Raw genomic sequence first — 124631 nt, forward strand, 5'->3', positions numbered from 1 at the left:
GGGAAGAGGTGAGCGATTCAGGACCATCATGGTCCTCTTGTTAATGAACAGCATAATGGATGTTTATTTAGCAATCACATCACTGTTGAATGTAAAATGAAATACACCCAAAGAGAAAATATCCAATATATTATATCCCATTGATGTTTCTGCTCCACATGTTCAAGAAGAGTTACATTTCCTTGATAATAAAATTTTCTTTAATATGAAAATATTAAATGCTCATAACTATCCACTTCTGGTTAAAATATTGCAAATATATGTATTTTTGAGAAATATATGGACATTTGCCTGTATTTCAAAGCTTTTTAACTTCAAACCTATGTTTTGAAAAAAATAGGTACTATCTCTAAAATCTGAACAGCAGTATAATGTTTGACTATCTTTGCTAATATATTTTACTGATTTAACAGGTGTGTAATAGAGAAAACCGTCCTTGGTCGGTAATTGTCAGACTAGAAGGCGAGCCATATAACAGGGAGACGTTTGAGATGGTATGTGTAGTAATGTGTTGAGTCAGTCTGCCGCAAATGTTTTGAGGGATGAACTACTAGTACATTAATAAAGGGATTCCAAAATCAAGTTTTACACACTAACTGCAGATGTGCATCACATTTTAATCTCGACTATTTCAGTAGTGAGAGCTATTCTACTCATTCAGCTGTTAGCATCAGCTTCACACCTTGATTAAAACCTTTAGCCTGTTGGGGGCATGTGAATCTGCCCTTGCGACCGTTGCAGACCAAGGTCGCTGATCAGCTTGCACATCCGTGCAGGCTCATCTGCACTGTTCCCTATTGAGTCGGTAAAGTTTCAGTGAAAACCTCTTCAAAAAATAAATGGTACTAACCAAATTGAATGATAGACCAGTCCATTTTAGAAATTTAGCAGGTTAATATCTCAGTAGGTATTGCATGTATTGGGTTGAAACTTTACACAAGCCTTCCTTGCCATCACACCTACTGAAAGAACAAAGTAATAAATCTTGATTGAATCTTATTCAAATTATGTCCCTTTCTTGATTAAAAAAATTACAGTTACATTTTTCAAGCAACTATAAAGATGTATCTCACACAATTCTTCCCAGTCATCAGACGTACTGAAAAAAAAACCCAAAAAGTTAGACAACTCCTGGTTAAATTTAGTTCAGAGTGTTCTTATTCAGTTCAAGAAAATTCGGTTAAAGTTTTGTGAGAAACTTGTTATAAGCTGTTTTCCAGTAAAAACTGTATTATATGTATTGGACTGAAACCTCACACAATGCTTCCAGTCATCAGCTACTAGAATAACCAAGTTAGAAATTTGTTATTATGTGTAATGAAATAACTTGGTTATATAAGTCTTGCCAAGTTATTGCCCTTATTCCACTTAGAAGCTGTTGAATAGGCCAACACACTGTCTTATGGACAGCTCTTATATTTAGAAATACCGAAATTGACTCCAAGGCTTTTGACATGAGTTTTAAGACTAGTCTCAGAATCTAGCCTTGCCATTGGTCAAACTTCAGGTTGCCCTCAAGATCAACCAATCAAATGCAGGAGTTAAAGAGTCTGGTTAATTTATTACCTTGAGTCCTTGCTTAAGCTAACTGACTCTAAGAAATCCACAAAAAGGTTTAGTTCCATTTAAATAACTTATGAGATTGTTTGGCATGCATAATAAACAATGGAATGCTTTATCGTTAAATGTACTTTGAATTTTAGCTGTATACATAGCTTAAGGTTATATTTCATGATGATATATTTTAGGTTGTCAAAGAGGAAGAGGAAGACATTGAAGAGTTACCCCCTGTCCAGTATTACATGGGATGTTTCTGTCACCCAAGAACGAAGCTTTTCCATAACCTGTATCATTTTGGGCATTATCTATACCATAGATGCAAGGAAATGGTAAATAAATGAATCTTACATCTAAGTACTAAATAATGTTTGTAGCAACATTCTGACATACTTTTCTACCCAGTTGGTTCACTTTTTCCCTTACATTTTGTGGTACATCACAACCTTTTTACAGCTACACAGCAGTGAAGACTGAACTTTATTTGGTTTACAGACTGAGGCTGTTACCCTTGCAATGTTAGTGTATGTAGAATCTTGTTAACAGAGCCTATTGCTCTTACAATGTTAGTATATGTAAAATCTTGTTTACATAGGCTGTAGCTCTTGCAGTGTTAGTAAACATGTATATAAATTCTTGTTTACAGAGTCTATAGCTCTTGCATTGTTAGTATGCATTGAATCTTGTTTACAGGGGTTGTTGCTCTTGCAGTGTTAGTATCTGTAGAATCTTGTTTTCAGAAGCTCTTGCTCTTGCAATGTTAGTGAACATAGAATCTTGTTTACAGATACTGTAGCTCTTGCAGTGTTAGTATATGTAGAATCTTGTTTTCAGAAGCTCTTGCTCTTGCAATGTTAGTAAACATAGAATCTTGTTTCCAGAAGCTCTTGCTCTTGCAATGTTAGTATATGTAGAATCTTGTTTCCAGAAGCTGTTGCTCTTGCAATGTTAGTGTATGTAGAATCTTGTTTTCAGAAGCTGTTGCTCTTGCAATGTTAGTATATGTAGAATCTTGTTTTCAGAAGCTGTTGCTCTTGCAATGTTAGTATATGTAGAATCTTGTTTTCAGAAGCTGTTGCTCTTGCGATGTTAGTATATGTAGAATCTTGTTTTCAGAAGCTGTTGCTCTTGCAATGTTAGTATATGTAGAATCTTGTTTTCAGAAGCTATTGCTCTTGCAATGTTAGTATATGTAGAATTTTGTTTTCAGAAGCTATTGCTCTTGCAATGTTAGTATATGTAGAATCTTGTTTTCAGAAGCTGTTTCTCTTGAAATGTTAGTATATGTAGAATCTTGTTTTCAGAAGCTATTGCTCTTGCAATGTTAGTAAACATAGAATCTTGTTTACAGAAGCTGTTTCTCTTGCAATGTTAGTATATGTAGAATATTGTTTACAGAAGCTATTGCTCTTGCAATGTTAGTAAACATAGAATCTTGTTTACAGAAGCTGTTTCTCTTGCAATGTTAGTATATGTAGAATCTTGTTTACAGAAGCTATTGCTCTTGCAATGTTAGTAAACATAGAATCTTGTTTACAGATACTGTAGCTCTTGCAGTGTTAGTATATGTAGAATCTTGTTTACAGATACTGTAGCTCTTGCAAGCTTAGGATATGTAGAATATTGTTTACAGAGGCTGTAGCTCTTGCAAGCTTAGGATATGTAGAATATTGTTTATAGAGGCTATTGCTCTTGCAATGTTAGTATATGTAGAATTTTGTTCAAAGTGGTTATTGCTCTTGCATTGTCAGTATATGCAGAATCTTGTTTACATAGGCTGTTAGTGTATGTAGAATCTTGTTTACAAAGTCTGTTTCTCTTGCAATGTTAGTATATGTAGAAAATTGTTGTAGCTGTTACTCTTGCAGTGTTAGTATATGTTGAATCTTTTTAGCTCACCTGTCACAAAGTGACAAGGTGAGCTTTTGTGATCGCGCAGTGTCCGTCGTCTGTCGTCCGTCCGTGCGTCCGTAAACTTTTGCTTGTGACCACTCTAGAGGTCACATTTTTCATGGGATCTTTATGAAAGTTGGTCAGAATGTTCATCTTGATGATATCTAGGCCAAGTTCGAAACTGGGTCACGTGCCATCAAAAACTAGGTCAGTAGGTCTAAAAATAGAAAAACCTTGTGACCTCTCTAGAGGCCATATATTTCACAAGATCTTCATGAAAATTGGTCAGAATGTTCACCTTGATGATATCTAGGTCAAGTTCGAAACTGGGTTACGTGGGGTCAAAAACTAGGTCAGTAGGTCTAAAAATAGAAAAACCTTGTGACCTCTCTAGAGGCCATATTTTTCATGAGATCTTCATGAATATTGGTCAGAATGTTTACCTTGATGATATCTAGGTCAAGTTCGAAACTGGGTCACGTAGGGTCAAAAACTAGGTCATTAGGTCTAAAAATAGAAAATCCTTGTGACCTCTCTAGAGGCCATATTTCTCAATGCATCTTCATGAAAATTGGTCAGAATGTTCATTTTGATGATATCTAGGTCAAGTTCGAAACTGGGTCACGTGGGGTTAAAAACTAGGTCAGTAGATCTAAAAATAGAAAAACCTTGTGACCTCTCTAGAGGCCATATTTTTCATGAGATCTTCATGAATATTGGTCAGAATGTTCACCTTGATGATATCTAGGTCAAGTTCGAAACTGGGTCATGTGGGGTCAAAAACTAGGTCAGTAGGTCTAAAAATAGAAAAACCTTGTGACCTCTCTACTGGCCATATTTCTCAATGGATCTTCATGAAAATTGGTCAGAATGTTCACCTTGATGATATCTAGTTCGAGTTCGAAACTGGGTCATGTGCGGTCAAAAACTAGGTCAGTAGGTCTAAAAATAGAAAAACCTTGTGACCTCTCTAGAGGCGATATTTTTCAATGGATCTTCATGAAAATTGGTCAGAATGTTTACTTGAAGATATCTAGGTCAAGTTTGAAAACTGGGTCACGTGGGTTAAAAACTAGGTCAGTAGATCTAAAAATAGAAAAACCTTGTGACCTCTCTAGAGGCCATATTTTTCATGAGATCTTCATGAATATTGGTCAGAATGTTCATCTTGATGATATCTAAGTCAGATTCAAAACTGGGTCACATGGGGTCAAAAACTAGGTCTAAAAATAGAAAAAACCTTGTGACCTCTCTAGAGGCCATATTTCTCAATGGATCTTCATGAAAATTGGTGAGAATGTTCAGCTTGATGATATCTAGGTCAGGTTTGTAACTGGGTCATGTGCGGTGAAAAACTAGGTCAGTAGGTCGAAAAATAGAAAAACCTTGTGACCTCTTTAGAGGCCATATTTTTCACGAGATCTTCATGAAAATTGGTGAGAATGTTCACCTTGATGATATCTAGGTCAAATTTAAAAGTGGGTCACGTGCCTTCAAAAACTAGGTCATTAGGTCAAATAATAGAAAAACCTTGTGACCTCTCTAGAGGCCATGTTTTTCAATGGATCTTCATGAAAATTGGTCATAATTTTTTATCTTGATGATATCTAGGTCACATGTGCTCAAAAACTAGGTCACTATGTCAAATAATAGAAATAACGATGTCATACTCAGTTGAACACTGGGTCATGTGGAGATAGGTGAGCGATTCAGGACCATCATGGTCCTCTTGTTTACAGAGGCTGTTACTTTTGCAATGTTAGTATACATAGAATCTTGTTTTTAGAGGCTATTGTTCTTGCCGTGTTAGTATACATAGAATTTTGTTCACAGTGGCTATTGCTCTTGCATTGTCAGTATATTAGAATCTTGTTTACAGAGGCTGTTAGTATTTGTAGAATCTTGTTTAAAAAGTCTGTTTCTCTTGCAATGTTAGTATATGTAGAATCTTGTTTACAGAGGCTGTTACTCTTGCAATGTTAGTATATATAGAATCTTGTTTACAGAGGATGTTTCCCTTGCAATGTTAGTATCTGTAGAATCTTGTTGTCAGATGCTGTTACTCTTGCACTGTTAGTATACATAGAATCTTGTTTATAGAGGCTTTCACTCTTGAGCGTTATTTTACATAGAATCTTGTTTTCAGAGGATGTTGCTGATGCAATGTAAGCTTATGTGGAATCTTGTTTACAGAGGCTGTTGCTGATGCAATGTCAGTTTGCATAGAATCTTACTTACAGAAGCTGTTACTTCTGCAATGTTAGTTTTCAGGGAATCTTGTAAGTGGTTGGAATTTATATTCATTCAGCTGACAAGGCTGTTGGATAGTTAAGTGTTGCTGACCTACGACAGCTCTTGTGAAATAACTTCTTCAGGTGAACAGCTTGAAAGATCTTAGCTAAACTTGGACCTTAGTATCCTTGAAAGGACTTTTCTCAATTTTATTTAAATGTTTCTACATAGACTTGATAGACTTAACTTGATCTGTATTACTCGTGGTTGACCTCTCAAGTTTGCTTTAATGGTTACACATCTTAACACATCGTTTGGCCATCAAGCAAGATATAGAAAAGGCTTTATGGTATTTGTAATGAGCGGCTTAATAGATATTCACCAAACTTGGTCAAAAGGAAGTTCAAAAGGTCAAAGTCATCCTCAGGTGAGCAACTTGGGCTGTTTTTGACCTCTTGTTGATAAATTACAACGTCAGTATGGTCTTTTTGTTGTATTTCCTCTTAAACAAACATGTAGGTATAGCTGCTGTCTCTGCTGGAAAACTGATTGAAGTATGGTTTATTTTCAGCTGGAGGATCTTGATGATGATAAGAAGAAAATTGACACTGTGGCCACAGATGAGTCATTGTTCAATGAGGTAATATATCTGTACTGTAAATACATGGTGCATTACAAAACTTGTACATTTTAAACATCAGCTCACAAATGATTATAGCAAAACAGATAGCTCCTTAAAGCACTATGTCATGATCCAACCAAATTGATAATGTTATTGTAATTCTTCATTACATTGGTGCACATATAGAAAAAATTAAAGTAAGATGCCAGATGGCTCTATCAGATTTCGTTGGACTTTCAGCACTTGGACTCTGTAATGATATAAATTTACTTTTCTTAATTCACCTTGGCAGTGGCTCTAAGTTTGATAAAGAAAATATAAATTGGAATTCTATAAAATCCGTATTCATGGTGAGCTTATTTTCATAGATTTCATGTTTGTATCAATCCAAAAGTTTTTCTTTCAATGAAAAAATGCATCTCATATCTGTAAAGTCAGTCTACATGCCTTTATAAATTTCTTTTTGCGAAATAAAAACAAAGTTGTGCCAACAAATTGAACTTGTATCTATTTTTAGAGTATTTAATATTTTCCTGTTTTAGATGTATACCAAGTTGAAGAAATGGATGAACGAAGCAGAGACAGATTATACTGAGGACGGTGAAAGGGCAAATAATAAATGGACCCGAGAATATAATTTTTGAATTAAATTTGCAAGCACCAATTTGGTGGAATTTCAAGAAGTCAATATTATGTCTTGGACCATTTAGTAACAGACATTACAAAAATAATTCTAGCAATATTGAGTTTAATTCATTAACCTTTACCCTGCTAAATTTCTAAAATGGACCAGTCTATCATTTAGTTTGGGCAGTATCAATTATTATTCAAAGGGGTGTTCACTGAAAATTTACTGAATGAATAGTGACCAGTGCAGACTATGATCAGACTGCATGGATATGCAGGTTCATCTTTGTCTGTACTGGTTGCAAAGGCAGAATAACTTGACGCCAGCAGGCTAAAGGTTAAACAGTATATTATACTTAGAAATCATTAATACTTGTGGGGGACTACTTTTTAGCTCGACTATTCGAAGAATAAGTAGAGCTATCCTACTCACCACGGCGTCGGCGTCAGCGTCGGCGTCGGTGTCGGCGTCGGCGTCGGCGTCGGCGTCACACCTTGGTTAAGTTTTTCGTACCAGTCCACATTTTGACAAAGTCTTTTGAGATAAAGCTTTGAAACTTTCAACACTTGTTTACCATCATCATGGCCAGTTATAGGCAAGAGCACATAACTCCATCAATGATTTTGGCTGAATTATGGCCCCTTTTGACTTAGAAATTATGGTTAAGTTTTTCGTACCAGTTCATATTTTGACAAAGTCTTTTAAGATAAAGCTTTGAAACTTTCAACACTTGTTTACCATCATCATGGCCAGTTATAGGCAAGAGTACATAACTCCATCAGGGATTTTGGCTGAATTATGGCCCCTTTTGACTTAGAAATCATGGTTAAGTTTTTCGTACCAGTTCATATTTTGACAAAGTCTTTTAAGATAAAGCTTTGAAACTTTCAACACTTGTTTACCATCATCATGGCCAGTTATAGGCAAGAGCACATAACTCCATCAATGATTTTGGCTGAATTATGGCCCCTTTTGACTTAGAAATCATGGTTAAGTTTTTCGTACCAGTTCATATTTTGACAAAGTCTTTTAAGATAAAGCTTTGAAACTTTCAACACTTGTTTACCATCACCATGGCCAGTTATAGGCAAGAGTACATAACTCCATCAGGGATTTTGGCTGAATTATGGCCCCTTTTGACTTAGAAATCTTGGTTAATATTTCGTACCAGTTCATATTTTGACAAAGTCTTTTCAGATAAAGCTTTGAAACTTTCAACACCTGTTTACCATCACCATGTCCAGTTATAGGCAAGAGTACATAACTCCATCAAGGATTTTGGCTGAATTATGGCCCCTTTTGACTTAGAAATCTTTGTTAAGTTTTTCGTACCAGTTCTTATTTTTATAAAGTGTTTGACATATGGCTTTGAAACTTTTATCACTTGTTTAGTATAATAGTCTCTATCTGTAGGAAATAACTCTGTCGTCTATTTTGGCTGAATTATTGTCCTTTTTGGACTTTGAAATTGCCTCATATATTGCCATTTAGTGCAAGACTTATCGAAATCAAAGTAATACAGGAACATTGTTTGTCTAATCTATTTATTTCTTTAGTCTGAATATCCGTGGAAATATTTTGACCCCATTCTTCAATCAATTCTTCGAATAGTCGAGCGCGCTGTCATCAGACAGCTCTTGTTTGTGGATTTTGTGGTTGAGTCAATCCATAAAATGAAATCCTAATAAATGCCACAAAATGCTATGCCCTAGAAATTAAATGATTTCACAGTAAAAGTTTTTGCAGTGAAATTTTGGAATTTATACTGAAATATTGGACTTTCTTTTGTACAGCAATATGGTATTAGTATAAATATAAATCCACAGTGTTCATAAATGATCAACTCTTGTGTTCAAATGTTACGGATCATATTCCCAAGATGTGTTCAACAAAACGTTTTTTAGAGCCACAAATAGCGGCATTCTCTGATGAAACTTGGTACATGTACATTTAGAATTTAAGAATGGAATCCGGTGTTCACTGTCTCTGTCATAGATGTTTTGGAGTGTTTCAATATTGAGGAGAATCACAGAGAGCTTGATTGACATAGCCTTGTGGTAAAAACCACACATCCAGTGTGTGAGGTAGGGGTTTGTTTCCTGGCTACACAATACAAAAAAAGTGAAAAGGGGTACCAGTAGCTCCCTTGTTTGGCACTTAGCATTCATGCACCCTAGTTTTAATTGATACCATCATGAATGAGAGGTTGAGAGTGATTAGTATATGTTGTAGAACTTGTTTTACAGTAGTCTAAAATAGATTAGTATAGAGTAGTGGAATGGCATTAAAAAACAACTGTTATGGAAAGCCTTGGATGTCAAAGGTCATACTTTGATCTTACAGATGAAAGTCAATTTTTTAATAGACATTTTATTATTTATCATTGGTTTTAACCTAGAATTGCATGAACTAGAGTGAAATTTTACATTTCCTTGTTTTTGAATTCTGCTATTAGTGGTTTATCATATTTGCGTAATACATATTTATGTACTGTAGCATTTTTGTGAGATGTCCAGTAAGCTTAGCTTTAGATTCCAGCACAAAAAATCTCTTTATTTGATTGTAGGGAACTTAATGCCCTTGACGATTTTACGAATATGTCAAGTAGTACTGGCTCCAAAGTTATAAAATTGAGACCAGTCCAAAAACGCGCTGTTGCCATTAGTCAATTTCCATTCTGATATGCTTGCTTCTGTTAAAACACATTTACGCTAAAATGACATCACATTAACATGCGATGATGTCAATGTCTTAGATGCGACCAAGAAAGAGCATTGCTATATTTTATTTTAGATTAAGGGCATATTACAATCCAAATAATGTATAGCAAAATCGTGTTTTGCCTGAATTTATACACTAAAAAATGGTTATACGTCGCCAGAATAATTCACTGAAATTATTCTGTGGACGTTTAACCCCTTTCCGTGTATTTATAATGTTAAAACACGGTTTTTCTATACATTATTTCTTAATTATGTGATCAGAAACAACCAGTCAGGTGCTGGAGTTTTTTGACTGGTTTAGAACTTTAGTTTCATAACCTTGGTACCAGATATACACTGGTGACACACTAGTGCAGTGAAAATGCTTGCTTAGTTCAAGAGACATTCCTTTTTAAATATACTTTATCTTTTAGATGAAGCTGATTGACTGTGCCAGCTTTAGGATTGAAGAGAAATTTAAGATTTTTCATTATTGATATTCATTACAGTTTTTGTTCTATCATATCAAGAAGTTTTTGTATTTTAAATAGTTTTTGTAATTGTTCAAGAAGTTGTTGTATTTTAAATAGTTTTTGTAATTGTTAATTGCATGTTCATTTTCATTGTTTAGATATTTAGATGTTTGTTCATCTTGTATTTCATATTTAACTATCAAACCATATATATGGCACATACCATATCTTAGATATCAGTGAAAATGAGCAGGTATGGATACGAGTTGATTCTCAAAAATAGATGCATGTACAGCTGAACCCCTCTAAACCGGACAGCTGGTGAGCAGAGCTAATTTTTGTTTGGAGGACTTTTCTGTATAGAGGAATTTTATTGATGGCATATATACTATAAAGAGCAAAAGTAACAGATCGTTACTTGGAAATCTGATACATTTAAAATCATGATCTTGTTTAGTTACCTCATGAAAAAATGACATTAACCTGTTTTGGACATAAGTTACTAAATAGAGTGTACTTTAATAGTCATGATAAAAGGCTGCTATGAAAAGACAGATTGCCTTTAAGATTGTTTGGTTTGCAGTGGTAATTTTGTGTTGACATATACAGCTTTGGTATGTTTTTTTTAGCTCACCTGTCACAAAGTTTTTGAAATGCAAAATACACAATGTTGTTCCCTTTAAAGCCACTTGCCCAAAGTTTGGGTGAAATTATCCACCATGTTTACTTCCACCAAAATTGGCATAGATTGTATATATGATGCTGAAAAAAGATAAAGTGGGGGAACATAAAAGTTAGATGTTGGTAAAAGTGCAATAAAGAATGTAAAACTGTCTGCATTATTTCAAAAGTGTTGCAATGGTTTTGCTACCTTCTTCACAATATTTTTGGTAATTTTTAAGAATATCTTGCAAAAATCATATGTCAAAAAGTTTGTACCACAAGTCACTTTCAGAGTCCTCACTTTTTATGGATTTTTGAAATAAATTATTTTTTGCCTAAAATGTGAAAGTTAGTCACTTTAAAATAACTGTTAAAGTGTTGATGAGAAAAGCTGATACGGACAGATTGTCATAATGAAAAGTTTCACTGTGTCTTGGCAGACCATCAAGAGAGAGAGGATGTTTGTTTGTTTCAGTGTAAGATTTAAATATCTTACACGGGTGAACACCAGATGCAATATTTTCATAAGTGGCTTAGCTACAAGTGAAAATGTAAGATAAGGTGTTTATGAGTTATAGATATTTTGATCTTGCGTGTATATAAAAGAAACAATTTTTATGTTTTGACTAAATTTACCCATTTTATAGTTTTTTACCAGTGAAAAATATATTTAGTATTTATCACTGTGAAAATACCAGATATATTTCACTCTAATATTTCCATAATTCACTGAAAAGCATGTGATAAAAATATTGCATGATTTCTGTATGGTAGAATTAAGTTAAGGTAGAATGCGACACTTTGTGAAATTTCAAGTAGCCTCTTGAAATTTGGCATGTGTGAAATTGACCATATTTCAAACAAGGTGCAGTTTATTTTATACCAATAGAGCCAACCAGTTTTTGTACATGAGACGTCAAAGTTGACCACCAAAGCCCGCTTTTGAAAATGATGTTACCGTGTATCATTGGCAACTGTTACGGGTACTGCAATGGCACCAGCCAACAAATTTTCTTAAATTCTACACTATTCAAAGAGAATTAATTTTTCCTTTATGCTGATATAAAAACCATTGTTTTACGCCAACAAATATTTGAAAAATGGAAAGAAAATCATTGTTTTTGACTAAAAATGGACGTTCAGTTTCGCTGCATTTTTCGGCTTTAAAGCATGATATTAAAAATGTTTGAAATGTGGTCAACTTCTCACATGCCAAATTTCAAGATGCTACGCGAAAGTTCGCAAAGTGTCGCATTCTACCTTAAAACATTAAATGAAAAGAGATGTGTTTTTTTCATATGTAGGATTGAAATACCTATCACTCTGGAACACCATCATTTACATTTTCACTCTTTACTGTGCTGTAAAAATACTGCATCTGGTGTTAACTTGGTGAAAGATATTTTGACCTTATACTGAAACACACAGATATCCTCTATGTCTGTTACTATAAATCAATCTATTATATCTTTTAGAAAAAAAAGCATATGTTTTAATATTAGTTAAGTGATTTCACTCTGCAATTTTAATTATTTATTTTGTTAAGTTTTGAATTAAGATTAGTTTTACAAATTATGTTTGTAAAGTCAAAAAAGTGTTGATAAAATGTATTTGTTTTGTAGTCCTTAGAAGTGGTGAAGTGTTCAGGTGTTCTGTTCACATGGATATAAAACTAGTTAAGTAGATTGGATGATGTTCAAAATGGTCTTATTTTTGCTTATTCTTGCAAACTATGTCACGCAAGAATTTAAAGCAGTCAAGAAATGTTACCCAGAATTACCTGTAGCTATGGCTGGTGAATTCGTAAAGAAGACTATCCACTAGATAGTTCACTAGATAAGACAAGATAAGATATGAAATAAGTTTTATTTTACTGTTAAAGGACATATTTTTGCTGGGTCAAAATTTCGCGAATTTGAAATATTGAATATGTTCGCGAGGTTTCATATTCGTGAAATTGTAAAAAAAAGTTGATCTGCTTATTTCAGCTTTTTCTGAAGACAGGTGTACATAAAAGTTACACATCATAAAGCGTTACCTTTAGAATGTCTACTGTAAAGATCAATCGCTATTAATTGTGTGGATGTTTTAACACCCTCTAATTACCTATAATGCTTGACAACTCTTTACCTGTAACAAACATGGTGTTACATATACTCTAAATCCAGGGGCAGATATGTCAGTGTTTGTTTAATAAACACACTGCAAACACAAATGTTGCCACACTGTTCTAATTAAACAATTAATATGTTGTTTTTTCTGGTCGTCTTAGAATTATACTATTTTTGGTTATTATGGAAACACTAAACTTAGCAAATTTTGTAAATATGGCCATTTCCTTTTGATATGTTGGGGAAGGTATGTGTAATGAAACGATTTGTACTTATGGTCAATATTTAAGCGAGAATTTTCACGAGCAAATATAGCGAAAATTTAACCCGCGCAAAAATTTCTCCTTTTACAGTAGTTGACAAAGACATATTGTACCCCAACAATACGGCTCTTAAAAAATACTGTAAACTTTGTCTGGAGTGTTTGTATACTTTGTTGACACAAAATGTGAAAAAAGGATACTTCCAATTATTTTGCATTAATATATTTTTGTAAATTATACTTATTTATTTAAATAAGAAATTTCTTGGTTATAGTCATTTGTTGGTTAGACTACTGTAAACAGTATCAGTCCCTATGTTCTTCAACTCTGCTAAGTCTTTTATGTTAGTTTTTTTTATCCAAAGTATGTGGACTAACAGTAACGTCAGTTCACTGATTTGTTTTGTCCTATCCTTCATCATTTGTTGCAAATTGCTCATTGTGAGCTTTTAGGATTGTTGAATATGTGTCATCCATCTGTCATCTACAGTATCTTTAAAGAAATTCTCCTCCTATACCATTGTGCCAAATTCAACCAAACCTCACAGATATAGTAGGTACATGTGCTTGGAAGGTCACCTTTCAGATTCCTTCAAATCTGGATCATCCATGCTGAATACTGGTTGCCATGACAACCAATAGGAAAATCCTTAAAAATATTTGTCTGAGAAACAACAGAAGTTGAAGAAGGCACTTGACCCTTAAAGATGCAGCTACAGCTAAAAATTTGAAAAACCTTTAAACAACTTCTTCTTATGAACGGCATGATGGATCTTCATCAGACTTGATCTTTAGTATTGTTATATGGTCCTTTCTCAGATAAGTTCTAATGGGAGCACTTGGTCCCTATTTAGGGCCTCCTAGAGCTAAGAATAGAAAAAAACATTTAAATGACTTTTTCTCTTGAACTGCATAATGAATCTCCATCAAATTTGATATTTAGTTCATCATTGAAAGGTTTTGTTTAAAATTTGTTCAAATGGGGGCCACTTTTGGCCACTTGTAGAGTGAGCTAGAGCAAAAATAAGAGATACATTAAAATGACTTCTTCTCATGAACCACATGATGGATCTTCATCAAACTTGATCTGTAGCATCTTTATTAGGTTCTTTCATATGGGGACACTTGGCCCCTTTTAGAGGCCTCTAGCACAAAAAAATATAAAATGCCTTGAAACAGCTTCTGCTCATGCACTGCTTGGTAGATCTCATCCAGTTGTTAGATAGAATCATAAGGTCTTCTCTTCATTTTGTTCAGATAGGGGCACTAAGCTCTATTTTGGGGGCCACTAGAGCTAAAAATAGAATACCTTTAAATAGCTTCTCTTGAAGCGCTTGGTGGATCTTCATCAGACTTGGACTGTAGCATTCTTATAAAGTCCTCTATTAAATTTCTTCAAATGGCACTTTGTCTTTTAAAGGGGACAGTAGAGCTAAAATTAGAAATATCTTTAAATGACTTTTTCTGGAACTACTTGGCAGATAAACTTAGTTTGTAGTTGTAACATCTTCCCTTAGATTTGTTCAAATGGGTGCACTTGACTTGTTTGATGTTTTTCATACTAAACACAGCCATTACATTACATGATTCAGTGTTTTATATATAATTTTAAGGTCATATAATAAAGGTCAGGTAAGTGACTAAGGGCAACTATGGCCCACTTGTTGAATTTTGCAGGAATAGGTAATTTTACTATCATAGAGTGTACAGAGTAACAGAATTCTGTTTGAACCTGTGCAGGTGTAGTATTTCAATTCTCCATTTTATATTGTTGTAAATAATTTTGTCATAAAACTTTATTCAATGATCTCAGTTTCGTGAAGCACGTCTCGGCACCAAAATATTGTCCATTTATTTTAGCAATACCTTTCTTAATAATAAATATAACAATGCCATGCCAAAGGAATATGATTGTAAAAAATTTTACTTATCTTACCATGTATGGGGAAAAATAAAGTTTGTTGAAGATGCAAGATCATAGTCCACCTTCAAAATTGCACAATAGATTAACTGTGTTGTCAAGTAACAGAAACTATTAATTGAATATTCACTGGCTAGGCTTGAAATACTATTACTAGCATTTCAACTTAAAAATGGTGTTACCAGCATTTTAGCAACATCTATTGTTTTAGATTTTTAAAAAATTGCTACTAATGTGCTTCCACATTACTACATGCTTGATTCATGTTTGCAGAGGAGGAACAATTTTGAATATTTTTATTAGCTCACCTGTCACATAGTGACAAGGTGAGCTTTTGTGATTGCCCTTCATCTGTCATCAGCAGTACGTCGTTCGTCCATAATTCCTTTCGAAAACTGGCCAGATCCCATCATGGGTTCCAGAGTTATGGCCCCTTAAAGGGCCAGAATTTGCTATTTTGGCTTGTGAACATGGTAGAGATCACATTTTGCAATCAGTTTTAATCATACCTTCACACAACTTTTATTGGCATAATATCTCGGTTCCTTTCGATAACTGGCCAGATCCCATCATAGATTCCGAAGTTATGGCCACTTAAAGGGCCAAAATTTGCTACTTTGGCTTTTGCAGCCATATAGAGACTTCATTTATGGTTTCTATTGATACAAACTTGCAAAATATCTTTAACAACAATAGATCTTGGATTCCATGATGAATCCATCAGATCCAATCATAGGTTCCGGAGTTACGGCCCCTGATTGACCACTGAAAGAGCCAAAATTAGTTAATTTGTACCTTGTGAACACGATAGAAGTGACACTTTACGTTTGATTTTAACTACACTTACACACAACTTAAGTCACAATAAGATCTCGGTTCCTTTTGAAAACCGGCTAGATTTCTTCATGGGTTCTACAGTTATTGCCCTGAAAGGGGCAGACTTTTCTATTTTGGCACTTTCAGCCATATAGAGGTTTCATTTATGCTTTGATTTGATACAAACTTGCACAGAATGTTTATCTTGATGATCTGTAGGCCATGTTAGAAACTAGGTCAAATGGGGTCAAAAACTAGGCCACCTGGTCAAATCAAAGGAAAAGCTTCTCAACACTATAGAGGCCACATTTATGACCCTACCTCCATGAAACTTGGTCAGAATGTTTATCTTGATGATTTCTATGCCAAGTTAGAAACTGGGCCATGTGGGGTCAAAAACTAGGTCACTAGGTGATGATTCCTAGGCCAGTTTGAAATCTGGGTCATATGGGGTCAAAAAGTAGGTCACCTGGTCAAATCAAAGGAAAAGCTTGTTAACACTCTTGAGGCCACATTTATGACTCTATCTTCATGAAACTTGGTCAGAATGTTTATCTTGATGATTCCCAGGCCAAGTTAGAAACTGGGTCATGTGAGTTAAAAAAATTAGGTCACCAGGTCAAATCAAAGGAAAAGCTTGTTAACACCCTAGAGGCCACATTTTTTACCCTATCTTCATGAAACTTGGTCAGAATGTTTATCTTGATGATTTCTAGGCCAGGTTGAAATCTGGGTCATATGGGTTGAAAAAGTAGGTCACGTGGTAAAATCAAAGGAAAAGCTTATTAACACTCTTGGGGGCCACATTTATGGCTCTGTCTTCATGAAACTTTGTCAGAATGTTTATCTTGATGGTTCCTACGCCAAGTTAGAAACTGGGTCATGTGTGGTCAAAAAATATGTCACCACTCAAATCAAAGGAAAAGCTTGTTAACACTGTAGAAGCCACATTTGTGACCCTATCTTCATGAAACTTGGTCAGAATGTTTATGTTGATGATTGCAAGGCTAAATTTAACAGATGAGCGATGTAGGGTCATCATGACCCTCTTGTTGACAGTCTGCTTAATTTTGTTGTATGGATATATTCATTTATATAAATGCCATAATTATCTAGCCATAAAAATGTTATTGCTTAATTGTTTTTCTTCTTTTAATAACATTTATGATTACTAGTATGTCTTTCTTGTGTTGTCCATGTTGTATAAACAATTGAAACTTCCAAGAGATCGAGCGTTTTAATTTGAGATAAGCGAAATTTTACTACTATTGTTATTTTGCGCACATGTTTTCGAGAGGGTTTGAAAATGTCTTCAAGATTTTTTAGATAAGCAAGTTCGAGATATCGAGTTTCAACTGTATCATAAATTGTAAAAATTCTGTTTATCTTTTCTTCAAAATAATAAAGTAATGTTTCCTTTCGTGTGGTTTTTACATTATTTAAATAAATATAACAGTCAGAAAAAAAGACTTACAGCCCTTGACTTAGTCTTAAATAAGTGGAATGTTATGAGAGACATTTTGTTAGATGGATTCTAGTGGTCATTGTGAGAAGCCTTGTGAAATGGATTCTAGTGGCCATTGTGAGAGGCCTTGTGAAATGGTTTCTAGCGGCCATTGTGAAAAGGTTTCTAGTGGTCATTGTGAGAGACCTTTTTGAATGGTTTCTAGTGGTCATTGTTGGAGGCCTTGGTGAAAAGGTTACTAGTGGTCATTGTGAGAGGCCTTGTGAAATGGTTTCTTCTGGTCATTGTGAGAGGCCTTGTGAAAAGGTTTCTAGTGGTCATTGTGAGAAGCCTTGTGAAATAGTTTCTAGTGGTCATTGTGAGAGGCCTTGTGAATAGTTTTTAGTGGTCATCATGAGAGACCTTGTTAAAAGATTTCTAGTGGACATTGTTAGAGGCCTTGTGGAATAGTTTCTAGTGGCCTTATGAAAAGGTTTCTAGTGGTCATTGTTAGAGGCCTTTTGGAATGGTTTCTAGTGGTCATTGTGAGAGGCCTTGTGAAATGGTTTTTAGTGGTCATCGTGAGAGGCCTTGCTAAAATGTTTCCAGTGGTCATTGTTAGAGGCCTTTTGAAAAGGTTTCTAGTGGTCATTGTTAGAGGCCTTTTGGAATGGTTTCTAGTGGTCATTGTGAGAGGCCTTGTGAAAAGGTTTCTAGTGGTCATTGTGAGAGGCCTTGTGAAATGGTTTCTTGTGGTCATTGTGAGAGGCCTTGTGAAAAGGTTTCTAGTGGTCATTGTGAGAGGCCTTTTGGAATGGTTTCTAGTGGTCATTGTGAGAGGCCTTTTGGAATGGTTTCTAGTGGTCATTGTGAAAGGCCTTGTAAAATGGTTTCTAGTGGTCATTATGAGAGGCCTTGTGAAATGGTTTCTTGTGGTCATTGTGAGAGGCCTTGTGGAAAGGTTTCTAGTGGTAATTGTGAGAGGCTTTTTGGAATGGTTTCTAGTGGTCATTGTGAGTGGCCTTGTGAAACGGTTTCTAGTGGTCATTGTGAAAGGCCTTATGAAATGGTTTCTAGTAGACATTTTAAAAGGCCTTGTAAAAAGGTTTCTAGTGGTCATTGTGAGAGGTCTTGTGAAATGGTTTCTAGCGGCCATTGTGAGAGGCCTTGTGAAACGGTTTCTTGTGGTCATTGTGAGAGGCCTTGTGGAAAGGTTTCTAGTGGTAATTGTGAGAGGCCTTTTGGAATGGTTTCTAGTGGTCATTGTGAGTGGCCTTGTGAAACGGTTTCTAGTGGTCATTGTGAAAGGCCTTATGAAATGGTTTCTAGTAGTCATTTTAAAAGGCCTTGTAAAAAGGTTTCTAGTGGTCATTGTGAGAGGTCTTGTGAAATGGTTTCTAGCAGCCATTGTGAGAGGCCTTGTGAAACGGTTTCTAGTGGTCATTGTTGGAGGCCTTGTTAAAAGGATTCCATTGGTCATTATTAGAGGCCTTGTGGAATAGTTTCTAGTGGTTATTGTTAGAGGCTTATGAAAAGGTTTCTAGTGGTCATTGTGAGAGGCCTTGTTAAAAGGTTTCCAGTGGTCATTGTTAGACGCCTTGTGAAAAGGTTTCTAGTGGTCATTGTGAGAGGCCTTGCTAAATGGTTGTTAGTGGTCATTATGAGAGGCCTTGTTTAAAGGTTTCTAGTGGTCAGTTTGAGAGGCTTTGTGGAAAGGTTCCTAGTGGTGATTGTGAGAGGCCTTGTAAAAAGGTTTTCAGTGGTCATTGTGAGAGCCTTGTGAAAAGGTTTCTAGTGGTCATTGTGAGAGGCTGTGTGGAAAGGTTTCTAGTGGTCATTGTGAGAGGCCTTGTTAAAATGTTTCTAGTGGTCAATTTGAGAGGCTTTGTGGAAAGGTTCCTAGTGGTGATTGTGAGAGGCCTTGTAAAAAGGTTTTCAGTGGTCATTGTGAGAGCCTTGTGAAATGGTTTCTAGTGGTCATTGTGAGAGGCTGTGTGGAAAGGTTTCTAGTGGTCATTGTGAGAGGCCTTGTTAAAATGTTTCCAGTGGTCATTGTTAGAGGCCTTGTGAAATGGTTTCCAGTGGTCATTGTGAGTGGCCTTGTAAAATGGTTTCTAGTGGTCAATGTGAGAGGCTTTGTGGAAAGGTTTCTAGTGGTCATTGTGAGAGGCCTTGTTAAAAGGTTTCCAATGGTCATTGTTAGAGGCCTTTTGAAAAGGTTTCTAGTGGCCATTGTGAGAGGCCTTGGCGAAAGGTTTCGAGTGGTCATTGTGAGTGGCCTTGTGAAATGGTTTCTAGTGGTCAATGTGAGAGGCTTTGAGGAAAGGTTTCTAGTGGTCATTGTGAGAGGCCTTGTTAAAAGGTTTCCAGTGGTCATTGTTAGAGGCATTGTGAAAAGGTTTCTAGCGGTTATTGTGAGAGGCCTTGTTAAAAGAGTTCCAGTGGTCATTGTCAGAGGCCTTGTGAAAAGGTTTCCAGTGGTCATTGTGAGAGGCCTTGTGAAAAGGTTTCTAGTGGTCATTGTGAGAGGTCTTGTGAAAAGGTTTTTAGTGGTCATTGTAAGTGGCCTTGTGAAATGGTTTCTAGTGGTCAATGTGAGAGGCCTTGTAAAATGGTTTCTAGTGGTTATTGTGAGAGGCCTTGTCTAAAGGTTTCTAGTGGTCATTGTGAGTGGCCTTGTAAAATGGTTTCTAGTGGTCATTGTGAGTGGCCTTGTCTAAAGGTTTCTAGTGGTCATTGTGAGTGGCCTTGTAAAATGGTTTCCAGTGGTCATTGTGAGTGGCCTTGTGAAATGGTTTCTAGTGGTCAGTGTGAGAGGCTTTGTGGAAAGGTTTCTAGTGGTCATTGTGAGAGGCCTTGTGAAAAGGTTTCTAGTGATTGTGAGAGGCCTTGTGAAAAGGTTTTTAGTGGTCATTGTGAGTGGCCTTGTGAAATGGTTTCTAGTGGTCAATGTGAGAGGCCTTGTGATAAGGTTTCTAGTGGTCATTGTGAGAGGCCTTGTGAAATGGTTTCTAGTGGTCAATGTCAGAGGCCTTGTTGAAAGATTTCTAGTGGTCACTGTGAGAGGCCTTGCGGAAAGGTTTCTAGTGATCATTGTTAGAGGCCTTGTGAAATGGTTTCTAGTGGTCATAGTGAGAGGCTTTCTGAAAACTATCAATGTTACGTCGGGGATATATTTAAGTGAATGGTTGGCTCTGACAAAGGATTTGTCAATGTAACGATTACTGCCCTGTTAGCATAGTTCGGGCTTTACCACCCATTCTTAATTTTATTATGGTTTAAACATGCGTAGACAATTTCGTATGCTCATTTTCGTAACATTTCAGGAGTGACAAAAAAACCTGTCTTGCACCCGTGTTAAGTAGAAGTAGCAGTTTACCATATCGGACATCAGACTGTTTCTTCATTATACTCCCTTTGTTCTGTCATTAAACCAATCTGTCCCATTATCATATCCCATCTGTACCGTCATTATATCCCATCTGTCCCATCATGATATCCCAACTGTCTCGTCATAATATCCCATCTGCATCATCATCATATCCCAACTGTCTCGTCATAATATCCCATCTGCATCATCATCATATCCCATCTATCCCGTTATCATATCCCATCTATCCCGTTATCATATCTCATCTGTCCCGTTATCATATCTCATCTATCCCGTTATCATATCCCATCTGTCCCGTTATCATATCCCATCTATCCCGTTATCATATCTCATCTGTCTTCTGATCCGTTGTATCCGTTATGTACCTTCATGTCATATTTCGTCAGTTCGTTCATTGCAACCCGTCATCATATCCCGTCTTTTCCCTAATTTACCTTAACAAATTTCGTCTTTTCCTTCATTGTACCCTGTCTGTTCAAACATATCCCTCTTTCCCTCATTACATTTCGTTTGTTCAATCATTGCGTCTTTTCCTTTACTAGCAAATGTTTACCTACATTATAACAAAATAGCACCTGGGGTTTCGTGTCCAGATTCATTCAGTCGTGTAGGAGTTATGGTCCCTGACTTAGTAAAAAATTGGTCATTTTAATGTTGTGTCGCGCGTAGCTCCAAAAGTATTTGACCTAGAGTCACCAAAGTTTACAGGAATGTTGGTCAGCATGTGCAGTTGTGCACCTGGGGTTTTGCGTCCGGATTCATTCAGTTGTGTAGGAGTTATGGCCCCTGACTTAGTAAAAAATTGGTCATTTTAATGCTGTGTTGCGCGTAGCTCCAAAAGTATTTGACCTAGAGTCACCAAAGTTTACAGGAATGTTGGTCAGCATGTGCAGTTGTGCACCTTGGGTTTCGCTTCCGGATTCATTCAGTATTGAAGGAGTTATGGCCCTGTAGTGGGGGCATCTGTGTCCCATGGACACATTTCTAGTTTTTCTTTTATTATATCCTGCCTGTCCTTGATTAAAAACAGTCTGCTCCTTCATTATATCCCGGCTCTCCTTTATTATATCCAATCTGTTCTTTCATTATATCCTTCTGTTCTTCTGTTATATCCCATCTGCACCTTCATTATATTCCATCAGCTCCTTCATTATATCCCATCTGTTCTTTCATTGTTGTCTGTCTGTTTTTCTTTGTAACCCATGTGTTTAATCATTATAGACCGTCTGTTCCATTGTAATACGTCTGTTCCATCATGTCCAATTTTTGCTACAAAAAATTCTAAAATCAGTTTTTAGCGTTGTTTGTCCGTCTGTCCGTCTGAAACCAAATGGTTGCATGGTGTGAAGTATTTAAATAAAAATGTTAGAAATGTTGACTGCTGTAGGAAAATACCGCCCTGCAAGTTTCGGTCAGATTGCTTTTGTCCGTCCGGCGTCATACCTCAGACATTGTTGGAAGGATTTCAATAAAACATGGCAGAAACGTTAACTGCTGTAGGGTAATGCAGCACTGCAAGTTTCAGTTACATTGGTTGAGGAAGACAAGGTTCATGGTCCTTTACAATTATGTATATAGTTTTATTTGATGTTTTGTCTGTCCGGAGTCATATTTCAGAATTGGTTTGTAAAATTTCAAGAAAGCATGGTTGAAATATTAATTGATTTTGTTTGTTTTGTTTGTTTTGGGTTTAATGCCGTTTTTCAACAGTATTTCAGTCATGTAATGGCGGGCAGTTAACCTAACCAGTGTTCCTGGATTCTGTACCAGTACAAACCTGTTCTCCGCAAGTAACTGCCAACTTCCCCACATGAATCAGAGGTGGAGGACTAATGATTTCAGACACAATGTTGTTTATCAAATAGCCACGGAGAACATACACCCCGCCCGAGGATCGAACTCACGACCCCGCGATCTGTAGACCAACGCTCTTACCTACTGAGCTAAGCGGGCGGGCTATATTAATTGATATCAAGAGATGCTTCCCTGTAAGTTTCAGTTGGATTGCTAGAGGAAGACAAGATTTGGAGCATAAATTATCCCGAAGTCATATCTTAGACATGGTGGAGAGGATTTTAATATTTCAATAAAACATGGTAGAAATATTAAATGCTATAGGGCAATGTGGCCCTGCAAGTTTCAATCAGATTTGTTTTGGAAGACAAGAGTCATGGTCCTACGCAATTATATATACATGTATAGTACATTTACAGTGTTTTCATTTTATTTCTTGTCCATCCGGATTGGTTTTTAGGATTTTAATAAAACATCACATAAATGTTTAACTGAAACTGAAATTGATTTATTTGATTAAACGCATATTTCCATAAAATGACATATTTAATGGCACTGTACATTAATAACATATTATTAATAAAAAATAATATTAAAAAAAAAAAAAATAAAATATTAATGATAAAATGTAAAAACTCACAAAATTAAAAACTCATATAACACCTGCTTTTATTCGCATATAAAACAATTATCAGAGATGGTTGTTCCATAAGACCAGGGTACTTGAAAAAGTGAAAATTTATAATATGGATTTGTCTATCGGCCAGGGTTGTGTGTAAATAAGCCGGGACAAGAATAGCTACTAATGGCTGGACAATTAATTTTGCATCAATTCTGTTCTCTAAAGATCGTAAACAAACAGAATTTGGCATATCTGAGACGCTGTCATGTGTGGAACAGTTATCATGCATCAAAGTGATTCATTTTCTCCTCTTTGTACCATTTATATTTTATTAACATTGAGTTTAGATACAAGATACAAGAATCTTTATTTTGAGTCGGTTTTTTTAAACATATAACATTAGCATTTTGCTATTTTCCGACTATAAAACATAAAGACAATAAAGCATTTAAAAAAACAAACGACCTGTAACTAAAAGATATTAATTAAGTTAAGATTATACATTAAAGACATGGTTAAAACAAACATGACTGGCCGATAAAAAAGGATTTACGCGGCATGTTGTATGTTTTATTTCTTGAATTGAACAATGTACAATAGATTATGAAAGTAAGTAAATCACGAAGACTTTTATGATAACTGAAAAGATCATGACACCAGGTAAAATTCACGAAAACAAAATTAATACTGAAGTTAAAATCAATTCTGTTTTAAATGCAGATACTTTATTTACATTGCAAAAACATATTCAATATAAGAATGTGGTCACAACGAAGACGCCATTTCACATAGGCATGTGCTATTTGATGACACAACTGAAGGACTTCAGTCTGTTTTACCTTTTTGTACTGTAACCGAGTAGAAAAAATACCGACAGTTTGCATTTGTGATCCAAGGGCCGATAGTAAAGCTTTCTCTTTTAATGTTTAATTGGCAAAATTGGCATAATTGACACTGATATTTAAATGTATATGAAATAAGACGAGAACAACAACATAAGAAGAAATGGGCATCTCTTTCTTTTTAGAACCGAAATATTCATTGCAATATTTAACTGAATTTCATATGTTGTTAATTTGTGATATTAACACAAAATGAATTACTCGTGAAGTAAAATTACATTAGATAAAACCTACACGAATAAAACTTTCAAACACAAATTAACTTAACTGATAAAATCATTACTTTAACCTTTTGATCACAATACCGCATATTCACGCAGCATAATAATATCGTCTGCATATGACACTACAACAACAACTTCAACAAAATTAGTGGAAATAAACCGTCTGAGAACGAATCAAATTTTTATTTCACAAAAATGAAATAAATATCATTCAAAAGATAAATTCAATGAGAGTAGGAAATTACTTGCACCTAAGCTTTCATATCAATGGTTTTATACAAAAAAATTGCTTTAAGAAACGCATGTATGAGATTTTTACACATTTTATATGGAAAATAGAAGGCAAAAAATGACGAAATGATGGCATTAAATATCATGTTCAGAACGAATCAAAAATAAAGATAAAATTTTATTTAAAAATACCGTGTGATGAATCAAATGTTGAACTTTGGTAATATTTTTGCACCTAAGGTTTCTTATTTTTAGTAATTTTGTTATTAAGTAAAATGTGTACATGCCCTTCTTATTTCTATATAGAAAATCTGACCGCTATCGATAACTGGCCAGAGGAATATTCTTCGGTATGAATAAGTAGGATAATAAATATAATAATATATGTTAACATATTTAAGACAAGGTTAAGAATAAAAAGACTAACGAGCATCATCTGACTAGCTGTAACTGAAAGACAAAAACTGAAAATAACAATTCAAATAAAAGACTAAAAAGCAAGCTAAAAGGGAGCATGGCCATCTCACATACTATAACTAAGGGTGGATAATGGGATCAAAACTTTAAGTGGCACATTGAACATGCATTTACAGCTTGGGCCGACCGATGTTCGGATTAGCCTAATAAACTCCTTGTAGTTGTCTACTTGGCGTATATTATTTGGTAGGCTGTTCCAGACTTGTGTCGCCTCAAAGGTCTTACCCTGTATAAAGGTCGAGCAACATTTCATTTTGTACAATCTGATAGCAAAGTACCAGAGTCAAGAGATTTGGGGTAAGTATTTTAAGCGTAGATGCAATTTGACAGGACAGTCAGGACCAGTTTAAAGATTAGACAACAGTTTGAGAATACCATTTAGACTTGTACAGATATCTGACACGGAGAGATACATACAAAGGGGAGTAACCAGAATCACTCAATTTGTCCCTGATACTACGCAGTCAGGGACTTTTCTTGTGTTTGTCGGAAAATAGCTTTAAGCTAATATGTTATATGCTGTATTTATCCGACGTTAAATAAATTTTCTTGTAACTAGTATCAGTTAGGACTGCCCAAGAGAGTGGTTTTAGTGGTGTAAATTGGCTATTAATAACATTTTTTTCTGGAGTAGTATTAAACTTAGTTATGAATTGTTCATCCACTTGAGTTCTTAGTCAAGATATTAATATAATATGTTCTACCATTTACTGAATACTCCATAATATTTGTCATGAAGTCTTGGTTCTTTCGACCAGCTGACAGATTAAATAAGAGAAGTTATTTTAAGTTGGCAATATAAGTAGATAAAATACATGTCATAAATAAAGGGATTCATTATGAAGTTATTAAATTAAATTTCACAAATTTAATTTTTTATAAGTAATATTTTGTACAACAGATGACTAATTTTCTTCTTTTATAATTACCATTGACTGTCATCAGTATAAAGTGAGATATACTGGTATCTCTCAGGTATAAAACAGTCTATCATGCGCATTAATATGACCGCAAATCAGGCCGTATGGCCGCAGAATACGTGTGTCATACATTTTCAATATGGACGACAACTGATGGATCCGATTCACGGAATATTTTGGAGTTTAACCCTTCTTATTGCTGTGGAATTTCAACTACTTACAAATTGTTGTAAGTAATTACATATCCTTCGTTATAAATCGATAAAATGTTTATCTCAAACAAGCAAACGCCCCTAGATGGATAATTCAAAGAGGCTGACACTTTTTTTTTTTTTGCCATAAATTTTGGCACTGCCCTGTCCCTGCATCTAGGTTAGGCGCATCTGTGAGGGTCAAGTATCCAAGTTTCATAACAGCTAAGTTGATTATTGTAGTATTGTAGAAATTAGCCTTACTCATTTGGCTTATCGAGATTATGCCTCTTTCTCGTAATTCCGAGCCTTCTCATTGATCCGAGCCTTTGGAAAATTTGCACTTGCAGCTATTTTCTGTTTCTAAATTTTATGCATGTTGTGGCAAATCATATGACAGTTAAACAAGAATAAAAGGAAATAGTATTACTAGCATTAAAATAGAAATATACACAACAGAAAATTTTGACACAAAATTTGCTTGTCGAAAATCACTGGGGTAATATATAACCTTCTTATAGAAAACTGAAACCACTTATTGTAAAACTTTTTTGTCTGCAAACACAATTATATATCTGTTCTTAATTTTAAAAAAAGAATTTAAAAAAAACAACATTAGTTTTTGAGAGCTAGTACAAATGATCACAAGTCTCGGTTCAACGAGAAAGTATATAGTTGTTTCAGAGGGTGATGGTCATCATGTGAAAGCCTGGATTATTCATCGACAACAATCCTTAGAATTTTTCTTCATGGGGATTTTTTAAGTTTAGATGTTGGTGTATCAAACAATAGCAAGAACTCTTTTTAAACTTAAATCTGTTACGGACAAGAACCGAAATACCGGTTAAGGGGCTCGGAATAACGAGAAAAGGGCTTATTTTATGATCTGATATTTTATAGTTGTCCTACATGCCCCGGACTATTACAAGTTTTCTTATTTTCCGAGAACAGTGTACCATTGGATCCAACTTCCCACCAGTGTCGCCCACCTCCCTACCCTAGAGCAGTTTGCAGCCTAGAACTTGTCTCGCCCAAAGAAGTATAAAATACACAGAATGGCAACTGGCTGTAATCTCGCGTGACCTCGTATCAGACTCAGAGCGTGAATCGGCGTTATCTTAGTAAAAGCAAACATCGGCGAGCATGGAGTTACAATTTTAACCATTAAAAATACATATGAAATACATGTTATCTTTTAAAACAACATTAGTTTAATGTGAAATAGTCTTGAGACACAAAGTACACTTTTCTTACCATCAAAAGAAGCGTGGTCCGACTCATATGGTGATAATTAATTTACCGATGAATAATTGCTTTCGCATACAAAATGGTGTGTGGAGAACGTGTCACTTCCAGTAAATGAGATCTCATTCAGTTGTCACATTTTTTTGGCGAGATTTGCTCTATATGCCTTCAAGTTGCTGCTCTATTTATTTTTATAGCTCTTTATCTCGCCCTAGTTATCCTGCAAACTCAAGTTTTAATCTTTTTATGTCACCAAATTTATCTTTAGTTTCATCACTCTAAATTTTTTATCACTATATTCTTTCTCTTCTTGATTTTGATGTGCAAAACGTCTACGTTCCCGCAAGGGGTTTGATCATGTCAATGGCAGATAGATAGATAGACTTTGGGCATCCCAGTTTCGACAAAAACTGGCGTAAAATTTTGTATTGCAATGGTTGTTTTGACAGCGGGAGGTTCAGAATGTTTATTTTACTGACTGCTTATAGCTTGTTTCGTTGTTACGCGATGTTGTCAGACTTGTTATTCGCTCTGTGTACTGTTCGATATGATGTTGGATTGTCGAAAAAGTGGTAAAGATAGAAAGTGTGTTGATGCAATAATTGCAATTTTAAAAGTTGATGGATTTAGCTAACTAAAGGCAATATTTGAATGGGAAAATATAGCTGGTAATATTTTTTTCCTGGTCATATAAAGAAAGTAATTGTAAAGTAAAACAGCCTCTGAGGGGTTAAAACCCTTGTCTAGGGAGTAGTCATATTAGTATGGCTTTTTAGCTCACCTGAGCACAAAGTGCTCAGGGTGAGGTATTGTGATCGCTTACCGTCCGGCGTCCGTCCGTCCGTCCGTCTGTCCGTCCGTCCGTCGTCCGTCCACACTTTCCTTTAAACAACATCTCCTCCTAAACCAACAGGCCAATTTTGATGAAACTTCACAGGGATGTTCCTTGGATGGCCCCCTTTCAAAATTGTTCAAAGAATTGAATTCTATGCAGAACACTGGTTGCCATGGCAACCGAAAGGAAAAACTTTAAAAATCTTCTTCTCAAAAACCAGAAGACCTAGAGCTTAGATATTTGGTGTGAAGCATTGCCTAGTGGACCTCTACCAAGTTTGTTCAAATCATGACCCCGGGGTCAAAATTGACCCCGCCCCAGGGGTCACTTGATTTTACATAAGAAAATCTTAAAAAATCTTCTTCTCAAAAACCAGAAGCCTTAGAGCTTAGATATTTGACATGTAGCATTGCCTAGTGGACCTCTACTAAAATTGTTCAAATCATGACCCCGGGTCAAAATTGACTCTGCCCCAGGGGGCACTTGATTTTACATAGGAAAATCTTCAAAAAATTTCTAAAAATAAACCAGAAGGCCTAAAGCTTAGATATTTCACATGTAGCATTGCCTAGTGGACCTCTACAAAATTTGTTCAAATCATGGCCCCCGGGGTCAAAATTGACCCCGCCCCAGGGTCACTTGATTTTACATAAGAAAATATTTAAAAAATCTTCTTCTCAAAAACCAGAAGCCCTAGAGCTTAGATATTTGACATGTAGCATTGCCTAGTTGACCTCTACTAAAGTTGTTCAAATTATGACCCGGGGGTCAAAATTGACCCCGCCCTAGGGGTCACTTGACTTTACAACGGAAAATCTTCAAAAGTTTTCTAAAAACAAACCAGAAGGCCTAGAGCTTAGATATTTCACATGTAGCATTACCTAGTGGACCCTACACAAATTTGTTCATATCATGACCCCCTGGGTCAAAATTGACCCCGCCCCAGAGGTCACTTGATTTTACATAGGAAAATCTTCAAAATTTTCTAAAAATAAACTAGAAGGCGTAGAGACTAGATATTTGACATGTAGCATTGCCTAGTGGACCTCTACAAAATTTGTTCAAACCTTGTCCCCCGGGGTCAAAATTGACTCCGCCCTAGGGGTCACTTGATTTTACATAGGAAAATCTTAAAAAAAAATTCTAAAAATAAACCAGAAGGCCTAGATCTTAGATATTTGACATGTAGCATTGCCTATTAGACTTTTACAAAGTTTATTCAAATCATGACCCCTGGGGTCAAATTGACCCTGCCCCATGGGGTTACTTGATTGTACATAGAAAAATCTTCAAAATTTTCTAAAAATAAACCAGAAGAGCTTAGATATTTGACATGTAGCATTGCCTAGTGGACCTCTACAAAAAGTTTTCAAATCTTGTTTTTAAAGTTACTTAAAGAAAATTTCAACTATATTTTCTCATAATTCTTTTGATTGATTTCTATTATGATCTTTTGACCTTGAAGACTTGTCCTTAAGTGCAATGATAACAGGTGAGCGATATAGGGCCATCATGGCCCTCTTGTTTATTATTATGGATCTAGGACACAAAAATAAGTCACATTTATAACTCAATCCATTCATGTGCTGGACCCCTTTGGCCTAGTGGTAGATTGTCCGCTTTGAGTGCGTGGGGTCTGGGGTTCGATCCCGGCCGTGTCATACCAAAGATATACAGGTGAAAAACGGTATTGGCTCCCTTGCTTGGCACTCGGCATTGAAAGGGTTGTACATTTGTACCAGGAGATAAAATAAGCACAGGTAAGTATCTGTTACTGGATAGTGGATACCTAGTTTTTGTAGCTCGTGTTGTATGTTGGATTATATGCGATGTTAACAGTTAAATAAAGCTTTACCTTTATTGCTTTAAAGTTTAACAAGTCTAGGATTTCGTCGTTTTTACAGACATTCTGTAAATCTACGGACAATGAAAGACTTTTTGGTCTACAGACTGGGAATACGAAATCTGCTAACAGCTTAATTACAACTGAGATCAAAACTGCATAACATGCATAGATATAAACTTAATAGGAGAATTTCAGACACCTTGGATCAATTTTAATTTTTTTTCACATTGTCCGAAAATTAGAAGTCATCAGTGTTAACAAAGAGCTATAAAAATAAATAGATTCGCAACTTGAAAGGCATATAGAGCATGAATGAGATCTCGTTTTACCAGTGTATGAAACAGATTGCAGAAGGATAAAAATTTGTGTCGTGAAAAACTTTCTGTCAGATCGTTTGTTTATAATGATAATGGTGTTTTTTTAATGTTGTTAACTTAGTATTTTCTACAGAAGGAAGGAATGAATTTATGTTTGGAAGTCTGGGAAATCAAAAGTGGTCGTTTGAAAATTGGACCTGATTTGGTTGGCCGTTACCTGTGTATGAACATGATGAAAAAGAAACAGAAGGATAAAAATTTGTGTCATGAAAAACTGTCTATCAGATCATTTGTTTATAATGTTAATGGTGTTTTTTTAATGTTGTTAGTATTTTCTACACGGGGAAGAAATGAATTTATGATTGGAAGTCTGAGAAATCAACAGTGGTCATTTGAAAATTGGACACGATTCATACGTGATGGCCATATCACCAGTGTAATACTGTAATAAGTGTTTGTTGATTTGATCACGAGTGATCAAGTCAGCAAACGCTTCAGTAAGATAATTCTGGTTAACGCGGTGATACATGCCTACGCGAGATTATCTTCAGTTGCGATTCTGTGTATTTATACTCGGGGTGGTTTTTTTCGGCCGTTTTTATAGCCGTTATTCGGCTATATTCCCAATGCCAAAAAGTATGTTTTTTGCCCAAAATGAGTGCAAAAATTCCCAGTCTACATCCTGAAAAAAATTTCATCAAAATTGCACAAACATTGACAATTTTGTAACGGAAGTATGTTAAAGAGGTTGAAACAAGTGTATGAGAAAGTGCTTAAACACATCCTTACTATATCCTATGGGACTACATATTCCCACAATTACACGTCAAAATTCCCAATTTTGGGGGTATAGGCTATGCTCCCAAAATAGCTAGAAAAAACCTTGATACTTCTTTGGTGTTAACAGAAGATCACAAATCACCTTTATTTGTGCATGCAGTCGAAAAATCTTCTAAGTTTAAACCTGATTCTTGGATACTCCCATTGTAGTGTGTCCTTGGGCAAGGCTCTTTATCATGATTGCTTCAGTCGACCTAGTCCAAATAATATGATGTCTTGGGACAGCGTGATCCAATCAATAACTTTCGATTGTCGCTTTCCTGTCATGTCCAAACTTATTCAACATATCTCTGTTAGGGAATGTCTTCTGGTACTGGGTGCCCACCAGTCACCAGACAAAAATCGGGGTTTTTTCTTTGCAATTTTATGAAAAAGGAAAACTAAAACATGAAATCTGCCCTGATAAAACTTCAGCTCATTTGTCATTAAAAAAAATGTAAAAAAACTCAAACAATCGGACTAAAAACATTGGATATTTTGAGGCTCAAACTTTCGATGTTAAATTTCTAGAGGTCACAGTAACAACTACCACCATAAACCGAAGCCCCTGTAAGGTTAACCTGGCTTATTACTTTTGTCACCCTCTTGTTTTGTTTCCTCAAGCTACAGTATGCTGGAATGGTCTACTTATATTGCTGTTAGTGCTATGTTAGCTAAAGCATGCTGTATCAGAATTAAAGTACTACTTCAGCAAAAGATGTTTTTACCTCAATGAACTATGTTTAAAATAGCAGTTAGAGTAACTTCGGGAAAATTCGACAGTCGTGTATATTCGACACATTGAATTAATATCCACGTGGAAAAACCTAATATATGTCTTTGAATAATTTTTCTAAAGTAATTTATATGACGTCATATTTATATATGACATCATGAGAACATTTTGATCACACAGGCTTTCTTTCCTTTTCCGATACGCCCATCGGGTAACTTCGACATTCAAATTCATTTTGAACGAAAATCGTAGTTACAGTTTTCTGTAAGAATGGTCAGTGGAGCTAAGGTATTTAAAACTATTCTTACAATTGCATTTTGACTTTACTTAACCGAAATACAAACAGAAATATATTTGATGTTGATATTTAGAAACAAATAATATTCCCCGGTTTCCAAGCATGACCTTGGCTAGGGGTGACGAATTTGCACGACAAGATATAACACTGTTGTGCAAATTCGACATACTATCAAAATTATTCGCTTATATCGTCTTTAAAGGATATTTATGGCATACAAATGGTTTAAGTGTGTTTTTTAACCATATCCATGCTTTCCTAATTTTGTCCACGCAGATTCTTAAAGTGTGTTAACCTAAGCTGACGTCGCTAATTACGTCACTGATTTGTGCATTAAAAAAGCACCTGTGCATTTAATTAGCATACACATATTTACATCTGGGACCAGTACGAATTTATGACAATTAATTATCAATAGACAATCAAAATTTGTGCAAAGTAAAATATATTGAATAGGATATGATAAGAACATATCATTGTTATTTAAAACAATCATAGCCGAGTAACCCAAAGGTTTCGGTAACAAATACGCCTTATTTGAGATTAAAATGTCCAGACAAATTCGTGCGAAGTGTTCCAGAGCTCTTACTTTCCATCAAAACTTGCCCCCACCGTTCAGATGGTAGAAAATGGTACTATTGTCAAAAAAGAAGGCAGCAGCGAATAAATAAATAAACATAATTAATGAGGCTATATTATATTGTTTCCCGAAACAATTAGCCGGCGTTTGTATAACCTGTTGAACAATTGATATTATTTTTTTTGTTTTACTTTTTATAGCTTGATTGAGTTATGAAATCTGAAAGAATTAGAGCCTACTCGTCAGCAACACAGACACTTGGGGGTCAGAACCTGTCCCCCTCCCAATCCGCCCCTGCCAACCTTCAACCAATATATTTTCGCTTTTTAAATCAAACTGAGCACATGTCTCGATCATACAACAACTTCTGTTACCATCTCAATATGTTTAAAAAATCTCCCATATGCTATCAATGCTCAGAAAAACTTTTTTGAGCATTGATAGAGTATGGGAATTTTTCAAACATGTTGAAATGGTAACAGAAGTCGTTGGATGATCAAGACATGTGCCCAGTTTGTTTTAAAAAACAAAAATGTATTGACTGAAGGTTGTCAGGGGCGGCATTGGAGGGGAGGGGTGCTGACCCCCAAGTGTCTGTGGTCAGCATAAAAACTGTTGTGTTATGTCTATTGCAACATTTGCTGTTTTTAGCTCACCTGTCACAAAGTGACAAGGTGAGCTTTTGTGATCGCGCGGTGTCCGTCGTCCGTGCGTGTGTCCGTGCGTCCGTAAACTTTTCCATGTGACATCTCTAGAGGTCACATTTTTCATGGGATCTTTATGAAAATGAGTCAGAATGTTCATCTTGGTAAATTCTAGGTCAAGTTCGAAACTGGGTCACGTGCCATCAAAAACTAGGTCAGTAGGTCTAAAAATAGAAAAACCTTGTGACCTCTCTAGAGGCCATATTTTTCAATGGATCTTCATGAAAATTAGTCAGAATGTTTACCTTGATGATATTTAGGTCAAGTTTGAAACTGGATCACGTGGGGTTAAAAACTAGGTCAGTAGATCTAAAAATAGAAAAACCTTGTGACCTCTCTAGAGGCCATATTTTTCATGAGATCTTCATGAATATTGGTCAGAATGTTCACCTTGATGATATCTAGGTCAAGTTTGAAACTGGGTCAGGTGGGGTCAAAAACTAGGTCAGTAGGTCTAAAAATAGAAAAACCTTGTGACCTCTCTAGAGGCCATATTTCTCAATGGATCTTCATGAAAATTGGTGAGAATGTTCAGCTTGATGATATCTAGGTCAGGTTCGTAACTGGGTCACGTGCGGTCAAAAAATAGGTCAGTAGGTCGAAAAATAGAAAACCTTGTGACCTCTCTAGAGGCCATATTTTTCACGAGATCTTCATGAATATTGGTCAGAATGTTGACCTTGATGATATCTAGGTCAAGCTTAAAAGTGGGTCACTTGCCTTCAAAAACTAGGTCATTAGGTCAAATAATAGAAAAACCTTGTGACCTCTCTAGAGGCCATATTTTTCAATGGATCTTCATGAAAATTGGTCAGAATTTTTTATCTTGATGATATCTAGGTCACATGTGCTCAAAAACTAGGTCACTATGTCAAATAATAGAAATAACGACGTCATACTCAGTTCAACACTGGGTCATGTGGGGATAGGTGAGCGATTCAGGACCATCATGGTCCTCTTGTTAATGTAGCTATATAAAAAAGATAAATCTTCAACTTGTATATTTTTTAAAACTCTACCAGGGTGCCGAATTTGCCCGAAAGATGTCGAACTTACACGACGACAACAATCAGAATAATATCCATCCTATTGACGATGTAGATGCAAACACTGGGCAGCGTTTTATACTGAAGACGCAGAAAAGGTCTACTTTCGTTTTCATGAAATGTTCGCACCAATCATTCTGAACCGAAAACTGCTTCACCGTTTTTATGCTTAAGGTGTCGAATATACCCGAAGTTACTCTACTTGTTCATAATGAACTTTTTTCAGGTTCAACTGAAATAAAAGAGCATTACAGAGAGAGCTTATGTAGAACCTTTGTCTGCAAGTACAACATTCGTCTACCATGTTCCTATAGATGTAATGGTCACAAAGATTGTCCGACTGGCGAAGATGAAAAGGATTGCCCAGATACTCAAGGTAAACATTTCATTTTTAGTTGCCTAAACAGCAATGAGAGCTTTTCAACTTAAAGGTTAAGATGCAAATTCTTATCTCAGTAACCACTGCATGTATTGGAATCAGTCATCATTACTTGCCCTATTTTGCCCAAAGTTACTATATAATTTTGTTTGGAGTTAGTCCACCAAACAATTAAAAAAAAATCCAAATGTCAAGTTCATTTTGAGTGAATTTGATACAGACAGCTATCAATCAATTGTAAAACTATTTATAGCTCAGGTGAGTTTTTGTGATAACCCAATGTTCGTCATACATCCTCCATCGGCGTGCACTTTACTGAAATATCTCCTCTGAAACTACTGGTCAGAATGACATAAAAAACCAGGGCTCCAGATAATTTATTTGGCCAATGAGTATATACTCATCATATTTTTTGTGAAAGAGTAAAATTGTAAAATCTGAAATTGACTAGGAGTAATTTTACTCCTGAAAATTTATAATGAATGTGAACAAAAACAACAACCAGAAATGAGTTTTATAACATATTCATTGGGTACATAACACCCATGAATTTGCAGTTCAGCAGGGTTCTCACTAGCAATTTCAAGTTGCAGTCCTGGGACTCCCAAAGCTGAAAAAGTTGCAGTCCCAACTACTGACTAGACCTGACAGACAGGCTTAAACTTTCGTCAAAACACAGGCCTCTATTGTACTGTCAAATTAAGTGTAGACCGACAGACATTTTGTAATCACAATTCTTCACCCAAATATTGTTAAGATGAGATAAAAAGGTAAATGTAAAATAGGTAAAATGTAGTCAAAAATTAATGTATGACAAAATCACCCCTGGAACCCCTCCCCCCCTCACCCTCCCCTTCCTGTTTCTGGTCTTCCTGGACGATATCCTGTGAAATTATCAAGGTGGACAAAATCCCCCTTGTGAAAATACCAATCTGGACAAAATCCCTCGTGATAATTTTTTTTCTTTACTTTTTTATTTCAGAATGAGAATGTATATAAACATACATTGAAAAAATAAAATATATGAACAATTATACTTTAATTTTAATACTTATTAAGAGCATAACGTTAAAACATTCGGTCTAAAATATTTTAAGAATGCACAGTATGTCTATGATCAACATATTAATAAATGCTTCTTCAGTAACAATAAAAAATAAACATCAGCGATTTTGCAGAAAAATAATCACGTTACTAAGACCGACATCGACAGCATCTTAAAATTACTCGGACATTCATAATTAAGCCAAATTATCACTTTTTCTAAAAACGTCTTGAAAACTGCCTGGTAATTAGTACGTGAGAAAACAATCGAAGTTACTTCAAAAACCACGTAATCCGTCGTTAAAGGCCTAGATTCACTACTATATAAGTGTCCCCCCCCCCCCCAAATCCAATATACAACTCCCATCTTATCTGCTGCTTATCAGCGATTATGTAACAGTAACTGATTAGAGGGCAATTAGCACAGCAGGGACCCCAACTAGACCATGAAGATGTGTGCAGTGGAGTTGAAAGAAATTAATTTTTCTTCAATGAATGTGGAATGATAATAATAATAATTATTATTTTGATATTATATAGATGATAATAACTATTACTTTAATGTTATAATAATAATAATAATAATTATAAATATAATCATGATTGTTATTATCATCATTATTATTATTATTATTATATTACATTTAGGATGATAAAAGATACAGAAATAATACTGAAAATAATAATGATGATAAAACACAAGTATAGTGAAAACTTCATGAGTTCTTTGTGCTGACAAACAGTATAATATAAAATTATTGTGTTCCATCTATACTCGACTATCATTTTCAGTATGTTGCCAAAAGGGACTTTTTTCATGCTTTGCTTTGTAACTTTGAAATGCACATACTGTTTTCAATTTTAGACAAATGTTATTTACAGCATTCTGCCAGCTTTAGATGAGAGAAAGTCACATTTTTCTGAAATATCACAATTCTCCAGACAGAATTTGAAAAAATAAAAACTTGCATATTTCTTTAAGTAAGTCTCTCATTATTTCATTATTATGAATTATTTTATTTTATTATTGTGTTTGATCAACAATATTTTCTTTACATAGAAATGTCAAAAAGAAACTGGTATAACTTTAAATGTTATCAATTATTCATTAATTTAAAATAAATTATATTGTTTCTCTTTCTCACTAATTGATACACTTGTAAGGTAGACTGACTCTCCGATAAACAATGACCCTTGTTTATTGGAACCATACTGTGATGGTCATTAGCCTCCAACTGTGCTGGTGAAGACAGAAATCCCTTGGCCCACTGCCAAAATCTAGGCCTTTAACAATTAGAAATTGTCACCTATGCAATCACGCCGACAATCACATGTATTCGAGTTGATCATACATATGCCGCCTGTCTCGCGGTGTACTGGAAACGGGCAACGCTGATTGGCTATACGCGGCTATCGGTGACAAGCGAGTTACTCCGCCCACATGTTTTGCTCTCGAGTCAAACCTTGTGTATTCGCAGGTTTACGTAATCAATTAATTTTCAATGCGTCTCACTGCAGAAACGTGCGTCCGGGGACTCTCAAGCTGCAATAAACACGCATATACCGGGACCAATTATGCGTACAGGGACGCCGATTTCGGCGTTTCCGAGAACCCTGGTTCAGTTTCAATTCAATATTCAAGTTTTTGCTTCTTCTTTTTTCTCCCTTGGCTTGCTTTGGCTTCATTCACCAAAAATATGAAAGTTCAATATTCAATATAGATCTACCTTTAGTTATATTTTTGTGATCATTTTTGTTGGTTTAAAGAATTCATAGTGTTTGTTCACTTTTTCATTCGTAGAACAAGGAGCTGCGTTCAATAAACGCTTGATGCCCTCAGTGGCGATAGATTTTGCACCTAAGTCCAAAATGAGGTCAAGGTCATGGTCATGGTCAAACTGAGGTCAGGTGATGTTTGAAGATGAGGAATGGTCACAGTTTACATCTGTATTAGTATCAATTCATTCTTGTAAGGGGTATTGATACTAGACAAAACGGTCCCATTTGGTTAACCAAGAGATGGCCCATATAAAGCAACCTAAGTCCAAAATGAGGTCAAGGTCAAACTGAGGTCAGATGATGTCTGAAGATGAGGAATGGTCACAGGTTACATCTGCATTAGTATCAAGTTATTCTAGTAAGTAAGTATAATCAGTAGATGCTGGGGGCATAAAAAGACATTTTTGTTTACTCCGCAGTGGAAGTTGATATTTTAAATCGACGCCGTTTTAAAATACACTGCCATACCGTCAATATTAATTCCCAACTATTTGATTTACGCATGCATTAAGTCACAAGTGTATAATAAAGTTTAACCTAGGTCTATCGAGTACCATTCAATGCCTTTGCACGTTCAATGTGGGAGAATGCCTACTGTGCCCTGTTACATAAAGCATCGAGACGAATCAGATTTTGTTTAAGCAAGTAAAAAGTAATTACGTGTGTTTCTGTAATTTCATATACGTTTTTATACGCTTAAAAATTATCAGATATGCGTATATGCATTATTTCAAAGCGTAATTTACTCTAATACGCAGCTCATCTGGAGCCCTGAAAAACGATCTGTAGCATCCTTATATGGACCTCTTTTGGATTTGTTCTTCTTGTGTACTTCTTGATGGATCATCACCAAACTTGGTATGTAGCATCCTAATAAGATCCTCTCTCAAATTTGTTCAAGTTGTTACACTAGGGGCTGCTAGAACCAAAAATAGAAAAACCTGTAAACAACTTCTCATGAACCACTTGATGGATCATCACCAGACTCGCTTTATTGACCATAAGCACATTGTGTTTCTTCTTGTAATTTCTTTCATATGTGTGTTATTTTAGGAGGCCTGTATTTGAACATCACACCAAAAGCTGTGGTGGTGAAGCAAGGCGAAACTATACAAGTCAACTGCTCAACAAAGTATACAACGGCACCAATTATAGATCTAAAGTGGCAAGCTTTTGGTAAGTAAATCATTAAGGTCGAGAACAAAGAAATTGGTCAATTTCATAAATAATACTGATTTTGCTGTTCATAAATTATGCTTGGTAGCCTAGTTTTATAGTGTCTAAAGTGCTGCAAGAGGCTGTGGGTTGGTTCCCTGGCAGTGTCATACCAAAGAGGTGAAAAATGGTACTAGTAGCATCCTCGCTTGGCGCTTGGCATTGAGAGCATAGTACTAGGACTGGTCAGCCTAGTGTAAGTATACAATGTGACTGGATGGGGTATCGTGTTGTGTGTCTACAGCATGATAATTAACTGAGGCAGCACTATAAAGTTTGGCATTGCGCTCACTGCTACAAGTAGACAAGTAGCTACAAGGATGCCAAACCTGAACACACACAAACACACTCTTATTATTAGCCCACCATCATGATGATGGTGGGCTATTAAAATCACTCTGCGTCCGTGGTCCGTCCGTCCGTCACTCCGTCCGTCCGTCAGTCCGTCCGTCCGTCCGTCCGTTAACAATTTCTCGTTATCGCATCTCCTCAGAAACTACTGGGGGGATTTTGACCAAACTTTGTCAGAATGATGTATTGGTACCCTAGTTGTGTCCCCCTGAAGATCAGACTGGTTCAACAATTTATGAGTGAGTTATGGCCCTTTGTTTATTTCTATAATTTATATAGATTTATATAGGGAAAAACTTTGAAAACCTTCTTGTCCAAAACCACAGAGCCTAGGGCTTTGATATTTGGTATGAAGCATCATCTAGTGGTCCTCTGCCAAGATGATTCAAATTATTTCTCTGGGGTCAAATATGGCCCCGCCCTGGGGGTCACATGGTTTATATAGACTTATATAGGGAAAAACTTTGAATAACCTCTTGTCCAAAACCACAGGGCCTAGGGCTTTGATATTTTGTATGTGACATCATCTAGTGGTCTTCAACTAAGATTGTTCAAATTATACCCCTAGGGTCAAATATGGCCCCGCCCTGGGGGTCATATGGTTTACATAGACTTATATAGGGAAAATCTTCTTGTCCAAACCACAAAGTCTAGGGCTTTGATACTTGTAATGTAGCATCATCTAGTGGTTCTCTACCAAGTTTGTTCAAATTATCCTCCTAGGGTTAAATATGGCCCCGCCCCGGGGGTCACATGGTTCATATAGACTTATATAGGGAAAAGCTTTTAAAATGTTCTTGTCAGTAACTACAACATTCAAACTTGGACCACATGTATATTTTTGAGTGGCAAGATGAACCTTGACATGAGTTGACCTTGATTTTGACCTAGTGACCTACTTTCACATTTCTGTAGCTACAGCCTTCAAATTTGGACCACGTGCATAATTTTTTGCACTGGAAAAAACTTTGACCTTTATTTTGACCTAGTGACCTACTTTCACATTTTTGAAGGTACAGGCATCAAATTTGGACCATATGCCTAGTTTCGTGTTTCAAAATGAAATTTGACATTGATTTTGACCTAGTGACCTACTTTCACATTTCTCAAGCTACAGCCTTCAAATTTGGACTACATGCATAGTTTTGTGTACCGAAAAAAACTTTGACCTTGACATTGACCTAGTGACCTACTTTCACATTTTTGAAGGTACAGGCTTCAAATTTGGACCACATGCATAGTTTTGTATTCTGAAATAAAATTTGACCTTGATTTTGACCTAGTGACCTACTTTTACATTTCTCAAGCTACAGCCTTCAAATTTGGACCACTTGCATAGTTTTGTGTACTGAAATGACCTTTGACCTTTACATTGACCTAGTGACCTACTTTCACATTTTTAAGGTCCAGGCTTCAAATTTGGACCACATGCATAATTTTATTATTCCGAAATAAAATTTGACCTTGATTTTGACCTAGTGACCTACTTTTACATTTCTCAAGCTACAGCCTTCAGATTTGGACCACATGCATAGTTTTGTGTACCGAAACAAACTTTGACCTTTACATTGACCTAGTGACCTACTTTCACATTTTTGAAGGTACAGGCTTTAAATTTGGACCACATGCATAGTTTTGTATTTCGGAGTAAAATTTGACCTGGATTTTGACCTAGTGACCTACTTTTACTTTTCTCAAGCTACAGCCTTCAAATTTGGACCACTTGCATAGATTTGTGTTGTGTACGGAAATGAAATTTGACCTTGAGCTAGTCAGTAAGTCTTGAAATTTGGAACACTCAAAAATGGCACATTGGTGGGCGCCAAGATCACTCTGTGATCTCTTGTTAATTATCCATTACTGGTTGGTGGTTCTATAAAAGTGCCTTAAACAATTCTTAGATGGGCACCTGGAGTCTTCCTCCATCATTGAAAGCTGGAAAAGTCACCATATGACATAAATTTAAATTGTATAGGTGGGACTCTAACCCCTCACCCCCAAATAAAGGAACGAATAAACTTTTGAATCATAATCAGTTGCATAAAAGTCAACAGATCACAATTTCAAACATACTATTTAACATGTTTTAGGGAGCAGATATTTTAGTCATGTGATTGAAGGTAATAGAAAAAGTATTCCAAATGTTGATTTAATTTATTAATAGACATGATCCTGTTTGCAAGAACACAACTGTTTCATGATTTCTGTGATAATATATATTATACCTTACATCTATCTCCCAAGACCTAAATCTCATCAACATTTAACAGGTTTACTTAACCATATTTCTTAAGAATTATTAAGAATTAATGGAACTTTTTATGTTTAATAATTGAATGTTTCATTTAGCACATGATCTGACTTAGCAGTAATCTGTAGGAGATTTAGATGCTTTATAACAGGGAACCTGTCATAGAAGTATCGTGTGTATCCGCCATTTTTGTGAAATCTTGTGAGACATAGCAACAGTATCCAACGGGAGGTGTTCCTTACTGGAAATATCTGATATGTGCATTGCAGAGCAAGAATGGAGCTAACTTTGTCACCATAATTTCTCTCGTATTTGCTTGTGAATTCAACTTACCCTACTGATTATGATGTGATGTTTTTGTTTTGTTTCTATGTAAAGGTAATGATGTACAAGATGATATGTTTAAGCAAGTTCGGTTGGAGGTATATGTGGTAACATTGCTAATACGCAAGGCCCAGCCAGAAAACTCGGGAACATACAGGTGTAAGGTACATACCGCAGACGGTCAATTTACCAGTAAACTGTTACAGATATGGGTGAACAAAACAGGTAAGTCAGGCTGATATACCAATAAACTCGACCGCCTTGGTAGCCTAGTGGAAGAGTGCCCGCTTCGAGTTTGGGAGGTCGTGGGTTTGATCCCTGGCCGCGTCATACCAAAGTCGTAAAAATGGTACAAGTAGCTTCCTCGCTTGGCACTGCTAGGACTGGTCAGCCCGGTGTCAGTATAATGTGACGGTGGGGTATCATGTCACATGTGTACAGCATGGTATTCCACTGAGGCAGCACTATAAAGTTGGGCATTGTGCTCACTGCTACAAGTAGGCATCGTTGTTTATATGACTAAAAAAATTTTGAAAAAGATGTTAAACCCGAAAACACAAACACCAATGAACTCAGGTTGCTATATGAGTATACTGTTACAGAAATAGTTGAACAAAACTGGTCAATCAGATTAATACACCAGGTAACTGTTACAGATATGGATAACAACTGGTACTAAAAGCAACATGTTTTGTCAGTTGTCACTGATCCGATTTTGAAATAATTTCTGCCAGGGTGTATAACCATTCATATTGTCCAAGTGTCTCTGATTTATGGCTCTTGAATTACTAAAAGTTGTGAAAATTGACTGTGTCTGCTCTCTAACAAGATAGTAAGATCAGTTCTTATCCAGTGTTCACCGAACTGGGTCACTTGTGTATGGACATAATGTCTCAGATAAGTTTGATGAGCAGAAGGATAGTCCCCGTCACTCTGGAGTTATTACTTCATACCTGCATTGTGTACTCAACTCCTCCTTTAGTTTCTGTCCAACTTGAATGAAACATCATCAACAGCAAGTAGACATGCTTATTTAATCTAGACTTTCATGTCAGATATTATAAAGTTATATGCCCTTGTCAGACTTAATAATATAATTCAGTGAGATATTATCAGGAGGTGTTGGTAGACATTTCTGTTGTTGTGCAGTTACAATGGTTTATAAACAAAAGCACTGCCTGCGGGTGCCATTGCTTGTCCTCAAGTGCTGGACAATATGAAGGAAAAGAGCTGTAGTTCAAATAGTACAAAAACAGGGTGGCCACCGACTCTGGAAAACAGGGAAAACAGGGAAAAAGGCTAAAAAAAATTCCCTGCATGGAAAATTCAGGGAATTTGAAAATTTTGAAAAAATCAGGGAATTATCAGGGATTTTTTAAAAAATTGAAAGAAAAAATTTAAAAGACTATATAATTATGTCTTGGCTACTGGTTGTTACCCTTCTTCATAATAATTACCTTTATTTTATATAATACAGAATACTATACTTAGCAAATGCACTCACTGTTTGATGATTCTAAAACTGTTATTCATCAACTATAAGAGATAAGTTTTTGTTTCTAAAATGTAGAGAAGCTAAAATGGAATTGAGTAACCATTGCCCCAGAGCTCAAATACTAATACATTGTACTTTGAAAGCAAGCAGAAGTTGTTACACAACTAAAAACTAAAATGAATTGAGTGTCAGTACATTACTGACATTAACAAAATGTATACCAACATTTGAATCAAGCATTAGAAGTACCTGTGCATTTGTAGTAGTTGCTTGTTAGACTTTTGCTAGTTATTAACAAACATTTACATTAGTCTTGAATAGCATAATTATGAAATGTATTTTTAAAACCATAAAATTAGCATCTTCATGAGAAAACTCTTTGGCTTTGAAACCAGTAATGGAATCAAGACTAGCCTGTACATTCTGTGTAGTCTGATCAGGATCCATGTTGTTTGTTTGTGCACATTAACTGTAACAGCCATATCTATAAAGTTAAAATGAACAGGGTGGTTCCTGATCAGAGTACAGGCTTTTTAGCTCGACTATTTGAAGAATAGGGGAGCTATCCTACTCGCCCCGGCATCGGGTGAGCGTCAACAATGTTAAAGTTGCGTACCCAATATTTCAAGTCCTGAGATATTGCTTTATATTTGCATACTTGTTACATCATGACCAGTCTGTAAAAGAGGAAGCAACTCTATCAAGCATTTGACTGATTATGGCCCTTTCGACTTGAAAAATGTTAAAGTTTGCGTACAACCCCAAATATTTTCAAAGTCCATTGAGATATTGCTTTCATATTTTGCATACTTGTTTACCATCATGACCCCAGTCTGTAAAAAGGAGGAAGCAACTCTATCAAGCATTTTGACTGAATTATGGCCCCTTTTCGACTTAGAATAAATGTTAAAGTTTGCGTACAACCCCAAATATTTTCAAAGTCCATTGAGATATTGCTTTCATATTTTGCATACTTGCTTACCATCATGACCCCAGTCTGTAAAAAGGAGGAGGCAACTCTGTCAAGCATTTTGACTAATTATGGCCCCTTTTCGACTTAGAATATGCTTATTGTGATGTTAAAGTTTTTACTCATTGCTTATATTATACTATCAAGCACTGAGAATAGTCGAGCGCGCTGTCCACTGACAGCTTTTGTTTAATCCATACTGGCCTCAAAGTCATTATGCTGGTGTCCCATGTCATGACTTGAGTTTTAAACTCAGTTTACCAGAAAGATGAAATTGTTGTTCTGAATGCAAGGAGGTGTTGACAGTTGTATGCTAATTTAGTGGACTAATTCATTTTCGAAGAAACTTTTATGTCAAATCTTGAAGACCGTTTGTCTAGATTTAATATTTTTCTTTTTAAGTTAAAAGTTTAAACTGCAGGAAAAGTTATTTCCCACTGCCTCATATTAGAAACTAAAGTGCTGGATTGTTTATTTGTATATGTAACATCCAGTTTTGATTTACATAATTGTACTAACATTAATAGTGTTTTAAAATCAAAGTGAAAACTGCAGTTACTGGTAGTTTTGTGAGTATAGCTTGTTAGAAACTTGAATGGCTAGAATGTTTGTGATGTAGAACATTGATAATGTTTAGAAAGTTATATATTTGTAATGCTTAAAGGCTTAATTTTATTTGTAACCTTCTGCTTTAATATGCAGTATGATTATGAAGATTGTAGTGTCTTTGTGGCATTGTAAAGGAGAATGTTAAAAATCAGGCTCAGTTCATTTACATTAAAACATGATAACTGATTAAAGCTGTAATCACATTGTTAATTTGAATAATCAATGTTATAGGCAATAAAAGACACTGGAATTAGTATCACAACAAGTTACAAATATAATGGTATGTACATGTATGTGAAATGTAAGTCATTGCTGCTGAAGTATTGAAGTTTTCTTTTTTGAGCTGTTTTGAGTTGTTACTTACCACGCTTACTACTCTTACTTAAGTTGCTCAATGAGATCTTAAATTTCCTATATAATTGATTATTCAAACAGGATTCTGAAAATAAAATAAATAATGAATATATTTTCAAAATATAATAAATAAATATAATTTCATATGTATATAAAATAGATGTAAAAAAAACAAGTTTTTTGGTGGAGAAGGTATGGCTAGAAGGGGAGGATGGAGGCCATACTATTACAACATTTATATTCACAATTGTTGGTACGCCGAACAAAGTATCAGGGAAACTGACTATCCTGTCAGGGAAAATTCAGGGAATTATCAGGGAAATTTACTTCAGATTTTTGGTGGCCACCCTGAAAAAGGGCCATAATTCTGACAAAATGCAGGTTAGAGTCATAGTTCTTGATCTACCAAGTCAACTAATGATGATAAACAAGTGTGCAAAGTTTCAAAGTTTCATTTTACTCTTACAAACAATCGATTCATTTTACTGCCAACTGTCAAATTGTACTTTCATTTTCATGCACGAAAATTCTTTACAAACCTTATTTTATGTTGAGGGGAAATGCAAGCGTTCAAATACTTATATATCAAACAAAGTTTTTTATTGCATGTTATCAATTTTGACATCATTTAAAACGAAATCGGTCAGCAGACGAATCTGTTCAGTTGAAACCACAGACACTTGGGGTGTGGAACACCTGCACCTACCAATTATGTGCCTGTGTAACATTTTTCATCATCATTGTATATTCCGACGCAGACACTTATCACACGACCCAGGTAAAACTGGTAAAACTTGTCTAAGCTAGTTTTTGAAATAAGTCATCTCTCAAAAATACACTTAAGCCATTGAGAGATGACTTATTTTAAAAACTAGCTTAGATGACACATGCATTCGGATAAGTCAATACACAGTGTCAGAGAAGGTAGAAAGCTGCGATTATTCAATAAATTACTTTTACTTCAATTATTCTTTCGTGAAATGAGCTTCAGATTCAACTAAAACATGAAACACAGAATTATTGATAGGTTTAAGAGATAGCTTGTGTTTGACACTGTTAGGTTTAAAAGATAGCTCGTGTTTGACACTGTTAGGATCAAATAGATTGACATTGTGTCCTCACAGAACTATGTTTGGATGAAAACTTAAACCCCTAAAAAGTGTACCCGACTATAATTCCGTAGAGCCCGGCTATAACAAAATTCTGGGGATAGCTATGTAATTGCAAATACTTTACTAAGTGAAAATCTGACAAATTACAATTTGATGAATGTAGATATTAGAATAAAATGAAGTACAAATGTATTAATTGCAAAACTTCACCAAGTAAATCAAATTTGGATACGAAAACTAACTGTGTAAGCAGACCTGTAATCTCAATACAGTGATACCGGGTAAAATACATTTGCTAAAATACTAGTTTTGTTGTTTAGTGACATTTTATGTCTAGTATTTTCAAATAAACATATTTTCAAGTGTGAAATCTGGGCATAATATTTCTGTAAATTTTATGTATTTCAATCTTACATTTTAGCAAGCCTTCAGTTAGATGTTGGTCCTAACAGAGTGATCACCAGTCCACTGAATGTGTATAAAGGGGAGACAGTTCAAGTTAACTGTACTGCCAGGGATCTGCTAGTTTCAGTTACTGATCTGAAGTGGGAAATTGAGTCTGGTAAATAGTCTATATTACTTAATCTCAAATGGTCATGACTATGACAATTTATTTTATTGATGTTGGCCACCCGCCATAACAACAATTACTTGCACACTATATATAACAATGACAATGACTGGAACCAAATAGGAAATTATATGTTATTAAATCAGTGAAATCAGTTGTAATTATGTGGGACTTATTTTCAGGGATTGTATGGTTGTATTAGTCCTCAAAATGAAATATCAATGAACAAATATAATTCCTAGGCCCCCTCCTCCCACCACATTGCTGTTTGGACCTAAACCACAAAATTTTAAATTATGTACACACAGTAAACAAAAATTTTATATTGGAAACAGACTGTTAAGTGTCCCTAAAATGCCTACTCTTTCCTACTTTCCTTCAATTTGGCTAAAATTCCTAGAAAAAATGATAGGGAATTCCTAAAAATGGCCTACTTTTCCTCTTAATTCCTGTTTATTAATATAAAATTGGAGTTTTGGAAAGTAAAAATTCTTAATATCTAATAAATTGTAGCAAATTCCTAATTTTAGCCCTAATTATGTCTCCCACACCACTGTGGTGGGAGATATATTGATTTACTCCTGTCTGTGTGTGTGTTGTGTGTGCGTGTCTGTCACAAATCTTGTTCACACTCTTAAGTCGAACATTTCTCAGCCGATCTTCACCAGACTTGAACAAAATGTGTTTGCCAAAAAGTCCTCGGCCAAGTTCGATAACTAGCCAAATTGGCCTAGGCACTTAAGAATTATGGCCCTTGAATTATTGAAAATACTGATGCCAGTGATACAGTTCTTGGTGCGTGGTTGACTCAGATACATAATGGAGAAGAAATGCCAATCTAGATGATTAGGCAGTTGTGGGAGATATGCGCTTTTCTCAAAAGCATCAGGGATCATCCTACAGGGCAATTTGAGCGATATCGTCACTGTGAAGTTGGCCACTTTGCCTAATTATCCCCTCCGGGTGAAATCCGAATCGCTGATTTTTTCAAAGTGTTGTAATATGTTTACTTAAAGTTGTAAAACTTGATGCACACACATCGTAATACAATAGATCCTTGATTTAATGGAAAATACATGTAAAGTGATTAAAAGTTTATGTTGTAACTCAAAGTACCCCCACAAAATTATGGGGCTCAAAAATTAAAAGTCTTATAATTATTGTGGAATCAATGTTTCTTATATTTATTGACATGCTTAATTAAACAGATTGATTATTTCTTACTTTGACGACATAGTTACACAATTTTCATTATTTTCTGATCTGAACTATGTGGACAAGGTAAGATAATCAGAGTTTCATATTCAGGTTATTTACAATGACATAGCCATACAGTGACTACTGTAGCAATACATGTATTTTATTTCATAAAAAAGCCTCTTTCTGTTTCCTTTACTTGGCTGAGTAATTCATTACAGATAAATCATGGATCTGTGTCCTGAAAAAAAACTCCCTGAGTATTTCTTTAAACCCATACAGGTAATATAATGTAAAGTATAATGAAGTCTTTGATATTAGTGAGGGACTTACTTCCATGGATTTTTGTCTCAGTCAGTGAAATTGAATCCCTGTGAACAAAATTTATATGAGCCGCGCCATGAGAAAACCAACATAGTGGGTTTGCGACCAGCATGGATCCAGACCAGCCTGCGCATCCCCGCAGTCTGGTCAGGATCCATGCTGTTCGCTTTCAAAGCCTCATGAAACCAGAGAAACCTTTAGCGAACAGCATGGATCCTGACCAGACTGCGCTGATGCGCAGGCTGGTCTGGATCCATGCTGGTCGCAAACCCACTATGTTGGTTTTCTCATGGCGCGGCTCATATTTGTTTTACTTTAATCATTAAGATTTGAAATCTGCAAAATCATGTCAGCACAAAATAGCAATTTGGCCAAAAGTGCAGAATATTTTGCCAGTGATATTAAAATAATTTTATGGTAGGTTATATCTCTTACATAATTTTCTGAATCTGTAAAGGTTAATATGATTATTTATGTGTAAAATTACAGTGTATTTCTCCTATCATTTCTGTAGGTTTTACAATTGGTGCACAGCAAAATGTCAGACAGTTACATCATGATAAAAACACGGTTTCTCTGCATATAGCGAATGCACAGCCACAGAATTCTGGCACTTACATATGTAAATTGTTTGCTTCCTTCGGTGAAGTTACAAATGTGCAGTTGAAGATACAAATAAAAGGTGAGCAAATAACTTAGGAGTATTTCTGTCCTGGATGGGTGCCTACCCATATCCAATCAAAGTATTGAAATACTGAAAGGCTGTTTTTTTAGCTCACCTGAGCACAAAGTGGTGAGTTATTGTGACCGCTCACCGTCCGGTGTCCGTCTGTCCGGTGTCCGTCCACACTTTCCTTTAAACAATATCTCCTCCTAAACCACTAGGCTAATTTTGATGAAACTTCACAGGACCTTCTTTAAAAATTGTTCAAAGAATTGAATTCTATACAGAACTCTGGTTGCCGTGGCAATCAAAAGGAAAAACTTTAAAAATCTTCTTGTCCAAAACCACTGGTCATAGGGCTTTTATATTTGGTATGTAGCATCATCTAGTGGGGCTCTACTAAGATTATTCAAATAATTCCCCTAGGGTCAAATATGGCCCCATCCTGGGAGTCACATGGTTTATATAGACTTATATAGGGAAAAGCTTTGAACATCGTCTTGTCCAAAACCACATGGCCTAGGGCTTTGATGTGTGGTATGTAGCATCATCTAGTGGTCCTCTACCACAAGTGTTCAAATTATCCCCTTGGGGTCAAATATGGGCTTGTCTGGGGGGCACATACTTTAGATAGACTTCTACAGGGAAAAACCTTTAAAAAAAATTCTTGTCTTAAACCTAAAGGCCCAGAGCTTAGATATATAGTATGTGTTATGCTCTAGTGGTTATCTACCAAGATTGTTCAAATTATGAACCTGAGGTCAATATAGGCCACGCCTGGGTGGTAATTTACATAGACTTATTTGTTTTTGAAGCTGTTGCAAAGAAATTTGGACCGTAATTATAATGTTTGATACAGATTTCAATATTCACTTTGAATTGTCTTAATCATGACCCTCTGACCTACTTTCTTGTTTTTAGCTCACCTGAGCACTATTGTGATCGCTCAGCGTCCTGTGTCCATCCGTCCACACTTTCCTTTAAACAACATCTCCTCTGAAACCATTTGGGTGATGTTGATGAAACTTGGCCTGGATGTTCCTTGGATGGTCCCCTTTAAAAGTTATTCAAAGAATTGAATTCCATGCAGAACTCTGGTTGCCATGGCAACCAAAAGGAAAAACTTAAAAAATCTTCTTGCCCAAAACCACAATGCGTAGAGCCTCGATATTTGGCATGTGACATCATCTAATGGTCCTCCGTAAAGATTGTTCAAATAATGCCCCTGGGGTGAAAAGAGGTCTCAACCGGGGGTCCCAAGTTTTACATTGACTTTTATGGGAAAAAATCTTGCTTGAAGCCATAAGACCTAGGCCTTTGATATTTGGTATGTAGCATTGCCTTGTGGTCCTCTACCAAGATTGTTCAAATTGAGCGATCCAGGGTCATCATGACCCTCTTGTTTAATAATATAATGTTATTAATCAAGCAATTTCATATTGGCCTTGTTATTTGTCCAAGGGTTGTCATATTGGCCCGAGGACAAATAACTAGGCCAATATGAAATCGCTTGATTAATGATAATATTATTATTCAACTTTCGACTGTTGGCGGTAACAGTATAAGAACTCTGTGAGTTACCTTATGGCAGCTATGCGCTTTCCGGTGAAAAATCTGCACAAATTGTTTAGACTTATTTTAGGAATCATAATCATTTTAGCCCGTAAAACAGAATGAGTTGTATGTAGGTACTTGAGAATAATTTTGAGAGATATTTTTGATGTGACATAATCAAGAGTAACTAGAACTTACCTTTTTTTTTTGAATTCCTATTTATTTTCTTTAGCGAGTTATCTATCATTTGAACTGTGATAAAACTGCTTTAAGTCATTTCCTTTTAGGCTGCAGGCAACGAGACACAAAATTGTACACATATGTGTTGATCAAGATAATACAACCAACCAAGCACATATTATACACTCCCATGCCTTGTTTAATTCTTAACCGAAATTGTTTGCAGTTCACAAACTGACACTCCTGTTCGCCAATTTATTCATCCACTTTCCAGCATTTGATTCGCTAATTATCATTGCACAAATAGTCCACACTATCAAAATGTCTGTTAAAGATAAGTCTAATCCTTTTAATTAATCTGAGTTTCCATATTTTCTCATTATTTTCCGTGACAACTGCCAGAATTTCTGACAGGAAACACTTGCATTTTACACAATTCCGAATAAGCGAAAGTATCGTCGTAATCTATGAAGACTTACATCCCGCTCAGTCATACTTCATTATTACATGAATTATGTTATATGTTTATTTTTGTCAAAATGTGAAAAAAATGTAATCTATAACTCTGTTTTTCTCATATTGGCCCTGTTTTTCTCATATTGGCTCAGTTATGTTTTGTATTAGCTCTGACTGTTTCATATGATGTTTGCAATTGATCTAATACAGTGTGTAATATTGTAAATTGAATAATAATATTGAAGATAGCACTAGACTACAAAGCAGAAATACAATAGAAATTTTGTGAAAGTTTTCTTCTTCTTCTTTTATAGAAATGGCAAACATTCATACTGATACATTATGGCCATGCGTGAGGGGGGTGGGTTAGAGAAAGTAAAAGACTGTCAGGTTTCCTAGGCCGTTCAATCTGCCTAGTGCTCAATCCGCCTAACAGTTGTGATAAAAAAAGGTGCAAAAACCTAACACCTTAATTCCCTTAACTGCGAAATATATATACACATAAACTGTTGTGCAGAAAGGAAGAAGTTAGTAAAGTTAAAAACAGGATTAAAGCAAAAAGATTTGTACTGGAATTATGGTGTAAACATGAATGTTCCTCAGAAACTACGTAACCAAATTTTTCAAGCTGCTTGCACATTTTTGTCATCATGAGATGACTTCGTATGGCAGGTTTTATAGCACAACTCTAACTTACATTTTGATAAATACTTTCTTTAACTAGAAATTTTAGTGAAAGTACTGAGCCTTTCATTTTGTGTCTGCTCTGTATCTCCTAAACCCTTTGAAGGATTTTCATGAAACTTGGTTCAAATGATTGCTTCTTCAAGACGATATGCAGGATTCATGAGTCAGCCATGTCGGCTCAAGGTCAAGGTCACAACTCAAGGTCAAAGGTTTGAGCCTTCCATTTTGTGTCTGCTCAAGGTCAAGGTCACAACTTTAGGTCAAAGGTTTGAGCCTTCCATTTTGTGACCGCTCTGTACCTCCTAAACCCCTTGAAGGATTTTTAGCTCACCTGAGCCAAAGGCTCATGGTGAGCTTTTGTGACCGCTCATTGTCCATTGTCCGTCGTCAGTCGTGGGTCATGCGTCTGTCAACAATTTCTAGGACAATCTTCTTGAAAACCACTAAGCAGAATTACACCAAACTTCACAGAATGATCCTTGGGTGGCCTCCTTTTAAAATTGTTCAAATAATTGAATTTCATGCAGAACTCTGGTTGCCATGGCAACTGAAAGGAAAAACTTTGAAAGTCTTCTTGTCCAAAACCGCAAGGCGTAGAGCCTTGATATTTGGCATGTGACATCATCTAATGTAGCATTGCCTTGTGGTCCTCTACCAAAATTGTTCAAATTATAACCCTGGGGTGAAAAGAGGCCCAGCTCCGGGGTGTCTCAAGTTTTACATAGACTTATATAGGAAAAAACTTTAAAAATCTTCTTGCCTTAAATGGCAAAGCCTAGGCTTTTGATATTTGGTATGTTTCATTGCCTTGTGGTCCTCTACCAAAATTATTCAATTTATGACCCTGGGTTGAAAAGAGGCCCTGCACTGAGGGTCCCAAATTTAACATAGACTTATATAGGGAGAAAAGAAATCTTCTTGTCTGAAAGTTCAAGACCTAGACCTTTGATATTTGATATGTAGCATTGCCTAGTGGATTTCTAACAAGATTGTTCAAATTATGCCACTGGGGTGAAAAGAGGCCCCGCCCTGGGGTTCACTTGTTATATGAGTTATATAGGAATAAATACTTGAAAAATTATCAGATCATATTTCCTAGACTGTTTAAGTATAATTACCTGATGACCACAAGCAATTAGGGGGTCACTTGACTGTGACCTTGACCTACTGACCTACATTCTTGTTTTTTAAGATACAGCCTTGAAATTTGGATGACATGTACAGTTTTGCACACCGATCTTAAAACTGACTTTCAGTGACCATGAATATGACCTACTGACCTACTTTCTAATATCTTAGCATCAGTGTGCCATTTTAAACATGTGGCTCATATTACTCAGGTGAGCGATTCAGGGTCATCATGACCCTCTTGTTATGAAACTTGGGTCAACTGATCACCTCAACAAGACGATGTGCAGAACTCATGAGTAAGCCATGTCAGCTCAAGGTCAAGGTCACAACTCAGGTCAGATGTGTGAGCCTTCCATTTTGTGTCCTCTCTGTATCTCCTAAACCCCTTGAAGGATTTTCATGAAACTTGGTTTAAATGATCACCTCTTCAAGACAATATGCAGGATTCATGAGTCAGCCATGTTGGCTCAAGGTCAAGGTAACAACTCGAGGTCAAAGGTTTGAGCCTTCCATTTTGTGTCTGCTCTGTATCTCCCAATACCTTCAAACCTTTCACTAACCATAACAGCGGCGGGGGATGTAGCTGTATTTCGAACTGCCTTGTTAAGATGAGTATAAAAGGTCGCATTGTATTGGTATGAATGTGGCTAACCTCCCCCCTCCACTCCCCCTACACACACACACACACAAAATGAAAAGAAAAAAAAAATACAATATTATACAAACCAGCCTTTTTCTTTACAACTTCTACTAACTTTCAGTAATAGATGTGAATTGAATGAACTTTGTGTTTATTAAGATTGGAAGTGGTATGTTTTATGCCAGATTTTGAAACAAATTCACTTTCATTTTCAAAAAAGACACAAAAAAAAGTCACAAATACAAAAAGAAGTACAGTGCAACCTCTGCAGAGCAACACCCTTTGGGAAATGCAGATATTGACCTCTGTTAAGAGGTTGTTGCTCTATAGAGGTTAAATTGATAGTAAATTTCAGCTATGGGAAATTTTGATGATGCTGTTGTGGAGAGGTTTTTGCTATAGAGAGGGCCGCTCTGGAGAGGTTACACTGTAAAAAGCAAACCATAATTTTTCTTTTCAACATTTTTAGCTCATCTGATTTTTTGAAAAAAAATGATGAGTTATTGTCATCACTTAATCGGTGTCTGCGTCGGCATTGCCTGGTTATGTTTTATGTTTAGGTCAGCTTTTCTCTTAAACTATCAAAGCTATTGCTTTGAAACTTGCAACACTTGTTCACCATCATAAGCTGACCCTGTACATCAAGAAACATAACTCCATCCTGCATTTTGCAAGATTTATGGACCCATTTGGACTTAGAAAATATCAGATTTCTTGGTTGAGTATTATGTTTAAGTCAGCTTTTCTCATAAACTATCAAAGCTATTGCTTTAAAACTTGCAACAGTTTTTCACCATCATAAGCGGACAATGTACATCAAGAAACATAACTCTATCCTGCTTTTTGCAAGAATGATGGCCCTTTTTAGACTTAGAAAATCATGGGTAGGACAATATTTCTATTATACAAAAAAATCAGATGAGCGTCAGCATCCGCAAGGCGGTGCTCTTGTTTTTATTTACGATAAATTATGTATTTTGTATTTATTATAATTGGAAGTAAGACGTTAGTATAATGTCAGATTTTCAAAGAGTCTGCCTTGCATTTCAGATCCTGTTAGTAAGGCTGTGGCAAATACTGAGAAATTCTGCAGATTTGTTTGCAGTTACAATATACTTATAGCTTGTCACTATAAATGTGATGGTCAGATTCAGTGTCCATTTGGAGAGGATGAAAAAGACTGTCCAGGTACTAGTACTACTATAGTCATCTTTTCTTATGAACATTTATACCAGTCAAAAAATGCAACCTTGCAATTTGTTAGTTTCAGAATTATGCTTAGAATGAACCAATGAGTAATAATAGTTTTGAGATTGGTTTCCAGACTCAGTATAGTTACTTTGTTCCCATTGAAATATCTCTCAGTTGAAGTCTTTGACCTTTAGCCTTTGAACGATGGACCAGTCTATTTTAGAAATTTAGCAGGGTAAAGATTAAAGTTCAGGCAGGGCTAGTTAGCTGTATAAGTAGAACACATTACGGTACTTCCAGTAAAGTTCCAGGTTTTATTTGCACACAAGGTATTATGTATTCCTTGAAGATTTGTTGGAAGATAATTCTAAGATAGCTGTTTGGCAGTTTACAACAAAAACACTTTGGCATTAAGCCATTTATTTAGCTCATTCCAGCAAGTGACTATATAGCAGGTGAGAAATCCAAAATCTCATACAGTACTAGTATACTTCGTTGAATGGAACTTGCTGATTTTTATTTGGGATCCACTGCCATAACGGTTTCAATGACTGGATTGTGTAGTAAAAAATGTGATATTAGTATAAAGTTTCTGATTTCATTTTAGAGATGATATGCGAGGGTAAATTCCGGTGTAATAATAGTCGGTGTATAGACTATGCATATGTTTGTGATACAGTAAATCATTGCAATGACTGGTCAGATGAGAACAGGTGCATGATGGGTAAGAGTATTACCATTTAGTACAGTGTAACTTCCGAAAACCGGACCTTCTGAAAACCGGAAACCTTCGAAAACCGCACGAAACTCAAGGTCCCGATTTTTTCTGTTCTTATTTCTATTTATTTTTAACTTCTGAAAACCGGAACTTCCGAATTCTGAAAACCGGACGATTTTTGAAGGACCGTTTATATTTCAACACTAAAATTGACTTCCGAAAACCGAACAGCAAAATTTTTGCTGGATTAAAAATGTCACCTGTTAATCCAAATACGCTGTCAACATGTTCTTTTGTTTATCTATCAGCAGCCCGCGTTTATTTTGACACGCTAGATAATCACAATGATCATTTGATGCAAAAGTAAGCAAGTAATCAGTGATTACTTTTATTTGTATTCATATTATGAAAACGTGATAAATTAAATATCTTAGTGTGAAAAACTTTTTTAGTGTTTGAACGAAAGAAATTTAGGTGTTTTAGTTCATTTAGTTACATCGATTAAACTCTGCATTGTCAACATTAATGAAATGTTGACGAACTCCAAACTCCAAAAATGGTAAATGTAAGTGGAAAATATTTGCGTAAATGTTATTATTTAAGATTATGTTGTTTCTTTTTATATTTGTTATTTATGTATTTATTATCCTTAATGTTTGTAATTAATTAATGAATTAACTAATAATTTACTTTTAATTAAATTGTAAAATTAAAAAGGATAATAATCTCCTTCATCCTACGTGTAAGAAAACATAACTCTTTTACCAAGTCCATTTCGCCTACAAACTTTCAAACTTCTGAATTCCGGAAACTTCCAAAAACCGAACTTTTAGGCTGGTCCGGAGGTCGTTCGGTTTTCGGAAGTTACACTGTACTAAAAAAATCGGAATTAGATATTTTTAGTCCACCATCATCAGATGGTGGGTTATTCAAATCCCTCTGCGTCCATGGTCTGTCGTCCTTCCGTCCCTCCGTCCTTCCGTCCGTTAGCAATTTCTCGTTATCGCATCACCTCAGAAACTACTGGGGGAATTTTAACCAAACTTTGTCAGAATGATGTATTGATACCCTAGTTGTGTCCCTCTGAAAATCAGACTGGTTCAAAAAATTTTGAGTGAGTTATGGCCCTTCGTTTATTTTCATAATTTACATAGATTTATATAGGGAAAAACTTTGAAAATCTTTTTGTCCAAACCACATGGCCTAGGGCTTTGATATTTGGTATGTAGCATCATATAGTGGTCCTCTACCAAGTTTATTCTAATTATTTCTCTATGGTCAAATATGGCCCCACCCTGGGGGTCACATGGTTTACATAGACTTACATAGGGAAAAAATTTGAAAATCTTCTTGTCCAACACTACAGGGCCTAGGGCTTTGATATTTTGTATGTGACATCATCTGGTGGTCCTCTACTCCTCTACTAAGATTTTTCAAATTATTTCTCTAGGATCAAATATGGCCCCGCCCTGGGGGTCACATTGTTAACATAGACTTATATAGGGAAAAACTTTGAAAATCTTCTTGTCCAAAACCACAAAGCATAGGGCTTTGATATTTATAATGTAGCATCATCTAGTGGTTCTCTACCAAGTTTATTCAAATTATCCCCAAGGGTCAAATATGGCCCCGCCCTGGGGGTCACACGGTTTATATAGGGAAAAACTTTAAACATCTTGTCCATAACCTACAAGATTCAAATTTGGACCACATGCATAATTTTGAGTGGATAGGTGAACCTTGACCTTGATCTTGACCTAGTGACCTACTTTCACATTTCTGTAGCTACAGCCTTCAAATTTGAACCACATGCATACATGTAGCTTTGTGTACCGAAAATAAACTTACTTTGACCTTGACATTGACCTAGTGGCCTACTTTCACATTTTTGAAGGTACAGGCTTCAAATTTGGACCACGTGCATAGTTTTGTGTTCCGAAATGAAATTTGACCTTGATTTTGACCTAGTGACTTACTTTCACATTTATCAAGCTACAGGCTTCAAATTTGGACCACGTGCATAGTTTTGTGTTCTGAATTGAAATTTGACCTTGATTTTTACCTAGCACCTACTTTCACATTTCTCAAGCTACAGCCTTCAGATTTGAAGCACATGCATAGTTTTGTGTACTGAAATGAACGTTGACCTTGAAATTGATCTAGTACCTACTTTCACATTTCTCAAGCTACAGCTTTCAAATTTGGACCACATGCATGGACTTTGACCTTGATTTTGACATTGAGCTAGTCTTGAAATTTGGAACATTAAAAAATGGCTCAATGGTGGGCGCCAAGATCACTCTGTGATTTCTTGTCTTAAACTAGGAGTTCCAAATATTTACTGTTCAGATATGTTTTCCTAAATGAAGATATATACAAGTGATGTTTACCAGTCCTTGTTGAATCTTGAGACCCAGAGGTTGGACGTCAGTGATATATGAATTTGTGGATTTCAACTTTTTGAAATAAAATGAGTGAAAATTTTACTCGTTTGTTGGGAGATTTTATTTCCTTACTTAATCATTGTTAAACTATTTGAAAATAATGTTATTTACATATTCTCTGAATGGAATACATATAACTGTAATTACTCGCTTGTAAGTCGTGGAAATTTTGGGTCTTTGAAGTCTTAATGAGTTCACTTGAAATAAATTTGAAACCTTGAGTCAATCATGCAGAAATAGAGAAAAATTGAAAATTGATTTCCAGAATATTTGCTTTCAGAAATTGTTTTCACAGTACAATATGGTACAACTTAAAACAAATTAAAAAAGAATTTTCTTTATACAATGAATGTACATTTAGATTAAAGTTTGTTGATTGAAACAATCTTAAAATGTTTATCCCCATGAATGTTAAAACTTTATCAGTCTTTGTACTATGTTTCAGTAACGACAGAGCTTCCTCCTGTCGACAGTACAGAGGAGGAAGATAACCAGATGATATGGTTAAAGACTACTGTCTACACAGTTATTGCGTGTACTGTTGGAATTGTCTTTCTCATTTCTGTCATCGTCATAGCGATATTTAGAATCAAGATGAAACGTGCAGCTGTCCGTCGTGCTTTGAGGCAAGCAGAAAGACGGAGGCGTCATAGCAACAGGTGTGAGTCTCAAAACAATTCAAGAACTCAGAGAAATGAACCTGTAGAAAATGAACCGTTCATTTCCGCCCCATCCCCCACCCATTTTGGAAATATTATTGTAAATGTGAATAACGGTGTGCAGTATGTGCCAAATGTAGAGTTTCCTGTTGGAATACAAGCTCCGCCTACATACTCGGAAGTAATGGCGGAGAGCGGTGGAGTTGGTCGCCACTCACCTCCGCCAGAATACAGTACAATAGATAGGAATCCGAATAGAGTTTCTCAGATTCCAGATTCTGAGGTACACATACAGTTGTTAAGTGAATCAAGATCTGTTGAAAATAGTGAGTCTCATATAAGAAGTGAGGCAAGTGAAAATGATCATTACAACATTGAGACATCAGGTGTGCGGCACAGTGAAAGTGTTAATGATTATAATATTGTGACAGATAGTACTGAAAATGCAATAACCACATCATGTTCAGCTCATAGTAATGGTACCAACTCGCTTGGTAGACGAGAGACTGGAAGACAGAGCGCAAGACAGTCTCGAAATGTTAGATCTGTAGGCTCACCTCGTCGGCCTAAACAGCTGAAAGTTCGTGATGGCCAAATAGTTCTAGATGACGATTCTTCGAACTCATCGTCCCCGGAAACTGTAAATAGAAATACTCAAACTAATCCTGCTGATATAACTACACCCAATCAGAATGTTGCAAAACCGGCGCAAATCCAAGTGCAGGCGGGACAAATAATACTAGCCAATCAGGAGTCAGAATCATCAGTAAATGCTGGAGAAGCGGATGGTGCAGTAGCTCAAGGTCAATTAGATGTTAAAGACGGACATATTGTTTTTAAACCTTCAGGATCATGAATTTTTCCCGTAATATTTATTGTAGGGATTTTGTCTTTATAATAAGAAATAAAATGTAGTTTCTGTAAGGGTGTTAATGAAAAAAAAAATGGAGAAAGACTGTATTATGAAACTAGGTTTAAAAGAGTTGCATTTAGGTTAGTTGAGGGAGGACAAATTGTAGATAACTAACATGCTGTTGATTTTATTCACAGATAAAATGGGGTTTTGTTTCCAAGAGAAGGAAGGTTGTGGAATCTAAGATGCATTTATAGTGCCTATTTCGAAAAGAGGGACTGGATCGTTGAAATTTTGTATTCACTTACTTTAAATAGTTAAATTTATGAATCAGTGAGCAAGGTTGGGTATTTAAGGTTTAATGTTTAGAAAGCACACTACTAGGCCTAGGGAGAAAATACACCAATCATAACTAGGTATTGAATTCATTAGCAATAGCTGTAGACCCGGCTTATAGTGTTATGAAAAGGAGTTTTGCGTATGAAATAACCTTATAATTGTATGTATAGCCCATGCCTTTTGTATTTATCGTTCTAGACAAGAGTTACTGAACCCATTATCCATGGGAAATGTTGTCCACATGGTAAATTTGGAAACCATTTCTAGACATTTTTGCCTTTAAAAAAAAGGCAGTTTATTTGTTCAAATGTACACTATCAGATGTTTCAAATTTAAGTTGTGTATATTTATTAATATGTTAGGGATGATAAAAATAAAGGTTATTCACTGGAATACAGGTCCAATAAATGACATTTGAGCAACTTGCTTCAGGGCCTAAGGTGATGAATCGAGATTAAGGAGACCAGTCTCAGATTGGAGTCATGCCATTGGTCTGTTTTCAGTTGAGTCCGGAAACAACCAATTAGATGCTAGAATTTTGAGAGTGGTCTCCTAATACTCTGTTAGTCACTCATCGTCAGCTTATGTCATGTATAAACAAGCCTAGAGTATAATGACTAAAGGCCTATCAGTTTATCATCTAAGTGTATTATTTATATGACAATCTTGCCAGATACAAGTTACAAAATAGCTATCAGGTATAAATTATATTTCACTATTAAGGCTGTTGAATTTAGGAAGTGTCGGATACATTGGTATCAAGTATTATTATAATTTGACTGTAAATGCAATTAGAAACTACCTTATACAGATAAAATATAAATTGAGTGATCTGACTTTAAATTCAGTTAAAATTTGACAATAGAGAGGTTTTGATTTCATACATGTGAAATATGTATGGGGGTCTCCATGGCTGAGTAATTAATGTCGGTGACATTCAGTCACTTGGTCCTTACCAGCCTGGCTTCAAAAATTTAATTTGGGTGTAGAATTCTTTATGTTAGGAAGTCATCCAGCTGGCTTACGAACAATCAGTGGTTCTACCAAGGTGCAGTCCCCACAATTGTGGCCTTTTAACAAATTGCTTGCTACAGGTAAATCTAGTTGAACTTGTAGTGCATGCCTTTTAACAAATTGCTTGCTACAGGTAAATCAAGTTGAACTTGTAGTGCAGGCCTTTTAACAAATTGCTTGCTACAGGTAAATCTAGTTGAACATGTAGTGCAGGCCTTTTAACAAATTGCTTGCTACAGGTAAATCTAGTTGAACATGTAGTGCATGCCTTTTAACAAATTGCTTGCTACAGGTAAATCTAGTTGAACATGTAGTGCAGAACTTTTTAATATTGCAATTGCTTAAGGGTAAATCAAACTTCGAAATAGGAGATCCTTATAACAAAATACTATTGCTACCAGTTAAATCAGTAACATCAGTATGCAGCCTTTCAAACAATAAGTCTTGTGCTTCGTGCAACATCTAGTTGTTACATTTGATCTCATTTTGGAAGTATATCATATGCAAGTATTTTAATCGTTAGTCATCATCTATATACACATTTTTTGCAATATAATGAGATCTTATTAAATTAACTAATCCCTGTACATGTGCAACATCACCTGATCTAAAGTTAGAACCAATATTAAACCAGTACATAAATTGAACCAAGCTCTTAAACCAGCACATAACATCTAATTAGTACATTATGTAACCATGGCACACGTCCCTTATCAAACATATAACCAATTACAGTACATATATGCAAAAACTTCAAACGCTAACTACTCTTTGCAACCAACTCAACGATACACACATATATATCACCGCTTAACAGAACACTCAGTACATTATGACAGCTCAAGATAAATACAGTAATTATGCACCACCTCAAAAGCAAACATACAGTATGTTGAACATTGCTCAACAGATAACACGTCTTGTCTTCATGCCTAATCAGTCATTTTTTATTCTGATTCATTGAGGTACTTAAGCATAAATGCATTTTTATCTAGGTCTGAGACAGATGCTAAATGTGGGATATGTCACATTTTTTTGCACATTTATACCATTGTCCATATGATACCTATATTTGAAATTAGAACCAAGTAGCTGATAGACCATGGTGCAACAGTTGCCTGCATCTAAAATTAGAACCAAGTTACTGGTAGACCATGGTACAACAGTCGCCTGTATCTAAAATTAGAACCAAGTTACTGGTAGACCATGGTACAACAGTCGCCTGTATCTAAAATTAGAACCAAGTTACTGGTAGACCATGGCACAACAGTCGCCTGTATCTAAAATTAGAACCAAGTTACTGGTAGACCATGGTACAACAGTCACCTGTATATAAAATTAGAACCAAGTTACTGGTAGACCATGGTGCAACAGTCACCCGTATCTAAAATTCATACCTCATGTTTTTATTTCGATATAAATGATATGTGAAACCAAAATTTGTTTTGGTGCGCCGTAAAACCCAAATAAATAAATAAATAAGTATCTAAAATTAGAACCAAGTTACTGGTAGACCATGGTGCAACATTCACCTGTATCTAAAACTAGAAACAAGTTACTGGTAGGCCATGGTGCAACAGTCACCTGTATCTAAAATTAGAACCAAGTTGCTGGTAGACCATGGTGCAACATTCATCTGTATCTAAAATTAGGACCAAGTTACTGGTGACTATGATGCAATATACACCTGTCTTATAAAACATATAGAGAATACCCAGGCTTGTATGCTATCAGGGATGATGCAGGTTTTATAAGTGATTGTTTTTTACTTAACCAAGTACAGTAATGGTCATAAAACTTAGGAAGTTCCACTCTGCAAAAATGGGTTGCTTTCTTATCGACACGAGTAAACCAAAATTTACTGTAAAAGCACATATTTTCGCGAGGTCAAAATTTCGCGATTTTGGTATTTTGACTATGTTCGCGAGGTTTAATATTCGCGAAATTGTAAAAATGGTATCCTACTTGAATTACCATTATACTAATGGTGAATATTTATGCGAGGATTAATTTTCGCGAGATGTAGGGCCTCGCGAATATAGTGAAAATTAAACCCTCTCGAAAATTTCTGCTTTTACAGTAAGAACTTGGCTCTTTTAGCTATTTTTATTTGAATTCATTTTATTCAAAAGTGTTATTTAAAGACCTATTTTTTAACCAGTATATAATTTTGATGATTAAATACTAGAAGATAGTTTTAAGATAACCATGTTTCCTATAATATTTTGTTTAGAACCTTGATTTTTGCAAACCATGTTTTCTGTAATACTTAAGAACAGTGGTGTTTGCAAATCATGTTTCTGTAACATGTTAGAACAGTGGTGTTTGCCAATCATGTTTCTGTAATATGTTTGAACAGTGGTATTTGCAAGTCTTGTCTCTGTAACATTTTAGAACAGTGGTATTTGCCAGTCATGTTTCTGTAACATTTAAGAACAGTGGTATTGCCAATCATGTTTCTGTAACATGTTAGAACAGTGGTATTTGCCAGTCATGTTTCTGTAACATTTAAGAACAGTGGTATTGCCAATCATGTTTCTGTAACATTTTAGAACAGTGATATTTGCCAATCATGTTTCTGTAACATGTTAGAACAGTGGTATTGCAAATCATGTTTCTGTAACATGTTAGAACAGTGATATTTGCCAATCATGTTTCTGTAACATGTTAGAACAGTGGTATTGCCAATCATGTTTCTGTAACATTTTAGAACAGTGGTTTTTGCCAATCATGTTTCTGAAACATGTTAGAACAGTGGTATTGCAAGTCATGCCTCTGTAACATTTTAGAACAGTTGTTTTTGCCAATCATGTTTCTGTAACGTTAGAACAGTGGTATTTGCCAGTCTTATTTCTGTAACATGTTAGAACAGTGATATTTGCCAATCATGTTTCTGTAACATGTTAGAACAGTGGTATTGCCAATCATGCTTCTGTAACATGTTGGAACAGTGGTATTTGCATATCATGTTTCTGTAACTGTAACATGTTAGCACTGATATTTGCCAATCATGTTTCTGTAACATGTTAGAACAGTGGTATTGCAAGTCATGTCTCTTAACATTTTAGAACAGTGATATTTGCCAATCATGTTTCTGTAACATGTTAGAACAGTGGTATTGCAAATCATGTTTCTGAAACATTTTAGAACAGTGGTATTGCAAGTCATGTCTCTGTAACATTTCAGAACAGTGGTATTGCAAGTCATGTCTGTAACATTTTAGAACAGTGGTTTTTGCCAATCATGTTTCTGTAACATGTTAGAACAGTGGTATTGCAAGTCATGTTTCTGTAACATTTCAGAACAGTGGTATTGCAAGTCATGTCTGTAACATTTTAGAACAGTGGTTTTTGCCAATCATGTTTCTGTAACATGTTAGAACAGTGGTATTGCAAGTCATGTCTCTGTAACATTTCGAACAGTATATTGAGTATGTCTGTACATTTGAACAGTGTTTTGCCACATGTTTCTGTAACATGTTAGACATGGTATTGCAATCATGTTTCTGTAACATGTTAGAACAGTGGTTTTTGCCAATCATGTTTCTGAAACATATTAGAACAGTGGTATTGCCAATCATGCTTCTGTAACATGTTGGAACAGTGGTATTTGCAATCATGTTTCTGTAACGTAACATGTTAGCTGATATTGCAATCATGTTTTGTAAATGTTGAACATGGTATTGCAGTCTGTCTCTAACATTTTAGAACAGTGATATTTGCCAATCATGTTTTTTAACATGTTAGAACAGTGGTATTGCAAGTCATGTCTCTGTAACATTTTAGAACAGTGGTTTTTGCCAATCATGTTTCTGTAACATGTTAGAACAGTGGTTTTTGCCAATCATGTTTATGTAACATTTTAGAACAGTGGTTTTTGCCAATCATGTTTCTGTAACATGTTAGAAAGTGGTATTGCCAGTCATGTCTCTGTAACATTTGAATGGTTTGCCAATCATTCTGTACTTTTGTACTGGTATTGCAAGTCATGTTCTTAACATTTTGACAGAGTATTTGCATCATGTTTTAATGCATTTAGATTTAGAAACCAGTAAATTTAAGTAAGTTTATATCTTTTAATAGCTTAAAATAAGACATTTTTGTCATTAAAAGTCCTGTATTTTTTGCAGAAATCCTTACATACTTCACTCAGAGAAGTTAAGGGATCATTTTAATAGAATAAACAGGTAAAGCATACTTTACATTGTATCTTTGTATTTTAGTTTATATACATAATGTCTAGAAGAAGAAATGATCTGGGCACTATACATTTTTTACTTTAACTTTATTAGTTTTTATGATAGATTTTAAATTCCCCCTCTTCCAAAAGTTTACATTGTTCCTTGTAAATGAAGTGTTATTTTGTCTTCCACACCACTGTGTGGTGGGAGACATATTGATTTACTCCTGTCCATCTTTCTGTGTGTTTGTCTGTCCGTCTGTCACAAATCTTGTCCGCACTCTCAGTCGAACATTTCTCATCAAATCTTCACTAAACTTGAACAAAATGTGTTTGCCGATAAGTCCTCGGCCAAGTTCGATAACTAGCCAAATTAGCCCAGGCACTTCGGAATTATGGCACTTGAATTACCGAAAATTGCTTAGGTCTTGGTGCATAAATGACTCGTATACTACTTTTCAGATGGTGCATAAATGACTTGTATACTACTTTTCAGATGATTAGGCAGTTGAGGTCTTAGTGCATGGTTGACTCATATACTGCTATTCAGATGATTAGGCAGTTGAGGTCTTAGTGCATGGTTGACTCATATACAACTATTCAGATGATTAGGCAGTTGAGGTCTTAGTGCATGGTTGACTCATATACAACTATTCAGATGATTAGGCAGTTGAGGTCTTAGTGCATGGTTGACTCATATACAACTATTCAGATGATTAGGCAGTTGAGGTCTTAGTGCATGGTTGACTCATATACAACTATTCAGATGATTAGGCAGTTGAGGTCTTAGTGCATGGTTGACTCATATACTACTATTCAGATGATTAGGCAGTTGAGGTCTTAGTGCATGGTTGACTCATATACAACTATTCAGATGATTAGGCAGTTGAGGTCTTAGTGCATGGTTGACTCATATACAACTATTCAGATGATTAGGCAGTTGAGGTCTTAGTGCATGGTTGACTCATATACAACTATTCAGATGATTAGGCAGTTGTGGGAGACATGCGCTTTTTTCAGAAGCAGCTCTAGTTCTTTTTGTTTTACAGTAATATTGGCCTAAATATGGATATAAATACAATTTGTCAGATATATTTGACAAAAGAAAAATGATGGGAAAACAGCTAAACACATGCCCATACTTGATCTCACTATAATTTTGAAAGAATATTAGTCCCGTCTTTGTTACAGAATGTTTGATTCACGTTTTAAGGCTTTTCTTTAATTTCTTTCTAAATAATTTATGAATATATTGACATTAGTATCTTGCTGCAGAACTTGAAAGGTGGAGAAACAAACTTTAATTTTCCGAATATACAAAATGATTTTAGATACATGATAGAAAGTCTCATTTAGATGGGGATATTTTTATGCGGCCAGTATTGTAGATCTGGGAGGCATAAAGTGATTGAACTGTCAATATGTCAGTTCACCCAGCTGAGTATACATCATCAACATGAAGTGGACATGTGCTTTTTATCAGGACTTTGTTGTCTAATTATTTTGTTCAAATTATGCCCCATTTTTGGACAATGTTGCAACTTTTTTTTGTACATTGTTTACTCAGTTCCATTCAACATCCATTCACTGCCATGGAAACATGTTGTACGTACTTAATATGAAGTGGACTTACACATAATTTTGAGACTCAATTGTCCACAATTTGTTCTTGTGTTATGCCCATTTTTGTACTTAACAATATTAGAGCTCATTTTCACCTTGTGTACTCAACTTCTTCTTGAGTTTCTGTCAAATCCAATTGAAACTTAGTAATGTATACGTCATTAAGATAAAGTGGACATGCCCATATTGTTGAGACTTTAATGTCTAATTACCGGTACTTTTCATGGATTTAGTCCTTTTTGACTTGTTATGTAATGCTGTCATGCATTTTCAGTTGGTATTTTTCATAGTGTTGTAACTTTTGTACTGCTTTATGAAATTTATTGGCTTAAATCCTCAGCGGTATATATAATTTTCATTGTATTTAAAAAGTAAATAAACTTCTGCTATTTTTGAAAGGACATTTAAATGTCTTAACAAATAACACTAATGATAATGCTTAGTGCTACAAAAAGTTACAGGTCATTGAAATAAAGGAAATAAAATATTACTTTGGATGGTAAATTTATTTAATGTTGACTCCAAAATTGTTTATTTTTTCTCTTAAAGTTTCATAGGCTTGAATTTAATGTAGGGATTTTCCTATGAAAAGTCTCTTTAGGCGGTAAGTTTGAATGATTAAAGATATCTTCGAAAGTCATGGAAGGTTTATTACCACAGAACTCCTTTGAAACTATGTATAACTTTTTTAGGCTCTTACAAAATGATGAAATAATTTACAAAAAGTTCTGATACAGAAATGGGGAATTAAACAGCTTTAGATTTGGCCTAATCTGCTTTATATATTGTGTATGAGTTGTATAGGGTAGTAAGGTAACTGAAAAAACTCAGTTTTCTAGCCTCACATTTTATAATGCATTGTTCACTTTTCTTTATAAAAAAAGCAGAAAATAATCCTATATTTTAGTACAAAAAAGACCATTACATGACCTGTTAATAAAGGTTTTGTTCTTAAATCAAATTATCATAATCAGTTCATTATTGTTTCAGGGTCATTCAAACAGTGATTGTTGTTTTGCAGTCAAGTAACAGAACTACATATATCTCATTTGTACCAAATTCTATTCTATATCAGTGAGTCAGGGTGCTTTATTGTATCAGAACTGTGTAATATACTAGTCAAAAGTAAAATTATAGTGACTTCTAGTTGTGTGGTTATTGTTGACTTCAAATCAACTGAACCTCACTAATTGCATAGAATTAATTGTTTTACTTAGGTGTCTGCATGTGCCTGAAAGTCTGAAGTAGAAATCGGCATGTTTCCCTTGGGTTTCCTTCCAAAAGTTGAAAAAAATTATCAGTTCCATCAACAAATATGCTCTAATGTTGTTACTGTTTAGAGGTTCATGTGTATGGTGATATGTCTGGCAAAAATCGAAATTTGAGGCCAGGCTATCTTTGATTTAAGAATGGAATGAAACAGTTACCTTTAGTATGAGAGATACTGAGCATCATGTTACATTACTTTTTAAATGACTTGCAGAACTTTACAACTGTTAGAATACAGGTATTTGTTATAATTTGCTATACATATATGCTTTTGCTTACAACCAAATATGTAACCATGGTTTCCAAATGTTTTATCTTACCGTTTGCTTTTACATAATGTAAATCTGTTAGTATACTTGTGCTTTTTATTATTAAATTGTATTTCTGAATGTAATTTTTAATTCCAAAATGTTCTTTTTTGTGTGCAGCAATATGATATTAAAATTATTTACAAGGTTGAAATAACTATTCATTATTCTTTTAAGGTTCTTTCTAGGAATATTAAGGTGCAGCAATGTACCTGTGTATTATTTTCTTAGAGGAGTAAACATTCCCAATGCATTGTAAATAGTTCTGAGAGATAAAGAAAGCTTGATTGGTAAATAGTTTTATGGGACAAGGAAAACTTGATTGGTGAATAGTTCTACAAGGCAAGGAAACCTTGATTGGTAAATAGTTTTACAGAGCGATGAAACCATGATTGGTAAATAGTTCTGTGAGACAAGGAAAACTTGATTGGTGCATAGTTCTGCGAGACAAGGACAAATTGATTGGTAAATCTTGCTACTGAGCAAGGAAAATTTGATTGTAAATAGTTCTACAGGGCAAAGAAATCTTGATTGGTAAGTATTCCTGCAAAGCAAGGAAAGGTTGATCTGTAAATAGTTCTATGGGGTAATATAATGGAAGCTTGTTTGGTAGTACTGCGAGACAAGGAATACTTGATAGGTGTATAGTTCTGAAAGACAAGGAAAACTTGATAGGTGCATCGTTATACCGGGCAAGCAAACTTGATTGGAAATAATTGTTTAATTATAAATAGTTCCGCTTGACAAGAAAAAATTGATTTGTAAATAGTTTCTTCAAATATAGGCCATTCAATGACATGTAGAATTCTGGTAGCCATGGCAGCCAAAAGGAAAACTTTAAAAATCTCAGAAACCATTGTCCCGATTTTGAAATAATTTCAGACTATGAAATGTTCCTTGAATAACCCTCAAAGATTCCTTCAGTTCATTCTGTTTCATTAAAAAACATGGTCACCTGCGGATGGGTATATTTTTTATTAGCTTATCTGTCACAAAGTGACAAGGTGAGCTTTTGTGATCGCGCGGCGTCCGTCTGTCCATGTGTGCGTCCGTAAACTTTTGCTTGTGACCACTCTAGAGGTCACATTTTTTGTGGGATCTTTATGAAAGTTGGTCAGAATGTTCATCTTGATGATATTTAGGTCAAGTTTGAAACTGGGTCACATGCCATCAAAAACTAGGTCAGTAGGTCTAAAAATAGAAAAACCTTGTGACCTCTCTAGAGGCCATATATTTCAAAGGTCTTCATGAAAATTGGTCAGAATGTTCACCTTGACGATATCTAAGTCAAGTTCGAAACTGGGTCACATGCCCTCAAAAACTAGGTCAGTAGGTCTAAAAATAGAAAAACCTTGTGACCTCTCTAGAGGCCATATATTTCAAAAGATCTTCATGAAAATTGGTCAGAACGTTCATCTTGATGATATCTAGGTCAAGTTCGAAACTGGGTCACGTGCCTTCAAAAACTAGGTCAGTAGGTCAAATAATAGAAAAACCTTGTGACCTCTCTAGAGGTCATATTTTTCATGGGATCTGTATGAAAATAGGTCTGAATGTTCATCTTGATGATATCTAGGTCAAGTTTAAAACTGGGTCACATGCGGTCAAAAACTAGGACGGTAGGTCTAAAAATAGAAAAACCTTGTGACCTCTCTAGAGGCCATATATTTCATGAGATCTTCATGAAAATTGGTCAGAAAGTTAACCTTGATGATATCTAGATCAAGTTCGAAAGTGGGTCACGTGCCAACAAAAACTAGGTCAGTAGGTCAAATAATAGAAAAACCTTGTGACCTCTCTAGAGGCCATATTTTTCATGGGATTTGTATGGAAGTTGGTCTGAATGTTCATCTTGATGATATCTAGGTCAAGTTCGAAAGTGGGTCACGTGCCTTCAAAAACTTGGTCAGTAGGTCAGATAATAGAAAAACCTTGTGACCTCCCTAGAGGCCATATTTTCATGGGATCTGTATGAAAGTTGGTCTGAATGTTCATCTTGATGATATCTAGGTCAAGTTTGAAACAGGGTCATGTGCGGTCAAAAACATGGTCAGTAGGTCTAGAAATAGAAAAACCTTGTGACCTCTAGAGGCCATACTTGTGAATGGATATCCATAAAAACTGGTCAGAATGTTCATCTTGATGATATCTAGATCAAGTTCGAAAGTGGGTCACGTGCCATCAAAAAGTAGGTCAGTAGGTCAAATAATGAAAAAAACGTGACCTCTCTAGATGCCATATTTTTCATGGGATCTGTATGAAAGTTGGTCTGAATGTTTATCTTGGTGATATATAGGTCAGATTTGAAACTGGGTCAACTGCGGTCAAAAACTAGGTCAGTAGGTCTTGAAATAGAAAAACCTTGTGACCTCTCTAGAGGCCATACCCTTGAATGGATCTTCATGAAAATTGGTCAGAATGTTCCCTTGTTGATATCTAGGTCATGTTTGAAACTGGGTCACGTGCCTTAAAAAACTAGGTCAGTAGGTCAAATAATAAAGAAACCTTGTGACCTCTCTAGAGGCCATACTTTTCATGGGATCTGTATGAAAGTTGGTCTGAATGTTCATCTTGATGATATCTAGGTCAAGTTTGAAACTGGGTCAACTGCAGTCAAAAACTAGGTCAGTAGGTCTAAAATTATTAAAATCTTTTGACCTCTCTAGAGGCCATATTTTTCAATGGAGCTTCATGAAAATTGATCTGAATGTTCACCTTGATGATATCTAGATCAGTTTCGAAACTGGGTCACGTGCGGTCAAAAACTAGGCCAGTAGATATAAAAATAGAAAAACCTTGTGACCTCTCTAGAGGCCATATTTTTCATGAGATCTTCATGAAAATTAGTGAGAATGTTAACCTTGATTTTATCTAGGTAAAGCTCAAAACAGGGTCACGTATCTTCGAAAACTAGATCAATAGGTCAAATAATAGAAAAACCTTGTGACCTCTCTAGAGACCATATTTGTCAATGGATCTTCATGAAAATTGGTCAGAACTTTTAACTTGATAATATCTAGGTCAAGTTCAAAACTGGGTCACATGAGCTCAAAAACTAGGTCACTATGTCAAATAATAGAAAAAACGACATCAAACTCAAAACTGGGTCATGTGGGAAGAGGTGAGCGATTCAGGACCATCATGGTCCTCTTGTTAAACATCCCTGAAATGGCTGGCTCGATTTCAAAATAATTTTACAGAAATATTCTTAGATTACCCTCTACATCGTTAAAGACATGGCTGCCGGTGTAATGAAGTATTTCGTTCCCCATAGAATAATGACCTCACGGTCATTATTCTATAGAAAAAGTGACCCCCCGGTCATAGTATTATGACCTCCAGATCATAGTACTATGACTCCCCCAAGTGAAGTAAACTGAACCTCACGAAGAATATTGACTCCCATAAAAAAACGACCCCGGTCATTTGGTCAAATTTAGTGATAACTCATGTATCTAAGGCCTAATTGCTGCATTTTATGCCCCCACTCGGGGGAGGGGGGGGGGGATATAGATTTGCCCTTGTCCGTCCGTCCGTCCTTCCGTTTGACCATTAGCCCCAGATACCATCACTTGACACAGAAATCAGAGCATTCCACAACGGGAAAAGGGATTCTATTTCTAGACGCTGTATCTTGGTGTATACATTTTTTTCAGGAAAATAATTCACAATACGTTCACAAAACTCACCAGTGTCAATAATCCCTGCAAACTTCGGTATGAAGTAATTCTTCAGAAGAAAACTGCACAAGAAACTGCTAGCATAGAACTTAGTATTAATAGAAGTTGCAATACTTAGCAGTGGCAGTAAAGTACGGTAGCGGCAACAATAGAAAGTAGTAGTAGTAGCAGTAGTAGTAGTAGTAGTGGTGGCAGTGGTAGTGGCAGTTGCAGTAGCAGCAGCAGCAGCAGAGGAATAAGTGACAGCAACAACAGCAGCAGGAGAAGAAGAGGTAGATGTACAAGACGTATTAGTGGAAGCAGGTATAGTAGGATCAGTAGTAGCAGTTGTAGTAGTAGTAGTAGAAGTAGTAGTAGTAGTAGTAGTAGAAGAAGAAGAAGTACATGTAGTAATAGCAATAGAAGTAGCGGCACCAGTTGTAGATCTAGTAAAATTGTCCGTTAGGTTTGGTGGGGATCACTTTTTAATAGATATTATCATCGAAAGTCTTTTTAGGAGCCGGTGTTTTACACGGAAAGAGTAACTTTTTTAAATAGAATAATGTCCGGGAATCGATATTGTATGAAAGTTCGAATGTAGTAATTTCGGCAGTGAGTATTTTACATGGAAGGAGTCACTTTTTCTATAGAATAATAACCGGGGTCGTTATTCTATGAGATTCGAAGGGAGTCCTCTTTAGGGAGTCAGTATTGTACTTGGAGGGGTCAGTTTTGCTATAGAATAATGACCGGGGGGGCGTTATTCTATAGAGTTTTCAAAGGGAGTCAGTTTTTTTATGAGGGGAGTCAATATTTTACAGGAAAGGAGTCACATTTTCTATAGAATAATGACCGGGAGGTCGTTATTCTATGGGGGTCGAAATACTTCATTACACCGGCGCCTGTCGTCTGTCGTCCGTCAACATTTGGCTTGTGTATGCGATAGAGGCTGTATTTTTCAACTTATTTTCACAAAATTTAGTCAGAATGATAACATTGATAACATTTAGGCCAAATTTGAAATATGGGTCATCTGGGGTCAAAAACTAGGTCACTAGGTCAAATCGAAGAAAAACCTTGTGTATGCGATAGAGGCTGTATTTTTCAACTGATCTTCATGAATTTTGGTCAGAATGATTACCTTGATGAAATCTAGGCCAAATTCGAAAATGGGTCACCTGGGTTCAAAAAGTAAGTCACTAGGTCAAATCGAAGAAAAACTTTGTGTATGCGATAGAGGCTGAATTTTTCAACTGGTCTTCATGAAACTTTGTCAGAATGATTACCTTGATGAAATCTATGCCAAGTTCGAAAATGGGTCATCTGGGGGTCAAAACTAGGTCACTAGGTCAAATCAAAGGAAAACCTTGGGTATGCGATAGAGGCTGTATTTTTCAATTGATCTTCATGAAGTTTGGCCAGAATGATTGCGTTGATAAAATCTAGGTCAAGTTCGAATATGGGTCATCCAGGATGAAAAACTAGGTCACTAGGTCAAATCAAAGAAAAACCTTGTGTATGCGATAGGGGCTGCATTTAACACCAGATCTTATGAAATTTAATCAGAATGATTGTCTATATGAAATCTAGGTGGAGTTTGAATGTGGGTCATCTAGGGTTAAAAAGTAGGTCACTAGGTCAAATTAAAAAAGAAACCTTGTGTACACAATAGGGGCTGCATTTTACACTGATATATATAAGATTTAGTCAGAATGATTGCCTTGACAAAATCTAGGTCAGGTTAGAATATGGGTCATCTATGGCCAAAAACTAGGTCACTAGGTCAAATCAAAGAAAAACTTTGTGTATGCGATAGAGGCTGTATTTTTCAATTGATATTCCTGAAATTAAGTCAGAATGATTTCCTTGATGAAATCTAGGATTAAAAAGTAGGTCACTAAGTTAAATCAAAGAAAAACCTAGTGTATGTGATTGAGGCTGTATTTTTCAATTGATCTTCATGAAATTTGATCGGTCAATTTCGAATGTGGGTCATCTGGGGTTAAAAACTAGGTCACTAGGTCAAATCAAAGAAAATACTTGTTTATACTCAAGATTTTTGCTCCAATTTACACTGTTATGATGTGTTATGGTGTTTCTCAGGTGAGCGACCTAGGGCCATCTTGGCCCTCTTGTTTTCTGTATAGTTATATGGAAAAAAACTTTGAAAATCCCTCTCCTCAGAAAACACTGGCCCAATTTCAAAATATTTTCACAGCGATGTTCTTCAAGATACCCTCTACCAAAACCATTCAAATATTTCTGTATCGTTAAAGAAACAGGCCACCAGGTTTCCCTGTATGGAAAACTTTGAAAATTTGCTCGGAAACCGCTGGTCCGACTTCACTGTTCCTGAGGTGACCATTTATCAAATTTGTTATATCAAGCTGTGAAGCTCAGGAAAGCAATGCAGGGCCACTTGTGACACTTCCTGTATCCTGAATCAACAAACATTATTGATGAGATAACTAGTGTCACAAGTTAGGGAGTACTGCTCTTCTTGAAAAGACGGATGCTCCAGGCAACCTGTCGACCAGAGGCCGCACATAATAATCAGAACTGGTCTATAACTTTCTTGCGTCAACCGTTTTGTCGAAAACATTGCATTGTATTTGTAATAACAATTTTATAGCATTCTGCTGAAGATTCAGCATTTACATCAAATGAGCCGTGTCATGAGAAAACCAACATAGTGGGTTTGCGACCAGCATGGATCCAGACCAAGCGCATCCGCACAGTCTGGTCAGGATCCATGCTATTCGCTAACACTTTCTCTAAGTACTATAGGCTTTGAAAGCGAACATCATGGATCCTGACCAGACTGTGCGGATGCGCAGGCTGGTCTGGATCCATGCTGGTCACAAAGCCACTATGTTAGTTTTCTCATGGCATGGCTCAAATCATGATTATCTCTTTCAAAATATATTGTTTCTAAAGCTACGAGCAATTTCAAAAACTTGCCTATTGGTTCACATAAGTAAAATATTTTATTCAATATGAAATGGAATTTATAATAGAAAGTTCTACTGATATCAGGAGAAAGAAATAGCTTTAAATTTGTACACGTATTTTCACACTGAAGGAAGATAAGTACAAAGATGAAAGGAATGAATCTATCATATTAAATATGGCTTAAACGCAACTGACCACCTTTAAAACCAGTCTAGACCTATGGGAAAGAAACAGATGGGGAGCGGTTCTTCGGGTTATCTCGCAGTCGTTAGACAAAAGTGGCATCTTAAACTTGATCGTCACAGATACACGAGGAAATAAATAACACTTACATAAACACCTTAAAACAAGATAAGTGTTACTCGGATTTATACCAATGTCCTAACACATTATGACCGGTAAGTGTTGGTTTCTAATACTCTTAAACTCACTGTTATCGAGTTAATCTATGTTCATCATTCAGTTATTAATTTATCTTAATTAAACCATTTAAACAACTGCATATATAACCCAGTGTAAGATACTTATGACTCACACTTATTCCTTTGTATTGTCCTTTCAAATGATAGTCCGTTGATAGAATTCTAGAGGGAGCGAGGGGTGTTGCGCGTGTCATACTCGCTATGAACATACTCTACTATTTGGATGCGTTTATCCAAAAGATCTTATACAGATTGTATCTATCACTTCGTTGTCAGTGTTAAGGCTTAGGATGATTTTTTTACATTAGTATGTTAGAGGACCATATATTACACTGACAATAGCCAAATAAAGTTATTATAATTATCATTTTACACAATTTTAGACGCTACCAAGTATAACCATCTGTTACCAACGGGTGACAACAGCGATGACGATTGGAACGCGGACGACGAGGACACGACCATGCAGCAGACGACCGTTTTGGGAACCAGAATTAATGCACCGGATGTTGAGATACGTGACACAGACACTCTGTTGAGTAAGAAAAGAAGTTTTCATAATGGAACTGCTTACGAATTTTCTCGATCAAGAAACAGACGTCGGGAGGTCGATGGTCCGTTCTGTACACCAACACGTGCAGCCGTTATATTCGCTTCAGTGCTCGTGTTATTTGGAGTAGGCTATTTTGTTGGCTTTATGACGCCTTTCGGCAAAGGTTCTGTTGTTACAGAGGTTGTTGAAATAAACCCGGAGACATCATTCCGTAAAAGATCTGAAAACTGGAGAACGAAAATGGCGGATTGGGGTATGTTAACTTCATCTTCACTTTACTGTCTTGAGCTTTTTTGCCAATAGAAACACGGTGTTTTTTGAAATGTTCTAAATGACATATCATCAGTTAGAGAATAAAACCATTACACCACAGGTGCTAGACACATTGTCAGATATTTTACTAGAATTCTATAATATGTGTGCTATTTAAGTAAAATATTTTATTCTTTGTCTAGCACATCATCAAATATTTAACTCTAATATGTTTGTAGGCTACTTAAGTAAAATATCTGATTATGTGTCTAGTACCTCTGCAATACACTAAGAACCACATAGCAAATTTTGACGCGGGTCATGACGTCACCTGGCTTCATATTTTATCTAAATATTTTCTTTGAGTAGAGGTTGAACTGCTATCTAAGATGTCAGTATTATATGCAAGAATGATATTAGCAGAGTTCGTGTGCTTAATCTTCGCCGAAAATATAACATGTATTCTATCCGTTGATATAATGATGATGATGATGATGATGATGACGACGACGACTACGACGAGAATAATGATGATGATGATTATAATGATGATGATGACGACGACGACGATGATGATGATGATGATGATGATGCTGATAGAAAATCATTTATAGAAAAAAAAGTCAATATTGATCTATGATAATGATGCGCGTTACTGGAACATGACATACCAAAAATCTTGTTATGAAACGATAAACACTGCGTTCAACTGTCTTTCGCAGGCACGGAGTCGTGCATCCGTCTGGTAGACGTTGATCAAGATGGTGTTCTGGACATTGTTGCGGGAATTGCTCTCGGCAAGGATGTTACTACAATGATTACAGAATCTGATATGGAAGAATTTTGCAGGAACAATGGTAAGACAAAATAACAGAAACATCGTGTGATTTTGCAGTTTTCTACTGATACACGGGAGGTGATGGCTAGTACCGGACATGGTTTTGTTACGATCACATATCGGAGGGTCTCATTCAGTATATAATACAATCATTGCTCTATTTTCCAATTGTCCACTACTTTTTCCAGTTTCGTGAGCATTTATTAAATTTCATAAAAATTGTGTCGCCTAGCAACGAGCCAGTAAACCATTTGAAGCTCTTTCTTATGTGTAACTCACAGTTCCAGGTAATTAAAAAAATGATGATTTGTAATCCTAATTAACCAGAAATTTTTTGTTTCAGGTATGAAAATGCCTTGTGCCGGTGCTGTAGTGGCGTTACGTGGCAGGGACGGCAAACTTCTATGGAAAGCGCCGGCTTACGCCGAGGTGTTCGAACTTCTGTGTTACGGTATCGATGTGAACCAGGACGGCAAGGATGACTGTATAGTTACAGGAAGACTCGGATCTATACGGGCTATTGACTCGCTCAACGGTTAGATCATACTACACTCTTGCTCAGCGCATGCCCATTTTTTGAAACATACAAGATACGAAGGTAGTATTTCGCTGGATATACCTCCGTGGTCCGCTCGAATGTAGTCCATATAAGTATAAAGTTAGTAATGGCCATTTTCATGTTATTGATGATGATTTAAGCTACTTGCCTTCAGCCCTTGGAAACAAACAAATCGTATTAAATGTAATGGTATACATTCAGGCAAGAAGAGCCAACTAGATAGTAGACTTTATACGGGCAATTGGTCTTCTCAGTGGTTTGTGTAAGATAATACTATGTTGTTTTAGATATAGAGGATATCACATGAGTGTCTTTTCATATTGAATCCATCAAACGAGTTAAACAAAATAATAAAATGCAAAGTTCTACGAATTAAATAAATTCATTGTTGAAAGACACAAATGTCATATTCTCTAGAGTAAAGATATTACAACCAAACAATATTACATCACTGGCACAGGTAAAACACTATGGGTTGGAGATGACCGTTACTTGAATCGTGGCTGGAATATTTACGCTCCTGCTGCTGTTCCAGACCTCGATGATGATGGGGTTGCAGATTTGATTATCGCACATGGCGGCGATCCCACAGTTGCTGCCGAAGTGAGTAGCTCTTTACACCATGAAGAGGATTTTTTATATATTGTGTAGCGTTAATGAAATAGATTATTGTGTTTTCTCAAAAGTTTTGATAGTTTCTTTGACAGGTTAATCCTAGAAAGAAAGCAATTTAGGGGTTTTCATTATTTTAGAATATGTTTGTCTGGGGAAGAAGCGAATGGGAATAAAAGTAGTTTAGAAAAACTAATGTTTTGTCTAATTCAATAAGTTTACGTTTGAAAGTTGTTGAGGAGGATTCTCCTCCAAGGACCAGAGGTAGTAACAAAAAAGAGGGGATTTCTTACAGTCATCACAATCTTAGATCTGCAGAGAATGCTATTGATGTATAATGCTGTTGATAAAGTTCCAAATGTCTTATCTAAATTTACTGCTAGATTACTACACGGAAATCAAACCATATTATCTTGGTGTCTGGAAGGACAGGGAAAGCTATCGGCACGTACTTCAAGACGCCGGACGAGCGAGAATCCTACATGTCCCCAGTCATACACTCACGTAGAGATGGTTCACAGTACGTGCTGATCGGCACTGGCGGAGAAACAGTTGATGGTATGTATATTTCTCCAGTTGTTACTGATAATACATAGGTCACTTCCATTTTATTTTGGAATATTTTCAGCAATAATTCTGCTCTTAGATTAAAATCATTCTTAAGGAAAGTGGGTACACATGAAGTTTTCTTCGAATAACGGATTGTCAAAACGGGCCACATTCTTATTTTTTTGTTTACTTCTCTAGGTGTTCTTTTGGCGATGTCACTTCCGGATTTTTATCGACATGTTAGAGGTTTACCACGTGATCACCCCGTTCCGAATACCCGGGGCAAATATACACAGTGGGGATTCAAGAAACCCAAGGCAGATGGATCCATACTTATATTCAAGTAAACTGTTACTCTTGTTGAATAAATATGTCTGCTTTACAGTACAATAGATTTTGAATTTCAGATTGAAGCAGAAATGAATTACATTATTTTGTATTTGAATATTGAAACGAAACCACATGTAAAGGCAAGTATTTTACTTGCACGTACACTCATTCTTTTCCAAATTCAAATATATGTGAACCATGGAGAGAATGATATTTGATTGCTGAATTTCGGTGAGATGTGCTTAATTAACTCATTTCATGCTGTCCCTTTTTGTAATCATATGTTCTGTTTTCTTTCCTTTTCAAAACATTTATTAGTTACATTATATAACAGCATATGGACTTTTTTCTTGACACCGGGCCAGCTGAGACAGCGATCCGACATTGGCCTTGTGTGACCCAAACCTCAAAGTACGAGTCCGACGTTAGCCACCTTTTATCTATCGATTTCTTATTATCTTATTATAAAAAAAAAACTCGCCTCTTTATTTATAATCAGCCAGCTGTTCAAGGCATATTTACAAGAAATGCGCTATGTATGGGCAAAGCATAACTTATTTCTTAGGTTACCCCATTGCCAAACAAGTCCAGTAGAGCTGTTTCAATGTGCAATAATGACAATATATAGAGGATATTTGTTTGTTTCAGTGTAAGATCGAAATACATTTCACCGAGTGAACACTATATAGCTAATTAACTATTTTCACGAGTGGCGCAGCCACGAGTGAAAATGTAAATTATAGTGTTCACGAGTGAAATATATTTCTATCTTACATTGAAACAAACAAATTTTCTTTTTATTTTATGTATTTTCAATGGTTTTAATTAAACAATTTATCCATTTTAGCCGCGCAGCGTCACGCGCATCGCATCATGACGTCATAATTTCATGGCGTCACGATATATATGGTGTATAACTGTCAAATAGTCCTGTAACGTTTATTTCACTAAAACTTATTGTAGACTTCTATCTTGCCAAGAAAAAAAAATTGTTTTGTGCTTTTATTGATTACAAGAAAGCGTTCGATTCTGTGAATCGTACAGCACTCTGGCATAAGTTGTTGTCCTGTAATATAGACGGTAAATGTTCGAAAATCATACATAATATGCATTTGCTTGCTAAATCTTGTTAGCTCATCTGATTTTTTGAAAAAAAATGATGAGTTACTGTCATCACTTGAGCGGTTGTCGGCGTCGGCGTCGGCGTCTGCGTCGGCGTTGCCTGGTTAAGTTTTATGTTTAGGTCAGCTTTTCTCCTAAACTATCAAAGCTATTGCTTTGAAACTTGGAATACTTGTTCACCATCATAAGCTGACCCTGTACAGCAAGAAACATAACTCCATCTTGCTTTTTGCAAGATTTATGGCCCCTTTTGTACTTAGAAAATATCAGATTTCTTGGTTAAGTTTTATGTTTAGGTCAACTTTTCTCCTAAACTATCAAAGCTATTGCTTTGAAACTTGGAATACTTGTTCACCATCATAAGCAGACCCTGTACATCAAGAAACATAACTCCATCTTGCTTTTTGCAAGATTTATTGCCCCTTTTGGACTTAGAAAATCAGTTTTCTTGGTTAAGTTTTATGTTTAGGTCAGCTTTTAGCCTAAACTATCAAAGCTATTGCTTTAAAACTTGCAACACTTGTTCACCATCATAAGTTGACCGTGTACAGCAAGAAACATAACTCCAGCCTGCTTTTTGCAAGATTTATGCCCCTTTTGGACTTAGAAAATATCTGGATTCCTTGGCTAAGTTTTATGTTTAGGTCAATTTTCTTAAACTATACAAAGTATGATGCTTGAAACGCAACACTTGGTTCACCATCATAAGCTGACCCTGTACAGCAAGCACATAACTCCAATCCTGCTTGTTTGCAATTTAATTGCCCCTTTCTTGACTTAGAAAATCATTTTCTATGGTTGAGTATCTACATGTTTAAGTCAACTTTTCTATAAACTATCAAAGCTATTGCTTTAAACTTGCAACATTTTTAACATATAAGTGGACACTGTCAAGAACATAACTCTATCCTGTTTAGCAAGAATGAATGGCCCTTTTTTAGTCTTAAAAATCTATTGACAAATATTCTTACTCAAAAATCAATGAGCGTCACACCCGCAAGGCGGTGTCTTGTGTTAAAGTTAACAGATTGTCATTTTTCTCAGTCAAACTGTGTACGATGGGTGAAAATTTGCTCCTGTCCTTTGTTCTTATTTTTAAATGTTCTACAATTAATGTCTGGTAAGGCGCTCAAAATATTTTGTATGTGTGTGAAGTGGAGTCAGAGTCAAAAGCAAATGAGGAATACAGTATAGAAGTTTGTTCTATAAATACGATTAATAGTAGAACTTGATTTTGTCAGATGAATTTTCTTACCATTGGCCTTTGGGGTAAATTCAGTTATAATGGTAACTTTTTGAAAACTAAAAACTTTTAGTTTGACCAGGCCAGAAAAGCAATGTTTGCTCTGATTGCCAAAGTCCGTAAACTGAACTTGCCGTTCTCTTTACAACTGCATTTGTTTGATGCAACAGTAACGCCAATATTACTATATGCATCGGAAATATGGGGTTTTGAAAATATTAAGATAATTGAACAGTTTCAACTTAAGTATTGTAAATTTTTGTTTAGACTTAAATCTTCTACACCAAATGTTATGTTATATGGTGAACTGGGTATTACACCCATAACTTTGCTTATTAAAGCAAGATTCTTATGTTACTGGAGTAAGATATTGAATGCAAAGAATGACAATATTTGTGGAATCCTGTATAGAACAATGTTAACTTTACATAATGCAGGTACTTTTAGCTCTCCATGGATTGTATATGTTAGAAATTGTTTAAACGAACAAGGATTGTCTGAATATTTCATAAATCAAAAAGTTGATATTGTATTTCATTTCAAGGCTCTAGTAAAAACAAGGCTATATGATCAGTTCTTGCAGTCCTGGAATAGCACTGTTAATGACTCTTCAAAATGCTTGGTGTACCGTATTTTTAAGCAGAAACATTGCTTTGAAGAGTATCTTGATATATTACCTACAAATTTAGCCTTATCACTTTGTAAGTTTCGTACTACAAATCATAGATTACCTATTGAAAAAGGCAGGTTCTTGGGTATTGAAAGAGAACAGCGACTGTGTGGTTTTTGTTTGAATAACTGTCTCGGTGACGAATATCATTACGTTATGGAATGTCAGTTATTTGTAAATGTCAGAACTAAATATTTGGAACAGCATTATTTGAATAATCCAAATACCTACAAATTCGAGAAGCTTATGAATAGCAAAAACAAACCTTCACTTATTAAACTTGCTCTGTTTTGTAAATCCATTATGTCGTGTTTTAGCTAGCTAGATGTTACACTTTGTTAAACCTTATTTCATATAACTCATTCTCCGTGTAAAACATATTTTGGCATATCTTCATAATTTTAGACTTGTTAACACTTATTACATGACTAAATCCCTGTCAGTTGCTTGTACAACTATATATAGTCTTTTTCTCTAGTCATTCAGAGTATTGTAAGTAGTATCCATATGTATATTCTACTTTCTGTCAAATGTTACCTTTCTAGTCATTAAAGTAAATATAAGTATTTGCAATTATTGTAAAACTTACTTATTCTAATTATGAACTTTATAACAACCAACTATATGCATTCCACACTGATGTTTATTTGTTATGTTATTCTGTTATAGTCTCATGCATGTAATATGCCATGACTAAATAAATAAACTTGAAACTTGTTTCCAGGCTTCTTTTAGATTCTATAATAATGGAACGTATATCTTTAGGATCCTGTAAATATTTATGAACACCTGTTTCTTTACTGAAGTATATTTTGCATGGAATTTTCTGTTATTCATAATTTATATTCTTTCGCAGTCAAGTGTAGTTCCGTACCAGTGAAAAATATTGATATTTTCACTGTTTGAAACAGTGAAAATATCAATTTTACATGTTTTATTTCACTGATAAATTTCAGTATTTCATTGAAAAGCATAAAATAAAAGATTTTGAATTGTTCATGAACAGGAGTGAGAGGAAGGGTGTCATGGTACCACCAGTTTTAATTGATATGAATAAAGACGGGGTGAAGGACATCTTGGTAAACTCCTTCAACGGCTACATGATTCTGTATGACGGGGAAACACTGGCTCCTATGTGGAAGATACAGTTTCAGGATAGGGAATCCTACAGGTGTACTTCTCTGCTTTTTATGCTTATCTTTCTTTACACATTTTACTGAAATTTTCTGATTTTTTTTCTGTTTGTGTACATGAAAATTTGAAGTGTTGGCTTTTATATTCATAAAAAATTCTGAAAAATACGGGCGTATGTAAGTGCAAAAGTCTGCTGAAAAGGTGCTGTTTTTATAGAAATTCTGAAAGACTGAAGGTTTTAAATATTTGTTGCGATTCTTTTACCTAAACATGTCTATCACTCTAAAATATAACCTTTTTTTTATTACTGCAAAACAGTACACCGGCGCCAGGTTATTTTAACGACGACGACGTGATGGATTTTATGGTGCACTGGAGCGTGGGGGCATGGCCGTTCTATAATTCTACAGATGTGAGTTTCAGATTCACCCGCGAGCATCAGTGAATCATTATTTTTACGTTGAAATGCAAATCTTATATAAAATAATGAGAAAACTAGGAGAAAAGTTTACAGCCACGAGTGTTATAGAATTATCAGATCATACAAACTTCCCGCTCTTAAAAATATATGCACATTGAGTGTAATTCTACTTTTGAGTTAGAAAAAGGTTCTCCAGTTAAAAGTGAAGAAATTGATTTTGCCCTTAGCTGCGGAAGGTGGTCAGCACTTCCCTATCCAGGCAAATGACTTGGAATTTACCTGACCTGTTAGGGTGGCACACTTTGAATTATTTTCATGATAAAATTAATTTTATAATTACTGTTATTCGTTTTACAACAGACAGTGATTATTGATGGCCGTGATGGTAGTATTCTGTGGAATTTGACAACAAACAAGTACGACGTCTCCTCCGACCTTGTAGCCAGAACAAACGCCTTGAACAGGGACGTGTTTATTTTTAGGGCACAGGGAAGAGAGGGACACGATCTAAGGAATACCGGGGCCATTCACGGGGCCACTGGTGTACAGAGAGTTGTAAGTTTTAACAAGTTACACAACTAGAGATAGGCCCTAAAATTTTCAATGATAGAATTACATTAAATAAAGTCTAGAAATTAATTTCCAAGTCCTTGAAATAACCAAAAATGATTTCACAAATGTGAAGTTTATGATAGTTTTGTTAATATCAATAACAGAAGTTTTAATTTTTAATTTAAAGTTGTGATCAACAAAGAATGACAACTCTTGCCTTGGGCTAGTACTTATAAGTAGAGGTCTATTAGTTTACTTCCCTTGCAATTACACAATTGAGTGGAAAATGAAAACTGTTTAAGACACAATATCATACATTTTTGCACAACAAAATCATTAAGGATTTATTCATTTGTGTTTGATTTACCCCTCAAGACATGGTTCCTATGATTCTGTCAACTTACATATGGTAAAAATTAACTTTTAACAAGCCAATAATAAAACGAAGTACCAGTAGGTAAATAATAGTGCAGATAATACAGTTTTGCTTGTATCAAAATGTCACAATAGATCCACTTTTGTAATACAGAACACCTGGTAGGATTAGTAAAGGTGCAATTATATTGATCTCTATTTCCTATGCCTAACACAACTGACTAATTCTGTTTAAATCTTTTTCGACGCTAGATAACTATTCAAAAGAGCGGATTAGTTTGGGGCTATGCACACATTTTGGCCGTGCACTTTTCGGTTGTTTTTTTTTTTGTGTGATTACTTGTTGTCGTTATGCCGGCCTTCTTCGAACGTAAATATAGGTGAGGTGCACGCATGGCTTTACGTAAAAAACCGGAGAATGCCGAAATCTAGTACCGAGAATACGTAACTTGCGTACTTAATCAATAAAATGTTACCAAGCGACTGGTGAGCAGAGCAAGTGCCATACTCGAGTCTTGAACTGAAATTCTCGCTTATTACTTACCTGTATGGTGAAATACTGTGTGATATTTACATTGGCTTAAGTGGCGGGCAGTCATGATGCAGTGCTGTTGACCTTAAGGTGGCTTTCGTGCAGGCCAACTTGATATTGACCTAAACATTTTGCATATTTGGATATTTTTCCTTATTAGCAATGGTCGACAAGATACACATTGGTAAGATGAAGGACGTCTATAAACACATGCTTTTTGTGAGTTAGAGTTACAAAGATTCAATATGGCCACTTTTCTAGCTTTTTAGACGGTGGAGGAAGATATTGCATGGGTTACGTAAGCCAGCCGGATGGTTTCCTTACATGAAATGTTCTACAGTCCAATCAAGGTTTCGAACCCACACCGATAAGTGGCAAGTGATTTGAAGTAAGCGACCTTAACCACTCGGCTATAGATAGATAGATAGATATACATCCTCATTAGAAATGCATTTATATAGTCAAAGAAACTTACCGATTAGTTTATCCTTTGTGATTGCCTGCGATAGTTGACCCTTGTGGAAAAGATATCCAGATGGATCTAAACATCGCTAAAATCTTAAAGATGGTCTCATTTCTCTTCACTTTCAGATAAATAGAAGGTTGACGGCAGATGGTGACTGGACCTTAGAAGACACCGAAATTACGGCGGAGAATGAAGATCAGGAAGGAATCCTACTGCAAGACAGTCATTTCAGACATAAACGAGCAGTCATCGACAAGGTGAGATAATTTTTGACACACTACGAGGTATGGTTTTCAAGGTTTTTGAACTTACTTACATTGTACAGGTCATATCCAAAACTTATAGATTCTAGTGTATCACATTTTTTATGCATTCCATATTTCTCATCTCTTACTGCTAAAATTACTTAACATATTATTTTCTATATCTGGTCCCGAATGCTCAAAATAATGCGAATCTATACATTATGTATCCTTTAAGGTATACTAGTTAAAGTAGTATTAACTTTTCCCCTAAGAAATACATCTGACAGTGTTATTACTCTCGCACACTGTATCTTCCTCTCTTACTTGTCCGTCTGTTTTACTGATCATATATTTCTTTCAAAATTTAATAATTAGCTTATGATCTATTAATTGTTCTGGTTCTGAATGACGTTTTTGTTTGATCTGCTTTCATATTGCAGGATTATATAGAATGTGAGAGTGACCAGAGTGTGTTTCTCGCTGAATTATTTGCCCTTGATAGAACTGTGATGAAAAGGCCTGTCAAACTTTGGCAGCGAGGATCTGAGAAGTATTTCTACAGTGAGTTTCTCTTTATTTCTTCGATAACCTTTTAACCAAATCTTAATACTTCCTATCTTAATTTTGATTTGTTCAAAGCAAGTTAAGAAATGTTTCACTCATTACATATTTTGTAGGAAATTGTTAAAACTGTGTACATCAAGAAAGAAACATACAAATAACGTACTAATGAAAAAACCATTAATATGTCTTTAAAAAAGACTGTGATCTTTACATTGCTTACTTTTCAGAGTTAACTGAAAAAGATAGAGTCGCGGTACAAGAAACAATTAAGAAATACGGCTCCAATCATACAATGACAGAGAACGAAGTACCGTGGTCTCGTGGCAAACGTGAAAAAGAGACCGGAAACAGGAAAGATTCATTTTGTATTCTTACACAACCAGACGAGCGCACAACAGGTAATGAAAGCTCTAGTCTGTACCAGAAGTACGAATGGTATTATTTTACTTTGGTCCGTTTGAAAACCAGCTTCTGCATGCAACATTGTCAATTGTCATTCTCAACAGTGAGCTCGGTACCAACCAATTAGAACTTTCTGTCGTTCACGAGGTGTCCTGCAGTAGAAACATCTATTATACTTTGGACAAAGACGACGAAATACGTAGGAGAAATTACAATAACTGATGTTTGAGGTGTTTGTCGTGAAGTAACCCCAGGTGTGATATTTCGTCGAAAGGCGTCCAGCATTGTTCAAATCTTTTCCGTTTAACGACAGTCTGTTTTTATTTAACCTGCTGACTCTTAGTGTGTGTAGGTGGACCGCAGGTGTTACATTCTGATGTTTCTTAACTTCATTGGACTTTGAATTACATAGATTTTTTTTCTCTAATTATCGTTTGAAAGCTACACATGTTGAGGTGTTTTGTCATGGAAAGGTAGGTTTTAAATAACTGTTCATGGTAGCTGAATGTATTTTTTTCTGCGGGAAATATAGTGCTTCCTTTTACATGTTTATTGAAACGTGTACATTGATTGGTTGTTGCAGGTGCTATTGGTGACGTCGACGGGGACGGGAAGTTGGACGTCATTGTGAATCTTGTATCCGTTGGTGTTCTACGTGACGAATATGCCAGGTTTGTATTCACACTAGTAAATATGTACTTAATCATCTTTTTTTGCATTTTTACAAAAGCTTGAATATGATTTGGTCACTTGCAGTCTGTGTCCTTGGGAATATTTAGTTTTAAGGCTGCTATTAAACTTGAATTTAGGGTGCCGTCAGTGATACAACAAATTTTAAGTCTGTGCTCAGACACAGCCGATTGCATTCTAGCCGGCATTTTAAGAATTGATCTCCAAACTCAGTTTTGTTGCTTTGAACCCTGGTGTTATGTTCGCTAAGGAAATCGTGGGGCCATACGGAATTCAAAGATGAGAGACTGACAGTTTGAATAATACTATTAAGTACACAATCACTCGCCTTAAATGGTGTTAAAATTCCATATTATACAAATTGATATTGGACAGTTGTCATGCTAGTATGTTATGTCCTCTGTCAACATTAGAATGTCATTGTGTTGCCCATGCCAGACGGCCCTCTTGTCGTGCTGTTAATGACAACTAACGATTCATCATTCTAATTGACGTTGTCCTTAATTAATTAAGAGTGGGTCGTGTATGAGGAATGTCACGGAAGTGGACGGTTTCGTCACACTTGAAATAACACAAGACTAGAAAACGTACTGAAGAAATGAAATAGGTAGAGTTTGGTGAAAGTACGAGTGTAAGCCTGCAACATGTACACATTTAAAACACCCCAAATATATGTATTTCGTGTCCACATGAAAATTCATTCCAGAAATCAGTTCTGCGGTGGCCGAGGTGACATTGATGATCTATAAGTTTTTACGTAACTTGTGTCAAAGATATAAGACAAAAAAGTATAATGTGGAATCAAATTATTGTAAAATTTTGAGCTACACGAGTAAAATTAATGACATGTTTTCGTAGGTATTCATTTTTCCTCTTGCAGTTCAATATTAAAAAAATAGTGCAGTAATTATTAAAGAAATATTGGACTCCACGTGGAAAATATAGTATTGGGCTCCACTGAAAACAGTCCAGTATTAAAATTACAACAATACATGTATTTTCCTTTTTGTACGACTGCATACAAAGATGTTGTTACGAAATGTTAGTATACTTAAAGGTGGTCAATCACATTTAATCAACATTTAATGACATTTTTTACTTTTTGTATATTCTGGTAGAGAATTATTTAAGGAACAAAAAGACCGATTACATAGAGTTAGATTCCTATTTGAAATGTATATTTTATTATTTTTATAAAATTTTGTAATTACTCCCCTTTAATATGAAAGTATATAAAAAGCTGGGTATTTCTTCTTATTTTGATACAATGTCTAGTTTTACATTTACAGTTGATAGGCAAAGTATGTTTATCAAATTTATACTTATGATAAAATAACTCTATCTTGGTTGGGCAACCAGGATAGGAAAATGAAATTTTAAAAATACCTCCAGTGAAAATCTAATTTGTATTAAGTGTTAAGTGAACATAAATGAGTGTAAATGATCAGATGCTAAAGTTTCGAACAAATCCGTTACATGGCCAAAATCTGATTATCCACCTTTAAGTATCGATACGTGAGTGTGCAGTAAGTAATAAGTAATATATACACGTGCATATTAGTAGCTATAACGTGCGCACACAACGGTATAAAACATGAAAATCATAAAAACATATACGAGAAACAAGTAAGTATAAAACATAAAAAAACTTATGACATCATCGTTTACTCTATAGGACGGCGGCATAGAGGTGATATAGACGTTTTATGTTTGATACATCTGCATACATGGATGTTTTGATATGTTTTGATGCTTCTTTTCTGTTTTTAATACTGTTGCGTGCATTGCTTGTTGTTATATGTTTTCAAATTTAATAAGTAATACTTATACACTTAACAGATAATACACGCGATAGCATAAAACATAAAATTCAACAAAAATACAATTACCCAACAGTATACAAAATCAATAACGAAAAACAATTAAAAATACATATATTTGCAATAGTTAAAAACTATCAAAACTATAAAAAAAAAAAAAAACATATAAAAGCACCTACGAACGCACAGTATAACGAAACAGAACATCAAAAACACGCCAGTAACAAAACAAAAACCATAAAACATATAATTTTATTATGTACGCACAAGTATAATAAAACAATCCATAAAACATAGTAAAACAAAACCAAACAAAAAAATATATATGCAGGCAATACTATGACAAAATGAAAACCATAAAACATATAAAAACATAAGTGTATACACTGATACGGCAAAACGAGAGACAAAATATCTATGTTCGTACTAGTATAACGGACACAAACCATAACACATAGAAAACATGTAACATGTATTCATCTCTATTTCACAGTATCCAAAAACAAGCCCAAATTTGATTATTTCATATTATTCATAAAGTGTAATAGGTGGATATCCATCAAGCCGCGTGTTCCTGATTAAACTTGTCGTATCTTGACGTATTTCAATATAAAAGTACAGTGCAACATGAATTTTAAATCAGACCAAAGGTTTTTGTTACTGCAATTGGAAAATGTTGACAATTTACTGTCATTGGCCAGTATTGGCCTGACCTTGAATACAGGAGTACTCTTATATTATTTTGCTAATTTTATTCATTCATTCATTATGACTGATCAGGCAAACTTCATCCGGTGCGTCGGCCTTTATAACTAGATTTATTAGATTTATCACAGTTAAACAATTTTTTATCTTATCTGACTTCATCTAACCTCTGTTTTTCTTATGGAGCGGAATTCATGTAAGTTTTAAGTAGCTTGTTTTCCAATCCATTCGATTAAAAATTTCTGTGTTTGTTTGTACTATTTTGATTGATGTATGTCTTTCTATCAAACTTTGTTAATTTAAATATAGTACTCATGTTTGTATATACAATTTGTGGAAATAAATACAGTTTAAACCAAACCTGTGCTTATAGTAAAACGGTAGTTAAAACAAATAATTATACGCTGAAAAAAAAAGAAAAAGATTTTGTTCAAGACTGGAAGTTGACCGAAAAAGTTCAATGTATAAAAAGTATACTTTTCTCTAAATCACTGGGTCGAGGGAGTATGCCTAGATCTAAAAATATTTTACATGGGGCACAAGTTGATGGTGAATGCTTGATTGGCGAGGCACATAGCACCAAATAAGAGAGCGGTATAAAATACTTGAGATGGTACCCGGTCCAGGGAAGGTGGTCTCCACCTGTTAAATTTTAGAGATACACGTATAATATGGTGATGTGGTGTATTTTTGGTTCTAATTTCTGGATACCAAAATATCAGAAGAGTAATACAAGTACGTAATACTGACCTAGCTCTGGTGCATTTTTGTATCTCATCTGATGTGTATAGGTCACTTCTCAGCAAACGGGTCGGGGAGAGGGGCGGGGGCGTGCTCCAAATTTATACGGGCCTGTGAACTGAAACGCTAATTTAGGGCTGTTGGAATGCGTTCTAGCATGTTTAATATTGACATTGGAATTGACATCCATATTCGCTATTGTGTATTTTACACGAACATAAGTTAAACTGTAAGTTTTTTTCCATGTCAGTTTATCGCTTTGTTTGCACTATATTTTATCATTTACAGATACGTGAAGATGAAGTTTACCGTCGACATTTTCAAACTCAGTTTAGAGGACGCGATTAAGAAAGAGCTATATATCCCTGTCAATGTGACTTTGCACGAGAAAATGGCATGGGTTGACAACGAGAACAAAATGACTACCCTGAAGTTCCTGCCAATGGAAAAACAGCCATGGGGCGGCTATATGGGGACACGTGGCGACAGTACTTACCACGTCTAGCATTGCTGCGCTTAAAAATCTGATATAGAATTGTTTTAAATTTTCACAGACCTTTAACTTTGGTTTGAAATAAAATCGTAACATGTATCTATATTTTTTTTCACCCCCACCCACCCCACCAAAAGAAACAAAAACATGATGTCGTTTGATATACTACTGTCGTCCGTACCACAGACACTTGGAGGTCGAGTCCCCCTCCTCTCTCCGCCCTTGCCAGATATCTACAAATATTTTTAGTCTTTTAAAACACAGCACATATCTCAAACATTGAATATGTTTTATCACAAATTCAGCATGTTTTTAGAAATTACCATTTACTATCTATGCTATAATGTTTTTCTGAGCATTGATAGTATATTGGAGATTTTTTTAAACATTTTGAAATTGTAACAGAAGATGTTTTTTGACATGTGTTTAGTTTGTTTTAAAAGGCGAAACTATATTGGCTGAAGGTTGGCAGGGGGGGGGGGGGGGGGGGGCGGGGTGCTGACTCCCAAGTGTCTGTGGTCTGTACTATTATTTGAGACAACGAATCTTTATGTAAACATTTTGATCACAAAATTTGAGAAGTATTTACCTGATCAAAACGTTTTAAAACCGAGTTTGGATGCCAGTCTCACCACTCTGCCGTAAAGCCCAGTTACTTTCCAGCAAGTTCACGGGACGAACACAATTTACCGCGGGCTTAACATTTAGGCAAATGTTTCAATAAGGACCTAAACCGTGTCATATTCACTCGGATACTGGCGTTAAAATGTTCATAATGTTAGGCCTATCTATTTCAAGGAAAAGCCAGGATTCCTTATAAAACTACTTTCTGGGTTATTTCAAAGTTATTATAGTGCTGCAATAATAAGTTTAATAACTGTCACATCACTTTGATTATAAGTAAGAAAAGTCAACACATCTATGTAAAATTAAATGAAGGCACAAGAGAAAGTCCAGTTTTATACATTTGTAAATCTATTAAAATCTAATGTCCACAGTTACGGTAATCTTAAGACCCACAACAGAATGACTGTTTGGTGTTTCCATGATGGTATTTAAATTTATACGCTGACGCGCTTCGGACAGTCCAATATTTTAGATATTTGTTCGTTTTCATCTTATATCCTAAACGTATTGAAGCGCACTTTGCAAAGAATTTAATTTTCGATTATTTATAATTTACATTCTTTAACATCCAAGTGTCTACGTTTTCGAAACTGTAGATCTACTGAAAAGAGATTGACTGAATAAGTTAGCAGATGAATTTTTTGAAAACAAGGCCTGAATTGTCCGTCTCCCTGTAGTATAACTGTATGATCAGAATGCTTTTCACGAAGTTTACGAAGAAAGAAAAAGTAGGTCATCAGGTTGTGGTAGATCTTTAAAGTATGTCAACATATTGTTTAGATTCTAGATTGTTTAATTTGAAAACAATAAGGAATGACATTAACTCACATAGTCAAAATGACTTAGACCCAGTAGACTTAGACTGCACAACACATCATGGAATGATGATATGTCTTTTTAGTCCACTACTGGTGGAAAACAGGATTGGACTATAGGAATGCCCTCCGTCCGTCCGTCTGTCCGTCCGCAATTCTGGATCGTGCCATTACTCGAAAAGTATTCAAGCTAGGTTAATAAAACTTGGTATGTGTATAGAGGGCAAAATGTAGATAATGCAAGTACATGACCTTTGCTTGTAGGTCAAAGGTCAATGTCGCTACTGAAGGTGAAAAAAAATGTTTCCATTCCATAACGTTTGTGCATTGATGGATTACCTTTACAATGCAAACAAATAATCCCCATGATAAGAAAATGTGTTGTGTGCATGATCTGTGCTTGTAGGTCAAGGTCAGTATTGAAATTTATGTGAAGATTGTTTTGTTTCTTAGCTCCTTGCATTGAAGCATTTTAAGTCTTAGCACTGTTGCCAACAACCATATGGGACGAACGCTCACACAGTTTTATACTGAAAGTGGACTTCTGTATTGCCATTGCAATAATCGGTCACTTGTTGATTTAGCTCCTGCACCCCCTCCACCCCCAAACCCCACCCCCACACACCCCAAAAAACGGGTAAATTAAATCATACAAACATCTGTGAACAAATCCATTAAGCTTGTTCCGACTCTTATCTAATTATTAGAAACAATAAATAGAGTCACGGAGTTAGTAAATGTAAATGGATGAGACAAATAAAGAAAACAAATCTTGGATAAGCTAGCATATGCGCTTCTAGAGCGACATCTTTTTGTGTTTACTCTGGGTTTAGCGCCGTTTTTCAACAGTATTTCAGTTATGTAACGGCAGGCAGTAATACGAAAGACCCATGGTGACATTTCCACTTCATTATTTCACGATTTCTGCTTCCTGATTTCACGATTTCCACTTCATGAATTCACGATTTCTGCTTCCTGAATTCACGATTTCTACTTCATGAATTCACGATTTCACGATTTCCACTTCATGAATTCACGATTTCACCAATTCACGATTTCACGAAAAAACTTCACGATTTCTTGATTTCACGATTTCTTGATTTCACGATTTCCACTTCATGAATTCACGATTTCACGATTTCTGCTTCCTGAATTCACGATTTCCACTTCATGAATTCACGATTTCCACTTCATGAATTCACGATTTCACGATTTCCACTTCATGAATTCACGATTTCCACTTCACGAATTCTCGATTTCACAATTTCCACTTCATGAATTCACGATTTCACGATTTCCACTTCACGAATTCACGATTTCACAATGGTGAAATCGTGAATTCATGAAGTTGAAATTGTGAAATCGTGAATTCGTGAAGTGGAAATCGTGAATTCGTGAAGTGGAAATCGTGAATTCATATAGTGGAAATCGTGAATTCGTGAAGTGGAAATCGTGAAATCGTGAATTCGTGAAGTGGAAATCATGAATTCAGGAAGCAGAAATCGTGAATTCATGAAGTGGAAATCGTGAAATCAAGAAATCGTGAAGTTTTTTCGTGAAATCGTGAATTCGTGAAATCGTGAATTCATGAAGTGGAAATCGTGAAATCGTGAATTCATGAAATGGAAATCGTGAAATCAGGAAGCAGAAATCGTGAATTCGTGAATTCATGAAGTGGAAATCGTGAAATCAGGAAGCAGAAATCGTGAAATAATGAAGTTAAAATGTCACCACGGGTCTTTCGTACAGTTAACCTACTCAGTGTTTCTGAATTCTGTACCAGTACTGAACTGTTCTCCACAAGTAACTGCCACATCAATCAGAGGTGGAGGACGAATGATTTAAGACACAATATTTTCTATGAAGTCGTCACGGAGAAGATACGCTTCGCCCGAGAATCGAAATCACGACCCCGCGTTTTTGTGTCATTACCATCGTTTTATCTCTGTCGAGTTTTCGTCCTGTCCAGTCTTACATGTCAGAGGGGTCAAATCTCATTATAGAACTTTTCCAGCCATAACTTTGACAAGTATATAGCAAAAGTCAAAAGTACGGCCAGGACAAGCTTTAAAATGACCTTTGGTCCCGAAGTGTGACCTTGACCTTTTTGATAGGGGGCCTGTGGTTTGTTCTCGACACTCCGTCTCACTGACGGAAACATTTATGCCAAATAAAAATAAGATTGCTAAATACTTGTCACAGCTTTAGCCGGAAAAGCTCTAAAATGACATTTGACCCCTCTGACATGTCAGACTGGACAGGAAGACGAAAACTCGACAGCGATAAAACGATGGTAATGACACAAAAATACAATAGCATGGTAATGAAAGAGCGAAGACACGATGACGAAGACACGAAGTAATATCGCGTCTTCGTCATCGTGCTGTCGTAGCATCGCTCCGTCATGAAGCAATGAACATGGCGTTGCGCGGGTAAAATGGGTATATGTTGCTATAACCATTAAAACATAACAAAAGAAAATCTGTTTGTTTTATATGTAAAATCAAAATATATTCCACTCGTGAACACCATAGGTTACATTCGAAGCTATTGCACGTGGTGTTATATATATTTCAATTTCACACTAAAACAAATATCTTCCAAACAGGTCCGGATTCAGAAAAAAATTGATGGGGGGCGGGGAGGGTGCACCAATTTAGAACAAAGGAGGGGGAATCCCTCTCGTGTAAGGTGAGTCAGAAAATTCAACACCTGGAAATTTTTTAAATATAACTATGAAATGGTAGCCTCTGGTGCATTTTTGGGTCTAAATTTTAAGGTACGGGAGGGTTCATCCTGGATCCGTGTTTGCTAAGTATCTTTCAATTTATTGATGCAAATCATGTATAAATGCCATCATGGAAACACGGCCTTCGTTGCGAAGACGCGGTACTACGATGACACGATGGTTATGGAGCGATGCTACGACAGCACGATGACGACGACGCGTATTCGTGATCGTGCCTTCGCTCCATCATCATCGTGCTGCTGTACTGTTGTGTCATAACCATCTTGGTATCGCTGTCTTGTTATCGCTTTAATACGATATAATGACATTTCTGCTTATAAGACAGCTAATGCATTATATAGTTTGGCGATAACACGACAGCGGCGACACGATAGTGATGACACGACAGTACGATAGCACGATGTTGATGGAGAGAAGGCACGATGACGAAATCGCGAAGAAATATCACCGTGGTTTAATCGTATTGTTGTGGCATAGCGCATACATGAGGCAACAGCGATAGCATGATGGCCCTAACAGGTCACTGTACAAATATCATCTTGTGGATGCATTGCGACATGCCGATAAAAAGGAAATAGCGTTGCTCTGATCAAAGCATAGATCAAAACAAATTGCTGACATATAGGTGTAGGTCGGTGACTCTGATGAAATAAAAAAACTGCGTTAGGAATCTTAAGACAGTGGGACACTTTCATATGGATATGGAAAAGCAAATCAACTCTGTGCACCGGGCTAGATATGCACAACTAAACAGAGTCGGTCATACCTTTATCTTACAAATGATGCCATAAAGACCCTTGCCGACAACCCGGAGCCTCCGTGTCCGAAGTGTTAAGGTCGCTGGCTTCAAGTCACTTTCCCCACACTGATCTGGGTTCGAGTCTCACTTGAGGCATAGAATTCTTCATTTGAGGAAGCCATCCCGATGGCTAACGGAAGTGCCCGCCCGAGATGAAATAATGCCAGGAGGGACACTTTGGGTCTTTCACCACTAAAAAACGCTGGAAAGGCGACATATGACCTATAATTGTGTCGTTATTACAGAAAAAATGTCGATTGCATGGAAACCTCAAGATTAGTCTACTGCAACGCCGTGTTGAATGGTATTCAAAACACACATTAAACAAAATGCAACATGTTCAGAACACAACTATTTGCATTATCACCAGGGCTACAGGTCCAAGCACAATCATTAATGCACCCGTACTGAAGGAGCTCCATTCAGATTACCCGTGAAATACAAAGTACAGTCCACCTGTATTGTCCTACATGATGATTCACCAGCCGTAATTAGGGCTATAATAGAAGTGTACAGACCGATTGAAAACCTGTGGTCATAAGACATTCTCAGGATATGATCCATTGACAAAAACCGAACGTATGACAATCGGAGCTTTTAATGTGATACGTTAAGGGAGCTATTTATTCACTGCTCCAAGGCTATGGGATAGATTAAGTGAGCTATCTGTACACTGCTCCAAAGGTATGGAATACGGAGAGTATACGCTGGTCGCTGAAACCTCATTTTTTGTACAACACTTCGTAAACTGGCCTGTTATCTTTTTATATGGACGTTTGAAGTGGTATTTTATTCTATATTTTAGCGGAGAGGTATGGCACTCCAAAGCTGCCTTCTGCTTATACTTCTTAAACGGTGATGTATACATGTCAGTTGGTGATGTGCGTTTCACATTTCGTGATGTGCATGTACTATGTCGTGCAGTAGATAAGTCAGTTGGTGATGTTCATTTTACATTTCGTGCAGTAGATAAATCAGTTGGTGATGTTCATTTTACATTTCATGCAGTAGATAAATCAGTTGGTGATGTTCATTTTAACATTTCGTGCAGTAGATACGTCAGTTGGTAATGTGCATTTTACATTTCGTGCAGTAGATAAGTCAGTTGGTGATGTTCATTTTACATTTCGTGCAGTAGATACGTCAGTTGGTGATGTTCATTTTACATTTCGTGCAGTAGGTAAGTCAGTTGGTAATGTTCATTTTACATTTCATGCAGTAGATAAGTCAGTTGGTGATGTGCATTTTACATGACGTGCAGTAGATAAATCAGTTGGTGATGTTCATTTTAACATTTCGTGCAGTAGATACGTCAGTTGGTAATGTGCATTTTACATTTCGTGCAGTAGATAAGTCAGTTGGTGATGTTCATTTTACATGTCGTGCAGTAGATACGTCAGTTGGTGATGTTCATTTTACATTTCGTGCAGTAGGTAAGTCAGTTGGTAATGTTCATTTTACATTTCGTGCAGTAGATAAATCAGTTGGTGATGTTCATTTTAACATTTCGTGCAATAGATAAGTCAGTTGGTAATGTGCATTTACATTTCGTGCAGTAGATACGTCAGTTGGTGATGTGCGTTTCACATTTCGTGATGTGCATTTACTATGTCGTGCAGTAGATAAGTCAGATGGTGATGTGCATTTTACATTTCGTGCAGTAGATAAGTTAGTTGGTGATGTGCATTTTACATTTCGTGCAGTAGATACGTCAGTTAGTGATGTTCATTTTACATTTCGTGCAGTAGATAAGTCAGTTGGTGATGTGCATTTTACATCTCGTGCAGTAGATACGTCAGTTGGTGATGTGCATTTTACATTTCGTGCAGTAGATAAGTCAGTTGGTGATGTGCATTTTACATTTCGTGCAGTAGATACGTCAGTTGGTGATGTGCATTTTACATTTCGTGCAGTAGATAAGTCAATTGGTGATGTGCATTTTACATCTCGTGCAGTAGTTACGTCAGTTGGTGATGTGCATTTTACATTTCATGCAGTAGATACGTCAGTTGGTGATGTGCATTTACAATGTCGTGCAGTAGATAAGTCAGTTGATGATGTGCATTTTACATTTCGTGCAGTAGATAAGTCAGTTGGTGATGTGCATTTTACATTTCGTGCAGTAGATACGTCAGTTGGTGATGTTCATTTTACATTTCGTGCAGTAGATAAGTCAATTGGAGATGTGCATTTTACATCTCGTGCAGTAGTTACGTCAGTTGATGATGTGCATTTTACATTTCGTGCAGTAGATAAGTCAGTTGGTGATGTTCATTTACAATGTCGTGCAGTAGATAAGTCAGTTGGTGATGTGCATTTACAATGTCGGGCAGTAGTTAAATCAGTTTCACATTTCGTAATGTGGATTTACAATGTCGTGCAGTAGATAAGTCAGTTGGTGATGTGCATTTTACATTTCGTGCAGTAGATACGTCTGTTCGTGATGTGCATCTTACATGTCGTGCAGTAGGTAAGTCAGTTGGTGATGTGCATTTTACATTTCGTGCAGTAGATAAGTCAGTTGGTAATGTGCATTTACATTTCGTGCAGTAGATACGTCAGTTGGTGATGTGCGTTTCACATTTCGTGATGTGCATTTACTATGTCGTGCAGTAGATAAGTCAGTTGGTGATGTGCATTTTACATTTCGTGCAGTAGATAAGTCAGTTGGTGATGTTCATTTTACATTTCGTGCAGTAGATACGTCAGTTGGTGATGTGCATTTTACATTTCGTGCAGTAGATACGTCAGTTGGTGATGTGCATTTTACATTTCGTGCAGTAGATACGTCAGTTGGTGATGTGCATTTTACATGACGTGCAGTAGGTAAGTCAGTTGGTGATGTTCATTTTGCATTTCGTGCAGTAGATACGTCAGTTGGTGATGTTCATTTTACATTTCGTGCAGTAGATAAGTCAGTTGGTGATGTTCATTTTGCATTTCGTGCAGTAAATAAGTCAGTTGGTAATGTGTATTTTACATGACGTGCAGTAGGTAAGTCAGTTGGTGATGTTCATTTTACATTTCGTGCAGTAAATAAGTCAGTTGGTAATGTGTATTTTACATGACGTGCAGTAGGTAAGTCAGTTGGTGATGTGCATTTTACATTTCGTGCAGTAAATAAGTCAGTTGGTAATGTGTATTTTACATGACGTGCAGTAGGTAAGTCAGTTGGTGATGTTCATTTTGCATTTCGTGCAGTAAATAAGTCAGTTGGTAATGTGTATTTTACATGACGTGCAGTAGGTAAGTCAGTTGGTGATGTGCATTTTACATTTCGTGCAGTAAATAAGTCAGTTGGTAATGTGTATTTTACATGACGTGCAGTAGGTAAGTCAGTTGGTGATGTTCATTTTGCATTTCGTGCAGTAAATAAGTCAGTTGGTAATGTGTATTTTACATGACGTGCAGTAGGTTAGTCAGTTGGTGATGTGCATTTTACATGACGTGCAGTAGGTAAGTCAGTTGGTGATGTTCATTTTACATTTCGTGCAGTAGATAAGTCAGTTGGTGATGTTCATTTTGCATGTCGTGCAGTAGATAAGTCAGTTGGTAATGTGTATTTTACATGACGTGCAGTAGGTAAGTCAGTTGGTGATGTTCATTTTACATTTCGTGCAGTAGATACGTCAGTTGGTGATGTTCATTTTACATTTCGTGCAGTAGTTACGTCAGTTGGTGATGTTCATTTTACATTTCGTGCAGTAGGTAAGTCAGTTGGTGATGTGCATTTTACATTTCGTGCAGTAGGTAAGTCAGTTGGTGATGTGCATTTTACATTTCGTGCAGTAGTTACGTCAGTTGGTGATGTTCATTTTACATTTCGTGCAGTAGGTAAGTCAGTTGGTGATGTGCATTTTACATTCGTGCAGTAGATACGCAGTTGGTGATGTTCATTTTACATTTCGTGCATAGTTACGTCATTGGTGATGTTCATTTACATTTCGTGCAGTAGTAAGTCAGTTGGGTGATGTTCATTTTACATTTCAATGCATAGTTACGTCAAGTTGGTGTTGTTCATTTACATGTACGTGCAGTAGTAAGTCAGTTGGTTGAGTTCATTTTACATTCTTCGTGAATAGATACGTCCAGTTGGTGATGTGCAATTTACATTTCGTGCACTAGGTAAGTCAGTTGGTGATGTTCATTTTACATTCGATGCAGAATACGTCAGTTTGGTGATGTGCATTTTACATTCGTTGCAGTAGGTAAGTCAGTTGGTGAAGTTCATTTTATCATGACCAGTTGGCAGTAGTTATGTCAGTTGTGAATGTCCATTTACATTTCGTGCAGTAGGTAAGTCAGTGGTGATGTCTATTTTACATTTCGTGCAGTAGATACGTCAGTTGGTGATGTGCATTTTATCATTTTCGTGCAGTAGGTAAGTCAGTTGTGATGTTCATTTTACTTTCGTGCAGTAATACGTCAGTTGGTGATGTGCATTTTACATTTCGTGCAGTAGATAGTCAGTTGGTGATGTGCATTTTACATTTCGTGCAGTAGATACGTCAGTTGGTGATGTTCATTTTACATTTCGTGCAGTAGTTACGTCAGTTGGTGATGTTCATTTTACATTTCTATGTGTGCAGTAGGTAAGTCAGTTGGTGATGTCATTTTACATTTCGTGCAGTAGTATACGTCAGTTGGTGATGTTCATTTTACATTTCGTGCAGTAGTTACGTCAGTTGGTGATGTTCATTTACATTTCGTGCAGTAGATAGTCAGTTGGTGATGGTTCATTTGTGACATTTCTGCGTGCAGTGTTACGTCAGTGGTGATGTTCATTTACATTTCGTGCAGTAGATAAGTCAGTTGGTGATGTTCATTTTACATTTCGTGCAGTAGTTACGTCAGTTGGTGATGTTCATTTTACATTTCGTGCAGTAGGTAAGTCAGTTGGTGATGTTCATTTTACATTTCGTGCAGTAGTTACGTCAGTTGGTGATGTTCATTTTACATTTCGTGCAGTAGGTAAGTCAGTTGGTGATGTTCATTTTACATTGACGTGCAGTAGTAGTCAGTTGGTGGATGTGCATTTACATTTCGTGCAGTAGGTAGTCAGTTGGTGATGTTCATTTTACATTTCGTGCAGTAGATACGTCAGTTGGTGATGTGCATTTTACATTTCGGTGCAGTAGTAAGTCAGTTGGTGATGTTCATTTACATGTTCGTGCAGTAGATACGTCAGTTGGTGATGTGCATTTTACATTTCGTGCAGTAGAGTAACGTCAGTTGGTGAATGTTCATTTTACATGTACGTGCAGTAGTTACAGTCAGTTGTGATGTGCATTTTACATTTCGTGCAGTAGGTAAGTCAGTTGGTGATGTTCATTTTACATTTCGTGCAGTAGATACGTCAGTTGGTGATGTGCATTTTACATTTCGTGCAGTAGGTAAGTCAGTTGGTGATGTTCATTTTACATTTCGTGCAGTAGATACGTCAGTTGGTGATGTGCATTTTACATTTCGTGCAGTAGATACGTCAGTTGGTGATGTTCATTTTACATTTCGTGCAGTAGGTTAAGTCAGTTTGATGATGTTCATTTACATTCGTGCAGTAGGTAAGTCAGTTGGTGATGTTCATTTTACATTTCATGCAGTAGTACGTAGTTGGTGATGTGCATTTACATTTCGTGCAGTAGGTAAGTCAGTTGGTGATGTGTCATTTTACATTTCGTGCAGTAATAAGTCAGTTGGTAATGTGTATTTACATGTCGTGCAGTAGATAGTCAGTTGGTGATGTTTCATTTTACATTTCTGCTAGTAGTATACGTCAGTTGGTGATGTGCATTTTACATTTCGTGCAGTAGATAAGTCAGTTGTAAGTGTATATGTACATCTCGTGCAGTGTTACGTAGTTGTGATGTGCATTTTACATTTCGTGCAGTAGTAAGTCAGTTGGTGATGTTCATTTTACATTTCGTGCAGTAGATACGTCAGTTGTGTTGCATGTGGTCATTTACTATTTCGTGCAGTAGGATAGTCAGTTGGTGATGTGCATTTTACATTTCGTGCAGTAGTAAGTCAGTTGGTGATGTTCATTTTACATTTCGTGCAGTAGATACGTCAGTTGGTGATGTGCATTTTACATTTCGTGCAGTAGGTAAGTCAGTTGGTGATGTTCATTTTAGCATTTCGTGCAGTAGATAAGTCAGTTGTGATGTTCATTTTACATTTCGTGCAGTAGATACGTCAGTTGGTGATGTGCATTTTGACATTTCGTGCAGTAGATAAGTCAGTTGGTGATGTGTCATTTTACATCTCGTGCAGTAGATACAGTCAGTTGGTGATGTGTCATTTTACATTTCGTGCAGTAGATAGTCAGTTGGTGATGTGCATTTTACATTTCGTGCAGTAGGTAAGTCAGTTGGTGATGTTCATTTTACATTTCGTGCAGTAATACGTCAGTTGTGATGTGATTTACATGTCGTGCAGTAGGTAAGTCAGTTGGTGATGTTCATTTTACATTTCGTGCAGTAGATAAGTCAGTTGGTGATGTTCATTTTCATTTCGTGCAGTAAATAAGTCGTTCGGTGATGTGCATTTTACATGTCGTGCAGTAGTAAGTCGTTGGTGATGTCATTTACATGTCGTGCAGTAGATACGTCAGTTGTGATGTGCATTTTACATTCGTGCAGTAGATACGTCAGTTGGTGATGTTCATTTTACAATGTCGTGCAGTAGTTAAGTCAGTTGGTGATGTCATTTACATGTCGTGCAGTAGTTAACGTCAGTTGGTGATGTGCATTTACATTTCTGCAGTAGATACGTCGTTGGTGATGTTCATTTACTATGTCGTGCAGTAGATAAGTCAGTTGTGATGTGCATTTTACATTGCGTGCAGTAGTAAGTCAGTTGGTGATGTCATTTTCATTTCGTGCAGTAGATACGTCAGTTGTGATGTTCATTTTACATTTCTGCAGTAGATACGTCAGTTGGTGATGTGCATTTACATCTCGTGCAGAGATAAGTCAGTGTGATGTGTCATTTTACATTTCGTGCAGTAGATACGTCAGTTGGTGATGTGCATTTTACATTTCGTGCAGTAGATAAGTCAGTTGGTGATGTTCATTTTACATTTCGTGCAGTAGATACGTCAGTTGGTGATGTGCATTTTACATTTCGTGCAGTAGATAAGTCAGTTGGTGATGTTCATTTTGCATTTCGTGCAGTAAATACGTCAGTTGGTGATGTTCATTTACAATGTCGTGCAGTAGTTACGTCAGTTGGTGATGTGCATTTTACATTTCGTGCAGTAGGTAAGTCAGTTGGTGATGTTCATTTTACATTTCGTGCAGTAGATAAGTCAGTTGGTGATGTTCATTTTACATTTCGTGCAGTAGATAAGTCAGTTGGTGATGTTCATTTTGCATTTCGTGCAGTAAATAAGTCAGTTGGTGATGTGCATTTTACATGACGTGCAGTAGATACGTCTGTTCGTGATGTGCATCTTACATGTCGTGCAGTAGGTAAGTCAGTTGGTGATGTTCATTTTACATTTCGTGCAGTAGATACGTCTGTTCGTGATGTGCATTTTACATTTCGTGCAGTAGATACGTCAGTTGGTGATGTTCATTTTACATCTCGTGCAGTAGTTACGTCTGTTCGTGATGTGCATTTTACATTTCGTGCAGTAGATACGTCTGTTCATGATGTGCATTTTACATTTCGTGCAGTAGATACGTCAGTTCGTGATGTGCATTTTACATTCCGTGCAGTAGATACGTCTGTTCGTGATGTGCATTTTACATGTCGTGCAGTAGATAAGTCAGTTGGTGATGTGCATTTTACATGTCGTGCAGTAGATACGTCAGTTGGTGATGTGCATTTTACATTTCGTGCAGTAGTTACGTCTGTTCGTGATGTGCATTTTACATTTCGTGCAGTAGATACGTCAGTTCGTGATGTGCATTTTACATTTCGTGCAGTAGATACGTCAGTTCGTGATGTGCATTTTACATCTCGTGCAGTAGTTACGTCTGTTCGTGATGTGCATCTTACATGTCGTGCAGTAGGTAAGTCAGTTGGTGATGTTCATTTTACATTTCGTGCAGTAGATAAGTCAGTTGGTGATGTTCATTTTACATTTCGTGCAGTAGATAAGTCAGTTGGTGATGTGCATTTTACATGACGTGCAGTAGGTAAGTCAGTTGGTGATGTTCATTTTACATGACGTGCAGTAGGTAAGTCAGTTGGTGATGTTCATTTTACATGACGTGCAGTAGATACGTCAGTTGGTGATGTTCATTTTACATTTCGTGCAGTAGTTACGTCAGTTGGTGATGTTCATTTTACATGTCGTGCAGTAGATAAGTCAGTTGGTGATGTTCATTTTACATTTCGTGCAGTAGATAAGTCAGTTGGTGATGTTCATTTTACATTTCGTGCAGTAGATAAGTCAGTTGGTGATGTGCATTTTACATGACGTGCAGTAGATAAGTCAGTTGGTGATGTTCATTTTACATGACGTGCAGTAGGTAAGTCAGTTGGTGATGTTCATTTTACATTTCGTGCAGTAGATAAGTCAGTTGGTGATTTTCATTTTACATTTCGTGCAGTAGATATGTCAGTTGGTGATGTTCATTTTACATTTCGTGCAGTAGATAAGTCAGTTGGTGATGTTCATTTTACATTTCGTGCAGTAGATAGTCAGTTGGTGATGTGCATTTTACATTTGACGTGCAGTAGGTAAAGTCAGTTGGTGATGTTCATTTTACATGACGTGCAGTAGGTAAGTCAGTTGGTGATGTTCATTTTACATGACGTGCAGTAGATACGTCAGTTGGTAATGTGCATTTTACATGACGTGCAGTAGATAAATCAGTTGGTGATGTTCATTTTACATTTCATGCAGTAGTTACGTCAGTTGGTGATGTTCATTTTACATGCGTGCAGTAGATAAGTCGGTTGATGATGTCATTTTACATTTCGTGCAGTAGTACAGTCAGTTCGTGATGTGCATTTTACATCTCGTGCAGTAGATAAATCAGTTGGTGATGTGCATTTTACATGTCGTGCAGTAGTAAGTCAGTTGTGATGTGCGTTTTCACATCTCGTGCAGTAGTAAGTCAGTTGGTGATGTCATTTACATGTCGTGCAGTAGGATAAGTCAGTTGTGATGTTCATTTTACATTTCGTGCAGTAGGTAAGTCAGTTGGTGATGTGCATTTTACATGTCGTGCAGTAGATAAGTCAGTTGGTGATGTGCATTTTACATTTCGTGCAGTAGGTAAGTCAGTTGGTGATGTTCATTTTACATTTCGTGCAGTAGGTAAGTCAGTTGGTGATGTGCATTTTACATGTCGTGCAGTAGATAAGTCAGTTGGTGATGTGCATTTTACATGTCGTGCAGTAGTTAAGTCAGTTGGTGATGTGCATTTTACATTTCGTGCAGTAGGTAAGTCAGTTGGTGATGTTCATTTTACATTTCGTGCAGTAGGTAAGTCAGTTGGTGATGTTCATTTTACATTTCATGCAGTAGGTAAGTCAGTTGGTGATGTGCATTTTACATGTCGTGCAGTAGATAAGTCAGTTGGTGATGTTCATTTTACATTTCGTGCAGTAGATACGTCAGTTGGTGATGTTCATTTTACATTTCGTGCTGTAGGTAAGTCAGTTGGTGATGTTCATTTTACATTTCGTGCAGTAGGTAAGTCAGTTGGTGATGTTCATTTTACATTTCATGCAGTAGGTAAGTCAGTTGGTGATGTGCATTTTACATGTTCGTGCAGTAGATAAGTCAGTTGATGATGTTCATTTTACATCTTCGTGCAGTAGGTAGTCAGTTGGTGATGTTCATTTTAGCATGTCGTGCAGTAGTTACGTCAGTTGGTGATGTCATTTACATGTCGTGCAGTAGGTAAGTCAGTTGGTGATGTTCATTTACAATTTCGTGCAGTAGATAAGTCAGTTGGTGATGTGCATTTTACATTTCGTGCAGTAGTAAGTCAGTTGGTGATGTGCATTTTACATTTGCGTGCAGTAGATACGCGTTGTGATGTTCATTTTACATGTCGTGCAGTAGATAAGTCAGTTGGTGATGTCATTTTACATTTCGTGCAGTAGATACGTCAGTTGGTGATGTCATTTTACATTCGTGCAGTAGATAAGTCAGTTGGTGATGTCATTTTACATTGCGTGCAGTAGATAAGTCAGTTGGTGATGTCATTTTACATTTCGTGCAGTAGATAAGTCAGTTGGTGATGTGCATTTTACATGACGTGCAGTAGATAAGTCAGTTGTGATGTGCATTTTACATGTCGTGCAGTAGATACGTCAGTTGGTGATGTCATTTTACATGCGTGCAGTAGAGTAAGTCAGTTGGTGATGTTCATTTTACATGACTTGCAGTAGATACGTCAGTTGGTGATGTGCATTTTACATGTCGTGCAGTAGGTAAGTCAGTTGGTGATGTGCATTTTACATGACGTGCAGTAGATACGTCAGTTGGTGATGTTCATTTTACATGTCGTGCAGTAGATAAGTCAGTTGGTGATGTTCATTTTACATGACGTGCAGTAGATACGTCAGTTGGTGATGTTCATTTTACATGACGTGCAGTAGATAAGTCAGTTGGTGATGTTCATTTTACATTTCGTGCAGTAGGTAAGTCAGTTGGTGATGTTCATTTTACATTTCGTGCAGTAGATAAGTCAGTTGGTGATGTTCATTTTACATTTCGTGCAGTAGTTACGTCAGTTGGTAATGTGCATTTACAATTTCGTGCAGTAGATAAGTCAGTTGGTGATGTGCATTTTACATTTCGTGCAGTAGTAAGTCAGTTGGTGATGTCATTTTACATTTCGTGCAGTAGGTAAGTCAGTTGTGATGTTCATTTACATTTCGTGAGTAGATAAGTCGTTGGTGATGTTCATTTTACATTTCGTGCAGTAGATAAGTCAGCTGGTAATGTTCATTCACAATGTAAAATGCACATCACCAATTGACGTATCTACTGCACGACAGGTAAAATGCACATCACGAACAGACGTATCTACTGCACGAAATGTAAAATGCACATCACCAACTGACTTATCTACTGCACGACATGTAAAATGCACATCACCAACTGACGTATCTACTGCACGACATGTAAATGCACATCACCAACTGACGTATCTACTGCACGACATGTAAAATGCACATCACCAACTGACTTATCTACTGCACGACATGTAAAATGCACATCATCAACTGACTTATCTACTGCACGACATGTAAAATGCACACCACCAACTGACGTATCTACTGCACGACATGTAAATGCACATCACGAAATGTGAAACTGATTTAACTACTGCACGACATTGTATACGTAAATGCACATTACGAACTGACGTATCTACTGCACGAAATGTAAAATGCACATCACCAACTCACTTATCTACTGCACGACATGTAAATGCACATCACCAACTGACGTATCTACTGCACGACATTGTAAATGCACATCACCAACTGACGGATCTACTGCGCGACATTGTAAATGCACATTACCAACTGACGTATCTACTGCACGAAATGTAAAATGCACGTTACCAACTGATTTATGTACTGCACGAATGTAAAATGCACATCACCAACTGACTTATCTACTGCACGACATTGTAAATGCACATCTCCAACTGACGTATCTACTGCACGACATTGTAAATGCACATCACCAACTGACGTATCTACTGCACGACATTGTAAATGCACATCACCAACTGACTTATCTACTGCTGGACATTGTAAATGCACATCACCAACTGACTTATCTACTGCACGACATGTAAATGCACATCACGAAATGTGAAACTCATTTAACTACTGCACGACATTGTAAATGCACATTACCAACTAACGTAACTACTGCACGACATTGTAAATGCACATCACCAACTGACGTATCTACTGCACGAAATGTAAAATGCACATCACCAACTGACTTATCTACACGCAATGTAAAATGCACATCACCAACTGACTTATCTACTGCACGAAATGTAAAATGCACATCACGAACTGACGTATCTACTGCACGTGATAGTAAATGCACATCACGAAATGTGAAACGCACATCACCAACTGACATGAGTACATCACCGTTTAAGAAGTATAGGCAGAAGGCAGCTATGGCGTTCCATAGAGAGGGTTTTATATTTTGTACGACAAGTTCTTAAAGTTGTCTAGTAAATACATAGTTGTTTTCGCTGTAATCATATATGCTGAGGGTTTTAATGTAAATGTTAGACGTTTTCGTGACACGGTCCAAGTCCTATTTTACTTTTCATTAAAGATATGTTACGTCTCCTAATCACTACAACCTAGTGAGCTACTTCCCTTCCCCAGAAGTAAGCGTCATGAAAATCATTTTGATGATGCGGATATAATACAGCTAGGCCTATATCTCAAAATGACAGGTTGACAACTTAACTTAATACATCTAGTACAATTAATTGAAAAAATTGTTTCGACATCAAACGTCAATTTGTAACTAGATTTTTTATATTCTCAGTTTTTTTTATGTAGATCATGTATAATTATCACTATGGAAACACAAAAGAATTCCCTTATTCTGGAAACGTATTAATCATTTACACCATTCACTATTTGACATTGTAATACTTGTAATTTCCGTTTTCAGCTTGTGGTCAGGCAAAAAACATTTTCTCACTTTAGCTGTTCGTTCTTTATTTCCTGATTTGTGCATTCTATTTCTTTGACCACCACCATCCACAATATCAGTCATTGCTGTATACTGTTCATTCTTTTAATTCATTAGTTCTCAGAAATTGTACGTTTTTTATGTACATTTGTAAAAAAATATACTCATTATTTTCTACACATTCTCTTTTGATTGTTTCTTACTAAATGCTTAGTCGCATTGCTTTTGATTTATTCTCTTCTAACCTATTTAGCTATAGGATAATTCTGTCATCACATTTCTTCTTCTTTTTTTTTTCTTTCTTATTTTATTTCCTCTCCTTAATTATGTCTTATAAAAATTTAATAGTCTTGCAGTGTTCACATTTTTATATGATGTAATTTCATGCAGAAAAAATACCAATTTTATGTTTTAAAATGTAATCCAACGCTTTCCTATACAGCATTTAGGGTAAGGTGCGCGGATTACTAATAACATTTGAGCCGTGCCATGAGAAAACCAACATAGTGGGTTTGCGACCATCATGGATCCAGACCAGCCTGCACATCCGCGCAGTCTGGTCAGGATCCATGCTGTTCGCTTTCAAAGACTATTGTTATTAGAGAAACCATTAGCGAACAGCATGGATCTGGATCCATGCTGGTCGCAAACTCACTGTGTTGGTTTTCTTATGGCATGGCTCATTTGAGCCGTGCCATGAGAAAACCAACATAGTGGGTTTGCGACAATCATGGATCCAGACCAGCCTGCACATCCGCGCAGTCTGGTCAAGATCCATGCTGTTCGCTTTCAAAGACTATTGTTATTAGAGAAACCATTAGCGAACAGCATGGATCTGGATCCATGCTGGTCGCAAACTCACTGTGTTGGTTTTCTTATGGCATGGCTCATTTATTCTTTAACCAGTTGGACATACTTTAATCTTCTGATATTGCATAGATTTTAAAATGTTTTTATTGAACTACATACCAATATGCCACTGAGGAATAATTTGTTCATAATGTGTTATTTTAGTTCATGTCTTTTACTTCACTGTCTGTGATGATTTTTTAATTTTCTACGTTATTGTGTTAGAAGACAATGCATTGTACTGGCTATAGTCAAATATGTTATTCTTTTTAAATAAAGTAATTACATATATTACTATTATTATTGTTATTATTATAATTATTATCATCATCATCATTATTATTATTATTATTGGAAATATATTTAGGGTTCAATCGAGTCAAGTTCACTGTTACTAAAAATAGAAAATTGTTTCCGCTGACAATTTAAATCGTTGTCAGGCCACAGGGTCAGGGTCAACTAATGACTTGAGTCAGGAATTACATATGGCAATGATAATTTACATTTGTTATATATGTACTCATGAATGGCATGTTTTGACGCAGTGAAATATGTATGATAGAGTATTACCTTTTTAAACAGAACGTGTAGGCGTAATGCAGAGTTTGAAAACATGGTTACCTTGGAATATCCACGTTTCTTGTTTGTAACATATTTTGTGCAAGTCAAATGTGTTCCCTCGTGAAACAAAATCTTTCTTATTATCACACACTCCATAGACATTAAATTAATCTCGGTGGTGATTCCATAAAAAGTAAGAGAAAATAGATATTTAAGTTTCCAAGTAATTTCACTTCATTTGCAGAATGATGACATTTCATAGTCATCTTTAGAATACACCAGTTGCTTTATTGTAGCTATAAATCTTTACAGGACTGGTTATAAAAGACAGGGACAGAAATAGCATTATTGCCTGTTCACGTTACCTTACACAAATTAAATAGTGAATTAATTAATTTCATAGCGCATGCCTCACGGTGACCTTATTTTCTGATGAATAACAATGCTATTTTGTTCGACCTTACCTTACTTTAAATGAACCCGACATTTAAATGCACCAGTTACGTTGTATAGAAGAATTTCAACTGACTTTAGCTTTATGGATATGTACTACAACAAAGTTCACCAAAGTCAAACGTTTTAAACTTAATCATTTGTTTGACAAATTGTGTTTTCCCAGACCCGCTAGTTGATTAAATGACTCATTGTTTCTCCAGGAGTAAAGTTCTTCTTATCTTTACTGTCACACATATTGTTTCAACTGGTAGCGCTCAATCAGGAACAGCAATTCTGGTGCTATCATATTATGCACCCACAAAAGTGACTTGATCTTTGGTAAATGTTCTAGTATCTGATTCACTTGGTGAAGGAGACCGTTTTTTTTTCCTTCACCTTCCGTGTGGTCGTAACACCAGCAGTAGTAGTCCCAACAAATAAGTAAAAACTTGACAATGTGCATAACGCCGTGCATGACCTGGTGATGTATTACACCGTGCATGACCTAGTGATGTATTCTTTATTCACCCTGCCTTAACAAAACAACTATTTCATCACATCTGATACTGGTACTGTGAATTTGCTTTGGCATCAAGGCTAAGTCCAGTGTTATACAATATAATGTAGATACCTTTATTTCTGAAGTGTATTTAGCCCTGAAAATGGCTGTTGGTGGACCTCCAACCTAGTGCATGCCACGGCAGGTTGGACAGTACCGAAGGTCTTTCCTCTTGGATGGATCGCCTCGGAAGGTAAACGCCCCTTCACCCTCACCACCACCACTTGTAGCTGGCTTCTGGCTCAGTTCCTCCTCTGACCCAGCCTTCCCCGGTCCACTGAAAATGATGGGGTTTGAGCGGCTGGAACCTGGACCCTCTGGAACATCGGTATCCTTGGTCTGCATCTTTATTGGTTGCCTTGTCATCCTGTACCACCATGGCCTCTCCTGTTGCTCTGTCTTCTGAAAAGGCATTGAATACATACGTTTTTGGTTCTAAAGGTTTGCTTTTTATATTTTTATACACGAGCATTTTTGTGTTTTACATGTCATGCCTTTTTGTTTCCATTACGTGTGTTAGAGATTCCCGTGTCTTTGGAACATGGTGGGGGTAAGAGTGAGGTTGGGTGCGCACCATCAACCGGTTTAAGCTCCCCAGTGGTGTTTTTGCCACTGACCGTTCCAAGGGGGTGCCCAACTGTGTTCCTTTGTTTGTTTGTTTTGTCCTCTTGTGTAGGCTTTGTGTGTGTGCGCGTGTATGTGTGTGTGTTCCTTTGTTTGTTCGTTTTGTCCTCGTGTGTTGGCTTTGTCTGTGTAAGCGTGTATGTGTGTGTGTATTTGTGGTGTGCACGTCTGCGTGCTGTAGGTTTCGTTTTGGGGAGGCTGCGATTTTGGTACGTGGCATTCCCTGTTTGATATTTGTCTTTGTTTTTTTTATACCGTTCGACCTCAGCATCCTGGATGGCTTGCCAGAGTAAAGATATGCACATCCTCAACCTGTTGTAGGCTCTTTCAACATAACTTAGTCTCTTTTCAAATGCCAGAAAGTGCAATAAAGCCTATGGAGCGCTGTGCTATATAAATATAAAAGCGCGAATCTATAAATTAGGGGCCTACGTCATCGATACAGTTTTCTGTACGCCAAAATCGCTTGTGTTTCCTGTATATATGTTTTTCTTCACTGTTCATTGATTAGTTGTCAGATTTTAATGAACAGACCCTAGACCTAGGCTTTACGATGCTTATATGTACTTGTTGACTATGAAAAAGACTGTATGAGGAAATAGAATAAATTTTCGTACCAAAATTGTAAAAAGATTCTTAAATCTAAAATATTATATTATCATTATCATAAATACTGAGATCGTTTTCATCACATGCAACATATACTGACGTAGACTAAAGGTCCTATTTTACACTTACTGTTGATCAACCAATGAAAACATGTGTTACATCATGGCTCTGTGCAGGCTATATAAAGGTTGTACATCATACGTTCAGCTCATTCTGGAAGTATGGAAGATTTCAAAGATATCTTACCTTCACCCACAACTCTACTCGAAGAAGTCATGGAGGCAACAAATATCACCGAACCGTATACACACACAGCACCACAGAGCGAATTTTACATCACAGAATCAACAGTATCATCAACAACCACAACATCAACCGCAACAGCAGGCGTATATAGCGTACCTTAGTAAACTTGGACCATCCATACTTGAAGAGATCAACACAGTCAATACCAACCTTGTCAAACTCAACTCTACCATAAAGGAGGGCCGAATGGGATGTGATGTTAAATTTAAACCAGCTTACGGTTCCTATCTACTTTACGTCTTCATCAACGTCTGCACAAAATATGACTCAACAGGAAAACAGTAAGGGTAAAGAGTAGAATGACAATACACAGTCAAACAAAAGACCAATTTCAACAAGGCAAAGTGCACACACGAAATCTGTCAACAACCACAAGAATGCCAAAAAGTAAACAGATCACAAACACAACGGCCATTTCGGGGCCACTCCATTCTAAAAAAAGTACCTTCCTCATTGTCTCACTTCCAAATAAGTTGACTATAAATTTCTAAACGTCACATTTTTCACATTTATGGGGAGGCCCCCAAATCGCCCCCTCGGGAGATTCCTATATCGCCCCCTATACTACTACGGTACCGTGTGGGTGATGATATGGTACACATGCTAAAAATCTTATAGAGTACCGGAACTGATCTCCCAATACAAAAATCCTATAGGGTACCATAATCCTCCGGATAATCTATTTTTAGTAACATGACCAGGGTACCATATCATCGCCCTTTTGATTTCAAACTGTATCCAGAATACATTTACCTACATTTACATGTATAGTATGTTCTGGTGGTGGAGGTTTGAAAAAGATGAATAACCTCCAAACTTTGGTCAAACAATGAAATATTCTAAGTCTGAACACCAACAGGTGACCTTCTATGACCTCTCCTCAAAATCTAGAGCTTTCAAGGTACCCGATCTTAGTCGAATTCAAAAATCTATTTTCATGTTAGATATTTATATACTGAACACAACAGCTAACCCGCCATTACCTCTTTTGCTAGTAATGTAAAAATTACTGAACAGTTTACGCATAGAACAATATGCTGTTGATAAGTTTTCACAATTAGGCTAAATTAAAAAAAGATGATGCTATCATATGAATTCGCTCACTTTAAGACTTTCATTTTTGGATTATTTAACACTACTGAAGTTTTGATATGTTAATACTTATAGATCGATCTAACTGTCCCATTTATTTATGAAATGTACATCAGCAATTTTTAAACTATTTGCAAAATTGCAGATGGCGGGTTCAGTATGTATTTCCTAGCCATTTGGGCTCATACTTGGTCGAAAACCTTCCAGATTTAAACATGGTAAAAATAGTGATATATTTTTAAAGTCATCTTACATGACACTCTAAAGCAACCGCAAGGCTACACAAGGCTACTTATTCTCCACAGTTTATACTATCATAACTAAGTTACTTAATTACTAGAAAATTCTAGTTAATGCGTTGAAATTTCGAGAAATGCAACGTGAAAATTCAACTTGATGACTCGAAATTTCCAGAAATTTTGACTTAGTAACTCGACATTTCGGACTATAAACTACCGCATATATGGATGTTAATGTATTATGCATGTAAATCTCGTCGAAGATTTTATACTATCTCACAGAAAATATTTATTAAAGGTGACTTGGGTCAAGCTGATATTTTAATGTAGAAAATGTACTAACCTTTATACACCAAACAGGTAAATAAACATAAAAAATGTTAATTCAGCTGAAACGTTAATCAAATTAAACATTAAAAGTTCAACGATACATGTTGTTTGAGGTTAACAACATTTGTAGGTCACATAAAAAGTACAAAAAAAAGTTACTGACTTTATTTCAAGGTTGCAAGATATGTATCACAATTACTGTACATTATTTAGAACGTTTGGTTACACGTTTAATTCTTGGTTTCTGTTTTGGATGCCAGAAAATACCATTAAAAATTATTAAAACATCTAAGGGTAGTTTAATATCATTTTTTTTTTAAAACTTCACTGACTTCAGTTTTAAGTTTATTAACAGAAAATAATTTTATTTGTGGGTAGAGGTATTTTCCATCAGCCATGCCTTTTTATTTTCGTTTTTTTGAAGCATATGTATGGATGTTTTGTGGAAATTAGGTCTATGACGGAGTGAAACTCTAGAAAATGTATCAAAATGGATCTGAAGTAACTGAATTTTATATGAAACAAAGAACCATTTCTTTTATTCGTATGAAACCTTCTTGTCATTTTTTTTTTCATAAAAATATTGGAATATCTTATAATATCGTGTAATAATGAACATATTTTATACAAAGTATATACACATTTTCCCGTGAAGAAGTAGACATAAATGGGCTATTATTACATGATTATAGATATTTTCATATTTCAACGAGATACTTTGGGTTAGAATCTTAACTCCTCTTCCATCCCTGCCACCTGTCAACCTATATCTCTGATTGTAACAATACACTTTTAACCAAATTAGATAATGCAACGATAGTATAAAAGTGCGGACGCAGTGGTCCAGTGGTAACACTGTTTGACTTCGAAACCAGGGGTCGTGAGTTCGAACCCCGGCTTCTCCAACTAGAATTACTAACACTTGGATAAGAGTCCCGTGTAAAAGTGCTTTACACCTGGCATGATAAAGAACAAGGAAAGTTTCTGGTATCGGTGCGTTTTTATGACCTATAATTGTTTTAACCCAACAAAATAAATAAATAAAACAAACAAACAGAAGTGTTTTCAGGTTTGCTGAAAATTTAACGAAGCATGACACTGTTTTAAGATAGCCGCCAATGCTCAGTTCATTTTGAAATGCTAAAATATATTAAGAGTTATTTAGGTCCATGTTTCGGAGAAGAAAGTTCGAACATCACCAAATTATAGAAAGAAAGAATTGTTTTACATGAAGATTAAACTGCAAATAAAACATTTATATTAATCTACAAAACCATTGTCAATTTACTCATATATGTATCGAATTTCGGAAAGAGACTGCATGAAGGGGCGGCACTTCTGGACAGTTCAACGCCTTTAAAAACTCACCATTTTTAAAAAAGCTGTTACATGTCTTCGTTTTAGTGCATTTGCAACAATGTAAGAGTGCTTAAACTTTACATAACTAGGTTAAACATCGTTTCTGACAATTGTTTACTTTTATTCCTTTACAAATGGCATTCTGATTTAAAGGGGGAGTAGAGTGGGGCAACTCTTTTAGAATTTTTTAAGTATCTATTTCTACGAGAGAGAATGGTAAAACTATATTGGACAGATGGGTTGTTTATAAAGTTGTTTTTTGTTTACTAAAACATTCTGTGGTTTTGTGATATACTTCTAAACCTTAACTTATCGCCGGAAGGTTGGGAAGTGGGGGTTGGGGTGGGGGCGGGGGGCGGTGCTAACCTCAAGTGTCTGTGATTTCAGCAAGCCCTGCTTTTATCGTAATGATGTACGATTTGAATCTGGCTCAGGTAACTAACTGAATTTGTTTTGAAGTATGCAAAATGAGTTATGCACTCTTCTGTTGTTATTTTCCAACAGTACAGTTCGGCTGAGGGGTTCCGCCTCAAACATTTTTTGAGATAATATTTGGGATGAATAAAAGAAAAAAAAGAACAACCGTAATTACAAATCTTTATGAAGATCAAACGTTATTGCTATGATTTAAACATGCCCTTTACCAATGTACGCATATTGCATGCAAATTATAAAAGCTAATTGTGTCAAGGCGGATATAATGAAAAGTGCATTATCAAGCGTATTGTTTTGCAATATGAAGAAGAAGAATCTTTATTATGCAATAAATCAAACAAGATCCATCAGCATATCTTCAATATACAAACAAAGTAATAAATATAACATGTATGGCAAGATAGCAGATATGTAAATACAAGTTTAACAATTGTATCAGTAATTCATAGGCATCAGTAATAACACAGCTTTGGGAGAGACAATTTTGATAACCCCAGCATGTGTATTAGCTATTTAAACATTAGAATTTATCTATTTAGATACCTCCTTTTTTCAAAAGCTTTAAAGATATACGTTGCGAGATTACGAGTATCTTTACTATTTTCATTATTAAATAATTGCAAAAATTTAAGATAACTTGGATGATGCCAGAAATACTTCCTGATATACTGTTTTCTTAAATCTACAAACTCCTGACATTCAATGACAAAATGATACTCGTCTTCTAATATGTGACAGTTAGTACAAATTCTATTTTCATAAGGTATATTATTTGGACGGCTCCATCTACCAGTCTCAACAGCCAATCTATGCGATGACAACCTCAGTCTTGTTAATGCTATTCGGAACTTCCTTATATTTATTACTGTTAAGTAATTACTGAAACTAAAATTAAATATATTCTTGTAAAATAGTGCTCGGCTGGACTCATTTATAGATGTGTTCAAATCCTGTATGTAAATGTCCCTTAGACGTTGTTTTAAAATATTAAGAAAAACCTTTGTGTCTCCTACACTCTGAGCAAGCCAAACATGATAGAATCCTAATTTTGATAACAAAAATTTCACCTTGGAGACCCAGTTTATTTTGCGAGGATTTAGATCTATACAATTTTTCAAAGAAATATATACTTGTTTAGTATATTTAACCTGGTCACAATTGCTAATTTTCAACCAATACTTTATAATATTATAATGTCTGTCTGTTTCTAAGTTGTATCTACCTGTTTCCGCATAAATAAAACTGTTCTGTGTGGTAATTTTTACCCCTAGTAACCTTTTACAGAAGCTTAGATGTGTTCGTTCTACTTGTAAACCTTTATTAAAACCCCAAACTTCACTTGAATAATTCAAAATTGGAATGATGAGTTTGTCAAAAAGATTTAATGTATGTTTTGGCCTTATATCTGTAAACTTGTAAAGATATTTATTCATTTTAAAAATTGCCTTAAGTGCCTGTCCTGAAAGCATTTTGTCAGTCTCATTAAAAGAGCCACCTGAGGTAAATAAGATACCAAGGTATTTAAATTTACTCACTATTTCTAACTGAATATTCTTATATCTGAAACTGATATTTTGGCTTAGCCTTCCCCCTTTTCTAAAAATCATAACTTTTGTCTTTTCTGTATTAACAGTTAGTTTCCATCTATCGGCTAAAACGTTTAAAGATTCTTGCAGATCATGTGCTGTTTTCGCAAATAAAATGATATCATCTGCATATAACAATAAACAAATTTTTATGCTACCAATGTCTATCCCTTCAATGCCTTTCAGTAAAAAGGTCTCTTCAATATCATTTAAATATATGCTAAATAGAAAGGGAGATAAACTCTCCCCTTGTCTAACTCCTAGCGAACAGGAGAAACTTTCACTTAACGACTCCATGCTTTTTATTTTTGACTTAACATTGTTATACATAGATTTAATAACATTAAGTATATTACCGCGTACACCATATTTGATAAGTTTGAACCAAAGAATATCCCTAACAACAAAATCAAAGGCCTTTTTGAAATCCACAAATGCGCAAAAAAGTGTATCTCCTTTGTCAAAACAATGACTTATTAGTGAATTAAGAATAAATATATTATCTACAGTACTCATTCCTTTTCGAAAACCCGCCTGAGCTTCAATATATACGAAATATTTTTCAGCCCAGTTATTTAATCTTTCGTTTAAAATTCGTGTAAAAAGTTTCCCCAAAGTACTAAGTAACGTTATGCCTCTATAATTCGCAGGGTCATTGAAATATACAAATTATTACAATTTCAGATTTATCAAGCAAAATAAGACAAAATTACGTAGCTGTCACTGTGGTTATTTAAGACACGGAAAAGGCGGGAATAGATATTTCGAGGGAGGAAGATATCTGCTTTGAAAGACCCGTTTCCTTTGCTCACTTTTTAGAGATAGTACCTAAGTTTTTCAAATCATAGGTTTGAAGTTAAAAAGCTTTGAAATGAAGACAAATGTCCATATATTTCTCAAAAACAGAAATATAGACAATATTTTAACCAGAAGTGCGGAGTAATGAGCATTTAATATTTTCATGTTAACGAAAATTTTGTGATCAAGGAAATGTAACTCTTCTTGAACATGGAGAGCATAAACAGCAAAGGGACATAATATAGTCAATATTTTCTAATTGGGTGCATTTGATTTAACATTCAACTTTGATCTGGATTGCTAAATACTGATCCATGATACTGTGTGCTAAAAATTTAGAACATCTGGAACAGTCTATTAACAGCAAAACTATGCTTTAGCAGAATCTAAATAGTTAAGCTATAACTGGGACTCGAACCCAGGACCTCTCACACCTAAGGCAGACACTCTACCACTTCCCTATAACAGCAGTAGCTAATAGCTATGCAGTTTAATTGCTGGATTACATTGCGTGAACTGGAACAATAATCGGTGAACTCCGGATTATCGGCGTATTCGCTTTGTTACCTAACGGCAATTTGTGTGTAAAGAAAAAATCTAATCTAATGCTGCCAACGTCATAATCGGTCAAATCTGCCCAAATTTCTCTGACGTGTTGTTCAGAGTATGAACTTACTAACTGGTAGTACCATTGAAATATTACTTACACTGAATCTTTTATATTTGCCCTTATTGTAGCCGTCGAACCGCAAAGACGGTGAGTTTTGTCCAAATATAAGTAATTATTTTACCAGTTTTGAGAGGATTTCAATGGATGGGAAATTACAGTTACAAACTAAATACCTTTCTGCAACACATGGATTCATTAGCATTCACTGTCAATCAGTATTATGACTAAGATCGACTGTCATTCATTCATTTCAAAGTTTCATAGACAGAGTCCGTTGTTTACATTTTTATCGTAACCGGTGCACTTGTAAAAATCACTTTAGTTTGAAAAATCAAAGTATGCGAAGAGCTATGGTACGGTTTCTACACTTTTTAATAACAGTTGCCTTTTATGTTTCATTGTGTTTCGTTGCCGGTGTAATGAAGTATTTCGACCCCCATAGAATAACGACCCCCCGGTCATTATTCTATAGAAAAAGTGACCCCCCGGTCATAGTATTATAACCTCCAGATCATAGTACTATGACTCCCCCACGTGAAGTAAACTGAACCTCACGAAGAATATTGACTCCCATAAAAAAACGACCACCGGTCATTTGGTCAAATTTAGTGATAACTCATGTATCTAAGGCCTAATTGCTGCATTTTATGCCCCCACTCGGGGGAGGGGGCATATAGATTTGCCCTTGTCCGTCTGTCCGTCCGTCCTTCCGTTTGACCATTAGCCCCAGATACCATCACTTGACACAGAAATCAGAGCATTCCGCAACGGGAAAAGGGATTATATTTCCAGACGCTGTATCTTGGTGTATACATTTTTTTCAGGAAAATAACAATTCACAATACGTTCACAAAACACACCAGTGTCAATAATACCTGCAAACTTCGGTATGAAGTAATTCTTCAGAAGAAAACTGCACAAGAAACTGCTAGCATAGAACTTAATGTTAATAGAAGTTGCAATACTTATCAGTGGCAGTAAAGTACGGTAGCGGCAACAATAGAAAGTAGTAGTAGTAGTAGTAGTAGTAGTAGTGGCAGTGGTAGTGGCAGTTGCAGTAGCAGCAGCAGCAGCAGCAGCAGCAGCAGCAGCAGCAGCAGAGGAATAAGTGACAGCAACAACAGCAGAAGGAGAAGAAGAGGTAGATGTACAAGACGTATTAGTGGAAGCAGGTATAGCAGTATCAGTAGTAGCAGTTGTAGTAGTAGTAGTAGTAGAAGTAGTAGTAGTAGTAGTAGTAGTAGTAGAAGAAGAAGAAGTACATGTAGTAATAGCAATAGAAGTAGCGGCACCAGTAGTAGTAGTACAATCAAAATGTTAACTATTGGCAATGGAGGGTATTAGAGTTGTAGATCTAGTAAAATTGTCCGTTAGGTTTGGTGGGGATCACTTTTTAATAGATATTATCGTCGAAAGTCTTTTTAGTAGCCGGTGTTTTACACGGAAAGAGTAACTTTTTTAAATAGAATAATGTCCGGGAATCGATATTGTATGAGAGTTCGAATGTAGTAATTTCGGCAGTGAGTATTTTACATGGAAGGAGTCACTTTTTCTATAGAATAATAACCGGGGTCGTTATTCTATGAGATTCAAAGGGAGTCATCTTTAGGGAGTCAGTATTTCACTTGGAGGGGTCAGTTTTTCTATAGAATAATGACCGGGGGGTCGTTATTCTATAGAGTTTTCAAAGGGAGTCAGTTTTTTATAAGGGGAGTCAATATTTTACAGGAAAGGAGTCACATTTTCTATAGAATAATGACCGGGGGGTCGTTATTCTATGGGGGTCGAAATACTTCATTACACCGGCTTCACATTTGTATGTCCAACGAGCCTAGATATTATTCCTACATATGGGAAAATTAGACCCGTCGTGAAAATTACCACAAAAGCCGATAATGTTTGGCCAGTTAAATCTGCTGTCGGGACTGTTCGCTAGTTTTCGGCCTGCTCCGTATTTTAGGCCGATGTCTAACAAGTAATCCCTCTTTCGGCAATGTACCGTTACGTTAATACTTTTGATCATACGGATTTAAGTAATATTGTAAAGTCTAATTTATAGTGATTGCAAAGATAATTTATAACAAATAAATTGGAACTAATCGGAACCTAAATGGTATTTGGTGGATTAATCAATTATTTAACGGTATTCTCAACAAACACATTATTATAAAACCGAACACTCACTTTGCAAAAATAATTTCTACTAGCTGCTTACAATCAGATGGAAGCTCGCTTTTATAATACTTTGTTTGATGATCGTGATTATGAAATAAAGGTTTTAATAGTTTTTGTGTAATCAAATAACTGCACATATATTATTATGTCGTGAGCGGTGTCCAACTAGCTTAGAATCTTATGCCAGCTCGAAGATCGAAATTTAACTTCATAACTTGCCGAATTTTGATCCCAAGCTACCCCCTGAAGATCGAAAAACGTCAAATTTCAAAATAGCTTTCAATTTCGGGCCAGCTCAATGATCGAAATTCGTAATAATCCAAAAGCCAAATTTCGATCTTCAAGCCTGCTCAAATTTTCAAAGCAATCGAATTTAAAACTGGAATTGAATGTGAAACTAACTTTTGAAACAGCTGGATTTCGATCTTGCATTAATTTTATTTGCGAGCTCGCTCGACGTTTCGAAAATCTAGCACTGCATGTCGAACAAGTTCGAAAATCAAAGTCAAATTTTCAATCTGAATATCGAGCAGGTATTGAGTTAAGAGCCAGTTTAAAGATCGCAATTTACCTCAAGCTGTTTAAAATTGACTATTGGCTGTAAACAGAATCATATTATGGAGCGTACACTAATTTTTGGTGGCTGCTGCCACCAGTGTCAAAAAGAATGCTCAGTTTGAGAAACCTTGTCAGTTCTTAAGACCATCCTAACAACACAACCAAAAATAGTTCCAAGCTTTCCAGGTAAACAATTATCTACACAACGTGAAGAATATGCAAAGCTACAATATATGCCTTAATACCATTTTTAATGTGAATTCGGCGACTAAAATCAATACAAACTGAAGTCAACGTTTTAATTAAAACAACCACGTGTATGAATACAAATATGCAAATTTATGGTCACGTGAATAAACGATGACCTCATGTCACCTGACCTGGAGCGATGATATTGATTAGCTATTGCATAGTACTGCCCCAGAGGTCACGTAGCTTATACTTCTGCTAGCAATAATCCGCGGCTAAAAATAGAAACGGAATTTCAACGGAAAAGTTTCCAGACATTTCCGGTCCATAGACAATACCAGTTTATACCTCTGATAGCTTTTCCAGCAAGTTGTAACACTTTTCAAATTTAAATGTTCGTCATAGTTATCAAATTGTAAGATATTATATTAATGCAACCCTAGTGATCTAAGAATGTTACTGAATTTTCGACTGCATTGTCAGCACGCAAAAATATGACCACATGTTAATCAGGCTATTTATAGAAAATCGATAATCAGCAGTGATATGGATTTCCTCAGGCGTTGATACTGCCAATTTACACTAATTAGCGCAAATTCAGTGAGATGATTTATGAACAGGACAGTAATTTATGGATATAACTTGAACATGTACAGTTCATCGTTATATCAAGAACAAAATATACTAAAACATGCTTAGCAATACGAGAGTGAACAAAAATAAAAGAACATTCAGTGAAAATTCATTCGATATTGTTTGCAATTTGACCTGCCGTGAGAATCAAAGACATATATGTTTTCGTAATAATATTCCCTCACGGATAATCTTCCTTCAGCAAATATACAATATAAGATACTATATGTATGCATAGATACACATGTATTCGATACAATTTCATCTGACAAAACACGAATTATCAACGTTGAAACCCACAGGTCGCCCAAGCTGACAAATGTTGCAAGCTCGCTTTGACTAAGTGGTGCTACTGTATCACGATTTCATCAACTTGTAAGCCTGTGAAAGTGGGCGCAGCGATGATACTAATGCTCGCTTTTTTGAAACGGCAATCTGCCAGACTGTAGCAAGACGTCGGATAATAAATTTGACCAACTTAAAAGTTGAATTGTTTCAAGACAGATTCTGCTCACTTCAGCTAAATTCATTCGAGTCGCACCATGAGAAAAACAACATAGTGCATTTGTGACCAGCATGGACCCAGATCAAACACTCTGGTCAGGATCCTTGCTGTTCGCTAACGGTTTCTCTAGTTGCAATAGGCTTTGAAAGCTAACAGCATGGATTCTGACCAGACTGCGCGGCTGCACAGGCTGGTCTGTATCCATGCTGGTTGCAAACGAATTATGTTGGTTTTCTGATGGTGCGTCTCAATATATCTGGATTGATACAAATATATGTATAAAAATCAAAACGGTTTGTTTTCATCAGTTACATATTTTTCGACGTTTTTCTCGGTCTGACTAAAGTTGTTAGTTTGTCTGACTTAATGTCCAGCAGTTTTGCGAAGCCTGCTGTTATGTCTAGCGAACTTTTGAGTGTAACAGATGGAGTGATAATTAATGCACCTCTAAAATACACTGGCTGCAGAACTGTCATTCTGTGATGCATTTGTGGTGCATGTTTGTGTTGTTTTCTTCCACAAAAGTCTCATGAAAACCACAGCTATCTGATACGGACTAAATCAGTGTGTATAATAATTCATGACAGACACTGCCCAAAAGCTTTAAAAAGAAATCTTAAAAGCTGACTGATTTGGAGAAAAAACTTGTATTATTTATTCATAGTAAAACATCTTCGATGTAATTTATGTTGTAGTTTTCGTCACAAATAATCAAAAATGATCAAAACTATTCGTTAAAAACTGAATTAGTGTGTATGTAAACAATGACTGGCATTGAAAAAGGATTAATTTTGAAACCAAAGCTGAATATTTAAACAAGAAATATCTTTAAAAATGATAGTCGGCGAATTGTAATTAGGAAAGAAGTTTATGAATTTTTCATCTAACATTCATCTTTCACCTACATTTTTCAAATTGCAAAACTAAACACCGCACTTTAACAATTTAAATGGTTCTCTTTTAATTTTTCGCAAAGGTTTCGTAGGGTTGCAATTTTGTTTCGTTTATCCTTAGACGAATAATTACAGCAGTAGTTTGATGAAGATTCATGAAGCGGTTCATGAGAAGAGGTCATTAAACGTGTTTATATTTTTAGCTAAATTGGTCCCTATCCCCATTTGTAACAAAATAGCAGGAGACCTTACGATATAGTTACACATCGAGTTTGATAAAAATCCCGATGATTACATTTT

At 36.0% G+C, this 124631-nt stretch overlaps 2 protein-coding genes and 2 long non-coding RNA genes across 4 annotated transcripts; all 4 read left to right on the forward strand.

Annotated features, from left to right (window-relative positions):
• Nucleotides 1-398: 398 nt before the first annotated feature.
• Nucleotides 399-17300, forward strand: LOC128550142 (uncharacterized). Its single transcript, XR_008368129.1, has 4 exons — nucleotides 399-494; nucleotides 1749-1889; nucleotides 6254-6322; nucleotides 6847-17300. It is a non-coding gene; the product is annotated as an uncharacterized LOC128550142 (long non-coding RNA).
• An 8701-nt stretch (nucleotides 17301-26001) lies between these two features.
• Nucleotides 26002-60821, forward strand: LOC123537041 (uncharacterized). The gene is made up of 9 exons (XM_053528561.1): nucleotides 26002-26114; nucleotides 34729-34878; nucleotides 38758-38880; nucleotides 41900-42070; nucleotides 46807-46947; nucleotides 48992-49159; nucleotides 54840-54977; nucleotides 55588-55704; nucleotides 58588-60821. The coding sequence occupies exons 1-9, from the start codon at nucleotides 26039-26041 to the stop codon at nucleotides 59655-59657; spliced, it is 2154 nt and encodes a 717-aa protein (XP_053384536.1). The 5' UTR covers nucleotides 26002-26038; the 3' UTR covers nucleotides 59658-60821.
• Nucleotides 60822-65046: 4225 nt separating this feature from the next.
• Nucleotides 65047-67955, forward strand: LOC128550143 (uncharacterized). The gene is made up of 2 exons (XR_008368130.1): nucleotides 65047-65699; nucleotides 66132-67955. It is a non-coding gene; the product is annotated as an uncharacterized LOC128550143 (long non-coding RNA).
• A 7288-nt stretch (nucleotides 67956-75243) lies between these two features.
• On the forward strand, nucleotides 75244-91386 carry LOC123537394 (uncharacterized). The gene is made up of 15 exons (XM_045321094.2): nucleotides 75244-75395; nucleotides 75803-76225; nucleotides 76947-77081; nucleotides 77406-77597; nucleotides 78082-78224; nucleotides 78617-78791; nucleotides 78981-79125; nucleotides 83154-83318; nucleotides 83600-83693; nucleotides 84063-84257; nucleotides 85753-85884; nucleotides 86313-86433; nucleotides 86664-86834; nucleotides 87422-87509; nucleotides 91083-91386. The coding sequence occupies exons 1-15, from the start codon at nucleotides 75389-75391 to the stop codon at nucleotides 91297-91299; spliced, it is 2403 nt and encodes an 800-aa protein (XP_045177029.2). The 5' UTR covers nucleotides 75244-75388; the 3' UTR covers nucleotides 91300-91386.
• The last annotated feature ends 33245 nt before the right edge of the window (nucleotides 91387-124631 follow it).

The sequence above is a fragment of the Mercenaria mercenaria genome, chromosome 17 (genome assembly GCF_021730395.1).
Source record: "Mercenaria mercenaria strain notata chromosome 17, MADL_Memer_1, whole genome shotgun sequence".
Taxonomy (NCBI): Eukaryota; Metazoa; Mollusca; class Bivalvia; order Venerida; family Veneridae; genus Mercenaria; species Mercenaria mercenaria.

Excerpts from the sequence above, each read along its gene's own strand:
- LOC123537041 (XM_053528561.1), top strand. The coding sequence starts at position 26,039 with ATGGATCCGATTCACGGAATATTTTGGAGTTTAACCCTTCTTATTGCT. Across the intron at positions 26,115-34,728 it reads TCAACTACTTACAAATTGTT|GTTCAACTGAAATAAAAGAG; the intron begins GTAAGTAATTAC and ends AACTTTTTTCAG. Across the intron at positions 49,160-54,839 it reads GTTGAAGATACAAATAAAAG|ATCCTGTTAGTAAGGCTGTG; the intron begins GTGAGCAAATAA and ends CTTGCATTTCAG.
- LOC123537394 (XM_045321094.2), top strand. Across the intron at positions 86,835-87,421 it reads ACCAGACGAGCGCACAACAG|GTGCTATTGGTGACGTCGAC; the intron begins GTAATGAAAGCT and ends TGGTTGTTGCAG. Across the intron at positions 87,510-91,082 it reads CTACGTGACGAATATGCCAG|ATACGTGAAGATGAAGTTTA; the intron begins GTTTGTATTCAC and ends TATCATTTACAG.